The sequence below is a fragment of the Anabrus simplex genome, chromosome 1 (genome assembly GCF_040414725.1).
Source record: "Anabrus simplex isolate iqAnaSimp1 chromosome 1, ASM4041472v1, whole genome shotgun sequence".
Classification (NCBI taxonomy): Eukaryota; Metazoa; Arthropoda; class Insecta; order Orthoptera; family Tettigoniidae; genus Anabrus; species Anabrus simplex.
In genome coordinates this window covers 375589094-375733272 of record NC_090265.1, presented here as the reverse complement: position 1 = coordinate 375733272, position 144179 = coordinate 375589094, and the positions used below count along the sequence as shown (strand labels likewise).

Here is a 144179-nt window from a genome sequence, read left to right as displayed (position 1 = left end):
CCATATAAATCAGTACAGTACTCGTTCCATTTTTCCATAACCTTCTCCATCTCTAAAACTATGTTGCCATCATGTTTATCCTGGATTGATTTTTTTTTTGCTATTTGCTTTACGTCGCACCGACACAGATATGTCTTACGGCGACGATGGGATAGGAAAGGCCTAGGAATTGGAAGGAAGCGACCGTGGCCTTAATTAAGGTACAGCCTCGGCATTTGCCTGGTGTGAAAATGGGAAACCACGGAAAACCATCTTCAGGGCTGCCGACAGTGGGGCTCGAACCCACTATCTCCCGATTACTGGATACTGGCCGCACTTAAGCACTGCAGCTATCGAGCTCGGTATCCTGGATTGAAAGGCTCTTGGGCTCGAGTTTCTGTGTGACTCATCCTAACTTTTTTGTTAAAGGTGCCGTGTTTCGTTATGATTCTGGTGTTTTTATATCCCCATACAAATCTGTTTTTTTTTTTTTTGCTAGGGGCTTTACGTCGCACCGACACAGATAGGTCTTATGGCGACGATGGGATAGGAAAGGCCTAGGAGTTGGAAGGAAGCGGCCGTGGCCTTAATTAAGGTACAGCCCCAGCTCAAATCTGTTTAATTTAATTATTCTTGTCTTGACGATATTGTTTTTTTAATTTATTTTGACAGTGTATTGTACGAGGGCTGTAAATATATTTGTGGCAATATTGATAGAACGCAATATTTTATGAACTAACAGATACGAATGCATTACATTCATTCAATGTAGTCACCCGCAAAGTCTATAACCTTTTGTCAAATGTCGGGAAGCCGTTGGGGACCGTTGGCAGGGCGTTCTCTGTTGATGACAATGACGGAGCGCCCTACTGCGCGGAGTGCAGATGCCACGTCAGGAAATCGGCGGCTTGGGTGGGGTGTCTTCAACTTCGGAAACAGTTCTATAGAGGGTGTTCCAAGACCTGATTTCGCCCCATACGAAAGGCTTTGACCCATCGTGCAACCGTCCTGTACGGTAATGCATTCTCGCTACAGGCTTCACGTAATCCTCGGTAACATTCTGACGCATTTTTGCCATGGGTAACCCCGATTTGAATCCATGAACGCTGATCACCTTTTGAAAATATGCTTTAGAGTGGTGAAATCGACACTCTTCACTTCAACGCCACACAACAACAACAACCCTGCCAACTGGATGCCCGTCAAATACACACTACGCATCGACAATAAACAACTGCTCCCATATGCTATTTACACATGTCCGACCTTTTGCGAGTGTCTGGACTACGTTGCCATTACTTTACTTACAGCCCTCGTATGACGTCTTGTCTTCTTCATCGTGCATTTAATGCATCTTCGGTTTGTTATGGGAGTGAGTGAATTCCGTATAGGAGCGTACATATTCGCCTTACTCCTGCTTGTCTCCCCTCACTTGACACCCAGCAGCCACTTTCACTCCTGCTGGGAGGGGAAGCAAAAATACTTATTGCTGCAATTACCCCGACCGCTCTTCCAAACAGGCAGTACCATCGAGTCTTGACAGTCCTGCTCTTAACTGCATTGGTGAAACGGAGATACATTTTATTTTTTAGATAGAAAACAATCCGCCTCTGTGGTGTAGTGTTTAGTGTGATTAGCTGCCACCCCCGGAGGCCCGGGTTCGATTCGCGGCTCTGCCACGAAATTTGAAAAGTGGTACGAGGGCTGGAACGGGGTCCACTCAGCCTCGGGAGGTCAAATGAGTAGAGGTGGGTTCGATTCCCACCTCAGCCATCCTGGAAGTGGTTTTCCATGGTTTCCCACTTCTCCTCCAGGCAAATGCCCGGATGGTACCTAATTTAAGGCCACAGCCGCTTCCTTCCATCTTCCTTGTCTATCCCTTCCAACTCCCAGCGAGGCCCCTGTTCAGCACAGCAGGTAAGGCCGCCTGGGCGAGGTACTGGTCATCCTCCCCAGTTATATCCACCTACCCAGTGTCTGAAGCTCCAGGGCACTGCCCTTGAGGCGGTAGAGGTGGGACCTCTCGCTGAGTTCGAGGGAAAAACCAACCCTGGAGGGTAAACAGATTAAGAAGAAGAAGGTTGAAAACAAATGTATTCAATCAGTTATTTGTGGGTTGTGAGTGAAGATAGAAGACCATGGACAAGTTTAAGGAAGTACAGGGAGAACTGGAGTCAGGAGAATTAATTGCAATCAAGAAAGACACTTATGCTGGTGTCCAAGTTAGTCGAGCATGGGATACATTTTCCTGTATTATTGACGAAACTTCAAAAAAAAAAAAAAAAAATGCTCAGGATATGCTCAGTGCAATCTTATCTTATAAGAAATAAATGGCCACTTCTGGTTTATTGTGTGTGATCGAAATATATTTCCATATAATAGTTGTGTATACAAAATGAGTGGACAGGACGTTTTATTTTACTTCAGAAGGGCGGGGTATATTGCTATATTGCTTTAATGATGATAGCGCAAGCACCAGAACACTTTCTTTACTGCATTTCCGTAAGCAGTACATCATACTCGTCTATAGGCTCCAAACAACAGTACTAAGCGAACGCATTTCGCCTTGGCCAGGACAGAAATTCCCACGACATCCAGTGTTTCTGTTTCTGAAGATTTGTCCACAGAAATAATGAAATTCTGGGAGATACGAACCTCTAAAAAGAAAGTGATTCAGTTGAGTTTCATGACCACATTCGCATAAAAATGTAACCTTTAAAATAGCGATACATGTATGTATGTATGTATGTATGTATGTATGTATGTATGTTCAGTCTTCAGCCCAAGGCTGGTTGGATCCTCAACAGCTCTGCCATCAGCTGTCATAGACGGCCTAGGCATCACTGAAGAGGCGTACTAGGGAAATGAGGAGTGTGGTAGTTTCCCGTTGCTTTCCTCACCGAGCCAGAAGTTGCTATTAGGCCTACATATCAGTCTGCCAAGCCCACTGACATGCATGCACCAACCGACCCTATGTGCAACATTTTCACACCATTCATAGCAGGGACTGGTTGCAGAAGGAATGGCATTATTAGCATCGCTCATACCTCAGTCACTTTCATATTGTCAAAGCCAAGGATAAGACTGAGACAGATAAATGAAAGTAACAAAATTGCTCTAGCTCATACCAGAAGACATAGTGCACTGTAAACACTAGGTCCTGCCAGCAAGGGCATAGCGATACATACATCTTTTATAAACAAAAACCCTTTATTCTAGTTATTACCTGATATTCAGTAGTACAGCAATAAACGGAAATTATCATGGAAAATAGAAAGTAAGACCCAACTTTTGTGTACACATCTAAGTGTCCCAAATTTGTCTGAGAATCTTTGTAGCAATGGTGTCTACAGTACTATATAATGTATTTGTAAATGGGACGAATATTGAGAAGGAAGTGAGCGTGACGTTCATGGTGAGTACCATTCCAGAATCTTGCTAGATTCGAAGTGCGAACCACACACAATCACTTAGCAAACAGCTCGATGCTGCCGCGCATTAAGAACTGAAATAACACAGCACGCTTTGTATCAAGTATTACTACTCACGGGACACACTTTAAGACCAGTGAACAGATATATCGTGCTGCACAGAGCAAAATGTAAGCTTTAAGGCTACAGGATAGATAAACCGTTCGGTGAACAGTTTTAAAGTGTTACTGGGGAAAGAGAGAGACATACCTTAGCACTAACTGTAAGGGTACATATCTCTTCTTCTTCTTTATCTGTTCAACCTCCAGTGTCGTGGAGCTTCAGACTCTGGGTTGGGGGATACAACTGGGGAGGATGACCAGTACCTCTCCCAGGTGGCCTCACCTGCTATGCTGAACAGGGGCCATGCGGGGGGTTGGGAAGATTCGAAGGGATAGACAAGGAAGAGGGAAGGAAGCGCCTGCGGCCTTAAATAAAGGCCAGATATAAGATTTATTTTATATTCGTTGATACTTCTTAGTGACAATTTTTGGTCAGTTAATTATGTACCATCCCGGTATTTGCCTGGAGGAGAATTGGGAAACCACGGAAAACCACTTCCAGGATGGCTGAGGTGGGAATCGAACCCATCTCAACTCAGTTGACCTCCCGAGGCTGAGTGGACCCCGTTCCAGCCCTCGCACCACTTTTCAAATTTCGTGGCAGAGCCGGGAATCGAACCCGGGCCTCCGGGGGTAGCACCTAATCACACTAACCACTATACCACAGAGGTGGACGTAGATATCTCACATCTACCCAATATTTCACAGTTCGTAAGGAGACGGCACTATTTTACGTCAGATTACATTACAGTATATCGTACTGTGTGCAGTGTTACTATGTTGTTGGTACGGATTACTTTGAGGTCACCGTGTAGATAGCTCCTGGTATATCACGTGTTATACTATAATCAGTATTACGTTGTAGATGGACATGTACGCTTTAAGGCTACAGGGAAGGTACATTGCACATTGTGTAGTGTTACAATGTTGTTGAGGAGACAGATTACTCTGAGGTCACAATGTAGATAGCTCATAGTGTGTTACGTGTTCCATCAGTGAGGTGCAGGTTCGGGAATTTTAACCATAACTGGTTAATTTCCCTGGCACGGGGACTGGTTGTATGTGCCGTATTCATCCTCATCACGACGCGTAGGTCACCTACGGGTGTCAAATTAAAAAAGACCTGCACCAGGCCCCTCCGGAGGCCACAAGCCATTATTATTATATTGAGGTGCATATGTGCTTTAAGGCCAGAGAGAATATATATTTTATTTATTTATTTAGGCTCATGGCCCTCTCTTACACTTAACCACATGATTACAATATAATAAAAGAATACTATCATTGAACTAGATACGTAAACAAGATAATAAGTTAGAAAAATACATAATAAGTAAGGTTAGCAAAGCTCATCAAACAAATAAAAAATAAAGCTGTTATGAAACAATACATCATAAAGGATAGGCCTACATACTAGGGCTATACACAATATACCAGGTAAAGAATGATTACTTAAATTCTATGTACCCGAATTGAAATATTTAATCTTTCATACATACACACTATTATCTGTAATAATATTAGTTGTAGGACATAAATGCTTATTTTAATTTCGAAAACACAGTCACTTACATACCATAATGGCCCAATCACGCAGTCTATTATACATCACCTGTCACACGAAACAGTCAGCGGTGTTCAGAAGGAAATCTCTGCAAGCAGTCTTAAATTTTGTGTACGTCTTATAGTTCCTAACATCAGCTGGAAGTTTCCGAAGTTGCGATCCACACACAAGGAGGGATTTATTGTACTTAGAAGAGCGTTTAACGGGAATAGCGAGGGAAGAACCAGATCTAGTATTAATATTATGGAATGAGGACAGGAAATGAAATTTCGAAGAAATATATAGGGGGAAATTTCCATCTATAGTTCGATGTACCGACATCAGTATAATTATGTAACTTTCTCCGCCCTTCGGGTTTCAGCCGGGAAAGAGTTTTGTAGCTAGGAGTTACGTGAGTATCGTAACTCAAGTTGAAAGCAAACCGAAGACCAGAGTTCAATGCTCGTTGCGGTTTTACAGTTTGTTTGCTAGTTGCATCAACGAGGACCACCTCGCAGTAGTCAAGTACTGGTAGTATAAGGGTCTCATTGTTTTATCATCATGACTTGTGTCAAAATGTTCATATGCCGTTTGAGTTGGTGTAGCGTCGCGTACATCTTTCTGCATGTACATCGTTCTGTGCGCAATGTTGTTTAGGAAACACATTAATTTGAAGTCATAATTAAGTGGCTCATCGTAGACAAGGTGAAGTACGGTGAATGGATCGATACCGCATTGAAAACGTGTGGCAACACTGCGTGCATGCGCATGTGAATAGAGAGACATCTCGAAAAGCGCTACGTAGCGCTGAATACTCGCCGTTGAAGCAGATTAGTCTGCTGCGGCCAGTTGAATGTAGTGCGTGTGTAGACTCGTGCCATAGTACAATGGGGCAACGCATAAACATTAACTTTTGTTACAGATAGAGGAAAACGGCGACGGAGATCATGCGATGTCGGAGCAAGTGTACGGAACAGAAGCCGAAAAGCGTAAAGAGGCGTTGCATATCTGGCTTTATACTTCGTTAACAGTTAACAGTTTCTTCGCAAACCTGTATAGTTACGATGAAGTTACATTCTTATAGTAAATTAATTTCTAAATCCTGTACTTATTCTTTTTTACTGATAAGACTTAGCAGTTTATTCATTATTTTGGTTTATTTGGATAAAACTTAAAACATGTGCAAAAATACAGAATAGAGTATTTTCTAAGTTTACTTCGTAGTCTTCATCTTGTAATAGTAATAACCGTTTAGGCAGCGTATTAATTTTTAATGGCCGCAGGCAGATGTGTTTAATAGTCCCAGGCATACTTTTTAAAAGTCCCACGCATATATTTTTAATGGTCCCAGGCATATACTTTCCCCTTTCAAGCTTCACATTTTCTTTTATTACATGGTCCCCATAAGAGAAAGCGTAATATTAAGGAGCCTGTATGTCATCCCAGGTCATTCTCTAATTGTGTAAGAAGTGTAATAAGCCAGGCTGAGTGGCTCAGACGGTTGAGGCGCTTGGCTTCTGATCCTAACTTTTCAGGTTCGATCCTAGCTCAGTCCGGTGGTATTTGAATGTGTTCAAATACGTCAGTACATTTACTGGCACGTAAAAGATCTCCTGTGGGAGAAAATTTTGGCACTTAGGCGTCTCGGAACACCGTAAAAGTAGTTAGTGGGATGTAAACCTAATAACATTATATATATATATATATATCATCATCATCATCATCATCTGTTTACCCTCCAGGTTCGGTTTTTCCCTCGGACTCAGCGAGGGATCCCACCTCTACCGCCTCAAGGGCAGTGTCCTGGAGCTTCAGACTCTTGGTCGGGGGATACAACTGGGGAGTATGACCAGTACCTCGCCCAGGCGGCCTCACCTGCTATGCTGAACAGGGGCCTTGTGGAGGGATGGGAAGATTGGAAGGGATAGGCAAGGAAGAGGAAAGGAAGCGGCCGTGGCCTTAAGTTAGGTACCATCCCGGCATTCGCCTGGAGGAGAAGTGGGAAACCACGGAAAACCACTTCCAGGATGGCTGAGGTGGGAATCGAACCCACCTCTACTCACTTGACCTCGCGAGGCTGAGTGGACCCCGTTCCAGCCCTCGGACCACTTTTCAAATTTCGTGGCAGAGCCGGGAATCGAACCCGGGCCTCCGGGGGTGGCAGCTAATCACGCTAACCACTACACCACAGAGGCGGACATATATATATATATATATATATATAATTATTATATTATTATTATTATTATTATTATTATTATTATTATTATTATTATTATTATTATTATTAAAAGTGTAATAAAATTGTTCAGATGACGTAGTGCCACAAATATCGTAAAGCATTTTCACATTTGTTGTATTAGTAGAGATTATGGTGCTGGTGGTGGTGGTGGTGGAAGAAGAAGCAGTACAACTGGGCAACCATCCTCTATTAACACTAATCAGGAGGAAAATGGAAGCCGTCCATCACTTCAAAGAATGAAGGTGTCGGTAAAAGAAAGGGAACGGCCTCGAATGGCGTGAAAATGAAAAAAACAAAAGATAAAACAACAAGAGTGGCCAAGGGGAGCTGGATATGATAGATGAAAGTGAGGATCGTGGAAGAAGTAAGTGGAAGTAATGCCAGGACTCAGCTAAGGGTCCCGTGGACACTAACCCACGTCCCCACCATAGGGCCCCTTTTAGTCGTCTTTTAGGCAAACAGGAGATACCGTGGATGTTATTCTACCGCCCTCTCACAGGGGGTAATAGGGATCATGTGTATAATTGAACTCTCTGATAACATCGGTAGATGGTTTCGCGACGTACTCTGGCCAGGCCGTACCGAATTCGCTCAAGCCCGACAATAAATAAATAAATAAATAAATAAATAAATAAATAAATAAATAAATAAATAAATAGCCGCCTCTGTGGTGTAGTGGTTAGCGTGATTAGCTGCCACCCCCGGAGGTCCGGGTTCGATTCCCGGCTCTGCCACGAAATTTGAAAAGTGGTACGAGGGCTGGAACGGGGTCCACTCAGCCTCGGGAGGTCAACTGAGTAGAGGTGGGTTCGATTCCCACCTCAGCCATCCTGGAAGTGGTTTTCCGTGGTTTCCCACTTCTCCTCCAGGCAAATGCCGGGATGGTACCTAACTTAAGGCCACGGCCGCTTCCTTCCCTCTTCCTTGTCTATCCCTTCCAATCTTCCCCATCCCCCGCAAGGCCCCTGTTCAGCCTAGCAGGTGAGGCCGCCTGGGCGAGGTACTGGTCATTCTCCCCAGTTGTATCCCCCGACCAATAGTCTGAAGCTCCAGGACACTGCCCTTGAGGCGGTAGAGGTGGGATCCCTCGCTGAGGCCGAGGGAAAAACCGAACCTGGAGGGTAAACAGATGATGATGATGATGATGAATAAATAAATAAATAAATAAATAAATAAATAAATAAATAAATAAAAATTGCATATGCACCATTCTTTTAGGAAATTAATTTCTCATCCTTGTAGTTATTATCCTTTTCTGATAAGAATAACAGTTTGCTCATTATTTTGACTATTATCGGGTGGTGGAAGAATCCTTTCCTGGAGAATGGTTAGAGTTAGGGAGAAAATGTATATGAACACATTTGTAGGAAATTTACATTTTAATATCTAAAATATATTAGGCTCCATTTTAATATGACTAACAGTTTAGACATGATATTCATTTTAAAGGGTCCCTGGTGCACATTTTCGTCCGACTTGCTTCATATATTCTTTCGCTGAATGACTTCTAAAGATGCAGCGTCATATTCAGAAGCCTACATGTCATTCCATGTCATGCTCAAATCGTGTATAAAATTTAATCCAGATGCACTTAGTCTTTCAGAAGTGAAAGCTACACAAACGACCAAACATATTTTCACATTTATTATATTAGTAGGTTTTAAATAAATAAATAAATAAATAAATAAATAAATAAATAAATAAATAAATAAATAAATAAATAAATAAATAACGCAACAGAAAACAGTATTGCAGGTATCAACGAATCAAATTGTCCAGCTCCTTGGCTGAATGTTCAGCATACTGGTGTTAGGTTCAGAGGGATCCGGGTTCGATTCCGCGTTGGGGCGAAGATTTTAACTACGTTTGGTTAATTCCTTTGGTTCGAAGACTGGGTGTTCGTGCTCGTCTTTATACACTTCTCTTCATACACACACAATACAGCTACTAAACATCACAGAATCACGCATGCCAGGGATTGCATTCAGCTGTAAAACCGGGCCAAATCCATACTAATTGCCAACCCCCAAAATTGGGAAGAAGTCTAAGAAGAATAATAATATTTTGATGGTGAAGACGAAGACGATCAAGGGATGAAATTTAGCTATTTTCATTTGGGGAGATCAAGATTCAGTACCTCTATCTGCACTTTGTTTCTTTTATATATATAACTAAATCGTGTTGAATGTTTTTATTAATTTAAATCACATGACACTCTGATGACGCGAGGAACTAGATCGCCGCATTCTATTGACATAAAATCCATGACTCCCGTAATAGAGCGTACATACATTTCCTTTGCGTCAAATCATGAAGTAATTTCTCTCTGCTGTTCTTTGCCAGAAGAATCCAATCTATTTCTCTTTAACAGGAAGAGCCATTAAATGTTCTCTGCTCCTTTCTTTTCGATGTAGGAGTTGAGCATCTCAGTCACGTACTGGAGATCTCCAGTAATAGCTATCTCTGACGCTCGGTATAGGATGGTTGAACTCGTGAAGCGAAGCACTTTCTGGTTATCTGAGAGAGCAAACATGTATGTTGTAGAAACAGTATCGCGCTCCAGACGGGCTGGAGCCATCTGGCCCATTCCTGATGTCACTTTCGACTTCTGTCTTTTTAAACCTGACGAATATTTGAACTGCTAGTTTATCTTGCCATTATTTATCATGATGCAAACTAAAAGGATTTACTATATATTATTTAGGCCGGCCCCGTGGTGTAGGGGTAGCGTGCCTGCCTCTTACCCGGAGGCCTCGGGTTCGATTCCCAGCCAGGTCAGGGATTTTTACCTGGACCTGAGGGCTGGTTCGAGGTCAACTCAGCATACGTGATTAGAATTGAGGAGCTATCTGACGGTGAGATAGCGGCCCCGGTCTAGAAAGCCAAGAATAACGGCCGAGAGGATTCGTCGTGCTGACCACACGACACCTCGTAACCTGCAGGCCTTCAAGCTGAGCAGCGGTCGCTTGGTAGGCCAAGGCCCTTCAAGGGCTGTAGTGCCATGGGGTTTGGTTTTTTTTAAATATATTATTTAGAATGACCTCTAGCGCTGTGCTCGTAACACCTAATGAAAGGTGTCCTTTCAATGATCCACGGTTCGAATCCCAACGCTGACTGAGATACTCGGAGATTATGTCTCATGGAAGTGTGAAAGGTACTATCTTCCACTGTATCTTCACTCCAAATGGAACAAACTCAACCAATCTACGCCCAACAAGACTAGCCCTCCGAAAACTAAGCTAAACCAATTCAGCTAGATATCACTTTAAATTACTTGACACACTGAACCCTTGAACTTACCGTTCGATCGTTGGTCGTCTGCCACAGCTGCTCCAATAGAGCAATATCGAACTTTTAGATCTTGGGGTCGTAACGGGCTTATTTCTGTCGCTAAATTAGACCAAACGATGGGGTTCAGAAGAGAGCCTAACTACTTTAAATGAGGAGCAAAATGTGCTTACTAAATTTTATACGATTATCAATGCAAAAATGTGTTTATAAATATCATCCATCAAATCATTTATTTATTTATAATATTTAAACGCAGTCACATAGCAATGCGTTGATGTTGCCTTTTTATTATTGTTTAAGAATGCTTCAGAGGAAAGTAAATTATCATGAAATTCGTGGACAGCAAAACTAGGAACAAAAATAAAACCTGAAAATCGGGCACCATTGATCCAAACGATAACTGAGAATTAATCCATACGATCTGTGGAAAATCTGACCTTCAACAAGTAGAATTCCAGATTTACATTTAACTAAGGTTATCCACCAGTCTGATACCCTATCGGATATTGGAACACCCGCCGAATGGACCCTTAATCGAATCAAATTGACTATCAGTAGCTTTGGATAGGTAGCGAAATATTACTAGAAAGCATGGTGTTCACTACAAGTTAACGACAATAGTTACAATAAAAATAAAATTCCACCTCGTATTGTCATCTCGTGACACACTTAAGTTACGGAATATACCGGGCGAGTTGGCCGTGCGCGTAGAGGCGCGCGGCTGTGAGCTTGCATCCGGGAGATAGTAGGTTCGAATCCCACTATCGGCAGCCCTGAAGATGGTTTTCCGTGGTTTCCAATTTTCACACCAGGCAAATGCTGGGGCTGTACCTTAATTAAGGCCACGGCCGCTTCCTTCCAACTCCTAGGCCTTCCCTATCCCATCGTCGCCATAAGACCTATCTGTGTCGGTGCGACGTAAAGCCCCTAGAAAAAAAAAGTTACGGAATAAACCCTATGCTGAAACATGCATCACCCAAGTCACTTGAAAATATTCTTATAAAACCACCTTTCAGGTTATAAACGGCTATGTTTAATAAATGTACAAGTCCACTCGACAAACAAAATTGAAGTAAATCTTTCCATTTTCATCTATGACTACCATTACAAATCTGTCTACCTATGTTTGTCCCACTAAATCAAAATACAAGTAAATGGTAGACCAATGTCTCATCTAAAATAATGTGAAAGAATAAAAATCTATATAAATAAAGTTGTAGGGGGTCCGCTGTGTGTAATTTCTTTTGTTTTGCCAATTTTTCAGATATTTATCCCTTTTAGGTCAACTCAAGACCGAATCGGTGGTTTTTACTTTTCGTGTTTGTTTGTCTGTTCCACCACCACGTCGAAACGACTGGATATATCTCAACCAAACTTCATATTTTGGAAAACCAGAACGGTTTTCCTCCATTTTCTCTTATACTATTGATTTTCTGTAAACTCCGTGGACCGTACGTGAAACGTCTCTTCATTATAAACAACTTTCGTTATGTTCATAATTTACCTTACTCTTCACATGACGGAGAAATTTACTATTTTTTGCGGGTTTCATGCTCTGCATTTAGTGAACGACAGACCGACAACGAACCTACAGGTTACCATGCAACGTGTCTGACTGCTTGCCAGCAGGGAAGTAACGTATTGCCATTTTCCTCATCATGCTTTTAAATTCGTGGTTGTTCCTTGGGTAGAAGGTAAGAGAGACGTCAATCGGCCTACCTGCGGGATATTGGCGGAATATCGTTTGAGGTTATAACCGTCGTCGAATCGATTAAGTAATAACACCATTAGTCATGTTCTTATCTGTTTACCTAAGAATCACTGCGCCTAAATTTCTCCTCTGTTACCGATTTCTTATATCCATAACTCACACCAGCATAATTTATTGAGGGGCATTTGATTTTCCAATACATTCACTTGGCATTTACGTATTTGTCGTTATCCGGCTGTCCTCAGTTACAATCCATTTCGCAACTGTATTATTTTCTTCCTTAATTACTCCGGATCTACACGAGTGCTAGAATCTACTGGATATATTTACACCAAACTTCATATTTAGAATCCACCCGTCCTTGGGTAGGTTTTAGGGCAAATATTGTTTATAAATCCCTGAACTGACTGGAGGTTTATACGAAACCGAAACCGTGATTTCTCACTCCCACAAAATATACACAACCAAACTTAATGGAAATCTACCTGCCTTAATGGAAATTAATTTCTAAACCTTTTTTCTCATGTAGGCCTACATCATTTCGATACGAGGATTAATAAGGGAGATATCATTAACGGACCGTTTTTCGGTACAAGTCCCATCGGACTTAACTCAAGAGCGGGTGCGTGTAAAGCGTATTTCTTACAACTTGAAAACTACTGAAGATATTCGAACCAAACTTTATATTTAGCATCCGCCTATCCAAAGGTCGTTTTTAAAGGTCAATAATATTTCATATTCCCGAAATGGACTGGTGGTTTATAGGGAACAGAAATGGTCTTTATGCTCTTCCACAATACATACAGTACAAAACCAACCTGACTGGAAATCGACCAAACATGATGGAATTTAATCTCTAAAACTTTATTTTCATGTGCATTCTTTCGTCAGGAGGATTAATAAGGGAGATATCGTGAATGGTCAATTTTGCAGGTTAAGTCCAGCGGACATAACCCAAAAGGTGTTGTACGTGGAGCAGATTCCTTATCTATCTATATAAATAAAATCGTAACGACTGTGTGCCTGTACATTGACTATTTTGGCGAAATTTTAGTGAAAAATATCTATCCCTTCACGGTTTTAATTTGCGGCAGTCCAGGAATTTTATATTAATTCCACTAAGCATTCTAACTCGGACCACCTACATGAATACATATCACAAATTATTCTGAGGAAACAATTACCGAACTTCTTCTCGGAGACAAGCAACGCGGGTTCCTTCGTCCGAACTTTCAAATAGAGTGTGTGTATGTCCACGGGGATCTATTTATAAGGTCTGAGATGACGCTACCCAAGTCATGAAGTCTTGTGGTGCAATCCTATAATTTCATAACCGCTGGACCAATCTTCCTGAAATACACTCCAAAAATTCAACCACCTGGCGAGTTGGCCGTGCGCGTAGAGGCGCGCGGCTGTGAGCTTGCATCCGGGAGATAGTAGGTTCGAATCCCACTATCGGCAGCCCTGAAGATGGTTTTCCGTGGTTTCCCATTTTCACACCAGGCAAATGCTGGGGCTGTACCTTAATTAAGGCCACGGCCGCTTCCTTCCAACTCCTAGGCCTTTCCTATCCCATCGTCGCCATAAGACCTATCTGTGTCAGTACGACGTAAAGCCCCTAGCAAAAAAAAAATCAACCATAATTCCAATTCACAATGGCGTTGTTTTCATATTTTTCCCATACTTGCATCGGGCGTAATTAATTAATTTCATGCATGCGACTTCGCGGAATTTTTGAGGGTTTGATCTTGGCATGTGTTGTTAATCTGCCGATACAGACGCCAACTTATCTCCAGGCTTAATTACATTCATTTTCACAGTGTCGATTCTATCTTCATTTAATATTTGTTACTAATTTCAATTTTTTATTCCTTGATTAACTATGTTGCCAAAATCTCTCTTTGTGAAGGTTTACTATTAATTGTTACTTATTTGCTACTTGAAATCAGCCGAGGTGTCCCGGCATTTTACGAGCGGGTACATCGCTCGCCACGGTGAGTGCTCACGGCTTGAAGGGTGAGATAATCTCGCAATAAAGAATATGGCTGCAACAATAGTTATTTGTAGCTGCAATATTTATCTGCAATATTTATCATCGTAGAATCATGGGTTCAACACTGGAAAATCGACGGTAAGTGAATAAAATTTCTATATAAAATAATTATTAACTTAATGAACAATTCTGAACTTCTATTCAAGATAAACTTTAATATGCTCCGTATTAATCCCTGTCAATACCGAACTTTCAGGAATAGTCTTGTAAAAACCGTAATACAAATTTAACGATCATCAGAATATGTAATACGTACAAGATTATTTACACACAAGAAAGAGAATTACTGGGTATATTTAGATATAAGACACATTTTACGATAAGTCTCCACTTCCATAAGATCAGTTGCTCGCCTATAAAACCTTACCTTCAATTTAAAATAGTTTATGTTTTTCTTATGTTACTTTGTCGTTGTTTAAGAAAATAAGATATATATTTATTATTCGTTCAGTATATTTGTATGAGTGTGTCTTAATTGGGGTTATTTTCTGTTGCATACCACTTTTGTCCGCCTCTGTGGTGTAGTGGCCAGTGTAAGTAGTTGCCACCCCCTGTGGCCCGGGTTCGATTTCTGACTCTGCCACGAAATTTGAAAAATGGTACTGTAACCGTTCATCACCATGCCATAGGCATGTTAGGAGGTTTAGTCAACATATATGCTGTTTCCGCAACATTCTGCGACATATAATGTCGTAATTAGCAGTTTACGTTCCAAACCGGGACACGAGTTGGGATACGCAAGTTCAAAGGGAGCAGGTTTTTGTGCTGTATCCAGACAAGGATAGCGTATTACCGCGGAACCTTGAAATTGCGCTCTCACTCGGTGCGAGAGAGGAGGAGAGATGACGCTACGCGTGAAAATGTATTTAGAGCGGGGTGAATTAATGTATGTTAACCCCCAGGAAATAAAGATCCTTACTGAATCAACACCGCATTCATTGGTGCCAATCCACCATATTTAACTAATTATAAGGGGAAGAAGAACATCTTTCTCTGATACTGGAAATTTATAAGTCAGGTCTTATTCGAACCGACGTATTTTATGCAAATTTTGATGCATATAAACGCAATACTTTAATAGTGGAACGGTAATGACGCATGCCATATAGCAGTGCGCAGACTGAAACTAAGTGCTAAGATTTGGCAACGTGAGGAAAAGAGTGGGAGTAATTACGAGATAAACCATGTCGCGTGAATTTATAAAAGGACGCTTTTGAGATTGTGAACGACTCGTTGATCGAATAGACTTAAAATTGGATCAGTATAAAACGTGGGCCAGGAGCTATAATCTGATTACTTACACGTCGCTGAAAGATTACGTTTACCGGAGCCCAATTTCGATTAGGGGCATGGTTTACCACCTCTCCAACCACTCAGCTCAGATACTATAAATAAAATCGGGACCTAGGTGCAGGAACCCATTGTAATTTGTGCAGCCGCAGTACTTACGTGTCAGTAATGAACTATGGATATCAGTGTGTGAAGTGCTGTGTCGAAGAAAAACATATCAGCGCGGTGTAAATATCGCGAAATAAGCCGTGTGGTAGGAGATAAAGTACAGTAGTGATTAATAGAGGTGTTATTTCAACATTTAAACCTATAAATGTTGGTGACGTCAGTGACGGCTTGTGATGCAATCATCAGAGAACGGGCAAACGCATCACGTTGTTTAGAAGTAGTGAGGCAGCCGATTACATTCAGTAATTAATAGTGGCCGATTTAAAAGCATTTAAACAGTGAGTGACGCTCAGTAAATTTAAAGAACAGTGTTCGTGATAGGAAAAACGTTTGCATACTCCATGGACACTCGTGGTAACAATTAGTCAGACTGTGTGATTAAAGGAGAAATGAATAGTGATTTATACAAACTTACCGCTATTCGGGCTAGTCCATTTGAATTAATAAGTGGATCTAATCACCAGTAGGTTCTTTGAAAGCACATAAACAGTGTTCATTAACCAATTTCCCCATTTTTGCCTCTATGTTCGTGAGTGATCGTCGAATTCAGGCTTGGAATCAACGAGAGTCGCACCTAGTGCCAGCATTCATATCTTTTATTTATAAATAAAAGTCTTGTTTATTTTATGTAGCTAATGATATTAAATGTAGGGAACACTATAAGCGTGTGACTGGGGAAGATTATTTTATTAATTTAATTAGGATTTCTTCTGTGATTTAAGGATAATCACTACTATTTCAGTGGGCTTATTTGCATGGATTAGTATATAAGAACCCATACATTTTTAGTGCGTGTGAAGCATATATTTTTAAGGGAGAATCGTACTTCAGCTAAATTTATAATTTCTTCCTAATGTTACTAACTGGTAATGGTCTTCATAATAATTTGAATATAGATTATGTGTTCGCTTCACAGGGTAATGCATGTATTTTATAAATCCCATAATAATAAAAATATGATTATTAAAGATGTTCAAGCCGAGGTGCAATTTGTGAAATATATATACGCGAGTTAGATGGAATTAGTTAAATGACCTGTGGGAATAGAGTCTTCTATACAAATGAATAAAATGGATTTGAGCTGCAGTAGCGTGACAATGGGGAAGATGAGACTTGTGAAATGTTCGAGATGACAGAATGACAAAGAATTGGAATAATGATGGTTATCGCGAGGTATTGAATTAGGCTATATATGGCCGGAATAATAAGAAATAAGGATTGGCGGTCCTTAAATAAATGAGTACTTGGATACGAGCCAAAATGAGAAGAAAGAAAGAAAGAAAGAAAGAAAGAAAGAAAGAAAGAAAGAAAGAAAGAAAGTGTCTTTGTGGCCGCAAGGTAGGACACTGCCCACTTCCAAAGAGAGACAGATTTATGATGTAAGGGATGTGTCCGGTCCGTGCGGACCGAGTTGTCTCAGAACATTTGCCCTTGTAAGTCTCTTTCATTCACCACTGCAATATCAATCCCATGCTAATGATATATTATGAGTAGTGATGATAATTTTATGATTCTGCGAAGGACGTATTCCTCCTCATTTTTATTTATTAAATTAGCTCGTGATTTTTTTTTTGCACATTGGAAGCTGGAGAACATGGGTTCGACCCGCGTCAGAACGATGGCTTTAACCTGATACCATTTGGCTTGACTAGGCCATACCTTCAAGATGTATTGTTTGCTATATGTTTAATATTTCTTTGTGTGATGTATTCATGCACTTCCGTTATTCTCAAGTGTTTGTGGTGATGGGTAGGATACCAACGTTGTGTTGATTCGCTTCGAATATAATAGGGTTAGGTAAACCGAGGATACGTGTATGTGTTCAGTATAATATGTAATTGATGTGGTCAAACAGACCATGTGTTCGATATGCGGCGATGTAATCTCGTGCGTGAAAAAGAATGTACTAATTTAGTCTGCCTAAATTCCACAATCATGACAGCTAACTAATAATATGATTTATTCAGAGAGTGCCATCCTGACCTTGTGGTCAGTCCTTTCAAATAATAGATACCATCGAGTATCATTGCTCAGAGATAAATTAACTTGCTTTTATGAAAATGTATACAGTATTAGTGCGCGCTAATAAGGTGATTTAAAGTATGCCAAGCCATAACCACAACAGTGTACGAACTGACAAAGACGTTGAAGCATACTGTATACAAATTATTGCTTTACTATTGATTATTTTTTATCTATAATAATATGGCATTATCTCATGTATTTATCGTGTGGTTCTATCAGTTTAATAAAATGTTTAGTAAATATTGGGAACAAAACTTTTCTCATTTAATAATATTAAAGTATTCCTCTTACATTATAGAGAACCCTACTTTCGTTATATTTAATGTAGTGCCCATTTTTCTTTTACGAACATTCCATTACCCGTATGCTTCTGAGCTTTAGCCGTTGACGCGATGACAGTAGGGAGGATGGGACTTCGAGCCCCGGGAAGTGATTTCCGAAGGTTCTCATCCAGGAATTCCATTTATATATTTGTTTATGAAGCCGAATTATGCAATTGTTGGCCTGATATGCCCGGAATGGGTACAGTACGAGAGCTGGAACTGGCTCCACTCAGGCTCGGGAGGTCAACTGAGTGGAAGAGGTCCAATTCCCACTTCAGCCGTCCTCGAAGTGGTTTCCGTGGTTTCCCACTTCTCCTCCAAGCAAATGATGGGATGGTACCTAACTTAAAGCGATGGCCGCTTCCTTCCCTCTTTCTTGTCTGTCCCTTCCAATCTTCCCATCCCCCCGCAAGGACCCTGTTCAGCATAGCATGTGAGGCTACCTGGGTGAGGTACTGGTCCTCCTGCCCAGTTGTATCCCTCGAACGAACGTCTCACGCTCCACGACACTGTCCTCTAGGTGGTAGAGATCTCTTGCTGAGTCTGAGGGAAAATCAACTCTGGACGGTAGACGGATTAAGAAAGAAAGAAGATAGCACACTTAATAAATAAATAAATAAATAAATAAATAAATAAATAAATAAATAAATAAATAAATAAATAAATAAATAAATCTATATAAATAAAATTGTAGGGGTTCGCTGTCTGTAATTTCGTTTGTTTTGCCAATTTTTCATATATTTATCCGTTTTAGGTCAACTCAATACCGAATCGGTGGTTTTTATTTTTCGTGTCTGTCCGTTTGTTTGTCTGTCTGTCGTTTTGCTTTACCCTCACTGCGAAACGGCTGGATAGATCTCGACCACACGTCATATTTGGTGTATACACATCCCGGGGAAGGTTTTTGATATGCTTATCATTTTAAAATCTTTGAATAGACTGGGTATTTATATGAAAACTCGAACGGTTTTCCTCCATTTTCTCTTATACTATTGTCTTTCTCTAAACGCCGTGAACTGTATGTGAAACGTCTCTTCATTATAAACAACTTTTGTTATGTTCATAATTGACCTTACTCTTCAAATGACGGAGAAAATTACTATTTTCTGCGGGTATCCTGCTCTGCGTTTGAGTGACCGACAGACCGACAACGAACCTACAGGTTACCATGGAAACATCTCTGACTGCTTGCCAGCAGGGAAGTAACGTATTGCCATTTTCGTCATCATTCCTGTAAATTCGTGGTTGTTCCTTGGGTATAAAGCAAGAGAGACGTCATTCGGCCATTCTGCGGGATATTGGTGGAATATTGTTGGAGGTAATAACCGTCCTCGAATAGCTTAACTAATAACACCATTAGTCATCTTCTTATCTGTTTGCCTAAGAATCCCTGCGCCTAAATTTCTCCTCTGTTACCGATTTCTTATATCCTTAACTCATATCAGCATAATTTATTGAGCGGCATTTGATTTTCCAATACATTCACTTGGTGTTGACATATTATTGTGCTATCCGGCTGTCCTCAGTTATTAACCTATTTTCTATTAATTTGAACTTTCTTAACTGTATTATTTTCTTACTCCGTACATACGCGAATGCTAATCCCGAAGCCAGGGCACTCTTTTCTTTGAGGAAATATTCAAAGCTATGCAAATGTATAACTTTTGGCCCCAGAAAATATCGGAATATGGATGCAATTTTAACGACGGTGCAGACCTTCGTTTCGGCATAATTGGTGGCTAAACGGCGAGTCGTATCACAAAGCAGAAAGCACAACCGGGTTTCATTTTGGAGAGGTCTACAACTTATGACTTTTTGTCGTATTTAAATCCCTTATACGTTAAATAGAGCTGTATTTCTCGATTTCAAGTTAATTTTGTACTTCTTACACGTTTATGTTATTGTTTGGCACACTTATAGGAAACATAGAATGATGACATTCGGCTCGCATATTGACATGACCAGTTGCCATATGATAGCTAAATTTTATGATTCTAGCTGTCACATGAGTATCAAAAATATAAAGTAGTATGTGAAAACTGCACAAAATTTCACCCCATTCAATGACTTTAACTCAATCTAACCCATAAATGTACGAGATACGAGAAGATGTCATAGGACCAACCACGTAGAATACTGAAAGGGGCGTCTAATGGTGAAGTCCGTTTGTAGGTATGTCGTACAGTTTCAAAGCAGTAACTCTCAAAATAAAGGTCTGCACTTCTGGACGTGTCCATGCTTATCTGTATAAATAAAATTGTAGGGGGTCCACTGTCTGTAATTTCGTTTGTTTTGCCAATTTTTCAGATATTTATCCGTTTTAGGTCAACTCAATTTAGTTTTGTATTTTTTACAGGTATATGTTATTGTTTGCCATACTTATGGGAAAGATGCAATCATGACATAGGGGCACGCACATTGACATGATCGGTGGCCATATCTTCGACACTGGACACTACATATCTATCTATCTATCTATCTATCTATCTATCTATCTATCTATCTATCTATCAATCCAACCATTTATCTAAGCTATTAATTTCTGTCTATCATTCCAGTGTCACATGGGTATCAAAAATATAATGTACGAGTAGTGTGTGAAAATTGTACCAAATTTCACCCCATTCAATGACTAACTCAGTCTAACCCATAAATATAGGAGATATAGGACCAGCCATGTAGAAAACTGAACGAGGCGTCACATGGTGAAGTCCGTTACTTGATGCAATTTAGTATTATCTTACTCACTGCCTTTACAGTAATTTACGGAGAAAGCCGTATACAATGTAGAATACCGTAGCGAAGCACGGGTACATTTGCTAGTAAATAAATAAATTGATAGACAGAAATTAATAGCTTAGATAAATGGTTGGATTGATAGATAGATATGTAGATTAGATGGATAGAAAGAAAGATCGATGAAAAGACAGACATATAGATAGATAACCCAGGAGTTTTCATTTTGAGAGCACGGATTGCTGACCACGGGTCCCTTAGCTTAGTCTGATATTGCTTCCACTAACTTTGTCAGGTTCCTTGCTTTCATCAGATCTCCCATGGCCAACTCTTGTTCTTTCCTGACCCCGACGGTATTAGGTTCGAGAGGCCGAGGGAATCTTTCATTTTTACTCCCATTGTGGTCCTTTCGTTTCTTTTGCCGATACCGTCATTTTTCGAAGTGTCAGACCCCTTCCCTTTTCCTTCTATTTAGTGTTAGTAGAGGATTGTTTTCCAGTTGTACTTCCTCTTAAAAAACAATAATCACCACCAGAAGCACCAGATATATATATATCACCATCAGAAGCACCAGATATACAGTACATAGATAGATAGATAGATAGATAGATAGATAGATAGATAGATAGAAGGATAGAACGAAAGAACTAAAAAGTAACATGACGTAAAGAAGAGCAATTAGTGAGTTGATATATTCGAATTTCTACCTCAGTGATTCTGGTTATCAGTGTTGGGAATTTGATGGCAGGGTATTCACGTGTGACCTCGCAGCGATGAGTTATTAATAGTAACAAACACTGACAACGCTACGGATATGAGCTGGGTAACATCGCCAGTGGTTTGTCAACAGTGTCGCTGTGGTTCGAATTCCCGCCAATACGCGAAGGATTTTTGAAATGAAAATTCACGTCTCGGAGTGATTAGAATGTTTTTATCACCCTAGTGTCCGACTTCATGGCTACATGGTTAGCGTGCTGGGCTTTGGTCAACGGAGTCCCGGGTTCGATTCCCGACCGGGTCAGGGATTTTAACCTCCATTGGTTAATTCTTATGGCTCGAGGGCCATCATTAGTATTCATCATAGGTAGGGCCCCATCCTCACAGACGTGCCTACACGGCGTCAACTCGAAAGACCTGCACCAGGCCTCTTTGGAGGCCACACGCCATTTATTTGTTAATTTATCATCCTAGTCTGATGTGCGCCATTCAGGATATACATTTAAACAGATTGTAAAGAAAGCATTCTTGGGTCGACGTTTCTGTTTACGAAAGGAGCTAAAATAATGAGAATAATTGTCCCTCGTCACAAATATCTTAGGTGTAGGCTATATATTTTGGTATGATGTTCTATGTGTTTCGTACACCAAATTTCCTGGATTCATATCGATCTAGCCTCAGAACCACTGACGTAGTACCGAATATATACCATGTTATACTTCAGTCGCTCGCAATAATTGAGTATGCTTATCTCACGAACACATTGTCCCTTTTTTCTTACAAGCGTCACTCTTGACCGTGAACGCTCCGAACCACACGAAAACATGTTTAGAATATCGATCATCACAATAACAGTGATCTGAGTCATTCCCTTGCAAACCTCTTTCTACCTCAAGAGGCATCCGAATAATCATCTATAACACAAGGAAATAATATCAATATACACGGATGAAGTGATGAGCAATTGAATTAGAGACCATACAAAATGAGCGATTCTTCTCATGTAAAGTTTATATTGCCGAAATAAGTGCAGATTAATAGGTGGCAATATTTTGTTGTTTTCTGGTGGCAATATTTTAAGTGACGTATAACACTTGCATCCGAAAGATCTGACCAGGAATTACACCGCAATCGACTCTTTTCACTTACATTTTCACTAACGAATGAAGTTAGAGAACGTTTTACATGTTCTTTCGTCAATTTTCTACTTTTGCTTGCCTCCGTACGAATGTTTCGTGGACATGTTGCTTCAAGTTCCTTCGAAACATTTATGCCGAAAGTAACTTCTCTTGAAAAAAAGAAAAGAAAAATATGTACAGCTTGTTAGCTAATCTGCCACTCATTGACAAGCTCTAGTTTTCTCTCCTATGTGAGATAATGTTTGTATTGAAGACATTTCATACTGAAATTGACCTTGGTCACTGTTACAAACATGTCTTTTCTCCACATTCTATTTTTTTTGTGCTAGTTGCTTTACGTCGTACCAACACAGATAGGTCTTATGGTGACGATGGGACAGGAAATGGCTAGGAGTGGGAAGGAAGCGGCCGTGGCCTTAATTAAGGTACAGCCCCAGCATTTGCCTGGTGTGAAAATGGGAAACCACGGAAAACCATTTTCAGGGCTGCCGACAATGGGGATCGAACCTACTATCTCCCGAATACTGGATACTGGCCGCACTTGAGCGACTGCAGCTATCGAGCTCGGTTTCTCCACACTCCCCTCTGTTATAAATATGTTCAGTCCCTCCACAAACCCTTGTGTCTTCTTACGTACAGTATTATCTTCTTCTATGTTCTCACGTGTGACGAATGTAGAAATATACCCGGATGAAATGCCATATTCAGTCTTAAAACTTCTTCTATGTTCTCACGTGCGACGAATGTAGAAATATGCCCGGATGAAATGCCATATTCAATCTTAAGATTGTCGGTAAGGGTAATCCAATGTTTGAAATTGTCCTGGCCAATCATTTTAGACGCTTTTAGTTGCCCACATTTGCAAATGCCAATAGATCTTTCAAACTGCGACATTACGTTTTTTTAAGTTTGTAACTGTGGCAGCCTGTTTCGTTAGAAGTGAGTTCCTCCTCGTCGTTTGCTAGTCATATAAGTTAATTTAAATGAACTTGCAATTTGATTTACTTATAATACTATTACAGCGCTTCATTAGTTTGCTGTAGGAGTTGAAGCCACGACTGTAATGGTCGTTTTAAATTTTCTCCAGTATGCTGTCATCAATATCTTCTAATACAATGGGCCTCAACGTTTTAGGCGGAGATATTTCGTACTGTACTCAATTTCACTTGACAGTACCTGTTGCTCTACAGATGAAAAAAGACTGATTGAACAGCTATCTTCAGGTGCAGGTTCCTCCTCCCCTTCAAATCATTATATCTATCAGCCTAACGTCATGCATTTCTTTTCATCCCCGTTATAATTCTGCAGTATTGTGCTATATAGCATATTCGCGAATTCCATACCCTTGACTCCGATTGCGTTTCCATGTTCAGCACATTGCAACTTTGTTTATAACATTTTGACAACATTCGTGGGATCAATTCTCCTCGTGATAGCGATGTAAACAGCTTACACTGTAGCCATCAACTAAACACTGCAGGAGACGCACTCGTGCTGCAGCTATACGTCTCAGTGCAGATTAATGGCTCTAGCTGCTGAGATTTGTATGGAAAAAATCGTAGACCACTATTTCTATGATTAACGGCTTATATTCTAAGCAAGTTTTCGTGCGGTTCTGGGCGTTCGATTTCAAGGTTGTCCCATACTAGTTGGCAACACCAACCAATAATGACACAAAGACGTTCAGACTGGTAAGTTTAAGAATGGAATCCTTGAGATTTAGAACCTTCTGGTGTCAACAGGCTGCATCTATCTCCTTCATAATGTTAGTGATCTCTTCTGGGGATTTCCTCTGTGTCCCCATTGTATTCAGAGAACAGTCTTTAGCGGTCCGGACTGAGTGGCTCAGACGGTTTAGGCGCTGGCTTTCTGACCCCAACTTGGCAGGTTCAATCCTGGCTCAGTCCGGTGGTATTTAAAGGTGCTCAAATACCTCAGCTTCGTGTCGGTAGATTTCCTGGCACGTAAAAGAATTCCTGCGGGACTAAATTCTGCCACCTTGGCGTCTCCGAAAATCGTAAAAGTAGTTAGGGGGACATAAAGCCAATAACATTATTATTATTATTATTATTATTATTATTATTATTATTATTATTATTATTATTATCTCACCGGTCTATATCTATGGGACCTTGGGAAACACTTTGAGGACAACCAATGAAGTCCATCGGCAGTGCCTAAACGTGTAGCATCATTCCACACTGTTTAATGTTTAGTTTAATAGAAAAGCAGTAGTTTCATGGAAAAATGAACATATTTGTGGTTCGTGTTTACACAACGTTTACTGAAGTGTAAATATTGGACTGGAATAATCAGATAGAAATGCTCTATCGACCAGTTATATAACATATGCTACTGTTATGTGCATTCCGCTAAGAGGATTAGTTAAATGACCATTAGCTAGTGCAGTGATGGGGAGGGAAGTAGCTTTGGCTTTTGAAAATGGTATCACATAAGTATTTTACTGAATCTGAAATCGGAAGTGAAGTTCAAGTTTGGTTGAAAGGGAATTTGTGTCATTTACTCTTAAAACAATTACCATCACTTTCCTGCCAAGCTCATGGATTTTTGTCACTTTGGCTAGCGCGGTAGCGTCTTAGTTAGTACCTGTGTTGTCGCATGTTCTGTAGTATGTGTATGTTTGTGATCTCAAAATATCCGAGGTCCACCAGCCCCTTGCGATCCAGTTTTATGCATCCCTTCACATTTACCACACATCTGAAAGACATCGGCCCCTCTCCCTAAACCGGAGTAATATAACGAGATGTGTGTTTACGGGCTAGGAATCGTGAGCACCACTATTAATTCGTTATGGGTACCTTGAATGAACCCGTAAAACGAGTACAGATACGCAGAACACGCACTTTAAAACAGGAGGTGGACGCACAGACCGAGAGCACGGTACTGTATAGGCTGGGAAGTGGGCGCCGTAGACCAAGTGTGCAGTAGCTCACATGGCTAGCGCGTGGTAGGATATGTGATAGTTGGCAGTGCTCCAGGGTAAGAAGGTTCAAGTCCCATGCAAGTATTTTTTAAGCCAATTGCCTGGGATTTGGCAAGGTTCTATACAGAATACCGGCATTTTTCACACACTGATTGGTTTATTTGGCCCTGAAAAGGGCCGTTGGTATGGAGCTGGGTTAATAGAGGCTACGAAACATGTGACAGGAGTAGTATAAGTGGATGGTTCGGCCGCCCCCAACGCCACCGGCCCTCCGCAGAGGCCTCCGCCACCACCGCCACCGCAGGCTCTCGGGAGAGGCTTCCTCCTCACGCTGGCTAAGAGTGTGACCCTAACCTCACATCCGCCATCTTGGGGCTTAACCTAACTTTTTATGCGTAAGAAAGCTAGCCTAACCACATGGAAGGGCCTAACCTCAGTTGTACGACCGGATGCCCTTCCTGACGCCTAACAGAGTGAGCCTAACCACACATCAGCTATCTTGGAGGGACTTAACCTAACTTTTGACGCACAAGACAGCAAACCTAACCTCATGGAAGGGCCAACCTCAGTTTTACGGCCGGATGCCCTTCCCGACACCAGTTGCACAAGATGGCGGCTATACATGGCTCCTTATGAGACGTCTTAAGGGTGCTTGCGCAAGATGGCGGCTGCTCTTATGAGACGGCTTAAGGGTGCTTGCACAAGATAGCTGCTATACATAGGCTCTTATGAGACGTCCTAGGGATGCTTGCCCAAGATGATGGCTACGAGATGGCGGCTATACATAGCTTCTTATGAGACGGCTTAAGGGCGCTTCCACAAGATGGCTGCTATACATAGGCTCTTATGAGACGCCCTAGGGATGCTTGCCCAAAATGGTGGCTACGAGATGGCGGCTATACATAGCTTCTTATGAGACGGCTTAAGGGTGCTTGCACAAGATAGCTGCTATACATAGGCTGTTATGAGACTTCCTAGGGATGCTTGCCCAAAATGGTGGCTACGAGATGGCGGCTATACATAGCTTCTTATGAGACGGCTTAAGGGTGCTTGCACAAGATAGCTGCTATACATAGGCTGTTATGAGACTTCCTAGGGATGCTTGCCCAAGATGGTGGCTACGAGATGGCGGCTATACATAGCTTCTTATGAGACGGCTTAAGGGCGCTTGCACAAGATAGCTGCTATACATAGGCTGTTATGAGACTTCCTAGGGATGCTTGCCCAAGATGGTGGCTACGAGATGGCGGCTATACATAGCTTCTTATGAGACGGCTTAAGGGCTCTTCCACAAGATGGCTGCTACACATATGCTCTTATGAGACGCCCTAGGGATGCTTGCGCAAGATGGCAACGAGAAGATGGCGGTTATACACAGCTCCTTATGAGAAGGCCTAGAGGTGCTCGCACAAGATGGCTGCTATACATAGGCTCTTATGAGACGTCCTAGGGATGCTTGCGCAAGACGGCGGCTATACACAGGCTCATGCCTCACAGTTTGAAATGTGGTGTTGTTTAATTTAAAAAATTCCGTTAGCTATTATCTTTAAACAGTAAATCTTTAGTGCATTCGCGAAACTAACCTCTCATCTATCATCTTGAAGGAGATTATCCTTAGTTTACGACAAGATGCCCTTCCCAACGCTAATTACACAAGGTTGCACTTAGAGGTTACTACACAAGATGGTGGCTGCTGTTATGACCTTATCCTCTGTTAAGGTACAAGTTGAAACATGCATCGCGAAGGCTAGAGTGAGCACGTGCTGCAGTGATGAGGTCATTATGCATGTTTAGACTTGATCGTTTTCTCAAGAGTAAGGAGGCAAAGGAATGCAATAAGTATGCATCATGAAAGCACGAGTGTGCATGTGCTGCAGCGATGACGTCATCATAGTTGTGCATGTTTAGATTTGCAGATTACAAAAGAAGTGAATGAAACATAACAAAACTAGAATCGAACACTGTACTCGATGTCGTTAACTTCAACATGCGTTCAGAACATTGTTTGGCGAAACGGATCGGCATGCCTCGGTGATGAGCTGTCTAAGGTGACAAGGCTCCTGTGCATACACCAGTTGTTTTACATGGCTACACAGAAAAAAATCCAGGAGCGTAAGATCGGGCGATCTGGCGGGCCATGGAACAGGTCCTCCCCTTCCTACGCATTTATCAGGATACGTCGTCTGGAGATGGTTCCGGACGACCACTGCCGCGGGCGGTGGAGCTCCGTCATGTTGAAACCATTTTCTGCAGTGGTCAAGGAGTGGCACATGTTCCAAAAACGGTGGTAGTTCAACTTTGAGAAACCGCAGATAGGGTTGCCTGGTCAGGTGGCCCTCAAAGAAATGGGGACCTATGAGGTGATCACCCATGATTCCACACCATAGATTCATGCCCCACTGTACCTGAAAAGCTGTCTGCCGTACCCAATTGGGATTTTCTACACTTCAGTAATGCATATTACGGCGATTTACGGTTTCATTATTGTGGAATCGTGCTTCGTCCGTAAGTACGAGAGTCGCTAGAAAAGCAGAATCAGTGTCCACATGCTGTATGATCCATTGACAGAACGCCACCCGGGCATCGAAATCACGACCATGGATCTCCTGGTGTAAGTGCAGGTGGTACGGGTGAAACCGGTGGGTGCAATATCCGCATAACAGACGCTCGGCTAATGTTCGTCTCCTGTGCAATGGCCCGTGTGCTAGGTTGAGGGTTACGCCGGACAGCGTCAAACACGGCTTCTTCATTGTCAGCAGACGTCACGAAATTATCTCGAACAGGCCGTGTTCTTCCCAGGGATGCAGTATCTCACAGACGTCTTTCCACATTCCGAAATGTCATGCCCGTCGGTTGTCGTCTATCCGGATAGCGTTCTTGGTACAGGCGTTGTGCCTGGTATGCATTGTGTCTAGCTTCTCCATAGATAAACATATACTCGTCGCTGGAATACATCTCGAGGCAGTGAATAAACTTTGTGTTGTGAATTGCTTCGTAGGAGGGGAGTTCGCGCAGCTACTACTTACGTGCCATCGCATGTTGCTATCGTTACAATGGGGCATACTTTGCCCTACGTGTGGTCTACGAAGCTTGGAATATGTACGACGTAGCTAACTGGCCACAGACCATCATCTCCTCATCCTTGTCCAACCCAGCACCATACCGAATGCAACGATACATACGGTCTTTTACAGGGTCAAATAAACAAATCAGTCCTTGGAAGTTATCAATTATGCAACATTACCACATGCCAGACAACTGGCTATTAAGAAAAATCTATTGTGGGATTCGAACCTCCTACCATGAGCACTGTCCCCACCCGCTTGACATGTGAGCTACTGCGACACTTGATCTACGGCGCCCACTTACCAGCCTATACAGTAGCCTATCGTGCTCCCGGTCTGAGCGTCCACCTCCTGTTTTAAAGTACGCGTTCTGAATATCTGTACTCGTTTTACGAGTTCATTCGAGGTACCCATCATGAACTAATAGTGGCGCTCACGATTCCTGCTGTCTTCTAGCCCGTAAACACACATCTCGTTACATTACCCCGGTTTAGGGAGAGGGACCGATGTCGTTCATAATTTTATTGTAGTAAATGTGAAGGGATGCCAACCCCGTGGTGTAGGGGCAGCGTACCTGCCTCTTACCCGGAGGCCCCGGGTTCGATTCCCGGCCAGGTCAGGGATTTTTACCTGGACGTGACGACACCTCGTAATCTGCAGGCCTTCGGGCTGAGCAGCGGTCGCTTGGTAGGCCAAGGCCCTTAAAGTGCTGTAGTGCCATGGGGTTTGGTTTGGTTGTAAATGTGAAGGGATGCATAGAACTGAATCACAAGGGGCTGGTGGTCCACCCGGTATGTATGTACAGTATGTAAATATGTATGCTTATGTGTATGTATGCAAAATTGTATTCTCTAATACGATATAAAAGCCTATTCTACTCTAGGTACTCATATACTGACATGTTTATGTCGATCAGATTTAGGAGAAGAAAGATAATAAGCGACCGAAGCGTTTCAAACTGTCCTTCACAGGCACATATTACGTTTGCTGTTGTAAAAGGGTATATTTTTAATGAATTAAAAATATGCACAGTATAACAATGATGACGGATATTCAACCTACTCTAATCTGAGCTACAGTATCTTCCAGTCACTATGAACGTTATTTTCATGTAAATGTGTAAATTTCACTAATAAGCAGGCAGGATCAATTAAGAGCGTGTTAGATTTTATTCATATGTGTCACTCTTCCGTTAAATGATTAACTGTACTATAACAGTAAATGTGGTACTTTGGTGAGCACGAGAAACGCAGGGCGTGTACCAGTCTGTTGAAGTACATACAGAGGGAGAGGGTTTAATTTAGAAAAAAATCTTAAGTTTTTCTGAGTTTATTAATAAGTTCAAAATCATATCATCTCTGTACAGAAGAAACAATAGAAAGTGTTCTTTCCTCGTCCTAGGGTTGGCGATGTCCTAGAATTCCGGCTGCTCCTCTCCTTTCCACACCAGTGGACGACCATTCCTCCCTCGATGGACGTTCTAGAAGATCCATGCGATGTCTAGAAGATCCATACGGTGCTGAAGTAAGGGCGTTGAGATAGACCACGTAAATGATGAACGTGAACGAACACCGTTAAGCCTTGGGGCGTGTTAATGCAAAAACTGCTTCTGCACAGATGAGAAAAGGTATAGCAATGGTTTTAACAAGGTTCATAACACATAAGAATTGTATGATTGAAGGTTTATCACACGGCAGAATGTCACTGAAATCTATCCCGTGTTAAGTCATTAATCATTTGAAATGAAAAAGAATGTCACTAAACTCGAATAAGCATATAAGTTTAACACTCAGAAAATGATAATCCACTCGAAACTTGTCGTCAAATTTCATTAAAGGCAACTAATAAATAGTCACCTAAAGTTTGTGGCACTTGGCATAATGTGAAGTTATACCACACGACATACTGTATTTCTTAGTTTGAACACCGTTCAATGTAATCAATTGGATTGAAATGAAATAAGAATGTTTCATTCGTGAAGTCAATCTTGTCCACGCATGTTAATGAAATGAAAACAAAGCGAAATTAATCATTTATCAACAGTCCTTAGTTCGACTGTTCGTAGATTTGAAAATGCACAGCTCTTAGTTCGAATGTTCGTAGAATTGAAATGCACAGTTCTACAGTTGATCACCTACTAATATTTACACAGTTTAGAGAATTATCTCCACACGAAATTGTAAATTAGTGACGTAGTCACTCAATCATATGTTAATGCTTGCAATTTGAGTAATTCTAAGTTAAAGCACAGTCTCGTTAACTCGAAATATTCAATTACTTTGTAAGGAGCAAAACTGTTCCAAATCCTGTCCACAACATTAAACTTTAAATTATGAGCACTCGGAAAAAAAGTCGCAAGTCTTAGACACTCATGCGGAATAAACAGTCACTTGATAATGTTCAGAGTTTGATGGAGCACAATTTATATCACTCCCCGTTGGAGCAGAAGTTCATCACTTACGATTTAAAGAAACTCGTATAAGTTCATACTCGACGCTATTGAGTTAAAGTCCACGGACTCGACGAAATATGACAGTCGCTTCACATTGTATCGCGGTCCTCGCGAGCCGACTGCACGAACTCCACTGCAATGCCTGCACACACACACACACACACACACACACACACACACACACACACACACACACACACACACACACACACACACACACACACTGGTCTGCTAAGCGAAGCAGTACTACATTTATATCCGATCCATGCCTTCACATCTTATTCCATAACTTCGTCGTCTCATGTCGGATTTATATGAAACCTTGCAGGAACGTAGATAAAGGATTGGGCTACACGATATGTGGTTAATTTTATCTAGTTATTATTGTGGGGAAAATTATTAACCGAAAAACTCAAGGAACATTCCACACTAGTCTAGGCTCTCTGTGTTGCGGTGAGGCAGGCTGTGACGTCACTCCGCTCTACGTCACACACACAGCTGTTGCTTGCTGTTCAGTCAGTCTTCCGCTGCTGGGCCGGAGCGTAACGCGTAAGTTTTAAAATTTAATTACGGGGACTTAGTTTCGTACCGCCGTTACCGGTACAGTGCAGCTCTGTTGCTGCCAAATATTGAATGCACAGATCACTTAATATCAGGTCAAGAATAGAATATTGTAACTAAATAAGAAAATTATGTTTGTAGAAATGGAAATTTTTTCCGACCAACAATTCTGCTGTGTAAAGCGTCGATAGAGAATCGATGCACTACCGTTTAATACATATTTAATAATAAATCATCTCACAGAAGCAATAACATATTTTCAGACAATAGTGAATTCCTCATGGACGTCGTAGCCTACTAGAACCACCGAATCTCGTGAGATACCCGAACTTAAGGAACATGAATGGGAAGACCATCTGTTATTGGCTGCAGGAGAATCAGGAATGTTCTGGTCACCCTACCCCAATTAAACTCCTGCCGAGAACGCCTGATCAGTGATCTCTCAACTGTAGGCATTGAGTTAGTCGTCAGCGTTAAAATAGGGATGTTGAACAGTCCTTTACTCAAATAATTCCAGTTCCACGCAAGTGGTTTAACCCTTTCGCTTAATATTTCAGATTTAAATTTGCTGTTGATCCTAGAGATGATCTGGATGTTGCAGTTAGTTTCACTGCAAAAGTAGTATCATTGATATTACTACTATGAATGTAAGACAAAGGAATTTTGCCTAATGCTTTGTAGGTGAAGAGGTAAAGAAACGTCCGGATAAAGAATACTGTTTTACTTTTGGATATACTAACCGAAGTTATTCAAGCATTTGTCATTGCATAACACGAGTGTCCCACTTCCTTGACGATATAAAATGTGTTCAGTTTGTTGAATACCTCAAACTGATTCATCTTCACATTTCTCTCTGTTCTATCACACTATTCCATGTATCTTCTGTTGATCGATAACCGTTCTGTTCTTCATTTTTTCACAGTCGTTCGATCCTATGCAAATTCACGGCACCTCTTCTGCACTTGCTTGACAGACCTAACTTTATCTCCGTATACAGACATAGTATTTTGACGAATTGCCGTGTCTTTGCCTACAGAAATCGGATTGCTATACGGACCTCCTCCGGTAACCACTCGTTCAGAAACAGTCGTTTCGCAACTGTTGGTGTGCCAAGGTTCTGGTTTACAGACTTGTGCACCTGTGTGCAATCTATCGAATACTCAAGTTGCAGCGAGCGCCGTTCCTTTGTTTCAAAGCAATAAAGCATGGACCAGTAATTTTTTGACTCACCCTCGTAGTTTACCGTTTTATTTTCATAACGTACGTAGTTCTAGTACAATGTACCTAAACACACGAAATAGGATAAAAAGACAGAAAGGAGTATTTTATTCGCAATCACACAACGTGCTATTCTCAAGATAATTAACGATGTAACTGTATCAAATATATTGTTCATAAAAGAAGCTTATAAGCTATTAGCCGTGCTCGATAATCCATTAACGTCTGAAACATCCATACGCTGAACTCTTTATCCATTTATACACTAACACTGACTCCTCTGGTGGACGTAATGTATAGAACATAAATAAATGCGTATCTTTCCAAAGTGTGTTGTTTCTAAATTCTTCTTCTTCTTCTTCTTCTTCTATGTGCCCTGCCGAGTCTCCCGGACGTTGGCGATCAATGTGGAGAGTGCTTTCCTGTCTTTAGCAACACGGTACAGTACTTCGGTACTTTTTATGCCTGTCCAGGCTTTAATATTCTTAAGGCATGTTGTTCTCCTTTTGCCTACTGCTCGGCGCCCTTCAATTTTGCCTTTCAAAATTAGATGTAAAACTGCGTATTTTTCACCACGCAAAACATGCCCTAGGTATGCAGTTTTTCTGCATTTGATGGTGGTTACCAGTTCTTTTTTGCATTTTGCTATTTGTAATACTTGTTCATTGGTGGCAGGGTCAATCCACGAGACTCTAAGCATTCTTCCATGAAGCCAAAGTTCTAAGGCTTTCACTCTTTTGATGGTGGCCTCCTTTAACGTCCAAGCTTCAACCCCATAAAGGAGAGTAGTAGACCAAATATAACATTTCACCATACGCTGCCGAAGTTTTAAATTTAATGCATCATCACACAACAATGTTTTCATCTTCCTGAATGTTGATCTTGCAATTTCTATTAGGCTCTTAATTTCTAGGCCTGGATTCAAATCATCCGTTATCCAACAACCAAGATATTTAAGTTTATTTATTTGTTGAATATGTTGGTCTTTAAGTTTCAGAGTAGCATTATTTCTTCCTCTGATGAAAACCATTAGCTTTTTATGTTGATGTTTAGACTCATCTCTTCCCCAACTATATTAATTTTGCCCAGGAATAGTTGCAAACCTTCAACACTATTAGCAAGAATTACTGTGTCATCTGAATATCGCAAATTACTTATTAGTTCTCCATTTACTTTGATTCCCACTTCCAAATCGCTTGATGCTGCCTTAAATATGGAATCTGAATAGATGTTAAACAATAACGGAGACAAAACACAGCCTTGACGAACTCCTCGTCGGATTTCTATGTAGTCCATTGCATCATCATCAACATTCACCACAGCCTTCTGATGCCAATACAGGTTTTCAATAATTCTTATATCTTTATCATCAATTCCAGTTTGCTGCAGTAGTCTGACGAGTTCAGTATGTTTTACTCTATCAAAAACCTTTTCATAATCTATGAAACAGGCAAAGACATCCTTTTGTTGATCCCAACATTCTTGAAGAAGAGTCGTTAAACTGAAAATAGCCTCACGAGTTCGATATCCATTCCGAAATCCAAACTGGGTATATCCAGGTTTTCCTCACATTTCGTTCTTATTCGAGCATGGACAACTTTTAAGAAAGATTTTAACAAACGGCTCATTAGGCTAATGAGACGATATTCACCACATTTTTTGAGGTTGTTTTCTTTGGAAGGGGAATGAAAGTAGAGGTTAGCCAATCTTGAGGTTATTTTCCGGAGTTATAGATGCTATTACAAAGGTCCATTATCTTATTAATTTGTTCTTCATTGATAAGTTTCATAACTTCAGCTGGATTTTCATCTGGGCCTTTCTTTTAATTGGTTTATCGCATGAATTACTTCCGATTTCAAAATGCTCGGTCCATTTGAGCATTCACGATTTTCATTTAATGTCGGTCGACTATCATAGAAGAGTTCTTCTATATATTCTTCCCTTATCTTAATTTTGTAAAGATGATTTATAATAGGTTTCTTTGAATTATCTTCTAGAACAAGAGACATCTTTTTTCTGAAAGTTCCAGTTACTTATTTTATAATTTTGTTCATATTGAAGGTATCATGTTTTTCTTCCAAATGTTCAATGTTTCTGCATTTTTCAATCATCCAATTTTGTTTTGCCTTCCTAATTTCTCTTCTACTTTGACCATGTATCTAAAGGTATTGAGCCTTATTGTTCTTAGCTTTTCTGCGTACTTTCATTAAGTCCAAGATATCATCCGTCGTCCACTTCTTTTTTGTCTTTTTATCAGACTGTAGGTATTTCTTGTTTACTTTCTGTATAGCTTATTTTACTTCCTCCCATTGGTTTTCCACCTGTTGACTATTCAAAGACACTTGTCTTAGCTCTTCATTAATTACTTTTGCAACTTCTTGTTTTATTTCACTGTTTACCAATTTTCTTTGGTCACTTCGGCTGGAATGTTTTATTTTCTGTAACATTTTCAATTTTAGTTGTACATCAGCAACTAGTAGATTATGATCAGAACCTATATCTGCTCCTAGGTATGTAGTAAATCTTTTAATGAAGTTTATGAACCTCTTATTTATGATGATGTAATCAATTTGGTTCCTGATACGAACATGATGTTCACTGTCACTAGGTGAAACCCAAGTGTATAATTGACGTTCAGGAAGTTGATACCATGTGTTTGTAATAACCATTTCATTTTCTTGACAAAATTCGTATAACCTATCCCCGCGTTCATTGGATTCTCCGAGTTCCCAATTTCCTACCAAATTTACTCGTCGGCCTTTGCCGATCTTAGTATTGAAATCTCCCATCATTATGGTTATGCTATCATTTTTTGTTGATTCCAGAATGTTTTGCAAGCTTTCATAGAATCTTTCCACCATAGCGTCATACTTTTTATCTGCTGTTGGAGCATATACACTGACTGACAGAGCAAATGCAACACCAAGGAAGAGTGGTTCGAAAGGGATGAAAGTTGGGGAAAAACAGAGACGGCACGGACGAATAATTGATGTTTATTTCAAACCGATATGCAGGTTACACAATGCGCACGGCATCGACTCAGTAGGATGTAGGACCACCGCGAGCGGCGATGCACGCAGAAACACGTCGAGGTACAGAGTCAATAAGAGTGCGGATGGTGTCCTGAGGGATGGTTCTCCATTCTCTGCCAACCATTTGCCACAGTTGGTCGTCCGTACGAGGCTGGGGCAGAGTTTGCAAACGGCGTCCAATGAGATCCCACACGTGTTCGATTGGTGAGAGATCCGGAGAGTACGCTGGCCACGGAAGCATCTATACACCTCGTAGAGCCTGTTGGGAGATGCGAGCAGTGTGTGGGCGGGCATTATCCTGCTGAAACAGAGCATTGGGCAGCCCCTGAAGGTACGGGAGTGCCACCGGCCGCAGCACATGCTGCACGTAGCGGTGGGCATTTAACGTGCCTTGAATACGCACTAGAGGTGACGTGGAATCATACGCAATAGCGCCCCAAACCATGATGCCGCGTTGTCTAGCGGTAGGGCGCTCCACAGTTACGGCCGGATGTGACCTTTCTCCACGCCGACGCCACACTCGTCTGCGGTGACTATCACTGACAGAACAGAAGCGTGACTCATCGGAGAACACGACGTTCCGCCATTCCCTCATCCAAGTCGCTCTAGCCCGGCACCATGCCAGGCGTGCACGTCTATGCTGTGGAGTTAATGGTAGTCTTCTGAGCGGACGCCGGGAGTGCAAGCCTCCTTCAACCAATCGACGGGAAATTGTTCTGGTCGATATTGGAACAGCCAGGGTGTCTTGCACATGCTGAAGAATGGCGGTTGACGTGGCGTGCGGGGCTGCCACCGCTTGGCGGCGGATGCGCCGATCCTCGCGTGCTGACGTCACTCGGGCTGCGCCTGGACCCCTCGCACGTGCCACATGTCCCTGCGCCAACCATCTTCGCCACAGGCGCTGCACCGTGGACACATCCCTATGGGTATTGGCTGCGATTTGACGAAGCGACCAACCTGCCCTTCTCAGCCCGATCACCATACCCCTCGTAAAGTCGTCTGTCTGCTGGAAATGCCTCCGTTGACGGCGGCCTGGCATTCTTAGCTATACACGTGTCCTGTGGCACACGACAACACGTTCTACAATGACTGTCGGCTGAGAAATCACGGTACGAAGTGGGCCATTCGCCAACGCCGTGTCCCATTTATCGTTCGCTACGTGCGCAGCACAGCGGCGCATTTCACATCATGAGCATACCTCAGTGACGTCAGTCTACCCTGCAATTGGCATAAAGTTCTGACCATTCCTTCTTGGTGTTGCATTTGCTCTGTCAGTCAGTGTACTTGTATAATATTGATCTTGAAGGGTTGTCCATGTAGCTGTAAAAGCATGAGTCTGTCTGATATTGGGACAAAATTGGTGACATATTTCACGAATTCTGATTTTAATAATATTGCTACACCATTTCTGTGACTTCTATCAGTTACAGGACTGCCAGAATAGTATAGATTTCCATCTTCTCTTTGACAGGTACCTTTACCTGGACATCTCAGTTCACTTATCCCAAGGATATAAATTTTTAACCTTGTCATTTCTTTAACCATGTTATCAAGTTTGCCAGCCATGAACAAACTTATTACATTCCATGTTGCTAATCTTGTGTTGGACTTCATTACTTTGAGCCAGGAGATTCTTCGTACCCCTGCCCACCAAAGGGCTGCCTGGGACTAGGGGCCATTATTTCATTAACTCTCTCCATAATGATATTCTGTGGAAAATATACCAGAGTGGTTTCCCGTTGCCTTCTCTGGTTACTATTCAGCCGCTCCTAACCTGGCAAACAGACGCTGCTGGTAGCCGCCCCTAACATGGGATACAGCCCCTACCGAATGGGATACAGTGGCATTTCCTCCACTGAGGGACTATTACCCACCTAAAGGAGCTCATCCACCGTAAGATGTTGACCCCTTTAGGGTGTTAGGTTATTTCCCGTCGCCCAACACTCGGCGTAGAGACGCTGGCTGTACGGTCTACTCCATTACCGTAGCAGGATAACCTGGTCAGACAGGTTGTTTCTAAATAGGTAGGCCTATTTGAAAACCAATTTCCACCCATTATCTCTACATTTTAAATACTTTTCTCTAACTTTATTATTTTTGCTTTCAAAACTGCACGCATACTTGCTATTTTGTGTTTAATTAAAATTCTCTGTATCATCATGTTCAATTTGCGGTAACTTCCAATTCTTTTATATTTTCAATGAGTACTTGTTAGGAGTGTGAAGAGATTAGCCTCAATTGAATTCATTACTAGCAACAACAGAATATATTCAGACAATGTGAAGGGTTATAAGGGATATGGAATCTATAGGCCTATACAGTAAGCTTGTGTTTTACGAGAGAAATATCTGGCACGTTGACTAACTGGTCAGCGGCTTTACCTTCGGGCCTCGGGATCTCGAGTTCCATTTGCAGCCGGCTCGCGAGATTTTCATCGTATGGTTAATTCCTTGATCGAGGAGCTTAACCACGGCTAATTAATTCCTCTAGCTCGGGTCTGGCTGTTTGTGTTCATCTTAACACACAATCTGTCCGGCTCCATGGCTAAATGGTTAGCGCGCTAGCCTTTGATCACAGGGGATCCTGGTTCGATTCCAGGCAGGGACGGGAATTTTCACCATAATTGGTTAATTCCCTTGACACGGGGACTGGGTGTATGATGCAACATCTTCATCATCATTTCATCCTCATCAAGACACGCAGGTCACCCACGGGAGTCTCCGGAGGCCACACAGCATTATCATTAATAGACATTCTCATTTACATACAGTAGATCATATCATATCACATTACAAACTACCACAGAAACATGCGAGGGTGAACTCATCCCTCCCCATAGGGTTGGCGTCAGGAAGGGTATCCAGCAGAAAATCTACGAGCAAATCCAGATGAAGTGCAGATCCTAACATGAATTGAGAGAAGGCCAGGAACAACAACAACACCAACAAAGAAACAACAACTATTATATATAAAATAAGAGTTTTGTCTGTACATTGCTCAGAATTTAAAAAGAATGGTATTTCTGTATCGATCGCAAGTCTAGCGCGATCGTCCGACCCCATTAGAGAAGTTAAAAGACAACACCCGACGGCAATTACTCACGATGCCTACGGATATGCTGTACAGTGCTGCTCACAAAATTGTCCCTCGACCACAGGTATTGTTGATGTATGATGGCCGACACGTTGAGCATGTGTTATAAAGAACATCGTCTTTGCTAAATCTCGATTGTTTATGCTAATTATTGCTTGTGTATCGTATGACGCGTCATCTGCTGAACATTTTGTGTACTTTATTTTGGTGTCAATAAATTCCAATGTCATGTCAATCATATGTGTTAATTATTACTTCTCTACCTCCAATATCCCGTGAAGTATTGCCTCATCAAATGTTAACGGACTTTTGGGTAACCCTGTACACAATGTAATGCTGCAGGAAATTTATTTTCTCTGACGGGAAGTATTCTTGATTCCAGAGTTCTGTAGAGTGTGCTGGCCATGCATTGTTGGGACTGTGGCAACTCCACCCCTTGGATTACCATCGTGTACAACAGCACAGTGTGGACGCTGGACACCAACGTGTCCAACACGACGTACCTGTCAGACGGCGAGGGAGACTTGGAGGAGGACCACCTGTACGAGCCTCCGGTAGGCATCACTGTGCTCCTCTCCATCTTCTACGGCTCCATCTCGGTAGTGGCTGTGGTGGGCAACTCTCTTGTCATGTGGATCGTGGCCACCAGTCGCCGCATGCAGAACGTCACCAACTGCTTCATAGCCAACCTGGCATTAGCTGACATCGTCATTGGACTCTTCGCTATTCCCTTTCAGGTACGTTACAGGAATCACATCACTAAGGTCTTTTCTTTGTCAGGAGAGTACATGAGAACAGTATAGACTTCGCTACGGTTTTTAAGTGAATACCTGCTTCGAAAGTTTTAAATTTTAGGGACCCCATTTTCGGCGAAGCCTGTATAATACACCTCAATATCCCCTGCCAGTCGTAAGAGGCGGTAAAGTGTGATGTCAGGAAGTGAAAAGCTCAGATGTGGTGTGGCATCCACGAGAATTGCTACAACTTGTGTCAGGATCTCCTGGCTAAAACCGGACATAAAAGCATTCATCCTATACAAGTTTGTACTTCAAACATTCTCGTGAAAATTCATATTTTTGCTGATTAATGATATTTCATTATTTCTACCCTAAATTTTTATTTGTCATAAGTCATATTCACAGACACTATGCATATGGCTATATGAATGCATGAATGAGTTGATATACCGGGCGAGTTGGCCGTGCGCGTAGAGGCGTGCGGCTGTGAGTTTGCATCCGGGAGATAGTAGGTTCGAATCCCACTATCGGCAGCCCTGAAGATGGTTTTCCGTGGTTTCCCATTTTCACACCAGGCAAATGCTGGGACTGTACCTTAATTAAGGCCACGGCCGATTCCTTCCAACTCCTAGGCCTTTCCTATTCCATCGTCGCCACGTAAAGCCCCTAGCAGAAAAGAAGAGTTGATAATGAATGATTCCATGACTGAATTGAATTGTCATGCATGCATGAATGAATGAACAGTTCTCTCCCAGTCACGGATAACCACCAACTAAGGAGAGAGCATTCGAGTCGCTGAATAAATGCATGGGTGGGTTTATGCATGAAAGCATGAATAACTCTATAATCTACCTGAATTTTCGGCACCTTACACGGGCGGAAAACCATTCCACATGTAAAGGCCGCGCCTATAACTACTGCCCGGTCGTGTTATCCACCCCTGGTGAGAAGAGGAACCACCTTCCGAGGGATAACATCCCCGGCCCTTTCTCTTGAGGCCCAAACGGAAGACTCCCACCTGCTCTAATAGCTGTCAAACACTAATTTCTCACCATTCTCTAATTTCAGCAGGGCACATGTAAGTGGAAATCCCGCTCCCCATGTGCCCCTCCCTTTATTCTTTCTCTGTTGTAGACACTCTACCCCATTCGATTGCGATAGACTCGTCCTATCCCGTCTACCCGAAATTTTTAACCTCAATTTAACCCTGAGGTGGAATGTTTCAAAACCTTTTGTCTTTTTTAACATCTAGAACAGGGGTTTCCAATTTGTAAGGGTTCGAGGGCTATATTGGAAACCTTAGTCATGTTCGCGGGCCGCACTTGAATAATAGGCCCATTTTCGTAAAATTCTGCATATAGTAGGCCTACAGAAGTACCATTATGAAAAAACATGCATAATTCAATTGAAATAAAGGTTTGATAATTTTAATTACTTAGGTAAAACATTATTTTACAATTGCATAAAAGAGTGAAATTTAGAGCCGGGCTGAATGGCTCAGATGATTGAGGCGCTGGCCTTCTGAAGTTGGTAGGTTCGATGTTAGATCATTCCGAAGGTGCTCAAATGCGTCAGTCTCGTGTCGATTGATTTACAGGCACGTAAAAGAACTCCTGCGCGACAAAATTCTGGCACCTCGGCATCTCCGAAAAACATCAAAAATAGTTAGTGGGACGTAAAAACCAACCATTATTTTTTGAAATTTGGATTTTAATTTTTTGATGAAAAATAATCCATTCAGATCAAGTGAATTTAAAAAAGAGGAAATCATATTAAAGAATGAACTAGTTCGGACTTGGGTCTATAACGAATATAAAAATTAATACATTTTGAACGACCTATAAAATATTATTTTGTAACTATCGTTCACATTATTTATTAAAATGCTCTCGCGGGCCGCATTATATGGCTTCGCGGGCCACATGCGACCCGCGGGCTGCCATTTGGAAACCCCTGATCTAGAACATAAAAGAGCAACCCTTGCGTGAAATTTCAACTTCGTACGGAAAACAGTTACAGAGGAATGCATATTCCAGTCTTTGGGATTTAATCCTAAGGTCCTGTGCTTAGTCAGTGAGTGGTATTTGGGTTATGCTTTCAGATATGTTACTTATTTGTGATACTCTACTCCTTTCTAGGTGAATTATTATATTTTTAAACACATAGTTGCATTTTTGACACGGTAGAGATAATATTAAGACCAACTAGCTGGATCACACTGCTGTGAGTAGCAGTTTTCATTGCTACTTGCATTTTATAATTTCTTTTGAATGGCTGTGCTGCATAGCTAGTATGGCATTCGCATTTCATGCTCAAGGGTAGGGACCGAATTCCAGCTCAGTCGAGCCTTTAAGCAGTCTTAAAATCTAACCGACAACACATAAATTTGATCCCGCATTCTTAGCTTAAGCATAGAACTCAAGCACCTAATCAACTACGCCACGCACCCGGTTGTGTGAGTAACATGGACTTGATAGTAGAGAGAAGTAGAAAATGCGATGTTCAGAGTCAGTAGCCGCACGGGCTCTTAACTTTGGAGCGTGGTTTGGCGACCATGGGGCCCTTAGCTGTGTGCTGGCATTGCTTCCACTTACTTTTTCCAGTCTCCACACTTTCGTCTATCATATCTGGCCTCCCTTGGTCAACCCTTGTTCTTTTCCGACCTCGATGCTATTAGGTTGCAAGGTTTAGGAAGTCTTTCAGTTTCACAGTCTTCGTGGCCCTTGTCTTTCATTGGCCGATACCTTCATTTTCGACACCTTCCAGTTTTCCTCTGATTAGTGATACACTGATAATAGACGATGGTTGCTCAGTTGTACTTCCTGTTGAAACAGTAAACACCACTACCAGAGTCGTAATTGAATGATTTTGAGATGTGATAACAGGAAAGGTCACATTGTTAGGAGTTATGGTGGCGCTTAGATCACGTGTCCTGTTATTGCTTTTAGGTACATACAGCTAACTTCTTCTTCTTCTTCTGCGCAGGCTCTTCTACGACCACGCGGAATAAACATTTGTTGAGCTTTCCTCCTTGCCACGTGCTATAAATGTTGTAGCGCGGAAGTTCCACCGCCTGCAAATACCAACTGACACACCTGTGACGGAACCTGCTAACCATAAAGCCTATTTGCCAAACATTGCAATGCACAAGCCTATTGTATATGTTAATTTAACCACAATGACGCACACAAAATGCTGTCAACTTGTGTACACGGATTTATTTACAATTATTTAAAAATTAAATACACATAACCTTAATCAATGTATCACAAACAAAACACTTCATTCCAAGAATATCAACAAGCCGCCATTTTCACAATTGCCTATCACAGCACCTGGAGGTTGTAACCTAACAACACGGTTGAAAGAGTTGACTACCCACTGCCTACATCGGCATGTCAGCCTAACCACAACACGTGCTCACAAGTGAAACTCCTGCTAAACAATAACTCGTCTCTACCATTAGGACCACCTCTTTATATAGGTGCCTGGCCAGGCTTCTAGAAAGATACGTTACAAAAATACCTTCTCGTGAATTCTCGAGTGCCTAACAACATGGTTATAATGTACAGAATATTCTACCATCAACTCGTCTGATCTAGAGCCATTCTGGATTTTACAGTGTGTTTGATAATTCTGTAGCGGATTACACACCATATACAGGTAATATTAATTCACAGGAATTTACACTAACTGAACTCATATAAATGTTTATATACAGTGCAGGTTTCATGGCATAACCCCACAAACACTGCGATCATTCGACTACGTAAATAATAATAATAATAATAATAATAATAATAATAATAATAATAATAATAATAATAATAATAATAATAATAATAATAATAATAATAATAATAAATGGATGTAAACACTTCATAGCCATACATTACAAGTAATAATAATAATCATCATAATCATAAAATAATAATTATTATTCGAGCTCGATACTTGCATTATTTACCCATGGGTGGGATAATTTTGTTTTCAAGTTATATCAGTTTATCACACTTACTTCAATGAATATATTATTTACCGAGCGAGTTGGCCGTGTGGTTAGCGACGCGCACCGTGAGTTTGCATTCGGGAGGTAGTGGATTCGAACCCCACTGTTGGGGTTTTCCGTGATTTCCCATTTCCACACCAGGCAAATTCTGGGGCTGTACCTTGATTAAGGCTATGGCCGATTCCTTCCCACTCCTAGCCGTTTCCTGCCCCATCGTCGCCATAAGACTTATCTGTGTCAGTGCGACGTAAAGCAGATTGTTAAAAAACAGATGTGTTTATGTGTAAACTGTGAGGGGTTTAGCGAATGCGTGTCTTTTTATCAGTTTCAGGCAGCTCTCCTCCAGCGGTGGAATTTACCCCACTTCATGTGCGGCTTCTGCCCCTTCGTGCAGGTGCTGAGTGTGAACGTGAGTGTGTTTACACTGACTGCCATCGCCGTGGACCGTCATAGGGCGATCCTCAACCCGCTGAGGTGAGTTGCTTCAAGTTCACAGTAATAGTAAACTTCTGACGATCTTAGCACTCTTTGTTATTGGGTTGTCCGGAACGTAGCGAGCGTTCCTGCTGGAGCGTTGTCCTTCCGCAGGGTGTTTCATTTGCATTTATTCTCCTAAGTAGTGCAAGAGAAAGCTGCCCGTCCGGTTGGCTTGGGTTTGGTTGTTTATCATTCATCACGTTGTATTCGGAAACAGGATACTGTATACGGTATGTGTCTCTTATAAATCCAGATCGTCCAGCGGCGTTTCTACTCTCCGAGAGCTAAGCAGCAGTACGGGAGGCGCGCGCATAGTTTTGACCTTGCAAGGATCGTGCACGAGTTCGACCTAGCATCAATAGCCAGTCTGAATCTCAGCTGTTAACATGGTGAGACAATCACCATTGCAACACCGTATTTTCGGATGTAAAAGTTCTTTTAAGTACGAGTTGGCTCGACGGGGATGCGATGCATTTGTTCAGCAATTTCCGGATGAAGTGCCAACCTTCATGAGCACAGTTTCGCGTAATTGTAAATTCAAATTGATACCATGGATAGCGCTCAATAAGAAAATATGCGCGCACACGAACTGTTTTAACAGAGGAAAAGGTTGGACGACATTGGTGCGAATATGGAACGGTCACCGAATAAATCATTCACAAAATTAGTACAAGAAGTAGGGGTTTTGATTTCTTCTGCCACGAACCTGCTACACAGGCGTAGCAGGGGGAGAGGTGATACTCCCACGTGGCGCGTCCCAGGTGGCGGATAGGGGAGTCCTAACCGGCTTGCCGGCGGACTTGAGGGAAATAAAATACCTCTCGCGGACCAAACACACTACCCCCTGTGGGTGGGGGAGGCAGACGAATAATACATCCACGGTATCCCCTGCCTGTCGTAAGAGGCGACTAAAAGGGGCGACCAAGGGATGATTGGATTAGAACCATGAAACTACTTGTGATTAGTACCACCACGCGGGGAACACCATGGGTCGCTATTACTTGCGCGTAGTACCACTGTGTTAGGTACCAAATAGGTTTATGATTAGTAGCAATCAGGAGCACCGTGCGGTCAGGCTTTTACTGTACCTGTGATTAGTAGCACTATATGAGCGACACCAGGGTTCTGGCTTGCCTATGATTAGTACCCACTATATAAGGAACACCACGGGATAGTACGAGTTCCTGTGGTTAGTACATTTATGTGATGAAAACCGTATGTTTGCGTTGCCTGTAAATGGCGCCGCTATGTGTGAAACACCATAGGTCTGTATTACATGTGCGAATTTCATTACCTGTAAGTAGTACAATAATGTGTGGAATACCGCGAGTCTACGATACTTTTGATTAGTACCGCACCATGTCAAATACCATGGTTCTACTTTCCAAGCGATAGTACCATTATGAGAGGCCGACGACCTATATTTTGGACCGCTTTAGCTTGCAAGCATCATCGATTCGGTATAAAGCCATAGAAACAGTCCCTTGGTCAGTATTACTATTATTTTCCGTCATTTTCTGAGACTGAAGCATTGCGGGTCGGCTCCACTGATTGTTTTAACTTCATATCCATCCGTTCATTTTTTCGTCCTCACTCTTTGAATTCTGGTCAGTGGAGGATTTTGGATTTTTATTTTGTCATTGCATTTCGTCTCATTTCGTACCATCAGGGGCCGATGACCTAGATGTTAGGCCCCTTAAAACAACAAGCATCATCATCATCATCATCGGTTTCTTCTGCACACAGAGCTACAAATCGTACAGGTTTACCGGGCCCATTGTTTAAAACCTGCTGATCCAGCTACAACAGTGAGATATTTTGAGTGGTGTCTTGCATCATTGAATGATCGTTTATTCGATCCACAGCTTGTCTTTTTTTTCGGATGAGGCCTGACTTCACTTTAATGGCCGTGTGAACAGTCATAACTCTCGCCATTGGTGTGCAGAAAATCCTAATGGTGTTTATGAAGTCCCTCATTATGAAGGACGACACTTCGGAGCTAAAGCAGGGTGGCCTAGAGCGACGTAAGTTAGGCTGAGGCAGCTACTGTAGCGCAGAGTACGAACACCGTGCACTCGGTCTGGGTTTATAAGAGAGACCCTGTACTTACAAGGTGTCCCTCAGCAAAGATCTCGCTACGTGTTGAAACTGAGAGTCCTTATTGAGTTTCGAATGTGGATGAGCAAAGCTTGCATTTCTTGTTTTAATGAAAATTTTCTAAATAAAAAAGGAGGGAAAACGAAACACTGTGTAGAAGTCTAAAATATTGCGCGATGCATTGAACTGATGGGAAATCACTGAACCGGAGGTGGCTTGTTAAATTTGGAGAGGGTATTTGAGCTTAGAAGACAGAGATTGTGAACCTTTCAGAGCAAACGATAATTCTACGTTGCTATGTCCGGCCCCGCGGTCTAGAAAGCAACGCGTTCGCCTGTCACCCGGCGGCCCAGGGTTCGATTCCCGGCCGGGTCAGGGGTTTTTAATTGTAAATAATTAATATCCCTGGCCTGGGTGTCGTGACCTACCTGTCCCGGGAGATATTGTAGTGGTTGTCATCGGCCAATGATGTTGGCGTATTACCTGTCCTGCCGAGCGGTACTGTTGGGAGGTAATTAGTAGGTGCGAACTTGGTCCCGGAACTCCCGAAATAAAAGATGAAGTAAAGCAATTGTCCTTTATTACTCAGGACGACTATACACACTATTTACAAGATATGTACAAATTCTCACACTATGTTGGTCTGACGGGAGCTTGCCCACGAGCCTACCACTACGCGCTAACTCCGAATTCTGCCTTGCGGCACTTATGTATAACTTCACTGTCAAAGGAGCACGAATAACTGATCGAGAGAGCCCTTCTGCCATCTTGATTTTGGGTTATATCTGCTCTCACTCAAGCAAAGGTCAGTCCCTTCCCACTACCTTAGGGGTTGGACTAGGGGCGTTACCTAGCTGTTCGCCCTGCTAGGCGGTGCCCTCTGGGTACTACTGTGAGCTATTTCTCCCAGTAAGTGCTGCTCTCTGGGTACTAATATCTCTATCTTTTTCTCTGCACTTTTTTCTCTCTGTCTTAGGCTGGAGGACAACTGCACTGGCAATGCTAGCTTTGATCTCCTTGTCGGTGAAATCGAGTGCTTTATGCACGGACTACTTAGACACTGGTTTGTCAATAACAAACATCCTCTCTCGTAAACATGCTATTGCAGCGCGCGATGCAAGCTCTCTGCCTGACTAAGGCTCTTCCCTAATTCTAACTTACTGAAATATTTCTTTTTCATTCCAATTGAAAATGAATAATGAAAACCTACAACCTGTTTTCCAGTCATTGACCGGGTCAGGGATGTAATGAATGAAGCAGATATAGGCTGTTAGTACGATGGGGTCGCCAGTCCTAAAGTGATTTTATTAATGAATGATAGATGCTATGAAATGAGAATGGAGAGTGTTGCTGGAATGAAAGATGACAGGGAAAACCGGAGTACCCGGAGAAAAACCTGTCCCGCCTCGGCTTTGTCCAGCACAAATCTCACATGGAGTGACCGGGATTTGAACCACGGTATCCAGCGGTGAGAGGCCGACGCGCTGCCGTCTGAGACACGGAGGCTCTTCATTCCAATTATTAAAATATAATAGAATTAATATACAAGTACACTGGCATTACAAGATGTCCCGTATTACTAAATAATATTCTTATAATAGCTTATTTCCCTTTATATCCTAAGATCGAGTCCCGGCTGCCGTTTATCTGACAGTCCGCCGGTTCGAGCCTTAGGGAAATCAGTACACGACATCTCCCCCCTTAGGCAAGAAATGGATGCAACGGTACGTTGCGTCCATTTCTGTCCTGTACTGTTCACACTCTGGTGTCGCCTGTGCGCAAAGTTCGGCGACTCTGTGGTGGAGGGGAAGGTTGTTCTCTAATCTCGTCAACACTTGTATTTATTTCTACTGCTTCTATGGATCTCGCAGGCGTACTAGGGCGTCCTCCAGTAGGCCTGGAGTGTAATTCCATAATTTCCTCAGACATCTCCGAGCGTCCCGGATCCGCCTGGGTTGTTGGAATATTGTCAAGTCTTCTTCTGATGTCTTAACCATGTCCCCTTTCGTAATGACTGTTTGTTTTATACAAATATTTGGGCAATGAACCCGTGCATTATCGAACCATCTCTTCGCTGGAAACCCTAGTTTGGGGCAGCAACAATTACAACAACAACCTAAAATTAAACTTATGATACTAATGACAATCCACACAATATATTTATACACATTAACATGTTGATAAATCAGTTGTCTCTGCATTTCTTCTTCCTTTTGTTTCACCATTTCCTCCACTTCATCTGTCTTATGGGTAGCCCATTTAAATCGTCAATGTGATTCAACAGGTTATTCAACGACAACTTATTCATTTCAGGTATTTGTTCTAATTTGATTTCTCTACCTATCCGTTCACAACAGTCATAATCAAGTGTTACTTCTGGAACGAAATCCTTATTCTGTTTAGTGTTTACTTCACCTACACCTTGTATTTTGCTATGTGGTCCATATACTGTACAGCCTGCACTCAACACAAGAATACCAATGCCTGCTAACCTCATATCACTGGTGGTATCCTTACACATCCTTACTTTGGTTTCTTCTGGGGATACATATATGTATCTATTCGCTCTAATGGGTATCCACACGAGCTGTAGAACGGGTAGTACTCTTTTATCACAATTGTCTGGAACCTGACTAACTCCATTGAGTAATTTTTATCGCACAATAGTTTTGGGCGTACACTGTATTGATAGGGAATTTAACATGACACAATTTCCACTGGGTGTTACTATTTTACATTGCTTTACCTGATCCTTATCTAATTGAACATAAGTTTGCTTTTCCTTGTCCATAAGGGTATAATCTTTGGTCTCCTGAATATAAACAAAATGGTATGGATTGCTTTTCATATACGTGGGGAATGGGATCATATGATACAACGTATAAGTCACTCTATCTGTAAGGGGTGTCCTTATAATGTACACTAAATAATTCTTACTTGCGAACATTTCCACCGTGGCTACTTTGTAGATCAAGTAACCGTAAGCTGATTTTAAATCAAAGGCAAAGACAATCCTTTAGGGAAATCTCCCTGAGCTTTCTTATAACTCTTAATGCTATCATCTGGTGAAATTATCTGCACTTGAATGACTCCAACCTGTGCATTCATTATACCTGACAACACAACACTGTAATGCTCATACAGTTGTATGAGAAGGCCTTCAATTTCAATCAAATGTATTTACTGAATTTTCTAATTCTACTTGCTTAATTGCTTCTGTAATCTGAAACGTGCCATTAATAAGATCTAATTTCGGCAATATTCTGAATTAATCTCTGTTCATTTGCTGTGACATCATGTTTTATTTGCTATTTGTTTTACGTCGCAACGACACAGATAGGTCTTTTGGTGACGATAGGATAGGAAAGGCCTAGGAATGGGAAGGAAGCAGCCGTGGCCTTAATTAAGGTACAGCCCAAGCATTTGCCTGGTGTGAAAATGGTAAACCACTGAAAACCATCTTCAGGGCTGCCGACAGTGGGGTTCGAACCCACCATCTCCCGGATGCAAGCTCACAGCTGCGTGCTCCTAACCGCACGGCCAACTCGCCCGGTATCATAAATGGTGCTGTTCATAGATTGCAATGTCGATTTTACTGCTATCATTTGGTCCTCTGCAATTTTCATGATTGAGAGTTGCTCTTGTTCTAATTCACTGATTTTTGAGTAATTTTTTCCGCATATTCTGACTTAATGTTCCAAATAACGCCTTGGCGATGGGACCTACTGCGTTAATCATGCCTCGCCTTCGCCTAGAGTTTTCAGTTTCCCCTATCGCTTTAGTAATTCGAGTAATTAATTCCTTTGATTCCATAATTCTCTGTAACTGTGCACTTAGCATTTTAACATCCTGCTGACACGTTCAATTAGTTCTTCTTTCTATCTCTGTATATACTAATTGAGTCCAGTGTATGTGTCATTTGACATTCGAAAATACATCATTCAGTTTATTCAGGTTCACATAGGTAACCAGTGTCCATTCAGTATGGTATAATTGTATCTCACCCTGATTGTCGAAGTATGTCCCAGGAGTGTTTTCATATGGTGTCACATGGATATCCAGAACTTCTCTGGCTATTTCGTAGAGGGATGACGTCACGGCTATCACTGCTACTACGATGGAGAGCAATCCTAGCATTCGCGCCATGATAGACAGAAGACCAGCATTACCTTTCTACTTGTAGATACTTTCGCTTCCCAATTCCCATTTTACTCATCTACAAATACAGTTTCAAACGTTTCTTATGTACCTAACCCTTCTTCCCGTTTTGTTCAATTGTAGGTTGCAATTTACCCCTGAAACTTTTACTATCTCGTAAGGACCTTCGAATGGTAGGCTTAGCTTCTTGGACCTACCCCTTCGGAATGCATCGTTGCGCAAGAGGACCTTGTTGCCTACCTGAAAGGTGATCTCATATTGTCTTTTGTCATAGTGTTCTTTCTCTGATTCTTTTCGTTGGTCTTTCTGGCGGCCTCGTGATTTCGCCTAAGCTGCGCCGGGCAGATACTTGTCCCAGTCATTTTGCTTCCCTGAGCAGACATAATGCCTTAGGTACTCCGTGAGAACCTTATAGCATCTTTCTACACTACCGTTCGACTTTGGCCTAAAGGCCGTAGTATGCGTTTTCCGAATGCGCAGCGTTTCACAAAGCGCCTTGAACACATGACTCATGAAATGACTGCCCTGGGTGAGAATCTGCTCTGATATCCATAGATACTTATCACGTTATTAATTAGCGTTCGTGCCACAGTTTCTGCCTCTTGATTGGGCATGGCACTCACCACGAGGTACTTCGACAGGTGATCCTGGCATGTCAGAAGAGGTCCAACTACGTCTAGGGATATCTTCTCAAAGACGATGCGCGGCACTCGAACGAAAGCTACGCGGTAGCACGGTTCGGACAATCTTCTGCGAAGTCGCGGTTCTCTCATGGACAATCTTCTACGAAGTCACGGTTTTCTCACGGTATATCGGTGAGTTGACTCTGTCGAAAGAGCTTGGATATCAATCTTCAAATGACATGAATGAAGCAACCCAAACACAAACAAGCAAGCAAGCAAACAAAGAAATAAAAAGCAAAAAAAAAAAAAAAAAAAAAAAGACAAAGTAAACCAGAGCAAATATATACAAGAAAACAAACTTCCATTAATGCTTCAGTCCATTATTTACATTGAATGAGTCTCTTCATCTTATTGAAACCTAAATCATTTTTTTTGCTAGTTGCTTTACGTCGCACCGACACAGATAGGTCTTATGGCGACGATGGGGTAGGAAAGGGCTAGGAGTGGGAAGGAAGCAGCCGTGGCCTTAATTAAGGTACAGCCCCAGCATTTGCCTGGTGTGAAAATGGGAAACCACGGAAAACCATTTTCAGGGCTGCCGACAGTGGGGTTCGAACCTACTATCTCCCGAATACTGGATACTGGCCGCACTTAAGCGACTACAGCTATCGAGCTCGGTCCTAAATCATTTAGCCGGGAATCGGCTTATATACTGCACTCCAGTAACCATTATTAAGAAATGTGATCCTCCTTGTGAACGTAATAGCAAGTCTACGTAATTATAATATCAAGGTGCTCATTGTATTCTTCGACGTGCTAAACGAACGAGGGCCCGAAGTTCCAATCTGTCTAGCAAACCAAGGGGTTGGTATCCCTAACAGGGAGGTGAATTAATCCAAGGCAAATATTTGACACACACATCTTAAACCTAAACAATGATTCTCAACACTTAGATGACTAATATACTCAACACAATCACTGTGCAATCTTCATTCTTCTCCCGAACCAAGGAACCTGCAATACGGTACGTTGGTATTGAATTAGTCGACTCGGTGAGCACTCCACGATAATCGAACGCGGCACTCCAGGAAATGTTTCTATCTCCGCGGGCTAATGTTCGTTTTGCTGACCAGGTACTCTCCACGCCTCGCTGTTTATAAATTGTACGGCTATACCGCAGTATGTAGGGCCATAACCAGTCTCTCCTCCAAGCGAATGCTGAGAATGGCTGTTCGCCTGTGTATGTTGTGAATTAATCTCAAGGTGACTATAACTCCTTCCAAACATGAAGTCCCACGAGGGAGCGTATATCTGTCCTTATCAGAGTGTGCGCATATGTAGCCCATAATTTTATTATGATGAGTAAATGCAGGCTGAGTCTCTGCTTTTATTTCACGTACATTGTCTATGCTATTTCTACGCCTGGCGTTCGCCAGTAAATTGTAATTAAGGTAACACCACCCAATAAGTGAAGTAATGATACTGCCCGATACTGAAGTGTTCACTGACACTCCAAATACTTTAGTACTGTTCATGGTTACGGTGCGAGTAGCGGTCCGTTGACAAGCTTGGGTTTGCCCCGCGACTAACTGTTCAGAAGCAGAAGTGGTTGAAGCCGAATGGCTGCTTAAATAATACTTCGTGACTTTCCCGGGCTCATCCGTGGTCATGTCGGGGAGGGAGGCTTAAGGTCTCCCCTATCGATGTTTGCAGACTGAGCCGGCTGTTGAAGCGTGACCCACTCGTATGAGATGTGATTTTGACCTTTTCAACGTAGTTTGATCCATAATCGATCGTTGGATCAAAAGTCATGATCAAATTCATGTTCTCACCCTTTCGCGGGCATTTCAGCTTCGGTTTTGGCGTCCTCTGTACCTAGCCAATCAGGAGTTAGCTGGGGTTAATTCTCAAAAAATGGATACGTTAAATTTCTAAAGGTATTGCACTTTTTTATGGCGATGACCTTCGAAAATTCCCACGATCATGACCCCGTAATCAGAATAATTGACTTATTATTAATAGTGACGTTAGCGGGATTATACCCTCGCAGAATCTAAGGTGGTATTACTGTAATGAGATGCGTGTGTAAATAGAAATTTCGCATTTGTTCTGGGAGTTGGCGGAACTTTGAATATTTTCTTCGAATAGGGTGCCACCTTCGTGCTATTGTGACCCTAGGCCTGGGGCGGCCATTCACCTTGTTTCATGGTATTTGTGGCGTACGTGACGGATTTGAGTAAAGCGGAATTTTCCAAGCCTCTTTCCACCTGACAGCCTCGTAGGATCGCAGCTCGGTCAAGTTCGTTTCGAAGATAAGGCATCTCCTGCTGGAATTTCCACACACATCTTTCGTTGCTGCCTAGGCCCATGGGACATACTGTACGTCTTCACTTGTGTTCTTCGTCCAGGCCGTGTCTTGCCAAACATCGACGTTGCTGAATGGCTTGTAATGAAATTGTATGCTAGCCTAGAATGAAATGTTTCGTTGGTATATGACAATGTTACCTGAAGCCTAGGCCATTAGGATACAGTGTGAAAGATTAAGACACAAATATTGTATTACGAAATGTCTTTTATACAGATCGACTCTGACTCTTCCGTACAAGTGTCCACTAAGTTTTTGTTTCAGGAATTGTACAGACTATCTAGAAGTAAATGGAAACCTACCAGACTCTGTTAATGATCTTTTACAAAGGAGGAACGATGTGAAAACTTGTTTGCATTACTTTTCTGCTATTTGTTAAAATCATGAAATGTAGTTTTCCCAAATATCTAATTTAGGGTGAGAAGATCTAGGAGGGGTTGTGGTGGAGGGAGACTTTTTTCGAACATTTCAATGTAAATACCACAGCAATAGTACCAGATTTTGGGTGGTTATGCCGTGTGCTTTTGCAGAGTTTCTCTCAGGCGTGACATTTGGGCTCATCTGTTGGATTTGCACGCTCCTCTAAGAATCTGCTTAGCAGTGGCAGACCGAATGCACGGTCCCACCGTGTTAGCAAGTAGCGATTGCTAACTTGCTAAAGGAGAAGTGACGCGCGAGGCCAGACCACCCAAAAAACTGGCTCTATGGTTGTTATATGCAGATCTGCGTCCGTGAAAGGCTCTTTGGGTGTAATTATTTCATAAGGTCAATGACATATTAAATCATAGTTCTAGTAAATGTAGAAAAATTCAATAATCTATATAAATAAATTCGTAATGACGGTTATTCTGTACATTGACTTTTTTGGTGAAATTTTCGTTCAATTATCCGTTTCAGGTGTAATAATGACCATCTGCATATAGTTTCGCTTTGGTGTCTGTTTGTTTGTCCGGGTTTTTATAACTTGAAAACTACTGGATAAATTTCTACCAAAACTGATATTTAGAATCCACCTGTCCTTGGGTAGGTTTTAGGGCCAATATTGTTTCTAAATTCCTGAAATGACTGGGGGTTTATACGAAACCGAAATCGTGATTTTGCACTCCCGCAAAACATACACAACCAAACTTAATGGAAATCTACCTAGTATCATGTCATTTCAAGGTGGGTTACAGGGTTTAGGTAAAGAATCATCGCACATTTTTCAGTAGAACAGATAATAACAGAGGTTATCGTCAACGATTGGTTTCATGAGTTTTCAGCCACCGCGCCACTCCCGGTTGCAGATGAACAACAATATGTAACTGAGAATATAGAGAATTACGCAAAACTTCAAACCAGGAACTGTACCATTCAGTATTCTGTGATCATCCTCATTCTTTCTCCACTTTGTTCAGTTTTATCGTACTTCACGTTAGACTACTGTCACTTGCTTTTGTAGTAGAATATCAGTTTAGCATGCCGTATTAAACGTTTGAATACGGGATGTAAATTCGCATAAATTCATAAATAAATCGCGAAATCTATTACCAATTCCCGTGCGAAGAACGGGTACATGTGCTAGCTATTACATAGGTACTTTTACGACAAATTAAGCAATATTTTCAGCAGCCCTGCAGATGGTTTTCAGTGGTTTCCCATTTTCACTCCAGGAGGCAAATACTGGTCTGTATCATAATTAAGGACACGGCCTCTACCATTCCAATCTTACTCTTTCCTCATCCCTCCGTCACCGACGTTAAACAAGTAGAAAAAATCACAAAATAAAGAGGCATGTCATTTAATTTCTTTTACAAATCTAGTAAGGTGTAGATGGCTATTTCTTATTTTTTTGTTAGTGGCTTTACGTCGCACCGACACAGATAGGTCTTATGGCGACGATAGGATAGGGAGATAGTGGGTTCGAATCCTACTGTCGGCAGCCCTGAAGATGGTATTCCGTGGTTTCCATTTTTCACACCAGGCAAATGCTGGGGCTGTACCTTAATTAAGGCCACGGACGCTTCCTTCCAACTCCTAGACCTTTCTTATCTCATCGTCGCCTTAAAACCTAGGTAACCGAGCTCGATAGCTGCAGTCGCTTAATTGTGGCCAGTATCCGGTATTCGGGAGATAGTTGGTTCGAACCCCACTGTCGGCAGCCCTGAAGATGGTTTTCCGTGGTTTCCCATTTTCACACCAGGCAAATGCTGAGGCTGTACCTTAATTAAGGCCACGGTCGCTTCCTTCCCATTCCTAGCCCTTTCCCGTCCTATCGTCGCCATTAAGACCTATCTGTGTCGGTGCGACGTAAAGCAACTTGCAAAAAAAAAAAAAAAAAAACCCTAGGTAATAACAGAAAAGCCAGTTATACCAATCACATGCAATATATTAATGTGTAATTCTAAAACCAGTTTAAGGATCAATAACAAGTTTATGACATATAGATTAATATTCTTATTGCTTTGTGTCCAGCTAACTGCTTTTACGGTTTCCGGGAACGCCGAGGTGCTGAATTTTGTTTTATTTTACGTCCCGGTAAATCTACTGACACTAGGCTGCCGTATTTGAGCCCCTTCAAGTATCATGGGGCTGGGGTAAGATAGAACTCACCAAGACGGGTTCAGAAGTCAGGCGCTCTATCATCTAAGTTACTTAGCCCGGTGAAAAGTAAGTAGAATACAGATTTCTCTTTATTTTTTCCGGCGATTGAGAGGCGGGCAGATTTTTTGCTTTAGATATTGTTCCCCATTTTCTGCTGCAAGTTGATCAAATCCTTCTTCCGAAGGAGTAGTGTCGTCTCGACTGACAGGAATGAGGGACATCATAAGAAAAATGTATTCTCAAAGCTATTTGTGGAAATATCGAAAGGTTTATGTCAAAGTAGACCTACGCAAAATACAAATGCACATTTTATGAGACGTTACGGAATATTGATTGCTCAATTATATTTATATCTTCCTTTAGACACACGAAATAAAGCCTCAATATTTCGTCATTCTAAGAAAACAACACAACTTTCAAGTCCCATTCTGTCTTTATTTATGAGAGCTGCTTACGCATGCTCTCTGCTTGGTGGCCTCAACACACAACTCCTCTTCCTCACTTAACACCACTCTATTCCGTCCATCCATTACTTATGGCCGGCTCTTCTTATAAACCTCTGTCGCCTCTCATTCGTCCTGAACGGAAAATATCCCAGCTCTTCGCCTTCCTCTCTGCTATACATCTTCGAACTCACCATCCCAAACTTCTGACCCATATAAATGTACATCTAACGTCAATACTTCATCCATAAAAATAATTCAAGGGTTGACAATCATCTCACTCAGAATTATAAAACAACTGACAGTAGACAGTTTTAAGCTCATTCAAAGAAACATCCGTCTTCTTGTACGGACAAGTCATATATTTTAACTTGTTTGTCTGTGTCAAACTGCACTTGCGGAAAAATCTAGAAATGTCCGTACTTACTACTACTCGCACACATTTTAGTGATAGATGGACAGGCAAGTGCTGAATCGGTCGTCCTCGGCAATCTTCGAGATTCGTATTGGCAACCTTTGAAACACAAACTATGAATCGCTTATGCATCACTGTGCGACATCTGGCGTACACTTACGCACGTGTACTGTTGTTGTTTACACAACAAAGCCAAACTATAGAATTCATGCTAGGATCAAGATTCACATCGAGAATTGTTATATAATGTGTGTGTGACACAGTTGTTGGCTTAAGAAAATAAAGGGGACAAATTGGGGGCAAATATTCGTTTATAGGAAGGGGAGTTGGGGATTGGAATAACTTACCAAGGGAGATGTTCAATAAATTTCCAATTTCTTTGCAATCATTTAAGAAAAAGCTAGGAAAACAACAGATAGGGAATCTGCCACCTGGGCGACTGCCCTAAATGCAAATCAGTAGTGATTGATTGATTGAAGGTTTAGAAAATTCATATCGATTGATCATATTATCGATTCAATTAAGATTTCATTTCCATTCAGTTGGCAGTATTACCGGAACCGGGAGAGCTTCCTCCTTACTACTTACCACCGTACACAATACTATCACTAAAAAGTGTGCGAGTAATACTTTGAACAGTTCATTTGATTTCATTTGCAATATTTTATTATTTTTCAATACACTTGAAAATAACTTAACAAAGAAACTGCGATTTTGATTCCCACAAAGCATTTAATTATTGTTGTGTTGTCTGTCTTAAAGTAAATTTCTTCAGCTTATCCCGGGTATTTCTGGGATTGATGGAGCTACCCAGGCTCATTTTCATTTTAACTTGCGTTTTAAGACCGGCGGCGCTTCTTGACATCACACGAGTTTTGAGATGAAAATCTTAACCTAGAATTGACTAGGATTCGAACCTTAGCCTTCTGGTTGGGAAACCTACAGCTCTAATCATACCTCCTGTCATCTGTTTATATAAATAAAACTATATTATGTACACTTCAAATATTTGCCTCATACTTAGTTTATATCTTGGATTAAGTACACAAAATACGAAAGGAGGTTCAATTAATATTTTCTCTGTTTGTTTGTTTGTTTGTGGTGACATCTCGGGGAAATGGCCCAACAGAATGGCCGTAAAACAGGCCAGAATCCACATGTGTGGGAAAAGCGGTAGAAGAATAAGAATAAGAACGTCGGTAACTACGGTAACATGCACGCCATGCCCCCGGGGGAGTCTTTTGTCTCGCAGTAGTCGTTTAATGTGTCAAAATCCAATACTGTACCTTCAAGTACTATCAATTTCAACCGGAATTGAATCAACTATCTTGGGAACGAAAGGACAGGACTGTCTGACTGTACCAATGATGTCGTTCCACTGACTCTAATGTTAGGTACTAAATGCAACAGCCATCCTGAATCGATGAAATAGAAATGAGAAGGCTTTTGCACAATTTGTGTTGTTTGATCGGTTTCCAGTGTTCGTAATTCTATTAACCCTTTCTAAGCAATGGGGCGGGAGAGCCGAGTGACACTGTAACTGGCTTCTCTCCAAGGTGACTAACGTTCCAATCTCAGTCAAAGCAGGTGGGATTTTTGAAATGAATTGTCATGTCTCTAAGGTTTGTAAAACTGGAGCTCTCGTTACTGTGATAACGATACCAACAGTCACGTAAAATCTACAAGCGTACTTGTTTCTTATGTATTTTTACATCTGTCTCTTGACACAGGGCAGAGCAAACTATAGCTTTCACGCAAGTCCCGGTTTCATCCATGGCTGTGACAATATGGAAACTGCTGGGGAATATGTAGTCCTGAGTAATAACATTCAGAACACGATCAATGCGTCTGAATGTTATGAAAGGTGTCAGTCGTGCTTCAATAGCACTTTCTGGCCCAGTGAGGAAAGCAATGGCAAACTACCGCACTCCTCATCTTGCCTAGTACGCCTAATGTTGGCGCCGCTACCGGTTGTTGTGGTTTCCCCGTAACAGCATAACCTTTGGTGGTGATATTTAAGGACCCAACCAGCGTCTGGACTGATGACCTAACAGGCGACATCTTATAGTCTACATATTGTATGTAAGTGCGGCCAGTATCCTGTATTCGGGAGATAGTGGGGTCCAACCCGGCAGCCCTGAAGATGGTTTTCCGTGGTTTCCCATTTTCACACCAGGCAAATGCTGGAGCTGTACTTTAATATTAAGGCCACGTCCGCTTCCTTCCCACTCCTAGCCCCTTTCCTGTCCCATCGTCGCCATAAGACTTGCAAAAAAGAAAAAAAGAAAAAACATACTGTATGTAAACGATAAATATATGATAAAGGTGTCAAAAGCTTCTGATTGCGTGGTATAATTGTATACTTTTTGTGATTGATGGATGATATAGCAGGTAGTTCATTTGGTCAATAAAATACACTAGCGGAAATGGAAAGTGTTACACCATGAACACCTTGACCGAATGCCACCAAACTGATACCCCAGTATTTCTTTGCCTGTGAGATATGTTGAATAAAATTTCATCCTCATACGACATGTGTTAGCACAGGAAAACGCCATTCCTAAATATGGCGGCTGGGATGTGTACTTGAAGGCTGCTGGTTGTGTCCAAAGTTACTGTCTCTTTTCAGGTAGAGATCGCAACACAGCGTGCCTACAGGACACACATGGGCAGCTTATCGCCATCTTTCGGACTTTGTGAAAGGTCGAATCATTGGCATGAGGAACATGGGAGCATTGTACCTACAGATTGCGCAGACAGTTGGCTGTAGTGCAATGACTGCAGAACGAGTAGTGACGAGATGGACTCAGGACAACAGCGTGGCACGAAAAGCAGGGACGGGACCTTCCAGATGGACTACATCACGAGAAGATCGTAGGCTTCCTCAGCTGGCTCTGACAAACAGACGGATGACAACAGCTGAAACACGGGCAGAGGTTAGGGGTAGATTGTCATCACAAAACCATCGGGAACAGATTACTGGAAGTTGGGTTGAGAGTTCGAGTTGCCATGCGTTGTTCACCGTTGACAGCAAACCACAGACAACGAAGACGTGCATGGTGTAGAACCAGAATCAACTGGGACATTGGGTGGCATTTGATGGTGTTCAGCGATAAGTCTGGCTTCTATTTGTGGCGGTGAGGTCGACGTGAACATGTCCGTAGATGACCTGGCGAAAGGTCAAAGGAAGCAGCGATCTTCGACGCGCATCCTTCTGCAACTCTTGAAATCATGGCGCGGAGAGCTGTTGGATATGACCATATGACGGATCTGGTACTTATTGAAGGGAGACTAAATGCTCGCCAGTATGTGGCAAGAATGGTAAATCCTGTTGACATACCCTCAAAGACGAGGGTACCAAATGGCATATTCCAGCAGGATAAAGCAAGTGCCCACACTGCTATTCACACCAGAAACCCTTGGTGAATGCCCGGTCCCCTGATTTGTCATCCATAGAACATGTCTAGAATGTGATAGGAGGACTTGAACGGTCATATCAGTCTCCAGCCAGCAATCTTCATGAACTGACACAGCATGTGTTTCAAGCATGGTAAGAAATCCCTCAAGGTGACATTCGGAGGCTGGTCGCTTCCATGCCACGCCGAATACAAGAGAATATTCGTGCCCGTGGGGTCATACCTCATACTGATGATGATCATGATGGATAGTTACGAATGGACTAAAATTTTAATAATTTAATACCTGTTATGTACAAAGTCTGATAAATATCGGAGTGGTACTTGATGGTGTAACACCTTCCATTTCCGCTAGTGTATCTAGCGGTAGCATTTTGTGTAATTAAGATCCATTTCTGAGATATAGTGTTTACAGTGCACTGTTTCATCTGGTATAGACCAGAATAAAATTGTAACTCTCATTTACCTACCTCAGTCTTATCCTTGGCTTTGATAAAATGAAAGTATGAGAACGACTAGTGATACTATTCCTTACGCAGGCAGCCCCTGTTATAAATGTTGTAAAAGTAGAACTTACTGGGTTGGTTAGTGTGCACATTTCTGCGGGCTGGCAGATATGTAATAGCACCTTCTGGCTCAGTAAGCAAAGCAATAGAAAACTATCTCACTCCTCACTTTCCTAGCTTCTTCAAAAACACCTAAGATATCTATGAAAGCTGATGGTTGACTCATTGGGTATTCGACCGACCGACCGACCGACCGACCGACCGACCGACCGACCGACCGACCGACCGACCGACCGACCGACCGACCGACCGACCGACCGACCGACCGACCGACCAACCAACCAACCAACCAACCAACCAACCAACCAACCAACCAACCAACCAACCAACCAACCAACCAACCAACCAACCAACCAACCAACCAACCAACCAACCAACCAACCAACCAACCAACCAACCAACCAACCAACCAACCAACCAACCAACCATGGCACTACAGCCGTGGGTAACATTGGCCTACTAAGTGGCAACTGCTTAGCCCGAAGGCCAACAGATGACGAGGTGATGCGTGGTCAGTGCGTTGAATCCTCTCGGCCATTATTCTTGCCTTTCTAGACCAGCGCCGGCATCTCATCGTCAGATGGCTCTTCAATTGTAATCATTTGGGCTGAGTGGACCCCGAACCAGCCCTCAGATCCAGGTAAAAATCCCCGAACTCGGGAATCGAATCCAGGGCCTCTGGGTGAGTAGTAGGCACGCTAATCCCTAGAAAGTGGGGCCGGCGGACTCAATGTACACCTAAAGAAGTTGGCACATTCGTAGACAGCTGATTACAGAAGCTTAAATCATAATTCTAGATGAAAATAGAATGAAACGTATGAAAAGGGTTTAATGAATATCTTGGACATACAAATCAGAATTCATACAGGTTGGGGTGAACTTGGCCATCTTTATGTTCTCTGCCTTGATAACGTTAACAACGCTTTTCCTTGACAACTCAGAGAAGTGAATTCATACCCCACTTACCTCAAAAGACCGTAGTAAATCTTATTCGCAAATATGGATTATACTCCATCGAGGAGGTAGACCTTCACTCGCTAACAAGACGTAAATTTTCTGTTCGCTGACTTGTGTACGTTCTCGTTCGTTAAAGAGGAACGCTTACTCGCTGACTACAAGAGCCGAGGCAAATCGTAATGTCTGGAGCTCATCTGAATATGGCCAATTAATATGCTTAAGTGAATTTTCTGTGAGAGAACTTTCTATCTTCCTTTTACTTCGTTTGAGCAGTTCAAAGAAGTACTAGTACCAGACGTCAGGAGCTTGGTTTAATAGATCTATGTTTACACAATAAGAGCCTGTGAATTGTATGGTTACTGAACAGCATTGTTGATTAAATAATATTCTTAAATTGCTACATACTTGGGTGAAAATATCTGGAAGAGGCTGGGCGCAAAAAGGGCAATATGATACTGATGTCTGTCGAAGCCGTCTTCTATATGCTAATTTATTTTGAAGTGAAGTTTTTCTGAAACTGATTTGCTGTGAAATCAGAAATTACTCGATCATATCCATTAGCCTACGCAACATGCTACGCGGAAGATTGATCAATAACTTTTACGTTCATTCAAATCTTTGCGCTACTTTAGAATGCCTATGACCCTTGCTTTTCTCCAGATTTATGGAGTCTCATAAGTTGTTCATCAACTCCAACTGCCGGAGCTTCCTGGAGGGACCAAATTTGCTCCACTCAGGTCACGCAGGCAAAATGCTTTGCCCATCTTACGTTAAAGCAAAGCAAAGTAATCTGCATATAGGCCATGAAGGCCCTTGGAGGGGCGGAAGGTAAAGGTTAACCTCGGCACATGATGGGGTGGAGTGGTTAGCTCTACGCCCGGCAGCCTTTGCCCCCAGGAGTTAACCTGGTACTCATTTTTGTTGTAGGCTGAGTGAACCTTAGGACTACATCTTACATTTACTGAAGGCTAATTCCAGTCCAGACACCGTGAAGGGTCCAGATAGGTCGTATCTCTGGTTTCCTGACTATTTATTCCTTACCTATTTTGGTGCCAGGTGTACAAGTTGAATGAGCTATTTGATCTGCCACTATATTGACAAAAGTACTTGGTCGGGAAGGATAATTACTCAAGCGCCTTAAAATCCTGCAGACCTCGCGGCTTTTTCTTCTTATGCCAACTTCCATAATAATTTCATCCATGTTCTTTATTTGCCTGAGAAATGGAAGGAAGAAGAATATTTCGCGCTGCCAGAAGTGTTTGCTCGCTGAAAGGGCCTTTGCCAGAGAGCTTGCAGTAATCTTCCAAAGGACCGGGCGAGTTGGCCGTGCGGTTAGGGGCGCGCAGCTGTGAGCTCGCATCCGGGAGATAGTGGGTTCGAATCCCACTGTCGTTAGCCCTAAAGATGGTCTTCCGTGGTTTCCCATTTTCACACCAGGCAAATGCTGGGGCTGTACCTTACTTAAGGCCACGGCCGCTTCCTTCCTATTCCTAGGCCTTTCCTGTCCCATCGTCGCCATAAGACCTATCTGTGTCGGTGCGACGTAAAGCAAATAGCACCAAAAAAAAAAAATCTTCCAAAGGAAGCTCTTTATGGAGTGATATCTTTAAGGTGGTGTGACCTACAGCCTCTTGGAGTGATGTACTGTTAAAAAACGGAAAAGTGCTCTAATATCTGTTTCTTTGGTCTCATTTATATTTTTTCTGATAAACTAATATGGAGCCTTTATGGTCTATAAAGGATACCTAACTTCCTTACCTATTAGCAATCAGCATGAGATGTGTTTCTTGGGTCGTTAACCGGTTCTTCGTCACTCGCTTAGGTAAGAGGCGGGTTTCAGTAATATTTAATCTATCTACGAAATTAAAATCAAATCTATAAAAATCGTGATTTATTCAAGAAATTATTTAAGTTGGAACTTCTACTTGTTCGATCTACATAATCAACAATAATTAAAACGCAGAGGAGAGATGCACTGGTTTTAGAAGTTTTAACTTAACTGCCTGATGGGCATTTTACTAAAAACCACTGTCACAAGTTAAGAGTGAAGAAAAGAAAGTTTAAAAATCCTTAAATTCGGCTTCCATGTGTGACTACATGTTCCATCGTAATGATTCGTGATGATCCAGCCCTCGTAACATGAACGCTGGACTCTTGGTATAATTAGGGCAGTCCAATCGGTATGTGCCACACAGTGATTGTAAGGCATGGGCCCTTAAATGAATCGATGTGACCTGCGACTATGTCAAGGACCGATATCTAGCTTTGCAATATACGTTAAAGTCATTGTGGATGATGACCGCAAGGAAAATGATGCTATAATGGCATATGGCCTTAATCTAAGTCACTGAGGTTGATGACCCCATGACCATCCAAGTTTCTAAGCTGAAGGCTAAACACAATTAACAGTATTTGATGACCAAGGTTTCCACTTTAATAATTCGAGAACATTTCATTCTCAATTAATCAAAGTCAAACAATACAACAACAACAACAATGGTCACAATCCTTGTTGGCAGTAAAATCCTTTACATTCGGACACGTCCCCTTAATCATTATGCTAACAATTGAATTTTTCCAGCAAAATAAACTAAGATTTCCAGAATACATTTTTAAGTTAATCACCTGGTCTTAAGTTATTTCTCAAATACAGTTTCCACTGAGTTTAATAATTTACTAAACTGAAATGATTTTTTTTATAAATCCTAATTAACAACAAATTCTATATCCGCGGACGAATGGTTCCTTTAACAAGTCCCTACTAAAATTTATTTACGTTTTATTATAACATTTATCGTTACTGCGTGGAGGCTGAAATAATACATTTTATATCCAATACTATTTATTTCATGACATCACACCACAAGTTTAATTTAACACTAACAATTATTACACTCGCTTGGATACCCCTCATTATCAAGTACTCAAATCTGCACAAGTGAACTCAACATAAAATAAGCGAACACTTTGTCATAGCCCAACATGACATTTAAAATAAGGCTTTGTGCATCCATCAAAAATAAAATCAATAACTACCTTCAATACTCTATTTTGGACATCCCTGGAAATGGTTAAATCCGCTCATTATTGTCTCATTTCCGTCGCTTCAAATATACGTCCAAATCTTGGTTAAACAAGTTAATATTAAAGAATACGGTCTACTCTAATAACATACACATTACCCAATGATAAAAATATCAGTTAGTTTCTTTCAAAAATTACGAGCTCCATTCTAAAGAATACAATCTGATTTTCAACACGTTGACTACAAAAAAACTGCAAATTACTGTTACCTTCCAAGCAGCTGTCCAGCGGAGCGAGCCCCCCTCCTGTCTTGGCTTGACAAGTTACATTTATGTTCTGTTCACCTTTTAACAGGTCTTGAAAGAATAATATATACGATTTCGCTGTTAAAATTACAAATACGACATTCCTGGCCCGAACAGATTATACGCAGAGATTTACTTTAAGATGCCATTCAATATTCATACATATCACGAACCTACACTTTTACGTGGAATCTATCACAATTTCCATCTGAAAACATTAGACAAATAAATCCCTCGGGTTCACACAGAATCTGCCGGCATCGTTTACAGGCTACCAACCACCTGATTCACAAAATCCTACCTCAACTCACATTTAGCAAGACTCGACCACTTGCTTAAACACAACAAAACCTCGACGACATTAAAATGGAATATAACTCTTAGGATCCACAACGTTGTACACACACAAATACTCTGATAATGAAACATATCCGTATAACGTGACCTCGTATTTCTGAACTGGATTTCACAAAAATGACTGACAACTTTTACTGTTATTTTCATCATCAGTTATACACAGTTTAAACGGACATAGAAATAGCAATCCCTTCGTAACATATATTTATCGATCTCGCCTTGTAACTTACCTTAATAAAATTTTACACTGCTCCACACGACATCGTGCCTTCATTCGAGTGAAAATGGGTAACCACGAATTTCTTATACAACTCTCGTCATAATTTCAAACAGAAGAATTTCACATCAGATTAAATTTCTTAACTTGACACCACAAAATACAGAAAAATAAAAAAATCCTAATTTTATCCAAGCGTTAAAAAAAATGCCCTTTCGTCATATTTCTGACATTTCACGGAAGTAAATGGGTGACAAATCTGCGTCACAAAATGCACATTACAAAATAAATGGTGAAATCATGAAGCAACTAACAGGTGGTAACGGTGATAGTTCATCTACCTTGGACGTACGCCAGCTTCCATCATGTGAGTTCGCCAGCAACTCTCTGGTATTTATTTAACCATTTTAACAGTTTTGGCTTCACAGGTATTTTTTTTGCTAGTTGCTTTACGTCGCACCGACACAGATATGTCTTATGGCGACGATGGGACAGGAAAGGGCTAGGAGTGGGAAGGAAGCAGCCGTGGCCTTAATTAAGGTACAGCCCCAGCATTTGCCTGGTGTGAAAATGGGAAAACATGGAAAACCATTTTCAGTGCTGACGACAGTGGGGTTCGAACCTACTATCTCCCGAATACTGGATATTGGCCGCACTTAAGCGACTGCAGCTATTGAGCTCGGTCACAGGTAATTTAATTCATCTTGATTCACCTGTGATAAAGGCACATAAAATACCCTTCACTCTATATTTTCGAGGACCGAACACGACTGTTGTAATATCGATCTCACACGGAATACTTTCAACACGATATTATTAACATTTCGCTTATAAGACTGCGGCCTACAATGACCGTCCTTTTACATGTTTATTAAATACACGTTACAACAAGAAAAAAAAACTATCTCCACTTGGAGACGATACTCCAACCACATCTGCCAAAAATATACTGCATATATACTGTAAGTTCTCAGTTGGACTCTGATTATCGCTGATAAATTGTACAACAGCACGAGGTTCCTTCTCTAGCTCAAATGACACAATGCAGGTGATTTCAAGATGGCGCTCTATTTTTAATGTCTTAACCCCCTCTCTTAAGCATTTTTCTTTTGCTGCCAAGAATATTACATACATTTTCCGATCTTGTGGAAATGTATTGCAGGCAGGTTTTACAGTAACCCAGTACTTGCTAATTTAATAGTGACATTGTTTATGAACATTTACGATTATCTCGTAACAAATTGACTGGTTAAATGACCTCGTTTGATAGGCACTATATTCTGATGACGTGACGTAGGTTGAACAGACACGCTTGCCTTTCTCCAATTTCCCTCAGAAACTGCTTAGCAATCTAAAATCTGTATTACTAAATACCAATTGTCTCACATATAATTACAGGACATTTGTTGTATTAGTTTTGCTGCTAATTCCTGTTAAACAATATATTTATCAAACCAACACTTTTGTTGTATCAATGCTCCATTTACGCGTACGAGTGACGTCATTTTTCTTAGCGTGGGAAAGAGAGCCATTCTCCCCCAGGCCACGTGTCGTACCTATGAGAAAAAAATGTATCTGAGCTCCTCATTGCGATTAATACGGGGCCTCGTGTGGTAACTTTAGGGCTCTGATTTCTTATGACACAAAGTTCATGGGTGCGATATGCTTTACTGAATCTAGTTAAAATATTAGACTCTCCTCATAATTTAGCATGTTAAACCTTCTTTCTTCTAAACTTGTATCAACCACTTATGAGTTCACTTCCAAAAACAGGAGAAGTGAGTGCCTCATTAAAAGGGCAGTGAATCCTGAAGACAATGAATAAGAGCGGCGAGATTTTTATCTTTAACTAGCAAAATACCCGTGCTTCGCTTCGGTATTATAGCTACTGAAATTTAGAACTGAATGCTTTTTTATATATATAATCCGCCGAAATTCGCGATCTGACTCGTTTTCTGAGAGAATCTGCCAAAATTCGCGATCTGATTTGTTTTCTAACAGATTACGGCAAGTTTCCTCCCATTTTTCAATCTTTCTTTCCAGCAATCGATTTCGTACTTCCCGGGCTAGGTCCAGGTATTTCACCCGGTCAGCTGAGTCCATAAATCTCTGCCATCTTTTCCTATAAGCATTTTTAATATGGATCAAATCCTTCAGGAGATCCAGCGTTGTGTCGTCTTGGGTGCCTTGGCGATACTTGAACCCCCGGCCGGACTGCATTCTTAGTCATTACCCGTCCAGGACCCGTTTCCATCGCGGTCCGCACTTTTGACGACGGTCCAGAACATTATTATTATTATTATTATTATTATTATTATTATTATTATTATTATTATTATTATTGATGTTCAGGACCCCACAACAAGATACAAGACCGCTACTTGGCGGTAAATTACAGGTGCTGCCATTGTCATTGTTGAGAATGTGACCAGCACCATTGTCGCGCGTAGGCAAGTGTGCGGGATTTCTGGCGATACGAATGACATACTTCCATGCATTATTGACCTTATTATAGAGGTGAACAATTGGACAGCCAATCAGATTCCTATCGTTTATTTCAAATGTGTTTAAATTTTTATTTATATGCCAGGAGAATCTACTGTAATCTAAGAACGTTCTCCAAAGGAAAAGATGGCTCTTGAAAACGAACCCAGGAAAGATTAAAAATGATCGGTTATGATCAGAATAAGTACAGCGAAAATCTACGGCCTGGTTCCAGTCACTCGACAGGGTCAGGAATGGAATGAATAAAGCCCCCATCTAGCGGCGACAATGGGAATTGTGCCGGTGGCCGAAACCTGTCGGACTCCTCTGGGGCAATAATTAATGAATGACAAATGAAATGAAATTATATTGGACAGTGTTGCTGGAATGAATGATGAGAGGGGAAATCGGTGTATCCGGAGAAAAACCTGTCCCACCTCCGTTTTGTCCAGCACGAATGTGACATGGAGAGACCGAGGTTGGAACTACGGAACCTAACAGTGAGAGGCCGGGCCGGCTGCCGCCTGAGCAACGGAGGCTCCTTATAAATACATTATGAACAGTAAAATCAATTGGTCTCACCTCCTTTTACACCCCACCGCCGTTAAAGTTTATTTCCCCCCCCCAAAAAAAAAACTAAAAGAAGGCGTGTTCCTTTATGTTTAAAGGAGATTCCAAACACCAATGTTCACGTCTATTACCTTCAGTTTTGAGATATAAGTATCCCCATAAAATATTTCACTTACTTTTCTCTTCCTTTCACTCCCCCATCCCCAAGTGAATTTTCCGGCAAAAAATACTTGTTTCTTTAATAGTAAAGGATCTTATAAATACCAAGTATCACGACTCCAACTTCTTCAGTTTTTGATTTTTGTGTCCTCATGAAATGAAATTCAATACCTTTTCACTCCCGCCCCCCAAGATAATTCCCTCCCCCAAAAACGGGTTTTTCTTTGTTTTTAAAGGAGGACCAAATACCAATTTTCACGTCTGTACGACCTAACAACTTAAGTTTTGTCTGTACGACCTAACAACTTAAGTTTTTATTACATGTAAGTACTCTCATACAATTCAATTAATTTTAAATTCTTTCACCTCCCCACCCCCCAAATTCATTGGATTTTCCGAGAATAGGTGTTTCATTACTTTTAAAGCAGATCCATTCCAAATATCAAATTTCACGTCTGTAACATCTTCATTTTTGAGATAACAGTAGCCTAATTAAAATAATTCGACACCATTTTCAGACACTTTTACCCCCCCCCCAATCCAAGTGGCATTTCCGAAAACTAAAAATACACGTTTCTCTATTTTTAATACAGATAAAAATACCATTTTTCACTTCTGTAAATGTTAAGTTTTTGAGATATACTGTATAAATTTTCATTTAAAAATTTCACCCCCTTTTTAGTTCCCCCTAAGAGGAGTTTCCAAAAACAAATCACCTATGTTTCTTTACATTTACAGGAGATTACAAATGCCACTTTTTACGTCTGTAACATTCTACGTTTCTCAGATATTCTGTATATGTGGTATTTCAAAAAATTCACCCAATTTGTCACCCCTGTTTAACCGCCATTAATTGGATTTTCCAAAAACAAAAAGAATACGTGTTTCTTTATTTTTAAAGGAGATCCCATATACGAATTGTCAATTCTGTAATATCTTCAGTTTCTGAGATATATGTATCCTCATTAAAGGTATTCAACCCATTATTCATCCTTTTAACCCCTCCTCTTGGGATTTACAGAAAAAAAAAAGTGTTCCTTTAATTTTAAAGCAGATTCTAAATATCAATTTTCACATGTGCAAACTTTTAAAGTTTTGAGATGTATATACACTCATTTTAAAAATCCAACCCATTTTCACCCCCCCCCCACTATTTTCCAGAAGCAAAAAAAAAAAAATGTTTCTTTATTTTTAAAGGAGATCCCAAATACCAATTTTCAGGTCTAATATCTTCAGGTTCTGAATTATAAGTAGCCTCATTAAAGGCATTCAACCCTTTTTTCACCCCTTTCCACCCTTCCTATTGGGATTTTCCGAAAACAAAAAATACGTGTTTCTTTATTTTTAATGAAGATTCTAAATGCCAATTTTAACATCTGTAAACTTTCAAAGTTTTGAGATATAGATACGCTCATTTTAAAAATTCACCCCCCTTTTCACCCTCCCATTAATTGGATTTTCCAAAAAAAAAAATACGTGTTTCTTAATTTTTAAAAGAGATCAAAAGTACCAAATTTCAGTTCTGTAATATCTTCAGTTTCTGAGATATAAGTACCGGTGTCCTGATTAAAGGCATTCAACCCCTTTTTCACCCCTCCTATTGGGATTTTCTGAAAACAAAAAATACGTGCTTCCTTATTTTTAAAGAAGATTCTAAATACCAATTTTTACATCTGTACACTTTTAAAGTTTTGAGATATAGATACACTCATTTTAAAATTTCACCCCCCTTTTCACTCCCTTAACGACGGAATATCCAAAAATCCTCTCTTAGCGAGCACCTACATCTTAAAATGAATGTATTCCCAAAATTTCATTTCTTTATGTCCAGTAGTTTTGGCTCGGCGATGATGAATCAGTCAGTCAGTCAGTCAGTCAGTCAGTCAGTCAGTCAGGACAAGTTATTTTATATATATAGCTTATCTTGTCTGTCAGATACTAAGCTTGGGGATGGCTATTGTTTTAAGAGGACGTGCAACGACATAATAATCCGGTATTATTCTAATAATAAGAATAAATAGGTTCAATACTTCGATTAATAAAGTTATTGGACCTAGCAGTTGGCTGCGCGGTTTGCGTCACGTAGCCATCGTCTTGCTTTCGGAAGTTAGTGAGAACGACTTCCCTGTCGCTAGCCCTGAGAATAGTTTCCGTGATATCCTATTTTCATATCAGACAAATGCTGGGATTGTACCTTAATTAAGTCCACGATTGCTTCCTTCCCACTCCTAGCCCTTTGTCACTATGTGACCTATCTGTGTCTGTGCGATAAAAAGCAAATTGTAAAAAAAAATGGCTATGAAAAGCGTGAAAATTAAAGATGGGAAATCTTTTTTATCTTTCTCACACTTAACTAGCCCTAATCTAAAATACTACTAGCAACAGTCATGATTAATTTAACTGATTATCGCCGATAAATTGTACAACAGTACGAGGTTCCTTCTCTAGCTCAAATGACACAATGTAGGTGATTTCAAGATGGCGCTCTATTTTTAATATCTTAACCCCCTCTCTTAAGCATTTTTCTTTTGCTGCCAAGAATATTACATACATTTTCCGATCTTGTGGAAATGTATTGCAGGCAGGTTTTACAGTAACCCAGTACTTGCTAATTTAATACCAACCAACCAACCAACCAACCAACCAACCAACCAACCAACCAACCAACCAACCAACCAACCAACCAACCAACCAACCAACCAACCAACCAACCAACCAACCAACCAACCAACCAACCAACCAACCAACCAACCAACCAACCAACCAACCAACCAACCAACCAACCAACCAACCAACCAACCAACCAACCAACCAACCAACCAACCAACCAACCAACCAACCAACCAACCAACCAACCAACCAACCAACCAACCAACCAACCAACCAACCAACCAACCAACCAACCAACCAACCAACCAACCAACCAACCAACCAACCAACCAACCAACCAACCAACCAACCAACCAACCAACCAACCAACCAACCAACCAACCAACCAACCAACCAACCAACCAACCAACCAACCAACCAACCAACCAACCAACCAACCAACCAACCAACCAACCAACCAACCAACCAACCAACCAACCAACCAACCAACCAACCAACCAACCAACCAACCAACCAACCAACCAACCAACCAACCAACCAACCAACCAACCAACCAACCAACCAACCAACCAACCAACCAACCAACCAACCAACCAACCAACCAACCAACCAACCAACCAACCAACCAACCAACCAACCAACCAACCAACCAACCAACCAACCAACCAACCAACCAACCAACCAACCAACCAACCAACCAACCAACCAACCAACCAACCAACCAACCAACCAACCAACCAACCAACCAACCAACCAACCAACCAACCAACCAACCAACCAACCAACCAACCAACCAACCAACCAACCAACCAACCAACCAACCAACCAACCAACCAACCAACCAACCAACCAACCAACCAACCAACCAACCAACCAACCAACCAACCAACCAACCAACCAACCAACCAACCAACCAACCAACCAACCAACCAACCAACCAACCAACCAACCAACCAACCAACCAACCAACCAACCAACCAACCAACCAACCAACCAACCAACCAACCAACCAACCAACCAACCAACCAACCAACCAACCAACCAACCAACCAACCAACCAACCAACCAACCAACCAACCAACCAACCAACCAACCAACCAACCAACCAACCAACCAACCAACCAACCAACCAACCAACCAACCAACCAACCAACCAACCAACCAACCAACCAACCAACCAACCAACCAACCAACCAACCAACCAACCAACCAACCAACCAACCAACCAACCAACCAACCAACCAACCAACCAACCAACCAACCAACCAACCAACCAACCAACCAACCAACCAACCAACCAACCAACCAACCAACCAACCAACCAACCAACCAACCAACCAACCAACCAACCAACCAACCAACCAACCAACCAACCAACCAACCAACCAACCAACCAACCAACCAACCAACCAACCAACCAACCAACCAACCAACCAACCAACCAACCAACCAACCAACCAACCAACCAACCAACCAACCAACCAACCAACCAACCAACCAACCAACCAACCAACCAACCAACCAACCAACCAACCAACCAACCAACCAACCAACCAACCAACCAACCAACCAACCAACCAACCAACCAACCAACCAACCAACCAACCAACCAACCAACCAACCAACCAACCAACCAACCAACCAACCAACCAACCAACCAACCAACCAACCAACCAACCAACCAACCAACCAACCAACCAACCAACCAACCAACCAACCAACCAACCAACCAACCAACCAACCAACCAACCAACCAACCAACCAACCAACCAACCAACCAACCAACCAACCAACCAACCAACCAACCAACCAACCAACCAACCAACCAACCAACCAACCAACCAACCAACCAACCAACCAACCAACCAACCAACCAACCAACCAACCAACCAACCAACCAACCAACCAACCAACCAACCAACCAACCAACCAACCAACCAACCAACCAACCAACCAACCAACCAACCAACCAACCAACCAACCAACCAACCAACCAACCAACCAACCAACCAACCAACCAACCAACCAACCAACCAACCAACCAACCAACCAACCAACCAACCAACCAACCAACCAACCAACCAACCAACCAACCAACCAACCAACCAACCAACCAACCAACCAACCAACCAACCAACCAACCAACCAACCAACCAACCAACCAACCAACCAACCAACCAACCAACCAACCAACCAACCAACCAACCAACCAACCAACCAACCAACCAACCAACCAACCAACCAACCAACCAACCAACCAACCAACCAACCAACCAACCAACCAACCAACCAACCAACCAACCAACCAACCAACCAACCAACCAACCAACCAACCAACCAACCAACCAACCAACCAACCAACCGACCGACCGACCGACCGACCGACCGACCGACCGACCGACCGACCGACCGACCGACCGACCGACCGACCGACCGACCGACCGACCGACCGACCGACCGACCGACCGACCGACCGACCGACCGACCGACCGACCGACCGACCGACCGACCGACCGACCGACCGACCGACCGACCGACCGACCGTCGCCGCAATCTCATCATCAGACAGGTCTTCAATTCTTCTCGCGTTGGTTGAGTGGACATCAAAGCAGCCCTCAGATTTAGGTAAAATTCGCTGACCTATGTGGGAAGTGAACCCGGGGCTTCCGGGAAAGAGGCAGGCTCACTAACTCTAGACCGCGAGGCTGACTCGAAACGTAAAACCAATAACATTCTTATTAGTCTCTGGTACACAAATCTGAGGTAGTTCAAGGATGATTCGCACTGCTGGACCATGTCAACCTTCTCGGTTGTCAGAATAAGTGTAAGCGTCACTAGATTCAATGCTTTAACTTACCGAGCGAGTTGGCTACGCAGTTCGAGGAGTTCCATTTGGGAGTAAGTGGATCTCACTGTCACAGCCGGTTTCCCATTTTCACATTAGGAAAATGAAGGGTCTCTACCTTAGTTAAGGCCACGGTCGCTTACTTGACAGTCCTGTCCCATCGTCGTTATACGACCTATCAGAGTCGGTGCAACGTAAAACAATGGCAATGCCTGTGAATATTGTTTGTTACCGAGCTCGATAGCTGCAGTCGCTTAAGTATGGCCAGTATCCAGTATTCGGTAGATAGTGGGTTCGAACCCCACTGTCAGCAGCTCTGAAGATGGTTTTCCGTGGTTTTCCATTTTCACACCAGGCTGTACCTTAATTAAGGCCTCGGCTGCTTCCTTCCCACTCCTAGTCCTTTCCTGTCTCATCGTCGCCATAAGACCTATCTGTGTCGGTGCGACTAAAAGCAACTTGAAAAAAAAAACGTTATGTGTTTGTTCATGCCGGTTATTGCTTTTCTTGCATAAATTTGTTCACGCTTTATGCCTTTTATTTATGAACATACTCCCTATACAAGGTACTTCTTTACACTTCGAAACGTAATTTATTTTCTTTCTTCTGTAATAATGATTTTGAAATTTCAAAAAATAGTGTTGAGTTGTAAGACTAGTTGAACTTCAAATTAATAAGCTATATCCTCAAACGAAGTAAAGTCAATCACTAGTATTAAAAAAGTCGGTAGAAATTGTTTTTGTAGACCGTAAATTAACCAGTGAACACAAGTGTTCGCTTTAAGAATCGTATCATGAGGATACTCTACGATTGTTACTAAAAAGTTTCAACCAAAATTCCGTAGCGCTGCTAAGGATGGAAAGATCATGGTTTGTGACTACTCTTTGGCTCATTTTGCTAGTCCTAGGTAAGAGGAAAGCAAAGATGGTGTTCTTACAACTCTGGTCTTCCGTCAGTTTCCCAGTGCTAGCTTGGGCAGACGAAGTGCCCTTTTTTCTGTTCTTCCTTTCTTCGCCATTCATCTGTTGCCTTCAATTGCCTGGCTGCAACGATGATTATTTAGAGGAAGAACACCGATATGATTGTCCCTTCTTAACATTAATTAGAAGGGAAAGTGGAAGTGGTCCTACCCTAACAAGAATGACGGTATCGGTAAAACGAATGGCAGGTTCATAAAAGCATGAAAGTTTGCCTAAGCTACGGAGACGTAATAACCTATCTAATACCACTGGGGCAAGATTTGATCAAGGGAGGTCAGACAGAAAAAATGCAAGCAAGATGTCTGGTTCAAGTAAGTGGAAGCATTCCCAGGCTCAACTAGAGATCCCGTAGTAGCCACTTCACATTCGTAAGTCAAGAGCCCCTTGGGTACGACGTCAGCAACAGCCCAAACAAATTACATCTAAATTAAATATTAAAATACTGATACTAAGTAGATGCATTAATGACTTTTCGTGTACGTTAAACATTATTCTCTTCTTTCTTCTACAGCGCGCGCCCATCGAAGCTGCGTGCGAAGCTGGTGGTTGCTGCTATCTGGATGGTGAGTGCCGGACTGGCAGCGCCCATGGCAGCGGCACTGGGTGTTACTTTGACAGAAGTGGACTCGACAGGAAAGCCCAAACCATTCTGTCACAACGTGCGGCTGTCTGAACGCGCCATTCTTACGTACCGGTTGGTTCTGGTAGTGTTGCAGTACGTTACTCCACTCTGTATCATCAGTGTGGTGTACGTGAGGATGGCACTACGACTCTGGGGCTCACGCGCCCCGGGCAACGCCGAGGACAGTCGGGATGCTGCTCTCATGCGCAACAAGAAGAAGGTGAGGACTCTCTTTTATTATACTTCCAGAAATATTTAACTGTAGCCTGTTTGTTTTAGTCTAAAGCCTGATGCAAACAAAGCGATGTAATCCCGGACTCCCTTATCGGTCTCGCTACATGGAGAACTGTACAGTCATGTTAGCTCCAAAATAGGTTAGGTAATAAGATAAAAGTTCACAATCGTCTGTAGAACGTGAGAATAATGGTATTAACCCGACGAAAGTGTTCGTAGACTTGCAAACTGAAGATGACATTACTTTCTAAAATCAATAGTCTAATCGAATGAAGATATCACTCGACGCCCTTATATTTACAAAATAGAAAACACCCTATTACGCGTCTGAACTTCTATTAAGTTATCAATAAGAAATAAGAAGTAGGATAAATAATAACAGAACAGACTGAAATGACTCATTCCAATAAGCAATAGACTAACAATTCGTCGTACTTGCACAGTCAAAACGAAATACTTTTCTCAACTTTTCCGAGGCTTGCCTGGCTGAAGCTTTGCAACTTCCGCCGACTTTGCACAATGAAGCTATTCTAGTTAAAGTTGACCGAACGCTCGGACAGCTCTGCTATATTATTTATCACAAGAAACTGTATCTATGCACACAATATTTACGTATAAGGATACTGTAACAGGTTAATGATAAGTCAAGAGAAGTCATAACATAACGCCGCAGACCTGGCAGCCAATGAGAACTTTATCTGGTCATATATACTTGTTTATATCGGTTTTTAGCTTCTAGAAAACATGCTGTAGAAAGTAAGAATGAGTTTTGTTGGGTTGTTTGGACAGTTGTGAGGATTTCTGTTACTGATATACGAGATATTTGTAGGTTCAAGCGTTTCGAATGTAATGTTTGGAAATACTTTGTCCGTTTTAATCACAAGTGTAGTAAGCGTTCTGTGAGGAAGTGAAAAGAGAATCTTCGCGAAACATCATCATTTAAAGAAATGTTTAAAATATCAAGAAATATAGACTACTAGCCTTTCCATAAACGGTGTAAATGCGAAAAAGAATCGTTTATAATATTGAATTATTGATGTCTAAGCAAAAGTTTCATTTTCAGTATGCTGTGCAATCCTTTTGTCCGTAAACTTTACATTTTTCTGCCATACTTCGCTTTTATCTTAGGTTGTTTATTTGTTACGATATCAACTGACTCAAACTTTAGGCAACATCATTTAAGTTAAGGGAAATACGGATTGCTTAAACTATACATTATTTTTGTATTGGAGGTTAGAAATGTAGTTTAGAGAAAGGTGTAAGGTGAATCCCATATTTTCCATTTTTCACTGTGTATGCTACGACCGAGCTGAGTAACCGCGCGTGTTAAGGCGCGATCGACATGGAACCAAGCTCTGCATTCGGGAGACGGGGTGGGTTCGAACCTCACCATCGGCTGTGCTGAGAATGATTTTCTGTGGTTAACATTTTTACTTTCAGGCAAATGCCGGGACAGTTCCTATTCATGGGCCACAGCCGATTACTTTCACCTCATTGCCCACTTTCGTTCACCATCATTCATCTTCATTAGCTCCTCAACTGGGGTTGTCGTCGCCGTAAGACATATCTGTGTCGGTGCGATGTAAAGAAAAAAAAGAAGCAACTGGGGTTGGCATCAGGAAGGGCATCCAGACGTAGAAACATGCCATATAAATTCATCTCACCTCTTCCCCGATCCCGTATCAGAAAACGGGACAAAGAGATAAACATGTCCGGCCCAGCGGTGTGGGGGTAACACGTCCGCCTGTCATCCAGTGGCCCCGGGTTCGATTCCCGACAGGGTCAGGGGTTTCTTTATTGTAAATGATTAATATTCCTGGCCTGGGGACTGGGTGTTTATGTCGTCCTTCCCTTCCTCATATTCAACACTTTACACTTCCACAATTTCCAACTGCATGCAGGTTCCTAACATATGGTGCAATTAGGGACAAAATATCTTTCTAGGTCGACGCCCCGAACAAATAGCATTTATTTAAAAAGAGGGGGTAAACATGCATACTGTATACACTACGAAATGCGTGTACCATGAGGATCTTTTAATCTATAGGATACAATCAAGAGTAATTCAAGGGAGCCCAGCCGGGAACAGGTGTAAAACAAGGGCTGGCAAAAAAAAAAAAAAACCTAGAGGCTGAGGAGCTGTACCTATATGAATGTCTACCAAAAGTGAGCTGGTACTCGAACCACTAATTTTAAACGTCAGTAGGTAGAATATGGATCTGAAAAATCATCGGATGTCTTAACAACATATTTTTGTCCGCTTTTCTGGCAGAATGGTGAGTACTTACCTTCGTGTCAGAGTAACCTGGGTTCGTTTCTAGGCTGGGCCATGGATTTTAACTGTTTATGGTTAATTTTTTTTGCTATTTGTTTTACGTCGCAAAACACAGATAGGTCTTTTTTCGACGATGAGAGAGGGAAGGCCTAGGAAAGGGAAGGAAGTGGCCGTGGCCTTAATTAACGTACAGCCCCAGCATTTGCCTCGTATAAAAATGGGAAACCACGGAAAACCATCTTGAGGGCTGCCGACAATGGAGTCCGAACTAGGTTAATTTCTTTGGAAGGGGTGTTTGTGTTCGTCTCATAAGTAAAAGTTCATATCACCACATCATGCAGCATGATATAATAGATTGAAAACCAAATTATATATTGTTGTTAAAGCCTCTAGTTTTTGAAATTAAGTGAAGATACCTAATAACGTAAAAAGCAACACCGTGTGTTTGTGCAAGAAAAAGTGTCTTTAAAACCAGCCTTAGTGTTAGTGCTTAAAAAGGTACAGTATCAATGTGGTATACCATATGTTGATGGTAAGAGCCGGCAATTTGTGTTGATATACAGAAACAGTGAAGGGCAATATGTATGCATTGCAACTATTGGTCATCGGGCTCACTATACAGTAAGTGGTAGTGTAGTTCTCGCTGTTTCTTTCAATTGCTTTTGTTCCAGGATTATTCAATATACATAGGGAGTCTTCCAGCAGTTGTTTGTTTTGAGTATGAAGTGCATATTTTTGTGTATTAACGAAGTGCTCATGCACTGATACACGTCAGAATATAGGTAGTCATTTTAGAATCATTGGAGAAGTTATTGGAAAACCTACGTGCAGTTACTACCTGTTTAATCGTTTTCAGAGGGCGAGGTAAGGCTCGTAGTAGTAGATGTACCAGTACGCAGCTTTATGTATCTCCCCCCTGGGAGAGAGTATTGTCATGTTCTATCAAAATTCGGGGGATCTATTTTGGTGAACTCTGGCACCCAAATTACGGAAATTTCATTTAATTACTTTATTTACTGTATTTTATGTATTCCACGCATTAAGAATTCAATTAACACCCAAGCTTGAGGAGAGTATTTTATGTATTTGTATTTATTTATATTACTAAGCTTGTATTCGAATTTAGTTCATCAGTTTCCACTCATTCAAGCTGGCCATTGCGCCTGAGGTTCGTCGAAGGCAACATGCTGATGAAGAGTTCCTGTGTGGTGAGAATGAGACCGTGTGAAAAATTCACAAGGGGTTGAAGTATGTTTATGAAGGTAACGCTTATCGGTAGCAGTGCAGTTTTAATTGCTGGACATAACGATTATCAGGCAACATTAGGTTTGTTAAGATTGAAAATTCTCCTCGCACTTTCAGACCACACCCTGTACACCACACCAGTATGTGACAATGTGTAGTACGTTAGCAACACGGTTATGGTCAACAAACGGAACTGTGAGCGAAATGTTACCCCAAATTCAAAGTCGTCACCCCAAATTCAAAGTCGTACTTTCAGTAAAAAAAGTGATAGCTACTGTTCTGAGGGATTCAGAGGGACTACTGCTTCTGGAAATCATGGATGGGAGAACCACACTTAATTCTGTAAAAAAGTGATAGCTACTGTTCTGAGGGATTCAGAGGGACTACTGCTTCTGGAAATCATGGATAGGAGAACCACACTTAATTCTGTCGCATGTGTGCTAACCTTAAATAATTTTAACGGTCGGCTGACCATATCGACATCGGCAGGATGTTTCGCTGTTGCAGCACAACGATCGATCACATGCCAGTCATAAAACTAAAGATGCTAACCAAAAGCTGGGATTTACAACATTGCCACACCCGCCTTGCAGTAATGATTTGGTACCCTCTAATTACTATCTCTGTAAAAGATTCAAGGACTCGCTTAGCGGAAAGAAGTTTAAAAGATAAGGAATCCCTCGTGATGACATCTACAGAGTGGCTTCGATGTGCCAAACGAGGCTTTTACTGTCCAAGAACACAGCCCTCGTTTCGAGGTGGCTCAAGGCAGTTATATGGGACGAAGATTATGCAGATAAGTGACATTATACGTCAATAGAATGTAGCAATATGCTGTACCCATACTGGGTAATTTAGGGCAACTATTACATAATTCGGTTTCACAAACAGATGCATAGATGGAATTGTTGGATGAGAACCTCCAGAAGTCACTCACCAGGCTTGAAGTCTCGTCCTCCCTACTGTGCCCTTTGTATCTCGTAGACAGTTACAAAATGGCGCCGAAGGAAGGTATGGCCCACTAAATGTAAGAGAATAAGCAATGAGTATATGATACGATGTATAACAGAAGGCCATGCATATCTGGGAACGGACATATACCGAAGGCGGTGCGGAACAGCGAAAAGTCAGGTAGATTGTTTAAAAAAAAGAACAGAAGAGATTGTTTAACTACTTACTTAAAAAATTGAATCGTAGGAGTGAAGACGTGACCTGTGATCGTGCAATATATTGGACGAAATTATAAGGGATTTAGGAGAAATTCATGAAGAAAAGCTATTTTCGTTGCAAAGCAAACAGCATAATCGACCTACAGTGAAATCATAATTAGCTGAAATATTATAGCTAAGCGAGATACGATTAAATACGCTCAGCGGAATCCCGAGAGCAAGCTTATCATATCCACAGGAAGGGAACATACGATCTGCGCTAGAGAAATATAAACGAAAAGAAGACTATTTATTGATATTATTGATACACAAGAAGAATAACTCTAAACATTATTAAGCAATTTTTGAGACTTTTCCCCGAGATAGCTGATATATACATAATACGCAATTTGAAGAGATAGGAGTTATAAGCCAAAGGAAGAAAAAGAACAGTAACTGAAAGAAATATTAATCTCAGATTAATTTTACTATGGCAATGTTCTTCTCGGGAGTATTTATTTTTGTTGCTAGCAGAACTAACAAGATGATGAACTGCTAAACGTGTAAGATGGACCAACCTGGAGAGAGGTATCGCCCGACCAGATGACCAGCCCATGATGAAAGAGGAATACTACCCACCAGAATTCGGTTCTGAACGGGAGGAGGAGTGATGGTCAACCCCAGATCCTGATCGCAGAGCTAACCACATGACCGTCAAAGATGAACAACTGGCCCCGGAGTAACAACGAACGAGCTAAGTCTTTACATTTTAGTAGCTTAATTCTTGATCTATATATTTATTTCTAATTTGGCATGTGCTTTGAAATTGGTGATACAAACAATCTAATTAAGTGTGCAAGTGATTATAGGCAGTGAAGTGTGAGATATTTAAGTCTTTAATGATATAATAAGGCAGTATAGAATTAGATTTCTATTTACTTATTACCGCATTTCGGTCGGATAAATCAGTGAGGTACTTGAGAATATGAATGAAGTGTCTTGAGGTAACAGCTGATTGCTAAGAGTTAACATATGTTGTGGAATTTCGATAAATCTCGCATTGAACATACTCATGGATTACGTCATAGATGGACCGCGCGTCATAAATGGATGAATGTAATTATGTACTCCTTGTACAGCGATATTGTAGTATTAAAAAACTCATTTTGGGGTTATGCATCATAACTTTATTGAGAAGTGTTTTGTGTGAAATGCAATTGTGACCTATTTAGCAAAGCGATATATGAATAATCGCAACTTTTTCGTATAGAAGGTTATGTTAATTAAGGTGTGATATGGAATAGTTGAGATGATGTTTCTGAAGCGTAAGACGGCGAAATAAGAGGAAATATTATGTAATACCGAGGATTATATTATGATTAATGGTAAATACAAGGAATATACGTATTGAAGGGAATGATATGTCACATTTAAAGAGGAAAGGATCTTATGAAAAGATGCATATACGTAAGAGGAAATACACCGCGGGAATGACCAAGACCAAAGTATGAATATTATATTCTGACTTTTAATTGAGATTTACATGAAATGTTATGATAATAATAGATGTTGTGTTGGAAGCATAAGAGTTCTATGACATATTCTCGAACTGTATTTATACCAAATGGAAGACATGATAGATGTATACGCGGTAATGTAATCCCAAAGCATAAATGGGTGATATTCATCTTTATACTGCATAAATGAACCCAGTAACTTGCATAGTAGGGAAATGATTGGAATATGAAAAATATGAAAGCGTATTGAGCCAGGAATATATATAAATCAAGAATTATGTGGATAAATATATAGGTAGTTTATTTATTCTTGAACTGTGTTTATTTGAATTTACATTTTATAAGAGATTAATATATAGGGAAATGATAGACTAGAAGCCGAATATAGCAGGCATTAGAGATGTAAAGCCTTAGCACGTGAGTCGTTAATAAATAATATCCAAGAAGAAACCCGAATTAACTGAGTTCAGATTTTATTCATTACATTCACTTTATTCAAATTTTATTAATTTTATTCGGATTTTATTCATTTTTATTCAAATTTCATTCATTTATTTCGACTTTTATTTATTTAACCTGTTCAGGATGGTGATGTATAAGTGATTAAGAGGTATTGAAACATCATTACAGTATGAACTGCAATTAGATGAGTTATTTCCAAGAATATTTTGGATGTCCCATGATTAATTATGAACAATAATATTTATATTTTGATTTCATTTCGGAAACGATTCAGAACAAGTTAACATTACTTTTCATTTTCTTTTCTATAAGCCAGCGCTGACTTAGAAATTATCATTGTACATAGTGATGAAGATAATACAATCATAAATATCATTTCTTTTCCTAGGGCAATCTTATAATTAAATAAATGTGGATTGTTATTATTTTTATATAATTTGTGAGTGTTGATTTCTTTTCATCTTACTCACTCCTTGAGCTAGTTTGTAAGATTAGTAATCAATTTATTGTATAGGTGTTTGAATGCAATTCATTATGGAATTATAAAGTTAGCACTTGATATAGGCGAACTATTTACATATATTACGTCTTCGGGTGATCTTATATCTTCATTGGATTCACGTTAAGCGAAACTTAGTGAAAGATTTTCAGATCTTTCACGTGTATTGGTATACCCTGAGAATAAATTGAGCTACTGGGAGTTGTTTTGCAAACCGTTGCGACAGCGGGTGCACTACTTTCATTGCGTCACCGGCTGAACTAATAAAGCATACGGGCAATGGGATGTTCGAAAAAGAAAATAGGCACTACATAAAATATAACGAAAGTAGGATTCTGTATAATGTGGGAGGAATACACTAATATTATTAAATGAGAGGAATCTTCGTTGAAATATATTTCCTAAACATTTTATTATACTGATAAAATCACACGAGATGGTGCCATACTATAACATATAAACAAAGAAACAATCAAGACTAATGCAAAAATTATATATATATAGTGTGCCTTAACGTCCTTTCAGTTTATTCACAGTTGTAGCTGGTCCTTGGCATACCTCAAATCATTTGATTAATACACACTGCTACGTGGATTTACTTATCTATAAGAGTGATACTAAATGGCATCTATTATTTTAATCAGTTGATCAAAAATGGATATTAAATGGCATCCATCCTGTTAATTAATTAATTACTATTAATGATGTATTTAATTAACATCATTAGTCATGTATTTAATTATCATGGTTGTGGAAAGTATCACAAGTACATCTACTTTACCCACGAGATTGCATCCCCGCACATCAAACACATGGTCTATTTGACCATGACAATTATATATTAGGAGCCTCCGTGGCTCAGACGGCAGCGCGTCGGCCTCTCACCGCTGGATACCGTGGTTCAAATCCCGGTCACTCCATGTGAGATTTGTGCTGGACAAAGCGGAGGCGGGACAGGTTTTTCTCCGAGTACTCCGGTTTTCCCTGTCATCTTTCATTCCAGCAACACTCTCCATTATCATTTCATTGCATCTATCAGTAATTAATAATCACCTTGGGAGTGGCGACCCCATTGTAATACTAGCCTATATATGTTTCATTCATTACATCCCTGACCCGGTCTAAGACTGGAAAACAGGTTGTAGGTTTTCATTTTTCATTTTCAATTATATATTACACTGAACACATACGTGTATCCTGGGTTTACGTAACAAATTACATTCTAAGGAAAATCAGCCAACGCTGGAATCGAACCCATCACCATAGAACACTATGGGGATAATAAAAGACGTAAACACATTACATACAAAAAATCAAACATATATCACACAATACATCTTGATGATATGGCTTAATCAAGCCATAGTATCAGGTTAAATTCTTGTTCCAACATGAGTCGAACTCAGGTACTCCAGCTTCCGAGGTAAAAAATTTAAAACTCCTATCACGAGCTAATTTAATGCGTAAAAATGGGAAGGGGTTTATCCTTTGCAAAATCAGGAAATTATCCGCGTTATTCATAACGTATCATTAGAATGGAATTGAGAATGCATTGGCAAAATGAAAGGGATCCTGCAGGTAAACGCTATGCTTGTTGGAAACTACACAATCTCCTCTCAGACCCTACAAGTCCTCATGTCGTAAATCTGTCAATTATGACAATGGCTGTTTGTCTAGCTCTGTGGCTTACAAAAACACATTGAACTCCTCATTTCTTTCTTTCTTTCTTTCTTTCTTTCTTTCTTTCTTTCTTTCTTTCCTTTATACCATCTCGGCTCGTTATCAAGTACGCATTCATTTGAGAGCCATTACTTATTATTCATTATCTATATATTCAGCCTAATTCAATATATCACAACAGCCGTAATTATTATAATCTTTTATCATTCCAACATCTCAAACATGTCACAAGCTACACCCTTCCATATCATACCACTGCATCTCAAATCCGTTCTATTAATTTACAGAGAAGACTCCATTCTTACAGGTTATTTAATTCTTCTGGCATATCTATATAATTCACATAATACCTCGGTTTGAACATCTACAATGATCATCTATTATCATACGGGATTTATAAATACCTGAATCACCTTGAAGCAAGATAGTAACATTACGAAGAAGTTATAAATTTAGCTAAATCGCTATTCTCAAAATATATGCTTCATATACACTAAGAATTTATGGTATCTATATAATAATTCATGCAAATAAGCCTGCTAAATATCAATGATTATTCTTAAATCACTTGAAAATCCTAATTAAAATAATAAATAATCTTTTCCCAGTCACACGCGTATATTGTTCCCTAGATTTACTATTGTTGTTATTTATAACATTCTAATATTTACGAAAATAAAAATTGCTACTGGCATGCAAATCTCGTGGTTTAATATATTCAAATTATATGTACTTATCAAATGATGGGTATGGTTTGCCGTAATCTCGAGGTACACCTTAAATTTTTGCTCCGTCATGATGAGTGTTCTTCTCTCTGATAGTCCTGGGTTCCTCTTCATCCTACCACGATCGATGTCTCGAACTGTGGTCTTCTTAGTTGAGTCTCTGGACGTTCCCTGTAGAAATGACTGCAGGCACTTAGGCGCGATTCTCGTAGGCTTCATATCTCGGGGTTCGACGACCACTCACGAACATACAGGCAAAATGGGAAACCAGTTAGTAAACACTGTTTATGTACTTTCAAAGGAATCTACTGGTGATAAGATCCACTAATGACTTTAAATACATTAATGCAAATAGTGGCAAGTTTGTAGAAATCACTGTTCATTTCCCCATTAATCACACAGTCTATCACCACGAGTGTCCATGGAGTATGCAAACGCTAATTTTATCAGAAATAATTCTTTAATTTTACTGAACGTCACTCACTCTTAAAATGCTTTAGATCGGTCACTATTAATTACTGAACGTAATTAGCTATCTCACTACCTCTAAACAACTTGACGCGTTTGCCCTTTCACTGATGATTGCATCATGAGCCGCAACTGACGGTCGTTGTTATTTAAAATATAAAATGTTGAGATAAGACTTCTATTCGTCAATACTGTACATTATCTCGTACCACACGGCTTATTTCGCGATATTTTACATCGCACTGATGTGTTTTTCTTCTATGACACAACACTTCATACACTGATATCCAAGTTCACTCCTAACGTGTGAGTACTGCGGCTACACAAATGACAATGGGATCCTGTATCTAGGTCCCGGTTCTACTTATAGCATCCGGACAAAATGATCAGGGGGAAGGTAAATCATGCTCTGCTCAAAATGAAGGTCCGGTAATCGGAATCTTTCAGTGACGTGAAAACACTCAAATTATAGCTCGCAACCTCTACTTTCTACTGATTACATATAAAACCAAAGCGATCAGTGGGTCATTCACAATCTCAAAAGCGTCCTTTTAGGAAATCACGCGTCATGGTTCATCATGCAAGACTTCCCACTTTTTTCCACACGTTGTCAGATTTCAGCAGTCATCTTTAATCTGCGTACTACTGTATGGCAGGCGTCATTTTCGATCCACTATTCAAGTATTGCATTTATATGCATCAACAATTAGCATTAAATACATCGGTTCGAATGAAACCTGACCCATAAATTTCCAAAAATTATCTTAGATGAAGGTCTTCTTCTTCCTCTTTTTAGTAAATTATGGTGAAGTGACACCAATGAATGCGGTGTTGAATTAGTAGAGGACATTTATTTCTCAGGGGTTAACGCACCTTAATTCAGCCCATTCTCTCCGACAACCTGCATTTCCACGCGTAGCGTCATCTCTCCTTCTCGTTCATTTGAAAAGAGAGCGCGATTTCAAGGTCCAGCGGTACTGCGCTATCCTTTCCTCGTTACAGCGCAGAAAACTGCTCCCTTCGGGCTGGGATATCGCAAATCACATCCCGGTTCGGCATATAGACTGCTAATTACTACATTATGTGCCACAGAATGTTGCGGAAAACGGCATATATGATTGACTAGACCTCCTAATATGCCTATGGTATGGTGATGAACGGTCACATCGCTGTACAAATAAGAAAGGTTTGGGATAAAAATAGCTACGTAAATATATGTGGCGCATTATTCGTATAGTGACTCTCGACCTATAGTTAATCCATAGAAAGTAAATACACGAAAAAACGTTTGTATAGATAACTAGCTGTAGTACCCGGCGTTGTTCGGATAATTTCTTAATATTTCCCTTTAAGATTTGCATTACCAGTTAGTTATGTGTGAAGTGAATTTTTATAGAATTACTTTTTGACTTGCAGATTGATATGTTACGATCTATAATGTAGTTTAAGGATTATTTAGATCTGTTTGATTTCAAGTTTTAGATTATTTAATTTTCGAGTAAAACTTTGTCTTTATGGAAGCTCGAATCGACTGGGAAGTATTTGATCCTGTCAAAAATTAATAAGTGATAACTACCGGTATATGTATTTAGCCGTCGCACTATAGATACGATGTACAGGATTTCAGCTGTCAATGAGACCGTCCCCCTCTGGTCCCCCACCCCTAAGAGATAAAAAATCTCGAGTATCACCATCTCAGTGACCCTGAAAACTGTAGATTCGACACTTTCGATAATTTTTTATCTCACTCCCCCCTCACCCTCACCCCAAAGGAGGCGGAACATGAACTTTAAAAAATTCGGCGTGTCACTAATCATTTCAGCGACGAAAACTATGGATTTGATACTATTCTAGAGTATTTTATACCCCCCTCTCCCCCTTCCATAAGGGTGCTAGGGGTGTCTTACCCCCACGCGGTTTGTCTCCTGATACTAATTGATAAGTATACCAAGTTTGGTGAAATTGCTCCAGTGGTTTAGGAGGAGATGTGTCATTTACACACCCACACACACACACCCACGCACACACATACATCCATTTTTATATATAGTAAGAAGCAGAAGAAGAATTTTTTTAATAGTTTCTCTATGATTTTTGTATCCCACCCCATTCGCCCCCCACTTGGACCTGTAAAAAATTCGGAGTATTACTATTCATCTCAGAAACCCTGAAATCTATGGATTCGACAGTTTTTAATTATTTCTATATCCCAACCTCCATTCGCTCCCCACCTAAAAGGGGACTGAACTTGGACTTGAAAAAATTCTGGAGTATTACTTTTCAACTCAGCGACCCCGAAAACTGTGAATTCGACACTATTCTCGATTATTTTTATAACTAACCCCCCTGACCCCGTCCCTTAAAGGTGCTAGAGATGGCTTACCCCCACAGTACTCGTCTCCCGATAGTAAGTAATACGTGTATCAAGTTTGGTTGAAATTGCTTCAGTGGTTTAGGAGGAGATGTGTCATTTACACACACACACACACACACACACACACACACACACACACACACACACACACACACACACACACACACACACACACACACACACACACACACACACACACACATCCATTTTTATATATGGTAAGATAAGATTTTTATACTGCACCCCTTTTCCATCCCCGCCCAGGGGAGTCCTATGAGTGCCTTACACAACAGTATACTTTTTCTAGATAGTAATTCTTATGTGTACCACTTTTGGTTGGCAGCTATGCACAAACGTACAGGCATAATCTCGCTGCTCTAGAATCCTGGAACTGACGTTGCCATGGTTACGGCAGTTCATTTATTTTATCCGATTTCTAGAGCAGGGGCAGTGTGGTACCAATATCTCCGTAACGGTTGGTTTTACGGCCTTAAAGCATGGTTTTCGGGCCCGCAGGGCTTTGTCTCGTCCTTATACGACAAATTCGATATTTTGCCTACATTAGCCTATTATTTTTATATCTCCCACCCCCGCGCCCCCCACCTCGAATTGTTTTGAAAATAAAATACAGCCCATGTTACTCCCTGGCAATATAGCTTTCTATAGGTGAAGACATTTTTAAAATCGGTTCAGTAGTTTTTGAGTCTATTCGTTACAAACAAACAAAATTTTCCTCTTTACAATATTATTAGTATAGAAGTATAGAAAAGGCTCCCATGACTTGAACTTTAAAGCAGAGGTTTACGTGTAATTGTAGATGATAACAGTTGTGTAAATTAATTTTACGCTACCAGGACGTGAACTGAGCTCTTTCAAGGTTTAAAAGGGAGCCTTTCCTGAGCTCTGGTAAAAAACGCATCAAGCACTTGTAAAGCCTTGACAACCAAATCCTTTATTGCACGCTGTGAGTTAAAACATAATATTGTACTGCATTTATTAAACAACAATAAGGTAATTTATTGTGTGTTTTCTAAGGAGTGCCTAACCAAGACGATAAAGTTGTGCTCAGTTTACCCAGACGGACGTGGGCTTGGTTCCACGTCAGGAAGTCGAAATATTTAGGAACGAGATGTCTACTTAAGGAGAGGTATATGGCCCCGAGGTTCACTCAACCTGCACAAAACAATGAGTACCACGTTAATTGCTGAGGGATGAGGTGGCCGGGAATAGGGCCTCCAAGGGGCTTCATGGTCTGTACTCAATATAAAATAAAGTCCTCGATCTTGACTGTCTTTCTCTCTCTTTCTCTCTCTCTCTGTGTGTGTGTGTGTGTGTGTGTGTGTGTAAGAGCTAATCTCAAGAGCTACTGGATGGATTTTGATGCTGTTTTCACAACTCTATTAAGCACTTATCGGTAAAGGTTTGTGAATAGAAACGTTCATCTATGACCGAAGGAAGCCGAGCAGTAGCAATTTCAGTGAAGCATGTCGAAGAAAAAAATGGCCGTTCGTGCGCCTGTTTGGCATGCACTGGCTAAACAGTCAAATATGAGGGTGAGAATAGTTCAGTATAAAAAGTTCTACAAAAAAGTCCGCGACAGCATAACACATATCATACGGTAATTGTTTTGTGTTACAATTTGCGGTAAAAACACTTTTTAAAATTAGTTACTTAATCCTTGTCTGTCTGTGTCTGTTAGGTCATCAGCCCAGAGGCTGGTTGGATCCTCAAATAGTACTACCAAAGTTTATGCGGTTATAAGGAAACCGCAAAAACCAATGGCAGCACCAAAATGAGGCATACTAGGCAAGACGAGGAGTGAGGCAGGTTGTCATTGCTTTCCTCACTGGGTCAGAAAGTGCTATTGCAGCACGACTGACCCTATGAGCAACACCTTTCGTAACACTCATATGCACTAGTCGTGCTCTGAATGCCATTACTCAGTACCACCTATACTCCATCAGCTTCCATATTGTCACAGCCATGGATGAGACTGGAACTTCGGTGAAAGCTACACTTTACTCTGGCCTGTGCCAAGAGATGGATACAAAAGTACTGTATCCATCAAGAAATGGCAGCAGGCAAACTTAATCCTTATAAAAATAAATTGTTTATTCCCCTCAAGTAATTGATATAGAATAAATCTAAATTACAGAATGTTATTTTCATGTATACTTTCGGATATATCATCGTTTTCACTTTTTCGCGCAATCTCCACTATGAAATATGAGACTGAGCGAGTTGGCCATGCGGTTAGGGTTGCGTAGCTGTGAGCTAGCATTCGGGAGATAGTGGGTTCGAACCCCACTGTTTGCCGCCCTGAAGATGGTTACCGTGGTTTCCCATTTTCACACCAAGAAAATGCTGGGTCTGTACCTTAATTAAGGCTACGGCTGCTTCCTTTCCACTCCTAACCCTTTCCTCTCCCATCGTTGCCGTAAGGCATATCTGTGTCGGTGCGACGTACAACAAATTGCAAAATAATAATAATAATAATAATAATAATAATAATAATAATAATAATAATAATAATAATAATAATAATAATAAAAATAAAAAGGGAAACTACGGAAACCCATTTTCAGGGCTGCCGAGAGTCGGTTTCGAACCCACTATCTTCCGAATATAAGCTCATAGCTGCGTGACCCTAAACGCACGTCCAACTTGTTCGGTCAAATTATTTTTAAAAATGCATTTATTCTATATCACTGTTACTTTTTACCCCAAGACATAATTTGATTTACATTCGATCTAGTATGCGCGCATAAAATACATGGTATATATACTGTATTTAAACAATTCCAACGACAAGCAAAATATAAGTAATTGAATTAAACAAACAGAAGGAACACAATCTACTATTTGATTTCGTTGTTCAGAGGTCTAATTCGTACATATTTTATCCGGATGTATTATTTAAGACGATAATTATATTTAAAGTTGTTTACAACATAAAATTACCTATTTAATTTTCATCGATTCAGTGCCTGTAATATGAAGATGACACCGAGTATAAATTATCAGTAATAAAAAGACAAATCAGGACAAACGTGAATCTTATGGCATTATTTTATAGCTTTCTAATAAAAATCCACATGATTGCCTGTTGATTCGTGCGCTTGTCCTTCTCGCGAGCATAGTTCGCTGGTCAACATAGTTGCAAGCGCTCTCCGCTCGAGTCCAGGACCTTCGAACGAATACGAGCGAGTGAGAAACATACATTGCAGTGCTCTAGTTCCTATCCCTTCCTCGCCATGATACCTGTATGTGTCGGTGCGACGTAAAGCAACGTGCAGAAACAAAAATAAGCAATGAATTTAATATAACTCGGTCACAATAGACGGCAGATCCCATAACTCATCAAAAGACCTAACTTTTACATTTGGTTTGTGGTAAAATACTCGAGCCGACCTCAATTGAGGAGTTCGTAAATCCTGGTACCAAGCTAGCAGGTTCGATCTCTGATGAGGTCGATGTTATTGAGAGTGTTTAAATACAATAATTCCATGTCCTTGGCTTCTGGCATTATTATTATTATTATTATTATTATTATTATTATTATTATTATTATTATTATTATTATTATTATTATTATTATTATCGTTATTATAATTATTATATCGTGTGGCTATTGCTACCCTGGTGCAGGCCTTGTAAGGCAGACTCTTCGACGAGGGTGGGTGGCGTCTGCCGTGCATGAGGAACTGTGTGTTATTGGTGGAAGATAGCGTTGTGCGTAGTTTATGAGTAGCAGATATATTAGGGACAGAACAAACACGTGGTTCATCGAACCTGAGGCCCCTAGGACCGAAGGCCAAGACAATGACCACTCAGCAATCTAGCCGGGCATTATTATTATTATTATTATTATTATTATTATTATTATTATTATTATTATTATTACCGAGTTTTTTTTGTGGTAGTTATGCGTGAAAGAAGGTGCGGGGTGGTGAACAGGTCTCAAGCTACTAAAGTAAAATTAATTTAAAATTTAACAAGGTTATATTTTCTTTTTTAAAACAAAGAAATAACAAGCATGGCAGGTACAAGGTAGCAAGTCCAAAGGGTAGTTACAATATTTACAAGATTTGGGCTTCGCGCCCTGACTCCACAATGCTAGGGCAATCAGCCCAGTTTTACCCCAAACACAAGTTTCAACAGAGGGGCAGAAAACCCCATTCATGCCTAGGAGCCCTTGCTCCAAATTACACAGAAAAGCCTCCACGAGGCGTACAACACTCAATTTTCAAAAGAGCCACTCGCTCTCAAATTTAAGCCTCTCCCAGGCCACACCAAACTCCACCTTCAAGTTGTCCTCAACGGACCTAAACACAGGGGTAGAATACCCAATCTACTGAGGTCTATAAAATGAAAAGAAGGTTAATTAAATGACCTCTAAGGTAACAATTTGAGAGGAGGCGAACTTGCACTCCTAATACACTTTGATTAAGACCTACTTGGCACTAGGCCGTTAATACAAGGGCTAATCCCATACTAAAGAGGTGACTTAAGAAGAGAACAATTTGTTTTACGTTAACGAAGAATAGGTTGAGAAAAATAAGTTCACCTCAAAACAATATGAGTGGGAGCTCGAGAGGGTTAGCACTCTCTATCCCAGTATGTAGCTTTAAAAGAGAATATACGAAAGAGTAGTTACATTTAGGAAAAGGTTACATGGTGGAACGCTTAGAACCCGCCCCGAGAGTTAAACTGCTGAGCTAGCAAAGAAAGAAGTTATTAATCGGCCATTACCTTGTTGTTGACCGCTGCCGAGGAACGAGGCGCTTCCCGCCTCCTGCTATGTACTTTATACACTGAAAGATGGAACAGAAGTGGCCCGGAGACCCTAAAATCAGCAATTTATATACTCTCGCGGAAGTTTCTAGGCGTTAGGGGAATGAGAACACCCTCCCACGAGGATTTTATTGGTTCATCAATAAACCCCCTACACAATACTAAGAAGAAACACATAATTGGTGGAAAATTAATTTAAGAAATTCGGGATAGGCTAGATTAAAAACAAGGGGAAAGAAGGGGTTAATATTGCCAACTTAACCAATGACTGAAAGAAATTTAGCAAAGAACGAACATTTGAAATAAAAATTTCTCCAACAAAATAGTTCTTTGACTCCGCACTAGGGTGCACTATTGTTGATCTTCAGTAGTGTCCTCTAGAAGAGAAAGTTCACACTTCTTACTTCAAGCAAAACAAAAACACATCAAAAATGACACAGTTCAAAAACTCAAAATTTTCCACGTGGTGACATCTTCTGAGAAGGTAGCGAATTAATAGCGTATATAAAGTTCAGACTTCCTCCAGCAGAGGAGTTTCAACTGGCGCAAATTTTAAATTAGCGGCGTGGAGGTGTACCGCCCGGTACAATTATTATTATTATTATTATTATTATTATTATTATTATTATTATTATTATTATTATTATTATTATTATTATTATTATTATTAAAATATTGTAATTCTTTGTGTTTAGACCAGTATCTGGACTTCCAATTTCCAACACACGAATAACATTTCGTCTTTTAAAACTATAATAATGCAGATTCTCCATCTCAGTGTTTTAAAAGATTATTGTCATTACCTTAGAACATACAACGTTTCTCGAACTTTGATGCATGCTGGTTTGGTCAGCTTCTTTGCTGTAACTAGGAGAATCCTTCAAAGTGCACATCCATTCACTCTTCTCTTCTACAAGACGTCACATTCCTTGTCGAGCATAAATACCGTTACGGAGATAGTTTTTCAGAGTAAACTGAGCTTTTAGCTTTCCATTTGCGGGCTCTTCCTCGAAGATAATAGCATGTTTGAGGTTCTGTCGGACTTATCGATTGGCGACTGTGAGCGATGAACTCCGTCCCGGATGGAGGCCACCCTATCGTTCAGTGTTTGTGACAGCTTTCCACCCCTTTCTCTACCTTACATGGATAGTGTGAGTAGGAGAAGGGTTTTATGGCATGTATAGTATATGCCATAATTTTTACTTCGACTCGTTGTACATTAAATAATGTTATATAGTGCACGTAAAGCACTTCGTTATTTCAAAGAAACAACAAAAATATAACCCTTAGCATGGCAAATACGATCTTTGTCCGGCTTCACCGCTAAATGGTTAGTGGTGCTGGCCTTTGGCCGGGTCGATGATTTTTACCTTCATTGGTTAATTCCGATGACGCATGGGCTGCGTGTGTGTGCCGCGTTCACCATTAGAATTCATCAGAGGTAGGGCGCCATGCTCAGAGACGCGCAGGTCACCTATACGTGTCAAATCGAAATACCTGTACCCGGGCTCTCTGGAGGCCACATGGCTTTATTATTATTATTATTATTATTATTATTATTATTATTATTATTATTATTATTATTATTATTATTATTATTATTACTATTATTATTATTCATTCATTCAACTTCGCTAATCGGCCAACTAGGGACCACGATAAGCCTCACTTTACATTCTGGCATTTTTTCATCTTTCGCTTGATCCACATCGTCTTCATTAGCTCACTGTGTTTAGCACGTTCTTCTGTCTATTTAGCACCAGTTGCCCGTTTTTCGTCCCGGAAAGTCCCAAAAGTCTTGATGGCTGCTCTGAAAAGATTTCGGTCTTGTGCATCTTCTGCTTGTAGGCCCAGTTCTTTAAGATCTTTCTTGACATTAACGTACCGTGGCATTGCCGTTTTTGGTTTTGCGTCAAATATACTGAAGATACGTTTCGTCCATCGAGAGTCGATCATCCGTCGTATATGACCGTAGAAGCGAACTCTGCCTTTACGCATTGTGTCCGTGATCTTCTCTATCTTAGAGTATACTTCTTGCCTGGATTTTCTAATGTAGATGCCATTTATTATTATTATTATTATTATTATTATTATTATTATTATTATTATTATTATTATTATTATTACTATTCTTCTTCTTATTATTATTGAAATCCCGAGAATGTTTTAATTATGTCATTACTCATCATAACCAACTAGAGCTCCCTCTGTGGATTAGTGGTAGAGCGTCGGCCTCTGGATCCCGAGATAGCGGATTCAAACCCGCTAGATGTAGTTGCATGGTTGAAGGGCAGAACAAGTCCATTAGACAATCTATGTTGTACGATCTCGGCATGTAAACGATCTCTGGTGATTTATTTGGTGTTTAAAAGATACAATTAGGCTAATTAAAACTCAGCCATAAACGCCCAAGTGAGATTCAGGTTTTTCTGCCATCTAGTGTGCCTAGTGTAAAACAGAACTCCGAAATTGACGAGCAGGCAGCCAAATGGTGTCAAATTAAAAGGCTTGTACATCTTAGCTGAGGCATTATGATTATTATTATTATTATTATTATTATTATTATTATTATTATTATTATTATTATTATTATTATTATTATTATTATTATTATTATTATTATTATTATTATTATAACGAACTAGAGGATTCAAACAACCTTTCTTAACCATAAAGTTGTTTTGTAGATCATGGAGTTAGAAAAATGTATATTCTCTAAAGCACTTCCATGGTGGTAGTGGTTGTGATTATTGCTTTTAGAGGAATTGGGCAACCATCCTCTTTTAACAAACTAAATTTAAACAAAAATGAACAGAAAACAAAATTCTGTTAATGGGTATTTAAAATGAAAGAATACGTAGATGACTTCAATACTACTACTACTACTACTACTACTACTACTTTTTTGCTATTTGCTTAACGTTGCACTGACACAGATATGTCTTATAGCGACGATGGGATAGGAAAGGTCTACTACTACTACTAATATTAATGTTATTCGATTTACATCCGAATAACTACTTTTACGCTTTTTGGGATGCCGAGGTGCCGGAATTAAGTCCCGCAGGAGTTATTTTAGATGCCATTAAATCTACTGACACGAGGCTGACGTATTTGAACACCAGGCTGAGCCAAGATGGAACCTGCGAAGTTGGGGTCAGAAGACCAGCACCTCAACCATCTGAGCCACTCAGCCCGGCAAATACTTTCAAAAAGCCGGAATGGAGACAAGAATATGAAATCAGAATGCAAGTTCCCTGAATAACAGAACACTTGAAATGAAAAATGAAAATCCTCAGCCTGTTTTCAGTCATCTGACCGGGTCAGGAATGGAATGAATGAAGCCCCATCTAGCGGCGTGGATAGGAAATGTGCCGGCTGCCGAAGCCTGTCGCACTCCTCCGGGGCAATGATAAATGACTGACAGATGAAATGAAATGATAATGGAGAGTGTTGCTGGAATGAAAGATGACAGGGAAAAGCGGAGTACCCGGAGAAAAACCTGTCCTGCCTCCGCTTTGTCCAGCACAAATCTCACGTGGAGTGATCGGGATTTGAACCACGGTATCCAGTGGTGAGAGGCCGGCACGCTGCCGCCTGAGCTGCGGAGGCTTCAGAACACTTGAAAGTTATATGTAATTGATGAATCCATCCTCACACATAAAGTCAGTGGTGAGCTCAATGGTATCCTTGCGTTCGGCTAGTAAGTGTTCGTGTATTTCTGACAGGTCGAGGTTTCGTCATAAGACCTATCTCCGTTGGTACGACGTAAAGCAAATTAAAAAAGAAAAACATAACCAGCACCTAAAATAATTCCTGTGGGACAAAATTCTATTACCTACACGTCTAAAAAATCAATCAAACAAACAAACCCATCCGTAAGAGTAGCTAGTGGGACGTAATAATAAGAACATTGTGTTGTTATTGAAAAGGGTCAGAAAATCTTTTCCGCAGATGTATCACCAATGGGCAATCCTATAAGAAAATGAATTGAACAAAATATGTTGATTTACTTTTCATACAACGTGTATTATGCAGACCTTTTCTTAAAATTAACCGTTGTAGGAACATGGCCAAAAATTCTTGGGAGTCCAGTGTAAACGCCTCTTCTGCTTGAGAATATTGTAAAAATTTGTAGCCTGTAGGTTTAATGCCACATTTACTCCTAATAGTTTTAATTTCATGCTGGAGTTTTGTCTTAGATTGAGTTCCTTAATGTGCAATACATTACAATCATAAGAGTTTGTTGCACACAGCCAACTTCTCCATCTGCAACTAAACACCCGGCTTCATGGCTAACTGGTTAGCATACTGACCTTCGGTCCAAGGGGATACCGGGTTCGATTTACCGGCCGCATCGGGGATTTTAACCTTCGTGGGTTAATTTCTCTAGCTGGGTGTGTGCGCCGTCTTCAACATTATACGTAGTACAGTCATTAAGTTCTGAGACTGACCGCATGATGGCGCTATGGTGCACTATAGCGCATAGGTGGCGCTGTGGTATGGTACCATGTCAGTTAGTCTCTCGTCCATGCAAGAGACAGTTGAGCACATGCACTGGAAGCAGACGTACGGTCGTTGTTGTGACGGTGATTTGAATGCGCCAGTCGGACCTTGACATGTCACAGTTTGAGCAACGGGCAAACATCAAGTTCTGCCAAAAATTAGGCAAAACCGCTGCCGAAACGTTTGAAATGATGTAGCAGGTTTACGGCGAGGATGCATTGAGTCGCAGTGGTGTGTTTAGGTGGCACCGACGTTTTGGGCAAGGACGGGACAGTTTGGAAGATGATGTGCTTACTGGTCGGCCACAAACAGTTCGAATGGAACGCAAGATCCAAGAAGTTGCAACGTTGGTGCGCACTAACCGCTCCCAATCGGTAAACGATCTCGCAGCAATAATAGGGGCCAGCCATGGAACTTGCCACAAAATTCTGACGGATGACCTCAACATGTCTCGTGTTACCCAGCACAGTGTGCTACGAATCCTGTCGCAAGACCAACGTGATGGTCGCATGACCATTTGTGGTGACCTCGTCAGTAGTGCTGCCGATAATCTGACGTTTCTCAACCGGATAATAACTGGAGACGGAACATGGTGTTTCCTTTTAGCGGTGCTTCCAGCAGCTATACCGACGTTGGGAAACGTGCATAATGGCCAGCGGCGACTATTTTGAGGGTGGATGTGGTTCTGTGTACATGCACGCCGTGTAGTGCGGCATCGTGTGCAACACACAGAGTCGTGCGGGTGCCTGTCATCCAGGCGTCAAGTCTCGAAACTTAATGACTGTACTACGTATTTCATTCTACGTAGGGTCCTTCCTCACAGACGCGTGGGTCACCTGTGGGCATCAGCTCGAAAAACCTGCACCAGACCTTACCGGAGGCCATACGCCATTGTTATATCGTTATGTTCAGACCGAAGGCGTCGGAATTAGATCACGCACAGATGTGCGTCTGAACGGCTTTACCGTACATCCAGCCACTACCTCCAAACTGTATCATTTACGAAATGATGCCATTTTCTGTGGATAACGCTTGAATCAATGAATTTGAATCTTGAAGTGAAAGTAATTTTGTCATGTACACTGACTGACAGAGCAAATGCAACACCAAGGAGGATTGGTTCGAAAGGGATGAAAGTTGGGGAAAAAACAGAGACGGCACGGACGAATAATTGATGTTTATTTCAAACCGATATGCAGGTTACACAATGCGCACGGCATCGACTCAGTAGGATGTAGGACCACCGCGAGCGGCGATGCACGCAGAAACACGTCGAGGTACAGAGTCAATAAGAGTGCGGATGTTGTCCTGAGGGATGGTTCTCCATTCTCTGTCAACCATTTGCCACAGTTGGACGTCCGTACGAGGCTGGGGCAGAGTTTGCAAACGGCGTCCAATGAGATCCCACACGTGTTCGATTGGTGAGAGATCCAGAGAGTACGCTGGCCACGGAAGCATCTGTACACCTCGTAGAGCCTGTTGGGAGATGCGAGCAGTGTGTGGGCGGGCATTATCCTGCTGAAACAGAGCATTGGGCAGCCCCTGAAGGTACGGGAGTGCCACCGGCCGCAGCACATGCTGCACGTAGCGGTGGGCATTTAACGTGCCTTGAATACGCACTAGAGGTGACGTGGAATCATACGCAATAGCGCCCCAAACCATGATGCCGCGTTGTCTAGCGGTAGGGCGCTCCACAGTTACTGCCGGATTTGACCTTTCTCCACGCCGACGCCACACTCGTCTGCGGTGACTATCACTGACAGAACAGAAGCGTGACTCATCGGAGAACACGACGTTCCGCCATTCCCTCATCCAAGTCGCTCTAGCCCGGCACCATGCCAGGCGTGCACGTCTATGCTGTGGAGTCAATGGTAGTCTTCTGAGCGGACGCCGGGAGTGCAGGCCTCCTTCAACCAATCGACGGGAAATTGTTCTGGTCGATATTGGAACAGCCAGGGTGTCTTGCACATGCTGAAGAATGGCGGTTGACGTGGCGTGCGGGGCTGCCACCGCTTGGCGGCGGATGCGCCGATCCTCGCGTGCTGACGTCACTCGGGCTGCGCCTGGACCCCTCGCACATGCCACATGTCCCTGCGCCAACCATCTTCGCCACAGGCGCTGCACCGTGGACACATCCCTATGGGTATCGGCTGCGATTTGACGAAGCGACCAACCTGCCCTTCTCAGCCCGATCACCATACCCCTCGTAAAGTCGTCTGTCTGCTGGAAATGCCTCCGTTGACGGCGGCCTGGCATTCTTAGCTATACACGTGTCCTGTGGCACACGACAACACGTTCTACAATGACTGTCGGCTGAGAAATCACGGTACGAAGTGGGCCATTCGCCAACGCCGTGTCCCATTTATCGTTCGCTACGTGCGCAGCACAGCGGCGCATTTCACATCATGAGCATACCTCAGTGACGTCAGTCTACCCTGCAATTGGCATAAAGTTCTGACCACTCCTTCTTGGTGTTGCATTTGCTCTGTCAGTCAGTGTATATGGTTTATGCGAAACATCAGTAAACCGAGTATAACTCTCCCACTTCCTGCATACCATTACCAAAGCCACGTCGATTAATTTGGGAATTGTATTGCATTGTTTGTGCCTCAGAGGAAACGATATCAACTATACAAAGCTTGATTACTGTCTTCTTGAGTGATATTTAGGTACTTACGGATAACTGGCGATCTACAAGTTTGTATTTGACTTTTTGAATTTTGTACGTTGTACTGTACGCGCAAATACATCAATGTTAATATGCATAATCAGCGAATGGTTAAATTTTTCATAGATGATTGAGTTTAAATTATATTCGATGAATCAATTGCGTAACATATTATTCTAACATAGAAGTAATGACGCATTTGATACCATCTGTGATTATTCAATTGCGGAGGTATAAACACCTAGGTTTTGTTCACATAGTTAGAAGTTGAAGAATGATAGTTCCGACCTATCACTGACGAGGATATTTGACAAGAGATCATAAGAAGCAAAAGATCACAGTTCTCGATTCGTCGTACAAGAGAGTTCGGCAGAGAACGTGTGTTGTAGAAGGGAGTCAAGTCAGAAGAAGAAATGCTGGGGCTATTGGACTCTGTGGTTATCATACGCACTTCGATGTACCTTTCCATGTACCAATATGAAGTGAGTAATCAGTACGGAGGGATATTAAAAAGGCAAGAAGCCATTGGTAGATATACCTGAAGAATGAAATATCTAATTGTATGTTCACTAGTTCTGTGGAAGAACCTTGAATATCAGTGATATCAGGATTTGCAGGAGGAGGTTTCATTACATGTAATTAATTATAATATCTGAGTCATTTTTGAAGATAGAACACCATATTTAATGTCATACGCTTAGATAGCTGTCAGTTATCTACTCTTCTGGCAAAATCCCTGACAAAATGTTTTATCAAACATGCTGTCTTTGCTATTTGTTTCATGTCCCACCAACACAGCCAGGTGTTACGGCGACAATTTGATAGGTAGGACAGGGATACTATTAGGAAGAAAGCAACCATGACCTTAATTAAAGTAGAGCCCCAGCATTTGTCTAATGTGAAAAAGAGAAACCACGGAAAGCCATCTTTAGAACTGTCGACAGTGAGGTTCAAGCCCACCATCTGCCGAATGCAAGCTAACAGCTAAGTGAACCAAGCTGTGTATCCAGTTCACTCGGTATATTAGCACGAATAGCGTAAAATACACTACAGAAATGTATCAGTAGGCTCTAGTGTACCGGTATATGTATATTTGGGTACATAAGTACGTTCCTCAGTTAGCAGAGTTAATATTTTTCATATGTGAATTCTAACTGAATTGCTGCTCTTTGTCTTGTCCGGCCTCACGGTGTAGGGTGTAACGCGTCAGCCTGTTACCTGGCAGCTCCGGGTTCGATTCCCGACCGGGTCATGGTTTTTTAATTGTAATGATTAATATCTCTGGCCTGGGGACTGGGTGTTTGTGACGCCCTTAATCTTCCTTTCCTCACACACAACATTCCACACTGCCGCCATTTCAATTACACGTAAGTTAGGTTCATGCAATATGGTGTCAGTAGGGGCAAAAGATCCACATCGCTCGACGCCGCGAACAAATAGCATAAAAAAAAACAACTATTCGTCTTACACTGCCACGAAAAAAATAATTAAATGAACACATTAGATGGTTCCACTAAGTAGTATATTCCAAGATATCAGATGTGAGATGGCGTGGGATAACACTACTTCGAATAAACTTGAAATTAGTTTTCAAAAAGAGCAGAGTTCATAATATGAATATCAAGTTGGAAATCAAGAGGATAAATTGAGAGACATATTAATTTATAGGAAGATAAATTAGGGATTGGAATAATTTACCAAGTGAGATGTTCGAAAAATTTCCAACTTCTTTGAAATCATTCAAGGAAAGGCTGAGAACAGAATTGCTAAGGAATCTGCTACCTAGGCAGCAGCCCTAAATACAGGTCAGTAATGAATGAACATTATAAAATGGAAGATGTGTTTTGTATTTAGAACCTTCAATAAGATGGAAGTTTGGCGTATCCTATAATTTATTGGCTGCGTGGTTAAGGAGTTGTGCTTCCATTTTCCAGGTGTATGCATACGTTTCTGCCGGTTTTTCTGGTAATGAAAACACGTAATTTTAAAGGGAAATTCTTGTTTATTCAAAATATTGGCCATCGGCTTTTACACACTTCGCCTATCTTTCAGGTAAGTTATGAATGCCATGCCAGAAAAAACTGCTTGTCTTTTGCGGCAAACCATTCGTCGAGCCATTTTCCAACTTTCTCGAAATTGCGAGCGCGTGCCCCATTGATGTGACGAGGTGATAGTCAGATGGCGCCAGGATTCGGTGGGTGCGGAAGGATTACCATCCAAGCGATTTCAAGGTGTCTTTCAATTGTTTTGCTGTGTGAGACGGCTCATTGTCGTGTAAAACAATCACTTTGCCATGTCTTCTGGCCCATTCAGGTCGTTCTTCGATGAATGCGAGATTTAAATTAATCATTTGCTGGCGATAGCGTTGTTCATTAACGGTTTCACCGGACTTCAAGAGTTCATAATACGCAACACCGCTCTGGTCCCACCAGACACAAAGCATGGTCTTCTTGCCGAAGCGATTTGCCTTGGTGTTGATGGACTGGCTTTACCAGGTGAAAGCCGCGATTTTCTCCGCTTCGTGTTTTCAAAGTAAATCCAATTTTCGCCACCCGTCACAATTCGGTACAGAAATGATTCTATTTTGTGGTGTTGAAGCGGCATTTCACAAGTGACTTTGCGATTTTCCACTTGCCGTTCATTCAAATTGTGTGGAATCCATTTACCGTGTTTATTGCTATTCCCCGTTGCTCGTAAACGTCTACTGATTTTGTGTGTGACACATTTAATAATTACGCCAATTGCTGTCGAGTTTGAGTTGGGTCATCATCCAGGCTTTCACATTGAAATCACCAAGTTTAGATTGTCGAAACCATGTCTCACATATTATAATCGATGTGCGTGTTCACCATATGTATCTACCAGCAAACTATGAATTTTCACAGCCTTTTCCTTTTGATTAAATAAGAAAAGCAATGCGTGCCACAAATGTTGTTTTTCAGGCACAAACGTCGACATACAACACAGATGCTAGTGTTTGGCGGACTCAACTTGTGTGTGTTGGTAGGTTTGTATCAGACGAACAAACTGATGCATGTGTCAAATTCATACGCTGCGTATTCGCTAGGGTCACTTCTTAGTGAAACCGGAAAGGACTTATGCATACACCCGGTATACATTCTGGTTATGTCAGAGTGATCCAAAATAAAATATACTAGATTTGTTAACTTCGAGGTATTTCTTTCTTAGAGATGTAGAAAGGTACTTTGACACAAATAAGAAAGTCAAAGTGTAGTGTGATTATTTAAAAGTATTGTACATATTGTGCGAGGAATGGTGGATGACCTAGTGCAAGCAATAAAAGAGAAAAAGTTAGCAGTTTCGTGAAAGCCAATATTTTACAGTGTTTAACGTTAGGTAAATTTTGGTTGCAGTTTGTATTGGGCACCCAGATGGGGCTGTTTAAGGAGAACTATGAAAGCAACTCTCTTGAATTCACGTTAGTTATGAACGAAGCTGACAAATGTAATAAAAAGTAATGATATGTAAAGGAATAACAAGCATCTGCAGGGAATACGAGTGAAGTATCGTGGGTAATCTGTTTTGTTATCTAATAGATCTCTCCAAAATTACTTACGAGGCTTATTTATTTAGCGTATGGCTTATACAGACCACCGGCCATGTCGTGTTCTGATTCTATTCAGGGCAGTCCAGGTCTTACGTGGTAGGTGGGATCCGCTTGGAAGTCAGGGACCTGAGAAGAAGGTATGCAGGCGCACATCTATTGCTGCTTCCCATCTACTTTCCAACTCATCAACAGATTTGAAATTCTTAGCATCCATGCCAGCAGCATCACGAAGAGTTGGATGGTGTGATTTTGGTCTATTAAGCTTCAGAAGTGGGAGGTCACTATGCTTAGGTAGACTAGGATTTCTCGAGATCTTGTAGAATTCCTTCATAAGGGCATTGGATCGCCATAGATCAGGTGGCATTATGCCAGTTAGCAGTGGAAGCCACTGAACTGGAGTAGATGTGATTGCGCCAGATATGATGCGCATTGTGGTATTAAGCTTGGTGCCAACAAGCCTTGTATGATAACTTGTTCATACAAACAGGTACACAATACTCAGCACTTGAATACACCAAACCCAAGGCTGAAGATCGCAAGGTGGTGGCTGAAGATCCCCAGGTAGCTCCACACAGTTTATGGAAGATGTTGTTTCGAGACTTCAAGTTCAGGAGGTGTTGTTTGAAGGATAGTGTACAGTCCAAGATGACACCAAGTTATTTTGGGTTCCAATTATGGCGAAGAATTCTCCCTCTGAAACTAACATTCAGTTTCACGTTCGCCAAACGGTTATTTAAATGGAAACAAGGCATTCTGTTTTACTCACACTGGGATGAAGTCTCCATATTTTGAAGTAGTTTTCCAGTAAAGACAAGTCTTTGGTAAGAATCTCTTCAGTTGTATATATTACCTGATCTTGTACAGATAGAGCCAAGTCGTCTGGATGAAGTATCAGGAAGGTCAGAGAAATATAAGTTGAACAATATTGATGAGAAAACTGTTCTTGGGGCAATCCGTTGTTTAGCTTCCTCTCCTTGCTTATCTTTCAGTGATTACTTGGAACTTCCGATCACTTAACATGTTGTTAACCAGTTGAACCATCGTACTGTATGGTATGATACAAAGACATTTGTAGATAAGGCCTTCCCTCCATACAGTGTCAAAGGCAGCAGTAAGATCAACAAATGCTACAGATGTTTTCAGCTCATTTAATATCCTGCCTCAATGAAGGATGTAAGAGACAATACTTGGTCACAGCAGCTACGGCCTGGTCTGAAGCCTGCCTGTTCAACTGGAATATGCTCTAGGATTGAGCTACTTAATCTGTTAGATACCAACCTTTCAAAAAGTTTGTGGTAGCAGCTAAGAAGGGCGATGTGTCGATAGCTTTCTACCTTGTTGTTGGGTTTGCCAGGTTTCAGAATATATATTATCTTCGCTTTCTTGAACTCCAATGGAGGTTGACCAGTAAGCAGGATGTCAGTGAAGAACTCTGCCAACCATTTCTTAGCATATCCTCCCAAATGAATCAGGAATTCTGGATGGATGCCATCAAAACCAGGTGACTTAAAATGTTTGAGGTCCTTCAGTCCCATGTCAGTGTCTAAAACCGTGAAGGGATGTGCATATTCAGACGAGGGAGATCTCGTCTTTTTCAGATCACGAAGCTGTCGTATAATATGTTTGGTATGTTCCTTGTCGGGAGGCACTCTTGATGTGGTAATGATGTGGGAAACAATTTGGTCAGGTGTTACTCCCGAACGTTTCCTGCATACTGATCCACTTCCTCCCAATCTCCTCAGAAGGCTCCATGCTTCCCTGCTTGAGTGGGTAAAGTCAATACTTTCAACTGTACCTGTCCATTTCTGCTAAATACGTGACTCTGAAAACACCTAGCAAGTTGACTACGCGGTGTTTGTCACGTCGCTATGAATTTTAATTCGGGAGATAGTGGGTTCGAATCCCATTGTCGCCAGCCATGAAGATGGTTTTCCGTGGTTTCCCATTTACACATCACGTAAATGCTGGGAACTTTCTTTAATTAAGGTGACGGTCCCGTTTTGCTAACTCCTACCCATTTTTAGTTATCCCATTGTCGTCATAAGACCTGTCTATGTCGGGGTTACGTAAAACAAATAGCAAATAGCAAAAATAAAAACCTAAAAACTTTAAATATTCATATTTCGATGAAATTTATGATAGAATAATGTTACTGTTAGTGCGGTACATTTTAGCTTTTACGAGACTGAAAAATAATATGTAATGTTGTAAAACTCACGGCATACAACCCATTATGGGATTTAGCAGCCAATATAAATGCTGCCCAACCAGATAACTTGTAGATATTGAAAAACCACGTGGTCAGTGTGACGACTTCCTCATCCTCATTGACGAGGTCCAGTAGTGACCGGGATTTGAACCACGGAACCCAGCGGTGAGAAGCCGGGCCTGAGCCACGAAGGCTCCAATGATTCCACGACAGCAGGTTCAAAGCCGATCGATGCCCTTCTGTCATCATCCAAATACGAAGTGAATTTCCATCAACAACGGGTACAACAGTAAATTCTTTCCTGGTTTTTTCCCCAATTGTCTGGGGTCAGCGCTAATGTGTATTAAGTCCAGTTTCACGATCAGTCGTCCTTCCTGACGTGGTGACATACTCAGCTGTATTGCTTGGCTTTCGCGACCAGGTCACGGCCTCCGTTAGCTCATCTATTGGTCTCACAAGGCTGAGTCCACCCTCATCGGAGGATCTGCCTTACAAGGGCTGCACTCGGCTAGAAATAGCCACACGAAATTAGTATTACAAGGCTGAGTGACCCCGTTTCAGCCTCCAATTCATAATTAAAAGAATTGGACTGACCGTGAAGCGAACTGAAACCTCGGGGTAAGGGGCAGACACGCTACGCTATACCACAAGTTGATAATTTTTTCATTGATATAGTTTCGGCAAATTTTGTCTATATCCGGTTTGTGCCTATTCAGTAATATGTTTGAAATGTCCTGCTTTTACAGGTGATCAAGATGTTGGTGATAGTTGTGGCCCTATTCGCTCTCTGCTGGTTACCCCTGCAGACGTACAACGTCCTACAAGACATCTATCCACAGATCAATGGGTAAGTCTCGTCTGACTTGACGACTATTTTCTTTGCAAGGGCTAGGCTACTTCTTTCGTTTCAGTAGACAGGTAATTGTCACGGTAATTACTCTTCATGGACACATACAATGTTCTTCTAGACAGAGGTGCTTACGCTGGGCATTTCGTTCCTTGGGCGCACAGCACTGCAAGCTGGCAGGCTGGCAGGCGATGTGCGTATTCTATTCAGCCATCTTGATATAGAAGCTTCCTACCAAGAGTTCTGACGTCACACGCTTAGTGCTAAGTCTTCGTTCGCGTGCAATTCCTATACTACTGATACTTCTTATCATAATATAGCAGAAGAAATGCAATAATCTCTCTCTATATAAAATAACTTGTCCTGACTGACTGGCTGGCTGACTGGCTGACTGACTGACTGACTGACTGACTGACTGACTGACTGATTCATCAACGCCGAGCCAAAACTACTGGACATAAAGAAATGAAATTTTGCGGATATATTCATATTAAAATGTAGGCGCTCGCTAAGAGAGGATTTTTGGATATTCCGTCCCTAAGGGGGTGAAAAGGGGGGTGAAATTTTAAAATGAGTGTATCGATATATCAAAACTTTAAAAGTTTACAGATGTAAAAATTGGTATTTAGAATCTTCTTTAAAAATAAGGAAACACGCATTTTTCGTTTTCAGAAAATCCCAATAGGAGGGGTGAAAAAGGGTGAAAAAGTGGTTGAATGCCTTAAATCAGGATACCTGTAATTATATATCAGAAACTGAAGACATTACAGACCTTTAATTGGCAATTTTGATCTCCTTTAAAAATCAAGAAACACGTATTTTTTGTTTTTGGAAAATCCAATTAATGGGGGGTGAAAAGGGGGTGAAATTTTAAAATGAGTGTATCTATATCTCAAATATTTTAAAGTTTATAGATGTAAAAATTGTTATTTAGAATCTCCTTTAAAAATAAAGAAACACGTATGCTTTTGTTTTCGGAAAATCCCAATAAGAAGGGTGGAAAAGGGTGAAAAAGGGGTTGAATGCCTTTAATGAGGCTACTTATATTTCAGAACCTGAAGATATTACAGACCTGAAAATTGGTATTTGGGATCTACTTTAAAAATAAAGAAATATGTATTTTTTTGGAAAATCCAATTAATGGCGGTTAAACAGGAGTGACAAATTGGGGTGAATTTTTTGAAAGACTATATCTACAGAATATCTGAGAAACGTAAAATGTTACAGACGTAAAATGTGGGTGTTTGGAATCTCCTGTAAATGTAAAGAAACATAGGTGATTTGTTTTTGGAAACTCCACTTAAGGGGAACTAGGAAGGGGTGAAATTTTAAAATGAGTATTTCTACAGTATATCTCAAAAAGCTTAACATGTTACAGAAGTGAAAAATGGTATTTTTTATCTCCATTAAAAATAAAGAAACGTGTATTTTTAGTTTTCGGAAATACCACTTGGGGGAGGGGGATAAAAGTGACTGAAAATGGTGTTGAATTCTTTCAATTAAGCTACTGATATCTCAAAAATGAAGATGTTACAGACGTGAAATTTGATATTTGGAATCTGCTTTAAAAGTAAAGAAACACGTATTCTCGGAAAATCCAATGAAGGGTGATGGGGGTGAAAGAATTGAAAAATTAATTGACTTAATTGTATGATAATACATACATCTAATAAAAACTAAAATTTTTACAGACGTTAAAATTGGTATTTGGATCTCCTTTAAAACAAAGAAAAACGCGTTTTGGGGGGAAACCATGTTGGGGGCGGTAGTGAAAAGGAGTTGAATTCTTTTCACGAGGACACATAAATCAAAAACTGAAGAAGTTAGAGTCGTGATAATTGGTATTTAGAAGATCCTTTACTATTATAGAAACAAGTATTTTTTGCCGGAAAATTCACTAGTTGGAGGGGGGGGGGGAGGAGTGTGAAAGGAAGTGAAAAAAGTGAATTATTTTTCTGGGGATATTTATATCTCAAAACTGAAGGTAATAGACGTGAACATTGGTGTTTGAAATCTCCCTTAAACATAAAGAAACACGCCTTCTTTTATTTTTTTGGATTGGGGGAGGGGTAAATAAAGTTAACGGCGGTGGGGTGTAAAAGGAGGTGAGACCAATTGATTTTATTGTTCATAATGTACTGATAAGGAGCCTCCGTTGCTCAGGCGGCAGCGCGCCGGTCTCTCACAGCTGGGTTCCGTGGTTCAAATCCTGGTCACTCCATGTGACATTCGTGCTGGACAAAACGGAGGCGGGACAGGTTTTCTCCGGATACTCCAGTTTTCCCTGTCATCATACATTCCAGCAACACGGTCCAATATTTCATTTCATTTGTCATTCATCGATCATTGCCCCAGGGGAGTGCGACAGGCTTCGGCAGCCGGCATAAATCCTATTGTCGCCGCTAAATGGGGCTTTATTCATTCCATTCCTGACCCTGTCGAATGACTGGAAACAGGCTGTAGATTTTCGATGTACTTATTCTGATCATAAACCGATCATTTTTAATCTTTCCTGGGTTCGTTTTTAACAGCCATCTTTTCCTTCGGAGAACGTTCTTAGATTACAGTAGATTCTCCTGGCATATAAATAAAAATTTAAACACTTTTGAAATAAACGATAGGAATGAGATTGGCCGTCAAATTGTTCACTTCTATAATAAGGTCAATAATGCACGGAAGTACAGTATGTCATTCGTATCGCCAGAAATCTCGCACACTTGCCTACGCGCGACAATGGTGCTGGTCACATTGTCAACAATGACAATGGCAGCAGATATAATTTACCGCCAAGTAGCGGTCTTGCATCTTGCTGTGGGGTCCAGAACATCTATAATAATAATAATAATAATAATAATAATAATAATAATAATAATAATAATAATAATAATAATAATAATAATAATAATAATAATAATAATAATTGTTAACGTGGTTTGTGGATCAGCAGAGATGAAAGAAGGTGCCGGGGTGAATGGGTCTATCTACTTGTCAAGAAAGAATTTACCTGAAATGGAAGGTTATATTTTCGAAAAGCAACAAGTTAACAAATGCTCACTTAGTGAGATAACAATTACATAGCAAATTAAAAACAAGACTTTAGAAAAATCCAATACTTCAAATCCTTTACACACTTGGGCTACCAGCCCCTAGTTTTACAATCTTTGAGCTTCCAGATCAAATTTTACAGAGGAGAATAAATTTACAAAAGGGCAGAAATCCCCCAAATCCCTGGAGAACTTCCTCCCTAATTGACAATATCAAGCCTCCTAAAGGCACTTTTACAATACTTGAAAAGAGCAGACACGCTCTCATCTTTTCCAGCCTAGTTAAGGCAACACCAAAATGTCTTACTTTGTCTCGCCTTCCATGGCTCAGCTTACAAATTGAAACAAGGGTATCTACAACCTACAGGGCCTTCGAGTAAAAGAAATAACCGTTAAATAAATGACCCAAACAAAAGGGAAGGAGGCGGATACTTGCACTCCTCTATGTAGCTTCCTAAAACCTAACGGGCACAAGGCCGATGAAACAGGGGCTATTCCCAAACTATGGAGGTGACCCGTATAAGAAGTAAATTTTAAAACATTTAAGGAAGAGAAGAAAATCCGTTACCAAAACGTAGTCGCCTCAAACCAAAATGAAGGGGAGCTCGAGAGGGTAAATCACTCTCTATCCCCGAATTACAGTTACAGATTTAATGAAGTTTTTACATAAGCCGGCAGAAAATTACATGTTTAGAAAGATAGGTTACATGGTAAAGGTTTCGGACCTTTCCCGCGGGTTAAACTGCTGAGCTAGCAAGAAATGAAGCTGATAAATGGCCATTACCTTGTTGAAAACCTGCTGCCTGATGAAAAGGGCGCCTCCCGCCTCCCGCCTCCTGCTTCACATCCACACACTTAGATAGACGTTGATCAAATGGCCAAGAGACGCGAAAATCCGCAGTTTATAAACCTTCGGGGAAAGTTAGAGACCTTTCATGAATAAACAAGTCACACCCTCTCACTTTTAATGGTAGATGAAAAGTTACACATAAAATCGAAGAAGAAACCTGTGATAGGCTGAAAATAAATTATAGAAATTAGGGATTGGCTGAATTCAAAACTGGCGGAAAGAAAAGGTCAATATTGCTAACCCAAAATATGAATGAACATAATTTAGTAAAGGACAAACTTATGAATACAAAATTACTTCAGAAAGTTCCTTCACTTCGCACCAGGGTGCATGATCATAGTTATTTACCAGATACATCTATGAGAGAATGTCCACACTTCTTGAAGAACGGAAAATAAAGCACGTTGAAATTCGCACAGTACAGGCAACTTCATAACCACAAAATTAAGGTAGTGACATCTTCTGAGCAAAAGATTAAGGAGGTTTAGTTTTAAGTTCAGTGTTTCTCCTTTAGAGGAGGTTTTCTTGGCGCAAGATTTAAAACAACGGCGTAGGGGTGTACCGCCCGGTACAACAACAACAACGACAACAACAACATTCTGGACCGTCGTCAAATGTGCGGACTGCGCTGGAAACGGGTCCTGGACGGGTAATGACTAAGAATGCAGTCCGGCCGCGGGTTCAGTACCGCCAAGGCACCCAAGAAGACACCACGCCGGATCTCCTGAAGGATTTGATCCATATTGAAAATGCTTATAGGAAAATATGGCAAAGATTTAGGGACCCAACTGACCGGGTGGAATACCTGGACCTAGCTCGGGAAGTACGAAATCGATTGCTGGAAAGAAACATTGAAAAATGGGAGGAAACTTGCCGTTATCTGTTAGAAAACGAGTCAGATCGCGAATTTTGGTGGATTCTCGCAGAAAACGAGTCAGATCGCGAATTTCGGCGGATTATATATCTAAAACAGTAAGCATTCAATTATAAATTTCAGTATAATACCGTAGCGAAGCACGGGTATCTTGCTAGTAAGCCTTATAGTCATGAAGAAGCGTTATCAAAATAAATTGCATACAAATACAGGATATGTATGCACTCAAAATATGTTGCACATTAAAAGTATTCGAATGAAGGCTACTCAACTGGACTGTACGATGGTAGTCACTAGGCAAATTGTTCTCTCTAAAAATAATGTCATTCATTGTTTTATGCTTGTTCGAGTACATGATGATGTTAATTATTTATGAATAACTGTTAAAACGATTTTCCCAAAATATAACAGATCTTAGACACAACACTGATTAATTCTGCACCACATACCCACGCTTGTCACCGAAATTATCCAGGTTCTTCAACTTTCATTTTCAAAACTTTCCTATGTTTTCCACTGTGTTGTGATATATATGACGACTGCCCAGCATCACCAGTTAAATTTTGGCTTTTCCCTGGGCATAGCTGAAACGAAACCGTCTGGTCTTTTCGCCATATCTACCCGAATTATATGATTTTCAGAAAAGGCATAATTAAATCTAATTAAGTAATTAAACGATAAGCTTTAAACTACGTTAGATGATTTATTGTAGTTCAATGGGTTCACGTAACCTATCACATAACCTAGCAATGCTTCCTAAGATCAGGCTGCTCAAATTACAATGCTGTAGTACCAAACACATACTATTGCTGAAAACACATCTTTTACTGATTCTTTTTCGTACAGTTATCCCTTGGAAACAGCAACGAACACCTTTAATAATGTTGAAATAACAACAACGTGTTAGCAAACTATCATGAAAATAAGACTCATGCTTCCATATCGAAGCACTACAAGTGTGACGTCGTGCGTGTGAACTGTCAAGTGTAGCAGGCCGGAACTACCTATCGAGTTGGCCATGGTTAAGCCATAGTGGCGCTGTGGTTACATCAGAGGCTGTGAAGGGTAGGTGAAGTTCTTCCAGACACTCTCGATCACTGCGGCGATACGCGAGTTTAAAACGGAGGCAGAAAATAACGAAAGAAAGAGGGCAGAAATCTATGCTTTTCAATTCACATTGTAAGAATAATGTTCATTGCGGTTTTAACTTATGTATTTTGACCGGATTCAATAAAGAGTCATAGAGCCCCTGTGGCTCAGACGGCAGCGCTTCGGCCTCTCACCGCTGGGTTCCGTGGTTCAAATTCCGGTCACTCCATGTGAGATTTGTGCTGGACAAAGCGGAGGCTGAACAAGTTTTTCTCCGGGTACTCCGCTTTTCCCTGTGATCTTTCATTCTAGCAACCTTCTCCAATGTCATTTCATTTCATCTGTCAATCACTGCCCCAGGTGATTACGACAGGTTTCGGCAACCGGCACAATTCCTATCCTCGCCGCTAGATGGAGGCTTCATTCATTCCATTCCTGACCCGATCGATTGACTGGAAACAGGCTCCGGATTTTCATTTCACAATGAAGAGTTAGGCCTACAATCTCTAATATTGTACGTATTGTACGTAATGAATTACTTCTTCTTTATCAGTTTACCCTCCAGGGTCGGTTTTTCCCTCGGACCCAGCGAGGGATGCCTCCTCTACCGCCTCAAAGGCAGTATCCTGGAGCTTCAGACTCTGGGTCGGGATACAATTGGGGAGGATGAGCAGTACCTCGCCCAGGCGGCCTCACTTGCTATACTGAACAGGGGCTTGTGGGGGGATGGGAAGATTGGAAGGGGTAGACAAGGAAGAGGGAAGGAAGCGGCTGTGGCCTTAAGTTAGTTACCATCCCGGCATTTTTCTGGAGGAGAAGTGGGAAACCACGGAAAACCATTTCCAGGATGGTGGGAATCGAACCCACCTCTACTCAGTTGACCTCCCGAGGCTGAATGAACCCCGTTCCAGCCCTCATACCACTTTCGTGGCAGAGCCGGGAATCGAACCCGGGCCTCCGGGGGTGGCAGCTAATCACACTAGTCGCTACACCACAGAGGCGGACAATGAATTACAATTTTTACCATTATATTTTAGGAGGTGCTTTAGAAGCATTTTTGATATAATATGGGGTTAGGATGGATAAGGTGTGGCTTGTGGTAGCTTAAGTTATCTGATAAACTCACCAACAATCCAGTCATGTTTACCGGGAATAACATCGATTAGGCTACTTATTTGTAGGCATACTGTATATCTATTTGGTAGGTATAATTACATTGTTGTTGCACTTTAATATTGGATAGTAAATATTTATGTCCTCACGTGTGATAAAATTATCTCGCCATTTAGAGGCTAGCTGTTATCATACGCCTGATAAATTTTAAATACTATTTTCCGAAATTCAGTGAACAGGGAAAGTCACACAATACAACACAACACTATGCGAAATCAAGCAGTAAACTTGTTGAATTATGTAAAAATATTACGTTTTGCTGAATGAATAACAAGAATTTTACTTTTAAAAAAATGGAAGTACAGTACTGTAATTCCCATCCAATTAATGGTAAATCATAGCTTGTACGCTTAAACCCTGTATCTTTGTAAATTATAACACAAAAATTAGAACGTGTCAGTTTTATTTAAATGTATAATTATAATAAAATAAAACTGACTGTTTATATAGAGCACAGTATAAATCAAACCGGAATATCTTGAAAAGGTCGGGTTTTCTTGCAATTGTTTGTTGTTCTTTGTCCAGCCCTTGTCGCTTTTCGCTATGGGGTCGGGTATGAGGTGAGATGAACCTGTCGTGACGGGGTTTTATGACCAGATGTCTTTCATAACATCAACCTCATCAGAGGAGTTAATGAGATAAAGTAAGTAAAGTAAGTAAACTCGTGTCCTCATCCTGAGGTGGTGCAGCTCTTTTCAGGCACACCCCCAATGGAGGTGAGCTGCATGTACCACTTCAACCACATACCAGCCCTCCTAACATTCTTAAATTTCTGTCAGTACCGGGAATCGAACCCGGACCCCCGTGGACGGCAGCTAATAGTGCTAACCGTTACACTACGGAGGCGGACAATGAGATGAAATGAATGACGTGATATATGATAGTAGAAAGGGAGAGAGTGAAAACCGGTGTCGGCACATTGCCTACTCCTGTCGGATATCACCAAGGGGTCTTCTGAAGGCTTAACGTCTCCATCAGACGGACGAATCACTATCAACAGCGTAATATGCCTTCAGTACATATGAGCACTGCGGGGAGGTTTGGAATTTAATCCAGGCTTTTGGCAAGCAATCTAGTGTGTATACCTCCCCTACCCTGCCGACCAAAATTCTGATGGTGAAATCCTTTTCGACCAAGGGGACTCGAACCGGCTAACCACGGTGTAAGACTTCAACGTCTTAACGATCATGGCCACCAGGTGGGCTGGTTTTCTTGCAATTATAGCTTAAAAGAATACTGTACCCAAGTAGTGGAGTGGTGGAGTAGAGTTTCGTAGTCACAATCGAACGTCATTGCTCCCTTCCCCGCAAAATGTGTTCACTCTCCCTTCACTGTGGCGTATGCTTGCTACATGGGCTGCCCGCATTTACGTCAGGCCACCCCGGCCACCCTGGGCTAGCCTCAACGGGCGCCCGGCTGAGCACCTCAGTTCCAGATCTTCCCCTGATAAGAAGGAAATTTACTACGACTGTTGGATGTGAAAAATGTTGATGTTTACTCTAGAATAAGTATTTCCTTCCTCTGTACTCAGCATTTATCTTCTAAACGTGTTTACATAACACTCTGTCAAAGGAAGCAGTGCTCAATGACATTCATTTCAGGAAGTTTAATCCTTTCAAAATGGGGGTTCATTTGGAAGTAGGTAATGAAATATATAAATGTTCCTGTTGAGTATTGAAATGCTCTTAGCCTTGTTGATGATGATACTGACTGATGATTCGGTTTAAAGAGAGTTAATATTGACTGCCTGAGTCCTGTGGCTAAAGAAGCAGTTAGTTCCGACCACTCGTAGAGTGAAGATATTGAGTGAATAAAGAGAAGACTGAGAAAATCGCGAAGGAAAGATGAAAGGAAATTACCCTAAGTATCACAAACCTAGTGTCGGATCAAAAACTAACAAAAGTTAAGGGTGGAAGGCGGAACAGCAGAGATGACAGAAAGATCTAGACCTATGTTCATGGAAGCAATGACAGACTCCTCTCTGATAGCATTTAGCTTCACTACCGGTGTTTTATACTAATCTCTTCCTTATTTTACATATGAATAATTTGCTTGAAATGCATTTTGTTTCAATACTTCACAACTTAGCTGAATGGTTAGCGTGCTGGTCTTCGGTTCAGAAGGCCCCAGCTTGGCTTCCGGCCGGACGATGATTTTTAACTGCGTCTCGTTAATTCTTTTCATCTACATACGGTAAAACACATCACACTACAGAAGGTCGTTCGGGATCTCGGGTGATCAGTTTGAAGGCCGCTGGCGGCGCTGTTATCAACTTGAGCACGTCAAAACGGGGAGTGATGATTCATTCCAGTAGGTACTGAGAACGTGTGTGTATTCATTAACTGCAACGATGCCGAAGCGGATTGACCCTTACTGCGAGGGCTACATAGCAGCCCTTTCCGGTGCTAAATATAGCTATTCTGCAATCCAATAAATGTGCAAGAAGCGTGATTTCTTGATATCAAAGAACGAGATCAGTGCTGTATTGAATAAAAAAGACAAAGGCTGACTGGGCTTAATTCCAGAGGAGAAAAAACAAGCAAATCCACGACCAGCCACCAGCCGTTCACCAGAAGTGGTGAGGAAAGTGAAGGCCCTTGTCTCTCAGGTGGTAACCCAAACCCCCCCCCCCCCCAAAGGACTACCGCACGTAAGTTGGGGATGTCTATTTCAACAGTTAACACCGTAATCAACAAGGAACTGCAATTAGAAAAGCGGTATAAGCCCGAGTTCACAAGCCGTTGGCTCGTCCCATTTCGCAGCGTATGAGGACTACCAGGCAGAAGACAGATGGAAAAATGTGGTGACATTAGGCGAAGCATATGTGTACCTTAGTGAGCGTAACAAGCCCCGCTCAATTTACTACCACCCTAGAGACAAAATAAATTATCAAACATTGTACAAAGAATGTCAGGAAAGTTTTACACGGGGTTTTATGATCATCACTGCTACAATGCCAAGTTAATCATTCGCCGTGTCGCTAATAATGTGAAGATGAACTCATGTACTATCAGAAAGAGGTTTTAACACCCACTTACAACAGAGACATTCCAGCACTGTATGGGAGGGAGAAAAATCATGTATGGGTACATCAAGGTAAAGCATCCAGCCACACCTCTCGTTCGGCTCGTCTGTTCTTAGAGAAAATGGATATGGAAACTGGAATCCGAGCAATTCTTTCTAGTGACATTCCAGTGAAGGCACCCGATGGGTCACTCGTGGACTTCTGTGCAGTTGGACTCCTAAAAGGGGCCTTAGGAAACAGACGTCCACGCACTATCAATGACCCCTGAAAAGCCTGTCAGGAGGAGAGGGATAAGATCGATAGTTAGATAAGTCTGCTGTAATGGAATTTACATTGTCGGGGTATAGCTAGAAATGCTTGCTTCCAATTGAGCATGATCGTTGGTGAAAAAATGGCTTTTCATAGGCTAATTACCCTTCAAACATTTCTGTGTTTTGGCGCTTACTTTTGAGAGTTGGGGTGTGAAGTCCTTACTTTGAACGAGTAAAATAAGTACAAAATGGCGGAAGCTGAACCATTTAATTCAAGAATTGTTACACACATTCGTGTGTGATTCACGGCGCCCACTCACCCTCTCGCCTTTTCCTTAATTACTTTTCGTAGTAATTATGTACAAATCATATACAACTGACTCCACTTTAATTAGAGAACTGTACACCACCACCGCGTACGAGGCTATTTTATTCTGTATGCCTTTGATTGACGAGAATATCATCATCATCATCATCATCTGTTTACCCTCCAGGTTCGGTTTTTCCCTCGGACTTATCGAGGAATCCCACCTCTGCCGCCTCAAGCGCAGTGTCCTGGAGCTTCAGACTCTTGGTCGGGGGATACAACTGGGGAGTATGACCAGTACCTTGCCCAGGCGACCTCACCTGCTATGCTGAACAGGGGCCTTGTGGAGGGATGGGAAGATTGGAAGGAATAGGCAAGGAAGAGGGAAGGTGGCCTTAAGTTAGGTACCATCCCGGCATTCGCCTGGAGGAGAAGTGGGAAACCACGGAAAACCACTTCCAGGATGGCTGAGGTGGGAATCGAACCCACCTCTACTCAGTTGACCTCCCGAGGCTGAGTGGACCCCATTCCAGCCCTCGTACCACTTTTCAAATTTCGTGGCAGAGCCGGGAATCGAACCCGGGCCTCTGACGAGAATATGAATAGTTAAATAAATGACGAAAGAAAAACGGAAACATACTCTGTCAGCTATTATGGCATTGAGGTTCATTGCAAGATACTGCACTAATATAATATAAGAGATTGAAAATAAATAAACGAATACTCTCCTTGGCTGGTGGTCATCCGTGATTGGGAGAGAAGAGTATTCTATTCATTCATTATACTCATTCTGATTTGGCAGAATCTAGGGCCATCTAATGAATATGTATTTACTCATAATAAAGCCATCATATGTATACCTGCTCAGAAGACAAGCGAATGAAGATGAAATCACACTGGGAGAAAGTTCTGTATGCCGGGCTGAGTGGCTCAGACGGTTGAGGCGCTGGCCTTCTGACCCCAACTTGGTAGGTTCGATCCTGGCTCAGTCCGGTGATATTTGAAGGTGCTCAAATATGTCAGCCTCGTGTCGGTAGATTTACTGGCACCTAAAAGAACTCCTGCGGGACAAAATTCCGGCACCTCGGTGTCTCCGAAAACCGTGAAAGTTGTTAGTGGGACGTAAATCAAGTAGCATTATTATTATTAAAGTTCTGTATTCCATAAACAGAGTTTGGCTGTAGTCGAGGTATTGCCAAAACATAACGCCGGTTATATTTTGAAGTCTATGCTGTCTCTAATGTATCTTATTCCTGGCTTTTTTTTTTCAAAATATTGGTGTCGGTAATTCATGTGAATTTAGGCCAGTTTTATAGCTGGATGCCCCTCCTGACGCCAACCATACGTGGAGGGATGCATTCACTACTATGTATTTCTGTAGTGTTGGTAATGTGATGTACTTGGTTTGCATGAAGAGGAGTGTATAAGGTAAACACAACCCAGTCCCCGAGCTAGAGAAGTTATCCATACCGAAGACAAGTACACTGACCATTCGGCTAAGTAGACGGAATGTTTCGTCTAGGGCATGTTTAACGAAATGTACATTCGCGGAATTGTAATGTTTATTTCATCACATGACAGACAAAAAATTGATGTCACGAGCCTGTGGATTGTATTTGCAGTACTTCAGTGTTTTAATCCGGTTCCTACCATTGCGTAATGTGGGCTCAAGTCTCTTTCACTGTTTTCACCGTTACGTGCAAACAAAGCATATTACCCCTGTACGTCCTTCACAACAAGCGCTGGAGTAGTTTATATTCTGCGACACCTCGTTTTCGACATGTCTCTCTTAATTCCTAAAGACAGGATTTCCTACGAGTTGCCAAAGTTACGGAAACTGTTCAGGTGAGAATGGGGGCATTTAGAATTCTAGACATAGATGAACTACGGTGTGACCTCTCCAAGCTCTACTTCAATTAACAAAGCCATCAGTATTTTCCGAACCGGGCGAGTTGGCCGTGCGGTTAGGAGCGCGCAGCTGTGAGCTCGCATCCGGGAGATAGTGGGTTTGAACCCCAATGTCGGCAGCCCTGAAAATGGTTTTCCGTGGTTTACCATTTTCACACCAGGCAAATGCTGGGGCTGTACCTTAATTAAGTCCACGGACGCTTCCTTCCCATTCCTAGGCCTTCCCTGTCCCATCATCGCCATAAGACCTGTCTGTGTCGGTGCGACGTAAAGCAAAAAAAAAAAAAAAAAAAAAAATTCCGATGCGTCCGACTCATTGGCTGAATGGTCAGCGTACTGGACTTCGGTTCAGAAGGTCGCGGGTTCGATTCCCTTCATTTGTTAATTCCAACGGCTCGGGGGTTGGATGTTTGTGCTGTTCCCAACATCCCTGCAACTCACACACCGCACATAACACCATCCTCCACCACAATACCACGTAGTTACCTACACATGGCAGATGCCGCCCTCCCTCATCGGAGGGTCTGCCTTACAAGGCTAGAAATAGCCATACGAAATTATTATTCTTATTTTCCGATACCACGTTATCAAGATGCAGAAACTAATTCTCGTACAATACTTCCATTCGGAATTAGAATCTTGATCTGCCAATTCCAAGGTTAGGTCCTAGTTAGAAATTAAAAGCCTTCGCAGTATGTGAAATTAAACAAAGGGTCAGAGGTTGAAGTGAAATAATCTCTCGACGTGAGTGGCTGTGAGCTACCTTTACTTCAAGTAGTAATCCCTTCCGCAGGCATGTTCGTGTAGGCAATTTAGACTTAAATTAGGCTCGAAACGAAAATAATTAAACTGTTCCACAATGAACATGTTAAATAAATAGTTTCTGCTGATAATTATGATTTTGCATGTGCCAAATCCTAAAATGAAGCCAGAAATGTTCCATCACCCACCAATGTTTTGTAATATTAAAAAAACTGTTTTCATGTAAATAAATAAATGTACTGATTTAAAGAAAATAATTGTATTGCATTTAAGTCAACAAATGAAATATTTGCTTTAGCAGTTGTTGTCCTGCGTAGTTGTCAGAGGAGTAGAAGCTTTGTTTAATGAAAGAAGCTAATACGGCCGGGTGCAGGTCTTTCGAGTTGACACAGTATAGGTGACCTGCGCGTCTATGAGAATGGGGCCCTACCTGTGATGAATTCTAATGGTGAAGACGGCACACACACCCAGCCCCCGAGCCATTGGAAATAACCAATTAAGGTTAAAATCCCCGACCCGGCCGGGAATCGAACCCGGGACCCTCTGGACCAAACGCCAGCACGCTAACCATTTAGCCATGGAGTCGGACGTTAATTGTGGTGAGTTCACTTCACTGTAAAAGCGCAGAGGTGAAATTTCACCCCTGGAATTAAAGGAGCTTATGAGTATTGTTTTGACAATAAAATAGGCCAGAATAAGTTTTGGGCTCCGAAAATCTGTTGTGCCAAACGTGTAACACTATTAATCGGCAGGTTAAAATGGTCCCATCATATGCCTTTTGCAGTTCTTATGATATGGCGCGAACCTAAGTATCATGATATAACAGACTGCTACTTCTGCTTGACGAATGTATCTGGAATAAGTTCGAAGTCCAAACATACTGTTATATATCAATATTTAGAATCAGCAATTCGAACAGTACCCAATGGACCAGACCTGCCCATACTTACTCCACCGGACGACAGAAATGCGACTGAAGATTTTGAAAGTGTTGATGGCATTGGTGAATTACAAGAACAGAGCAATTCAGATTTTCTGGAAGGAGTTACCATAAACGAACCGCACTTTCTAACACAGGAGGATCTACCGGGCGAGTTGGCCGTGCGTGTAGAGGCGCGCGGCTGTGAGCTTGCATCCGGGAGATAGTAGGTTCGAATCCCACTATCGGCAGCCCTGAAAATGGTTTTCCGTGGTTTCCCATTTTCACACCAGGCAAATGCTGGGGCTGTACCTTAATTAAGGCCACGGCCGCTTCCTTCCAACTCCTAGGCCTCTCCTATCCCATCGTCGCCATAAGACCTATCTGTGTCGGTGCGACGTAAAGCCCCAAGCAAAAAAAAAAAAAAACACAGGAGGATCTAAATGGATTCGTGATCTTGGAGTATCTAAAAGTAAAGCGGAGTTACTTGCTTCAAGATTGAAAGACTGACACCCCCTGCAGGATGGTACCAGAGTAAGTTCTTTCCCTCAACGCCAAAAGGAATTTGAGCATGCATTTTCTAAACACCAGAACATAGTTTTCTGTGGTAATGTTGATTCTTTGGTGGAGTCCCTGGATGTTGAATATAAACCTAAAGAATGGCATTTGTTCATTGACTCCTCGAAAAGAAACTTGAAAGGAGTGTTGCTACATAATGGAAACAAGTTTCCATCTATTCCTATAGCCCACGCAGTTGGTATGAAGGAGAGTTACGTAAGCATGCATCTCTTGCTATCCAGTATCCGGTATGATGATTATTCATGGCAGATATATGCAGATTTTAAAGTGATCGCTATCTTACTTGGATTACAACTTGGCTATAAAAATTGTTGTTTTTTTGTGCACGTGGGATAGTAGAAATAACCGTTGTAATGATTAATAATTATGTTAAAAAGCTGGCCAAAGAGAGAGTCATTAAATCTAGGATAGGCAAACGATGTTCATCAACCACTTGCATGTTCTGAAAAAATCTTATTGCCTCCATTACACACGAAACTAGGTTTGATTAAGAACTTTGTGAAAGCAATAGATCGTGACGGGAGTACATTTCTGTTCCTGAAACTAAGTTTACAATGATCAGTGAAGAGGAATTAATGGAGGGAATATTTTGTTGGCCCTCAAATTAGGGAAGTGAAAGATTCACAGTTTGAAAGCCTATTAAATATACAAGAACGAGCTGCATGGTACTATTTCAAAACATTGTCATAAAGTTTCTAGGAAACTATAGGTTTGAACATTACAGAGAACTTGTCTGTGAGCTGATTGAGAACTGCAAGGTCGTGGGATGTAATATGTCTTTTAAAATACACATGGTGGACTCCTATCTTGACTTCTATCCTGAGAACCTCGGCGCTGTCAGCGACGAACATGGTGAGCGTTTCCATCAGGACATCGGTGAATTGGAATGAAGCTACCAGGGAAAACGGACTCCAAGTACGTCGGCAAACTACTGTTGGACACTCAAGAGAGATGTTCCTCAAGCGAAGTACAGTCGAAAACCTACTTCACGTTCATTTTAGGTACCTAAAGGCATTCTAGCTAAGGTATTACAGATATTAAAATGTATACCGGTAATGACCAGAAATGTTATTCGCCGGCCGCGTAGTGTAGGGGTAGTGTGCCTGCCTATTACCCGGAGGCCCCGGGTTCGATTCTCGGCCAGGCCAGGGATTTTTACCTGGATCTGAGGGCTGGTTGTAGGTCCACTCAGCCTGCGTGATTAAAATTGAGGAGCTATCTGATGGTGAGATAACGGCCCCGGTCTCGAGAGCCAAGATGTAACGGCCGAGAGGATTCGCCGTGCTGACCACACGTCATCTCGTAATCTGCAGGTCTTCGGGCTGTGCAGTGGTCGCTTGGTAGGCCAAGGTCCTTCAAGGGCTGTTGCGCCATGGGGTTTGGTTTGGTTAGAAATGTTATTCATGCAATGAATAATAATAATAATAATAATATTGGCTTTACGTTCCACTAACTAAGTTTACGGCTTTCGGAGACGCTAAGTGCCGGAATTAAGTCCCGCGGGAGTTCTTTTACGTGCTTTTAAATCTACCGACACGAGGCTGACGTATTTGAGCACCTTCAAATACCACCGGACTTAGCCAGGATTGAACCTGCCAAGTTGGGGTCAGAAGGCCAGCGCCTCAACCGTCTGAGCCACTCAGCCCGGCTGTTCATGCAATTAGTGAAAATTTATGGGTGATGGAAAAAAATCTGTAAAAATATTTGAAAACAGCAGAGAAAAAGTCAGTAAGAATCACACATTGTACCTCTTTTAACATTCAAAGACTTAAATTTTGCTGGCCAATATTATTATAAAGCTAATTCCTTCTGAAATACATTCTTCAGGTCCGCCTGTACTACCAGAAAAATCCCCCCGAAAAATCTGCTTGGGAAACACACTTAAATTTTGATTAAATGGATTTTTCCCAAAATAAATCGCCTGAACTCACCACCTCAGGGAGGTGCAGTTTTGCGCTAAAATGCATGGTTTATGTAGTATACTTGATTAAAACATCTCTTTTCTAAAGAAATTTCAGATCAGCTCGGTGAACGGGTAAGTCTTGGTGCGGTGTGGCGTTTGGACGGACATGAACATAGAGCAGGTCTTAATGCGATTTATGATGGTTAGCGGTGGCTTGACACAAGGTAGAAATATGTGTGATAGCGTCGTAGAATTTTGAAATTGCACCATCCTGGGAAGTCTCGAGGAGACGGAAGCAGTGGAAACTTTCGCCGGAGTGACAGGTAAATCCTCCGACAAGTATATTTCTTTATCAAGATCGTGGTAGACTCGATATATAAGTGATTTCGAGAAACATTTAGTTTCATTGAATCAATATTCACCCTTCAGCAAATCCGAAGAGCTAATTTCCTTATCTTCGGGAATTGTTGCCGACAATGGATTTAATTGTGACTCAGCCAGGGAGCTAGGTGAAAATACTCTCAAAGGAGTCTGGGTAAAAAGATTTGCTAATGTGAATTTCAAGAGGAGGGTGCAAGTAATTGTACAGGCCGTGATGGAAAAGACTATAACAATAGATAAGGATCCTGTTGTTTTCAACCCTAACGGACGGTACCACCGCATCGCGTGTGTTGTAAGAAATGCGGAGGACCTTGAAGGCTATCTACGGTATGAAATGACACCTTACCCTCAGTCTTTGTTCAACGACATTCGTCTCCGCTTGGGAACAAAATCGAACATTATTAATGCCATTGACAAGATGTGAAAGAATAGCAATCAATTTCCTGAAAGTCCAAGTTTTCTCGACGCACGGGATACATTGGACCCGTCTAGCAACGTACAATGATATGTGCAATGCCTACTTGGATTATGTCATCGTAGTATTCGACGGATATGAACCAGGTACGGAAGTTGCAGTGCATATGCGACGGGAAATCAGCTGTGAGGATTGATGTAAAACTCCATCCAACGTCGTGAAAACTGTACAAGAGAAATTCTTGAATAATGAATAATAAAAAAATTAAATTCCTTAGCGTAGAATTCAAGAAAAAATGTTCCCCATTTTTCAGGCACCTAGGGACGCGGGTGTTTTGGTTGTTGAAACGGCGAGAACGGAAACGGAGTCAAGACGATCAGCTGTTATAGTTGGCGCGGTCTCAGATCCACTTGTACTCACTGCTTGCTTGACGTAACCCCAAGGTGACGTGTACATGTTATTTCCGGGAAAATATATCACTACTAGTAAAGTTTACTACAGCAGAGAATTATACGAAGGTAACATGACGAAACACCTACTCTTTCTATACGGTTTTATGGGATGCAATACGATCTCTGCTTTGTACAGTTGGGGTCCAATTTCAGGCTTCAACAAGCTACAAAATGATCGTGAACTGCAGAAAGTTGTGGAAATATTCAACAGCCCAAGTACGCCGCAGGTTTGTGTTGCAGCTACTTGGAGAGCAATTCACCGTCCATTTGTACGTAGGTAAATGTTCAAAGGGACTTGGTATAGTCAGAAACAAAAAAAATATGTCCAGATCGCTGGTAAAAAGTCTCCAAACTACGGCAGGAACTTTGCGAGCCTTCCTCTTAATTCACATGTGTCCCGCCAGCATAGAGTATGAGTATATAACCAAGTCCAGGCATGGAAGGATAACGTCATTTCAGCTAAAGGTTGGGGCTAGACCGTCGTTGGTTCGACTCGGCTTTTAATGATTTAATTATAAGATGTGTGGAACCAAATGACAGGTACATTCTGCAGTGGTTGCTTCAAGATATTGGCCTGAACACACTATATTTAATTATTAAAAGCATCGCGTAATAGTTTAAAATGTGATGGCGTATCTTCATATCTCGCTCAATCACGGCTAAGTTACCGAACCAATTGAGCTGAAATTTGCTATTGTTGTACCTCAGATATTCAGTTCAAATAAGAACCTATTATAATTTCTCAATGCTTGACCTTTTCTGTATGACGGCCATTAGTTTATAGTTATTTACTGAACTTAATCTTGTTTTATCCACGAAAAACCAAATTAATGGGCAAATGGTTAGTTCTATCACCAAATAAAGCAACACGCGCATTTAAAATTCAGTTTTCTACAAATATGCCATATGCATTTTATTAGTAACTCTAATGGTTATACAGAAAGTTCGTCGGCGACTATTGTCCCCTCAATACCAGGTACTTTCTGTTAGTAAATACGTAAATGGATAGATAATTGAATTAATTACTTACAAGCTGTTGAGCATGAATTAATACCACCTTAAAGCGTATCTATGGATGATCATAATGAGCTAACAGCTGTTTATTATTACGGCACAGCCGCTGGTTTATGGAGTAACTGTACACCACCCAATAGTGGTTATTGTTTTTCTAAGGGCAATACAGCCCTAAACACACAACAGATCAGTTCGCAATACTGAATCGTTGTCACTTGATTCAAATGGATCATTGTTTACCAGTTCTTATTTTGTGTTATGCTTGCAGGTACCGCTACATCAACATCATCTGGTTTTGCTGCGACTGGCTGGCGATGAGTAACAGCTGTTACAACCCTTTCATCTATGGAATATATAATGTGAGTTTATACCACCTACATTATCCTATGTTTTCGACGCATTTGGAAGTCAATGGGAAGAAAGTAAACCAGTGAGTCTTGAGAGGGGTGTTCATTAATACTTACTCTACTATGTCGAAATTCTGGGAGGACGTAGATTCAATGGTAACATTATCAAGATGTTCAAATATTTTCAGTGTGAATATAAAGGGAGAAGTGGACTGTTATATAGCGCTTTGTTACGGTTTTAAACTGAGTTATGTCTCAAAGTTTTAAATTTTGGGCTGTCGGTTGAGAATGCAAATACACCCTCAGTTTGTATGTCAAACGGTTTTGGAAAAATTATTACTTATTTTCCGATCTAACACTCGTTTGAACCTTATTGGAATGTTTTAAAATGGTTTTTTTAGGGGCAGAATGTTTCAATATATTTCTTATTTAACATCTAGCACATACGCAAAATTTTAATTTCGTACCTGCAACGGTTTTGGAAGAATGAATATTGTGATTTTTATGAAACATCGTATAAACCAAACCGGTTGAAAATTAAATACGCCACTTTGGGATAACGTAGTGAGACATCTAGGGAAGCGAATGTAGTGTCCGGCGTGGTGGTGCGCATTGCACGGGTGCTCTCACATGACGCAGGGGAGAAGCAGGCAGTTGTGTGCTCCGTGCACTGGACACGGCAGTGAGTGAGAGAAGCACGCAGTTGTGAGGACATCATGGTGTTCACTTTGAACAATTCGGCGATTGAGGATCAGTGAGATGTTATTCGATTTCTGACTGCGAAAGGGGTTAAACCGGCCGATATGCATCGCCGAATGGTGGCCGTATACGGGATAGACTGAATGACAAGTCAGTGAGAAAGCTGAGTGAAGGCCGGGAGTGTTTGAGTGAAAACCCGAACAAGGCCAGGCAAAACACAGATCACGGCTGAACTCCTAGACAAGAAGTGATCGGCGTGTCACAGTGCGAATATTGGTCGTGGTGGTGGGGCGCAGCGTTGGAACAGTGTGGCCAATTGTGTACGACACGTTGGGTTACCGGAAGGTGGGCGCTCAGTGGGTTCCGAAGATGCTCAGCGAACCGCAAAGGGAACTGCAGCACCTTTTGCGGTATCATGAAGATCCCCGCCTTCCTGGAGCGGATCGTCGCCGGTGACGAGAGCTGGTGCCATCACTTCGAGTCAGAGACAAAGCGGGGCAGCAAGCAATGGATATATGCGTCGTCACCTCCCACTAAAATATTCAAATCTGTGCCCTCAGCGGGCAAGGTGATGCTCACCGTCTTTTTCGACGTCCGAGGTCCGATACTAATCGAATTTCTCGAACACGGAAAAACCGTTAACAGTGACGTGTACTCTGGGCCGCTCCGTAGCCTACGCAATTCCATCCAGAGTAAACGGTCTGGGCATTTGATGGAGGGATAACGCTCGTCCACTCGTCTCCAAGGTCACACAAAGTGTACTGGCCAAGTTCAAGTGGGAGCAGCTTGAGCATCCGCCCTACAGCCCAGACATGTCACCCTGCGACTTCCATCTGTTTGGTCCGCTAAAGATAACATCTCAAAGGAAAGCACTTCCACTCGGACGACGAACTGAAGAACACCGTGAAGGACTGGCTCCTGTCACAGTTACAGGAATTCTGGGAGCAGGAAATCCTTCTGCACATGAAACAGTGGAATAGTTGTGCTCAGGTGATTACGTTTGAATAAAGATGTCGATTATATCCACAGTGTCATTTCGTACCTTTTCATTTGAACACCCCTCGCAGTTTACTCTTACAACATAGGGCACAGAGCTAATCACATTTAATACTCTCGCAACTTAAATGAACAAATAAAACCAAAATATTCATTGTGATATTTGTGAAGAACTATTGCAAGGTTGATTTTCTGATTGCTTTGATAAGCTATTGTGTTCTGTTTCTCGTTTTGCAGGAGAAATTCAAGAGAGAATTTCGTGTCCGACTGCGCCTGTGCTCTCGACGTTGCTGGCCGTCAACAGATCCTGGCGGGTCTTTGGCGCGAGAGCTTAGTGACCTAGACAAATTTAGCGTGAGGTACAACCACAGCACATCCTTCCACTCGTGGGGAAAGCCGAATCAAGGAGGCTTTTGTCGCAGTATCTCAGCACAGAGTTCTACTCCTCTGACGAATGTACTTCAAGAAGTTTCCCATTAAAGAGATTTAAAATATTAATATCCGTGCTGACTAATCATCACCAAGTATTACAGTGACTTCTCAGAGTTGACTATGGATCTGAGATTTGTTCTGTCATAAGTTTCCCATAAAACTTCTCGCCATTTCAGTCGAACCAATAATGGTTGTGAGCACCGTGTTGATATTGAATTATTACTTAGTACACAAGACTGGAGGGAAAGAACTTAACACGGTTTGAAGTTAACAGTTAGAGTGATATGCAGTAAAACTGAACATCGAGTATGGGATGGCTTTTATCTGAATCTGAGAGCTATGGCAAATTGGAAAGTTGGTGTAATTGTTACCAAGCTGCGAGTACATATTACGATCGTTAACACATCAGTGAAACTATTTTAGAACAAATTATATATGTACAGTTTATCATTGTTCTTCCAGTGTGCCAATATTTGTGTTTGAAGATGTAGACCTATATCAGTAACCTAGAAAATTAAGTGCTCAAGTTTCAACAAACTTTACAAGTGGTGCAATTTATATTTAAGCAGATATGAAATGCATCCTGCTCATTTCTATTCTATTATAAAATGAAAACAGTAAAGTATATCATTACATGTCAAAATAAGAGAATAACGTTCCCAAAATGTTTTTAAACAGGGTCTTCAATATCATCTCATTTACAACTTCTACAATATACATTAAAATTGTCCCCGCGGCTTATGCAATTGATCTCAGTGTAAATGAATGTTCTAACTACTCACATGTATGTTCACTTCGTAACCTTGTACTTCTTGTGTTGTATATGAAAACATGTAAAAAAGAAAACGATACACAGTTATTAAACATTCCATCAATTTTGAAATAAACTGAATGAGTAAGGCCAAGTGTTCACGAGGTGATTACACTCTATGAAATATTCTTGCTTGTTGACAGTATGTTCACCACAATAAAACAAATCACCTACTCATTTTTCTAAACAGTATTCTTGCTTTTGAGGTTTGTTAGAAGCCATACTATTCTACGTTACCAATCAAGAATTATAGGACGAGGGTAAGTCAGTGAATAAGTTTCCATGATGTTTTGTATGTTGACCGGTAAAAATGAAGGACACTGCTTTCTTTAGACACAGGCCTGATCACGAAAGTTATTAAAAGTATTGTTCACCGTAAAATGAGTGCCCTCTTTCCTTAATGATAGTAAGTGCCATCCTGTTCGCTGAGCATCTCCAATCGATTCAGCGTTATACTCCTGTTGTTACGCTCCATTAATTAAATTATTTTAACGAATTTCGTCTGTTGTTGATGGACAGCCACTTCATTGTTTGTCTTTTACAAACGTTCGACCCTCTGCAATTCCTGACACCATTTCCGCACTTGTTGGACGGACATCACTTTTATTTGGTATACAGACACAGTCCTCGTGCGAATGTTTCACAGGTTCCGTATGTTTGTCCGCAAGGAAGCGGGTCACCACTCATACAGTAACCTCACAAGTTAGCATCTGTTGCTGTGTCAAGGTTCTGCGACTCTCAAAGTGTGCCCCGCGGCACACCATTATGTACCGAAATAACACTTTGAGAAAAAAAAATGAACACACAAAAACAGCCATGTGTATTAAATATGTTAGTAATGTTATTTATTAACATTAGTGAACTGTAAAATGTGATAGAAACTGAAGAATGAATTATGTTCTGTCAGTAATTACATTATCGTTGTAACTCACAATCAATGGTATTCTTTACTTTGCACAATTATTGTTCAACACAAGAAAGAATCACAACGAACACAATCGCACTGGAAGGGGAGTTAGGGATTGGAATAACTTACCAAGGGAGATGTTCAATAAATTTCCAATTTTTTTGAAATCATTTAAGAAAAGGCTAGGAAAACAACAGATAGGGAATCTGTCACCTGGGCGACTGCCCTAAATGCAGATCAGTATTGATTTATTGATTGTAATTCTTTACCTACAGAAAGAGATCTCTTCCGCTTCTTCTTTTAATTTTGGCCGATGCTGAAAGTCCCTGTTCGCACAAGTACGTTGTTATAAATTGAAGTATGATGTACTGTAGTATAGATAGGGCATGTATAACTGTCCTTTATCCCGAGGGTTCCAGTGATTGATGCACATTCCTCTAGGGCTTCTGATCTTTCGGACTACTCCTTAGCGTTTGAAATCCTTCTATAGCAACCTGGATGTATCACGACAATGTAGAAGGCGAAACAGTGCGCTGCGAACCAACAAATGTTTGAAAAACCCTGATCTATAGATGTGACTACCGGCTATTGGATGCATAACTTGGAGCGAGATCCGTTCCTGTATTTCGGAGCATTGAAACAGGGAAGCTTACACTTGTAATAATAGTGCTTTTCTTTTTCCTTTTACAATTTCCTTTACATAGCACCGACGACGACGATGATATAGAAAAGGGCTAGAAGTGGGAAGGGGACGACTGTGGCTTAATTAAGTTACAGCCCCAGTTGGTGTAAACATGGGAAACCACGGAAAACTATCTTCAGGAATGCAGGCAAACGGGTTCGAACCCACTATCTGCCGAATTCAAGTTCACAGCCGCAGGCCAACTCTCTCGGTTCTTGTAGTAACGTCGGCTTTTTAGTCGGTCAGCACGTTGTAGAATACCAAAATTACTTTGAGTGAGCAATCACATCGAACATTTACCTACTGAAAGATACAAGTCGTTATTCTAACTTCTTGCTTTCGTTTCCTCCGAATTACTATGCTGGATTAGACGACGGCGCCTTCACTTGCTAAGCCGCTCGAAAAACAAAAACAACAACAATAACAAACACACAAACAAACAAAAAGTAGCTAGCTCACTTCATAATTCATCATGTGTAGTTGAGCTTAGGATTTACTTTAAAATATCTCATTATATTCTTGTGTGATTGTCTATATAAGCTCCCAATCTGGATTAGAGGGGCTGTGTCAGCTTTCGGATCCCAGCAGAAGCAATTGGATTTTGAAGGGAAACAAATGGCAATTTGGTACTCCATCTCATGCGATGTTGGCATATAAAAGATCTCTGGTGATACATTCGGCGTTTACTAAATAAAATTAATTAAAAATCAACAAGAGGCTGTCGAAGAGAGCTCCAGTTTCTCTGTTTTCAGGTTAAAAAAAAAGGAGTGGTGAAACTGACACTTTGTTTTGTCCAACCCTTGTCCCGATTCCCTACGGGGTCGGGTATGAGGTGAGATGAATCTGTCGTGGTGGGCTTTCTATGACCGAATGCCATTCCTTACGTCAACCTCATGAGAGGAGTTAATGAGGTGAAATGAATGACGTGGTATATGATAGTAGGGAGAGGGTGAAACCCCGTGCCGGCACATAGCCTACTCCTGTCGAATAGCACCAAGGGGTCTGCTCAAGGCTTAACGCCTCCATCCGACGGACGAATCACCATCAACAGCGTCATATCTCCATATGAGCACTGCGAAGAGGTTTGGAAATCCAGGCTTTTGGCACGAAATCTAGTGATTAGAAATTCACCACCTCCCCTACCCTGCCGGCCAACATTCTGATGGTGACATTTTTTTCGACCAACGGGGCTAGAACCGGCTAACCTCGGTGTCAGACCGTTTAGACTTCAGCGCCTTGAGGATCATGGCCACCAGGCGAACTAGTGGTGAAACTGACACACTGGCAGCCGAAATGACGACAGCTCATCAATATCTACGCACTATACCGAAGTCTTGCCTTTATTATTATTATTGTCATTGTAATTATTATTATTATTTACGATGAAGCCTGCTAGGAACCACCCTTCCTTGCTGTTTCCTCCTTTATCATTGCACTATGCTTTATTCTTTTCTTCTCTCAGACCACTTTGGACCGGGTTTCCTTTTCATTCTTTCTTGGAATCCTTCCATTTTTAAAAATTTATTCGTAAACATCTCTCTTTATACAGTTTTCTCTTCCCTAATTTTTTTCTTTCTAAATCTTTCTTCACCTCTTGCATCCAGCTCGTTGTTGACTTTTTCTCCCGAAGGTACTTGAATATTTGTTTTGTCAACCTCTTATCATCCATTTTATAGATATGCCCAAAAATAGCAAACTCTTTTTCTTATTGTTTCTGTTATCTTTTCTATGTTCTGGTATGAAAGTGAATCTGAAAACCTACAGCCTGTTTTCCAGTCATTGACCGGGTCAGGGATATAATGAATGAAGCAGATATAGGCTGTTAGTACGATGGGGTCGCCACTCCCAAAGTGATTTATTAATAACTGATAGATGCTATGAAATGAGAATGGAGAGTGTTTCTGGAATGAAGGATAACAGGGAAAACCGGAGTATCCGGAGAAAAATCTGTCCGGCCTCCGCTTTGTCCAGCACAAATCTCACATGGAGTCACCGGGATTTGAACCACGGTATCCAGCGGTGAAAGGCCGACGCGCTGCCGTCTGAGCCACGGAGGCTACCTGTGTTCTGGTATATTCCTTATTATTTATCAATTTTTATTGTTCTGTTGTTTTCATTGGATCTAAGATATTTCTCGTGATTCTTCTTTCAAGTACTTCCTGTTTATTTAAACTACTGTATATTTCAAAACTAGTCCGCCTCTGTGGTGTAGTGGTTAGCGTGATTAGCTGCCACCCCCGGAGGCCCGGGTTCGATTCCCGGCTCTGCCACGAAATTTGAAAAGTGGTACGAGGGCTGGAACGGGGTCCACTCAGCCTCGGGAGGTCAACTGAGTAGAGGTTGGTTCGATTCCCACCTCAGCCATCCTGGAAGTGGTTTTCCGTGGTTTCCCACTTCTCCTCCAGGCGAATGCCGGGATGGTACCTAACTTAAGGCCACGGCCGCTTCCTTCCCTCTTCCTTGCCTATCCCTTCCAATCTTCCCATCCCTCCACAAGGCCCCTGTTCAGCATAGCAGGTGAGGCCGTCTGGGCGAGGTACTGGTCATACTGCCCAGTTGTATCCCCCGACCAAGAGTCTGAAGCTCCAGGACACTGCCCTTGAGGCGGTAGAGGTGGGATCCCTCGCTAAGTCCGAGGGAAAAATCGAACCTGGAGGGTAAACAGATGATGATGATGATGATGATGATGATATTTCAAAACTAGACAATCACTTGCGTAAAGACATTCTGGTTTGTAGTGCTTTATTTTAAGATTTTTAGGTAAGAATTTCTTGTAAAAATTCTTAGTGATGCCATACGCTCCTTCCATAGTGTGTAAACTTTCTTCTACAGCAGATTTTTCTAAACCATTTACTTGAATTTTTTTCAGGTGTAATAAATTTGTTATTTCTACAGGGATTCTCAAACCTGTTTTGTTGGCTACTTCTTCCTTGCATCTGTCATTATTATTATTATTATTATTATCACTCTAGCAAGAGCTCAGAGTACGAAGCCAAATTTAGGAGTAAATGAAATGAAATGGCATATGGCTTTTAGTGCCGCGAGATCCCAGGACGGGTTCGGCTCGCCAGGTGCAGGTCTTTTCATTTGACACCCGTAGGCGACCTGCGCGTCGTGATGAGGATGAAATGATGATGAAGACAACACATACACCCAGCCCCCATCTCAGAGAAATTAACCAATGATGGTTAAAATTCCCGACCCTGCCGGGAATCGAACCCGGAACCTCTGTGACCAAAGGCCAGCACGCTAACATTTAGCCGTGGAGCCGGTCATTTAGGAGTAATAGTCCACGAAAGCCTTTGAAGGAGTGGTTACTAACCGTAACCTCGGCACCTTGTGGGATTGAGGGGTTAGCTCTATACACGGCAGCATTTACCTCCAGGAATTATCCTGGTAATTTATTGTGTAGGCTGGATGAACCTTAGGGATATGTGCCTCACTAGAGGTGAAAATTTCATTTCTAATAATTGTATACTTTCTAATGGTGAATTGAATCCACGTCCTTCCGGGCGAACCTAGCACGCCTTTACCGCCTCGATTAGGCTGCCTCTACCGAGTCTAATACTTTCGCCAAATATATTCGTCGAAAATATGACACCTGTTTATCGTCCAATATACACATATTATCCGCACACTTTATCTTGGTGCATTTACAGCCTAGTGCTGAATTGGTCGACCTCGGCGATCTTCGAGATTCGTACTGGCAACCTTTGAAACACAAACTATGAATCGCTTACGCATCGTTGTGCGACATCTGGCGTACACTCTTTACGTACTAGTACTGTTGTTGTTTACACAACAAAGCCAAAGTACAGAATTCATGCTAGGAACAAGATTCGCATCGAGAAATATTTTATAATGTTATATAATGTGTATGTGACATAGTTGTTGGCTTAAGACGATAACGGTTTAGAAATTTCAATTCAATCGATCATATTCTCGATTCAATTTAGATTTCATTTTCATTCAGTTGGCAGCACTATCGATACCGGGACAGCTCCCTCCTTACTCCTCACCCCCGTACACAAATGCACCAAGATAAAGTGTGCGGATAATACTTATGTTTCTTTCAAGTATGGGTTGAAGCTACATTATTCGAATCACGGACACGTTGACTTCTTCATCATGTACAAACTCAATACATGGGTTTTGACAACTCCACGTAAGCTTGCCAGTGTGCTTCTTAATTATGCGCCGTGACGATCTCTTTAAATGGTAACCACTTCAAAAAATAACTTTGAGGCAATAAGCAGAACCCTGCACGGATGCACATATCCGCGGATTTATTCGCAGATATCCGCGATATTAGTATTTTGGCGGATGCAACGGTATGGCAGTGCAGATAATTTTGCTGATCAAGTTCTAAATAATGACATTTATTGATTTTCACTCAGACATACTCTTATTTTTGCTTGTGGTTAGGCGACCCTTGACAGTGGTATGGGAGAATGATGCCATATAAAGAGAGTTGAGACCATAAAGTCGTAAATCTGACCTAAGCCTAACTGGCTTCTGCCCGCAATTAGTGGACGGAACAATGGCCAGTACATCGGTATTTGTCGCAATATACCAGTTGTATTATGGTAACACATCTATTAGCTTCAGTACTTTCGGTGTAATATCCTAAAGTATTTCCAATATCCACAGATAACAATTTGTGGATGTGGATAACTATTTTAGGATGCGGATAATATTTTGTATATCCGCGCAGGATTCTAGCAATAAGAGGCGAGTCAGAGGACGTTTTCGTTAACTTAATTCATTTCATCTGCGTTGTAATACAGATTCTAAGATACCATTGAGGAGAATATCGACATCAACAGTACCATCCGGACTAATCCACGGCTGTGCAAAACATGAGCATATCTGTATGCAAACACTCTAGAAGAAAAGCTACTATTGTATACAGAGTGGGTGTGTGTTTTGTAATTAACCCGGGTTATCCTAACGTCTTTCTGACAGTATGAGTGACATTCATTAATTATGTAGAGACATATTTCCTGAATGTTGGCAGCATCTTGAAGTTCAAATGTAGAAAGTCTGTTTGCTTCCATGGTGGAGGCTAATAGTCATTAGTGCGTCATGGCTGCTACATGAGAAATACGGCTTTGAATTTTACTGTAAAAATAATTCAGGATTATCTGGGTTGATAAATAATAATAATAATAATAATAATAATAATAATAATAATAATAATAATAATAATAATAATAATAATAATAATCATATTGCTTTTACGTCCCACTATACCTCTCGAATTTCGGAGACGTCGAGGTGCCAGAATTTTGTCCTACAGGACATTTTTCTCTCTCCTACCCATGTACCCCTCATAGCGTGTGGTGGCATGTCATGTGCGGATGCAGAATTTTCGCCATGCTCTTCTATCCTGCGCTAGATGCGTCGCTTGATGTAGAGACCTCTCAACCAACTCCTTCATCTGGTCAATCCACCTTGCTGGAGCTCTTCGTTGGGTCCTTGTTCCTTGCACTTTGCCCTCTACAATCAGCTTTTCCATAGCTTCAGTCCTCCTTGATTTGGGGCCAAAGTGTCTCAAACAGGCCTGGCTAATCTTCGTCATGAACCTGTCATTGACCTTCAGCTCTTCTAGGACATGCGTTCGTCCTGTGCTCGGTCCACGATACTCTCAGAACTCGGCGGTACACCCACATTTCCATCGCTTCAATCTTCCTCCTCTTAACTTAATGAATTGTTCAGGTTCCAGCCGCGTGTGTGGCGATGGGGAAACTGGAACATTTACCAGCCTCAGTTTGGTGTTATTAGCGATGGATCTGTATTTCCAGATCTTGGTTATATTCACCGTCACATTGCGTCCCATTGCAAAGTGTCCGGTGATCTCATCCGAGCAGCCCTCATTGTTCCTTATCAGGGCACCGAGAAAAACGAATCTGTTCATCACCTCAAAACCTCCTATTTGTCTCAGGTGTGGCAAGTTGTTGTTTGTTCGGTCTACGAGTATGACATTTGCCTTGCCGTCGTTGATCTCGTTTTACGTGCTGGTAAATCTACATTGCCATACATGAGTACCTTCAAATTCCTCTGGAATGAGCTGGATTTGATCCCGCCAACTTGAGCTCAGAAGACCAGTACTCTATCATAGGAGTCATGCAGCCCGGCAACCTGTGTTAATCGTGCTTAGGATCAGGAACGAAGCGGACGAAGCATCTGCAGTCACTCAGAAAAAGAAAAAGGTTTCAATCAATCAATACTGATCTGCATTTAGGGCAGTCGCCCAGGTGGCAGATTCCCTATCTGTTGCTTTCCTAGCTTTTTCCGAAATGATTTCAAAGAAATTGGAAATTTATTGAACATCTCCCTTGGTAAGTTATTCCAATCCCTAACTCCCCTTCCTATAAATGAATATTTGCCCCAGTTTGTCCTCTTGAATTCCAACTTTATCTTCATATCGTGATCTTTCCTACTTTTATAAACGCCATTCAAACTTATTCGTCTACTAATGTCATTCCACGCCATCTCTCCGCTGACAGCTCGGAACATACCACTTAGTCGAGCAGCTCTTCTTCTTTCTCTCAATTCTTCCCAACCCAAAATTTGCAACATTTTTGTAACGCTACTCTTTTGTCGGAAATCACCCAGAATAAATCGAGCTGCTTTTCTTTGGATTTTTTCCAGTTCTTGAATCAGGTAATCCTGGTGAGGGTCCCATACACTGGAACCATACTCTAGTTGGGGTCTTACCAGAGACTTATATGCACTCTCCTTTACATCCTTACTACAACCCCTAAACACCCTCATAACCATGTGTAGAGATCGATACCCTTTATTTACAATCCCATTTATGTGATTACCCCAGTGAAGATCTTTCCTTATATTAACACCTAGATACTTACAATGATCTCCAAAAGGAACTTTCACCCCATCAACGCAGTAATTGAAACTGAGAGGACTTTTCCTATTTGTGAAACTCACAACCTGACTTTTAGCCCCGTTTATCAACATACCATTGCCTGCTGTCCATCTCACAACATTTTCGAGGTCACATTGCAGTTGCTCACAATCTTGTAACTTATTTATCACTCTATAGAGAATAACATCATCCGCAAAAAGCCTTACCTCCGATTCCACTCCTTTACTCATATCATTTATATATATATAAGAAAACATAAAGGTCCGATAACACTGCCCTGAGGAACTCCCCTCTCAACTATTACAGGGTCAGACAAAGCTTCACCTACTCTAACTCTCTGAGATCTATTTTCTAGAAATATAGCAACCCATTCAGTCACTCTTTTGTCTAGTCCAATTGCACTCATTTTTGCTAGTAGTCTCCCATGATCCACCCTATCAAATGCTTTAGACATGTCAATCGCGATACAGTCCATTTGACCTCCAGAATCCAAGATATCTGCTATATCTTGCTGGAATCCTACAAGTGGAATAACCTTTCCTAAAACCGAATTGCCTTCTATCGAACCAGTTATTAATTTCACAAACATGTCTAATATAATCAGAACCGGGCGAGTTGGCCGTGCGCGTAGAGGGAGATAGTAGGTTCGATTCCCACTATCGGCAGCCCTGAAGATGGTTTTCCGTGGTTTCCCATTTTCACACCAGGCAAATGCTGGGGCTGTACCTTAATTAAGGCCACGGCCGCTTCCTTCCAACTCCCAGGCCTTTCCTATCCCATCGTCGCCATAAGACCTATCTGTGTCGGTGCGACGTAAAGCCCTTAGCAAAAAAAAAAAAATATATATATAATCAGAAAGAATGCCTTCCCAAAGCTTACATACAATGCATGTCAAACTTACTGGCCTGTAATTTTCAGCTTTATGTCTATCACCCTTTCCTTTATACACAGGGGCTACTATAGCAACTCTCCATTCATCTGGTATAGCTCCTTCGACCAAACAATAATCAAATAAGTACTTCAGATATGGTACTATATTCCAACCCATTGTTTTTAGTATATCCCCAGAAATCTGATCAATTCCAGCCGCTTTTCTAGTTTTCAACTTTTGTATCTTATTGTAAATGTCATTGTTATCATATGTAAATTTTATTACTTCTTTGGCCTTAGTCTCTTCCTCTATCTCGACATTATCCTTGTAACCAACAATCTTTACATACTGCTGACTGAATACTTCTGCCTTTTGAAGATCCTCACATACACACTCCCCTTGTTCATTAATTATTCCTGGAATGTCCTTCTTGGAACCTGTTTCTGCCTTGAAGGCGCATGGCATTGTATTTCTCCGTAGGTATATTTTTCTCCGAAACAATTGTATAGATATGATGTTATTGTGAGTATCCTTACGGTTTGTATCTACATGGGAGATTTTGATAATAATTAAAATTAAGTCTAAGGGAATGTTATTTGCCAGGAACATACAATGCTATGCGCGCATTCTGTTTTTGAGCGATTATGAATGAGAAAAACCTGTCGAAAGTGGTAACTAATGCCCCAGGGGCTCATTACTTGGGAGCGTTATTTGGCCCTTAGCTTCCACTTACTTGTGCCAGGCTGCTCACTTTCGCCTATCCTATCCGACCTCCCTTGGTCAATTTTGATCTTTTCTGACCACGACGAGATTAGGTTTCGATGCCTAGGGTGTTTCACATTTTCACAACCTTCGTGACCCTTGTCTTTCTTTTGCCGATACCTTCGTTCTTCGAAGTCTCAGTGCTTCCATTTCCCTTCCGATTAGTGTTGATAGAGGATAGTAGTGTAGTTGTACTTCCTCTTTAAACAATAATCCCAACCACCACCACCACCACCACCACCACCACCATTCATTCCCTGTTTAATCAACTCCAAGTTGAGCAAGACACACTGGTAGCTTAGACTGCGAGGTGCCTGTAGAACAAGAACTAGCAAGACATTTAAAGGTAATAACTAGAAAATTACTACCACCACTAGACGAGCAGTTACGTCCGGCCTGCGACTAGAGTAGAAAGCTACATCATTCGGATGTAAAAAGTTCGAATCTCAAAGTAGTTCCTATTTTTTTCCCGTTCCATTTTCCTCCCGTACATATCCAGACATAAATGGTGAGTTAATGCGTTACTGGATGCTTGCTTGTTGTTTTAAGGGGCCTAACGTCGAAGGTCATCGGCCCCGTTACTGGATGTCCCACTGCATCTATTCTGATCTGTGCCAGAATGCACAGTTTCTGTAGACCACTTAACAACATAGATCATCAGTCCCAAAACCAACACAAAGGTACCAGGGTCGCCGCAAAGCTGACGAAACAATTGGGAGGGTGGTGGTGAAATTGCTCAATGTTGTGAACGAAGACTTAATAGATGACACTGACCGACTTGGTTGGACTTCAGCTATCGGAGCTTGTAGTCAACTTAAGCGGAATAAGTTGTATTTTGATCTGGCGAGCTGTGGGTCCCGCTTACTTGCATACCACCATAATAAAGGAACTTTTATCTTGCGTTTAAGGGCAGGAGAGTTTCGAGATGGAGCGGTACATGCTGAGCAGGAAGATGACACCTGAAGCCAGCTGGCCTGGTTTACGCCGTGACAGTTAACGGCGCGGTGCAGAAAAGGGTAAATACGGTATGATCTACGAAGGAGGAAGGAAATAAGGCTATCAAATCATAATATTGTAAACTATGCGCCTGAGGATTTCTCTGTTTTGTTTTTTAATTAAATTAATGTAACGATGGAAGACGTAGCTCTAACGGTCTGATACTGTTGAGGATAGGTAATTATTTATTTATATAGAGAGTAGTAGCGGATATTAATAACCTGAAAGTTCGCTGGAAATTATCACTAAAATGCTTTTAAATTTATGGAAAAATGCTATAAAATAAGTAAAATATGACTTTAAGACATTTGACTGAATTCTGGTGACTGAGTAACAGTGGTTCTACAATTGTATAGATATGATGTTATTGTGAGTATACATCCCTGTTGTGTTCACTGCACAGGTCTTGGTTTTATGAAATAATTATCTCCCATTTAGTTTGGTTAATGATTTGCTGGATGTACTGCTAGCACTTCGCCCCCGAAGAACCTGGGAACACAAGTTGTTACAGCTTGCAGATGATTTTCTCCTTTAATGTGCTGTTGTATAACAAACCTCCTTTCCGCACTTACTTTAAAACTCTACAATTTTCAAAATAAAACTCGTTCCTCTGTTGTAAATACGTCTTTTCCAAATACATTCAGTAGCTGAATTAAAATTATACTTCTTGATAGTTTCACTTTTAATAATAATAATAATAATAATAATAATAATAATAATAATAATAATAATAATAATATTGGCTTTACGTTCCACTAACTACTTCTACGATTTTCGGAGAAGCTGAGGTTCCGGAATTTAGTCCCGCAAGAGTTCTTTTACGTGCCAGTAAATCTACCGATACGAGGCTGACTTATTTGAGCACCTTCAAATACCACCGGACTGAGCCAGGATCGAACCTGCCAAGTTGGGGTCAGTAGGCCAGCGCCTCAACCGTCTGAGCCTCTCAGCCGGCATTTTCTTTTTCGGCATTTTTCTTGCACTTGGGAGGATAATTATGTACCAAAGTGGAGAGTTAACTGTTGTGAAAGCTGGTGTATTCATTGTGCTGAGACACGCTAGGAATTGCTTTCTCCTAATTATCAGAGTTCTGTATTGTGTTCCTGCACATATCGCTGCTGGCTGAGAACAATAGTGTCGTAACTCAAAAATGCCGATTTTGAGGTAAGGCAATACAAATCCTCACAACATACTCCTCTCTAGGATGCATAAGCCGCGGAAATTTCACGTGGCCTTGTGCCACTACGGAGCGTTGAAGGTCGGTATTGCAACGAGGGCATTCGTCCCCCTCTTCGTGCATTAGAGACGCATGCCAGTGTGTGGCAGTCTGTTCCCGTGTGAAGAGATGCGATTTCGCTTCGCTAGTGACGGATGTGTACATAAGCCAGTACGGTAACGCACCAACCGAGTTAACACTCTAAATGTTTAAAATAGTTATCTATTTAGACCACTGTGGGGGCAAGGGAAGAATAAGTTTATAGTCTGTACATTCTTTTACGCTGTAGCCTATTAAAACATCAAAAACATACATTGTTTTTTCGACGTAACTGAAAATCGGCAAATTTTGAGTTACGTCATTATTGTTCCCAGCCTGCGATATTGTACACGTGTTCTTGGAAGTAGGACGCAGTCAAAATTAAGCTGACTCCTGCCGTTCCGTTATAGAAAGGATTGTTAAAAGAGCCTTGGAATCTGGAACTATCTATGTGCCAGCCCAGTACTCAGTTATAATCAATCGTATAAGGAAAAGTGGAAGAGCGTCGAGAGTGAACGTAATGGCTCCCACCGATTTCGTTGATGTGAAGAAAATTACGTCTGATTTGACCAACTCTAACTCCAGTGAAAACGTTGATGGAGAGAAATTTCAATTCACTAGCATCGTAATGATGAAAGTCACCAAGGATCATCCGAGCCGCTACTTCTACAAAGGCTCTTACACTGAAGATTAAGTTGATAATAATCTGCCGAAAGAAAAGTTAGATGCAAATCATATTGAAAGTTAAGGTTTAACTTCAGCTTCTCCGGGACCTTTGCCAATCCCGAAGAAGAAATTTGACGATTTACAGAGCCTCATTCGCAACAGATCCATACCACCTCTCCATGCTTCGTTTCCTTGCAAGCCTGAAATGGGAGTAGGATTCAAATACCTGATTCATCAATGGAGACTGACAGACAGTAAGTTATTTGCTTTATCATTATAATTTTAATTTAGTTTCTCCCTGTACATTTTTTTAATTTCCTGTATAATAATTGCTTTCTGATTTTATTCAGTAAGAAGTCTAAAGTATAATAAAAAATGTTGTCCTGCTTTAGCAAATATCTGTTTTAGTTTCTCACTAGCAAATGTACTCGTGCTTCGCTACGGTATTCCATACTGTATACGGACATCTAAGTAAATTACTGTACCTGCAGTGAATAAGATCTTTTTTTAATTCCATGCCTCACAGCGTTATCCGAGAAACAGCATAGGGAGGTCCACATACGTTGCTTCTAATGTAAAGAGCGAGTTGCGGAGTTGTGACGATAACGGCAGGCCCACTAACCTACTGCCATTCGCAATCGATTTGGGAATATTCATTATAATGACGGGCCCCATTGTCTGGTGCGCGGTCACAATATATTTGGGGAGTTTTCGTTGCAATGCCAGGCCCCATTTCCTACTTCCAGACAGATAACAATCGAGGAATTTTTATTATAATGGCAGGCAGCTTCCCTACAGCCAGTCAGAATTGAGTTGTGCTGTTATCAATGTAATGACAGGCCCCTTTCCCTAATGCCAGTCAGCTTATTGCCAGTCACACCGAGTTGGTGAGTTTCCATTATCATAGCAGGCCGCTATGCCTAACGTCAAGCATATTTTAGATGGGCAAATGTGTTTATAATGGCGATCACCACAGCCTAATATCAAACACAATCGGTTATGGGAGCTTAAAAAAAATGTATGTTCCCTAGCCTTCTGCCAGTCAAATCGAGAAGGAAAATATTCATTATAATGGTACACAGGAGTTGGAGATAGACCCCATTCATACTGCCAGTTTAAGTCGATGTGGGGAGTACTGATGACAATAGCAGATGCCCTCCTGCTGAAAGTCATTATCGATTTGTAAAGTATTAATTACAAAGGCACGCAAAATCCTTCTGGATCGCTACATATCGATTTCAATGAATAAATAGAGATCGACATACGAAAGTAAGTGCATTTTTACCTTCATTTGAAGATTAACTGCTCTAAAATGTACACCATATCGACAAAAGGATTGTAGGCCTACGATAAGACGCCATATACACTGACTGACAGAGCAAATGCAACACCAAGAAGGAGTGGTCAGAACTTTATGCCAATTGCAGGGTAGACTGACGTCACTGAGGTATGCTCATGATGTGAAATGCGCCGCTGTGCTGCGCACGTAGCGAACGATAAATGGGACACGGCGTTGGCGAATGGCCCACTTCGTACCGTGATTTCTCAGCCGACAGTCATTGTAGAAC

At 41.3% G+C, this 144179-nt stretch overlaps 1 protein-coding gene across 1 annotated transcript; it reads left to right on the top strand.

Moving 5' to 3' along the window:
* The first annotated feature begins 39518 nt into the window (after window positions 1-39518).
* LOC136867588 (RYamide receptor-like) lies at window positions 39519-137266 on the top strand. The gene is made up of 7 exons (XM_067144718.2): window positions 39519-39851; window positions 44186-44334; window positions 76023-76353; window positions 107252-107352; window positions 126567-126657; window positions 128578-128796; window positions 136898-137266. Exons 1-7 carry the CDS (start codon window positions 39519-39521, stop codon window positions 137264-137266), a joined length of 1593 nt encoding a protein of 530 aa, XP_067000819.2.
* The last annotated feature ends 6913 nt before the right edge of the window (window positions 137267-144179 follow it).

Excerpts from the sequence above, each read along its gene's own strand:
- LOC136867588 (XM_067144718.2), top strand. The coding sequence starts at position 39,519 with ATGCATTGTTGGGACTGTGGCAACTCCACCCCTTGGATTACCATCGTG. Across the intron at positions 39,852-44,185 it reads TCTTCGCTATTCCCTTTCAG|TTTCAGGCAGCTCTCCTCCA; the intron begins GTACGTTACAGG and ends TCTTTTTATCAG. Across the intron at positions 128,797-136,897 it reads GTTCTACTCCTCTGACGAAT|CCGCGTGTGTGGCGATGGGG; the intron begins GTACTTCAAGAA and ends TTCAGGTTCCAG.